General features: G+C 34.7%; 4 protein-coding genes across 4 annotated transcripts; 3 read left to right on the top strand and 1 right to left on the bottom strand.

Annotated features, from left to right (window-relative positions):
• The first annotated feature begins 6994 nt into the window (after positions 1–6994).
• On the top strand, positions 6995–9360 carry LOC126842984 (SPRY domain-containing SOCS box protein 3-like). Its single transcript, XM_050580255.1, has 5 exons — positions 6995–7173; positions 7276–7466; positions 7538–7640; positions 8476–8604; positions 8687–9360. Exons 1-5 carry the CDS (start codon positions 7104–7106, stop codon positions 8911–8913), a joined length of 720 nt encoding a protein of 239 aa, XP_050436212.1. The 5' UTR covers positions 6995–7103; the 3' UTR covers positions 8914–9360.
• Positions 9361–12116: 2756 nt separating this feature from the next.
• Positions 12117–21523, top strand: LOC126843241 (huntingtin-interacting protein 1). Its single transcript, XM_050580628.1, is given in 20 exon segments — positions 12117–12289; positions 12564–12671; positions 13270–13333; positions 13440–13639; positions 13726–13945; positions 14041–14315; positions 14381–14574; positions 15645–15750; positions 15818–15902; positions 15973–16061; positions 16145–16228; positions 17907–18038; positions 18105–18156; positions 18159–18251; positions 18315–18392; positions 18465–18611; positions 18711–18937; positions 19601–19854; positions 19940–20169; positions 20556–21523. Coding segments are annotated over 20 exon segments (2892 nt in total). The 5' UTR covers positions 12117–12193; the 3' UTR covers positions 20714–21523.
• Positions 21524–25075: 3552 nt separating this feature from the next.
• Positions 25076–121250, bottom strand: LOC126843827 (ecdysone-induced protein 74EF-like). Its single transcript, XM_050581637.1, has 11 exons — positions 120874–121250; positions 95496–95584; positions 87357–87562; positions 87015–87218; positions 85391–85520; positions 84128–84244; positions 37378–37530; positions 31560–31682; positions 31084–31308; positions 26958–27549; positions 25076–26100 (listed from the first exon to the last, which is right to left on the bottom strand). Exons 3-11 carry the CDS (start codon positions 87429–87431, stop codon positions 25992–25994), a joined length of 1728 nt encoding a protein of 575 aa, XP_050437594.1. The 5' UTR covers positions 87432–87562; positions 95496–95584; positions 120874–121250; the 3' UTR covers positions 25076–25991.
• LOC126843828 (U7 snRNA-associated Sm-like protein LSm11) lies at positions 95775–99981 on the top strand. The gene is made up of 5 exons (XM_050581638.1): positions 95775–95944; positions 96055–96248; positions 96324–96375; positions 96440–96721; positions 99655–99981. Exons 2-5 carry the CDS (start codon positions 96069–96071, stop codon positions 99834–99836), a joined length of 696 nt encoding a protein of 231 aa, XP_050437595.1. The 5' UTR covers positions 95775–95944; positions 96055–96068; the 3' UTR covers positions 99837–99981.
• Positions 121251–144179: the final 22929 nt, after the last annotated feature.

The following is a 144179-nucleotide window of genomic DNA, read 5'->3' as shown; positions in this document are numbered from 1 at the left end:
AATTGTAATTTTCCAATGTTGTTGTGGATTTTTGTTTTGTTTTTAACATTCGTTTAATGGATTTGTATCCCTCTTGAAAGTAGGTCTACATGATTTTGCCGTGTTCCATTCACGTGCATATAGAATTTGTGTGAGCTTTGTTATACTAAATTTATTATTTTGGCGATTGAGTCGTGCAAGGTGCAGGACTACATTATGTGCACAGTTGTTGTTTTGATACTGCGAAGAAAAATAATAAAATACGTGAAAATTGTTCGTACCTCTTCTATCTATATAACATTTTCTGCGCACCGCTTCAATGTGTAACAAATTGTGTTTACTAATAAATTATAAAACCAACGTATTACTATCTTTACCAGTACACAACATCCAAACAGCTTTCCAACGTATCTGATTTAGAAAAAAAACAATGTACTTTAACAAAGCTCAATTCTTTGCATTGATAAACTCAATTTTTTACACAAACGGATTCGAAATAAGAAAGATGAATTGATCATCTAAAGAACTAATAATAATATAAGTACATTTACACATTTAAATCATAAGCAAAATGGTGTTTAAAAAAAATGTATTAAGATTAATTCTGTACTTCCACATAGACAACCCTCGAGCACTCGTGCCAAGGAATAATGAAAATGTTATAAAATGTATAGTAAATTGCGAACATATTTTTTTCAAATCTGTGCCCTTAAGTTTTATCATAACAACTAATTTCCATTTATCTAAGTCGAGTTATTTAACGAATCAACAAAATTCGAAATAATATGTTTGTTTTATTCGATTAACTTGTTGGTTTTAAAAGTAAAATTTAATACCAAAATCGCCACTTTTAAAAAAACATACTAAAACAACTTGAGACCTAACATAGAACAAAAGTGGAGTCAGCGCTGTAGTGTATCAGCCCAAAAATCAAAATGAATCATTTTTGTAGATCACAAGTGTGTCATGATAAAAAACTTATTTTAATTGGACCATTAACCAGTTATAACTTATTGAATCTATAACAATTGTAATTTATTTATTACTTATATTCGTTTAAATATTTTTTATTTACTTGTATTTCGTTTATAAGTTTTGAAATATCTACAATATTATTATTATTGTTTTATTATTAACACTAACTTTTATTCTAAAAACTTTTTCTTTATACATGTATTTTTTTTTATTAATAAGTATGCTTTGTCTATTGGCAATCCATAATTAAGGACAGTACACCAAATTTGTTTATGGTTGCAATTAAACTTAAGAGTTAAGAGGTAAGTATAAAATAAAGGTAGAATATGTATACAATAATGAAACCGCCGCGCCATTTACATTCGTTGTCAAATTAGGTCAGATTATTAGAACGATGAGACAAACGATCTCATATTTTTTATTAAATGTACAATCTATATGTTGCAGCTTGTAACATATACAACTATTAATTGATTCTATGAAACATTTTTTCGGGTTTCTTTGGACTTTTTTGTAAATTTATGAGTTTTGTTCCAAGTTTATATATCTTTACCATAATTTGGTTTATCATTCAAAATTGAAGCATAGCCCGAAAGTTCAGTCACACTGTATTTTTTATTTTGACACATTATAGTTTTAAACAATTAGGCAAATTAATTAAATTTTAAAAAGTTTTTTTTTCCAGTTAATTCGATTTTTTTTTTTTTTGGCACACAAGTGTGTAAATTGGTAACCGTTTAAAAGTCTACATACGCAAACTTATGTAAATTTAGTTCTAAGTAATACAAAACATTTTTTTGTTATTAAAATCAGGTCAAAAAAACAAATGTTTTTTTTTACAAAATCCATTGGTTTGAACTTACGCGTATGTAAGCACACGATAGACCGTCCTACAGATAGTGCTTAGGCATAGCCAACACACACACACGAATGATAATTGACGACTTGCACAACACAAGTGGCCATGTGTGTTGCCTAAATGAAGCTCTTGTTTTAATGAGAGTAGGTGCCTTGCCTCTTAAGTAACGGGAAAGGACTTAATACATAATATATGTGAACAAAAATAACGATAATAATAATGACAACACCTTTTTTATTAGAGAAGCGTATATTGTATTAGTCAAGTGACTATTACAAATTAATCTATTATTATTAGGACATTCATATAATTGTTCACTGCTATATTGACTAGAAATATTATAAAGATATTAATATATATATATACCTGTCCATTAGCAAACATCTGATTTTTTACATCGAAACTTGATTTACCAACTTTATTTTAGTCTACATTTTTTATTATTACAAATCATGTTTCAAGATACTTCTTAAGGGACTGAGTAGTTTTAGTAAAAAGTACACACAACTAAGATTAGGACTTCATTGAAATGTCGATAAAATGTATAATCATTGGTTGTCCAGTAACTCAGTTGCTAACATTTTAAACAACAAGTTAGTGTCATTTTGCATACAACTACAAGTACTCTTTTGTTGTAAGACTCCGTTTCTTGTTAAAGTGCACCTGTTGAAACATTTTTTTTACTTGCATGGTAATAGCTTTCTCTTTGTCATATTAGTAGACAACTATGGAAATGTTAGCTTTATATTAAGTTTTATCCAAAAATTGTCTATACTCCAAACCAAAATTAAACATTATAGTGGTGTGACGTCACCTTAAGCTCAAAAGCATTTTCAGTAACTGAAACAATAACAACATGTTAAGTCTATAATATTATTGTACATAGGCGTACTGAAATTGCATAGGTTCTGTATGGTGGAAATCCGACACAATAATAATAACAAACAAAACAGGAGCACAAATCGAAAGCAGAATTATTATTGATGACAAGAAAACACTTACATAATGTAATTCACATTTGTATGACTATTTGCTGGGTAAACGAGGCAACTGCTCAAGTAAAACGATTTACTATAAGAAATCGTTTTAGCGACATCATATTGTTCTTAAATTAAAAAAGATCAGAACAATATTTTAAATGAATACAATACATTGACATCGTAGTCATGGACTCTGACGTTGTTGGTAATAGTATACTCTATTTCCTATAGAAAATACTATAATAATAGATCCATAATTACTTATCTCTTTCACTTTTTTATTTTTATACAGTTTTTGAAATCTGAAAGCATTAAATCACCAATATGAAAGCGTATTTTCTGCATAAATATCGTCGATAGATTTTGATTTCTAAAAAATTAAAAAGGTATCATAAAGACGACATCATAATCATGACCAATTGAGTTTATGGCGAATTACCTAACTGCAGACGGTTGCGATCACAATCCTATCAAAACGGTTATCATGACACGGCGTTCCTTAAAGCTCTTAGCTAACTATTTAACTATTTACTATAACACAAATTATAACTATACAAATTATAGACTAAAATAAATATAGTAGGAGTTAGAAGGAAATATAACATTACACGTATGGTAAAATCGTTTTTATTTATGGTTTAACTTCAAAACACTATTTAGCTTTGCAAAAAGCTGTCTAAATATTATCAAAAATAATTTACATTTTTACAATATGCTGGATTTCTATCCGTTGTAATGTTTATATTGTGGTGATTTTTTTAGTAATTTTGTCTTTATACTGCACTAACTTAAAACTGTTTTAAATATTTTAACAAAAAGTGATCTATTTTTTTTTTACTTGCGAAGCAAACTTGATGTGTATATTAAACTTATGTAAACATAAAATATTCACAATTTTCATTTGATATTTTCTGTTTTAATGAAAATTAGCTTTTATTGAAAACTTTTATTACCTATATTATTGTTAGTTTGCTTGTGATATAATTAAAATAACGTTCAAAGCCACTTTTCCATTTGTTGTCTTTTGGACAGATTAGAGAGCCTATAGACATTTTTAGATGTAGAAGAAAAGAACTATCTTATCAAATACAATGTTAAAAAGTAGTTTTTTTTACAGGAGAAAGAAAATCAAACATTATTTTCAAAAAGTCATTAGTTTTTTTATTTCAACATGTAAATAACTTTATGACCCAAACTCGTCTTTTAAAAAAAAAAATTAGATTCAAACTGATATTATTATTAACGCTTTGTTTATTTATATGTATCATTTAACTAACCTCTCTATTAATGATTTATAGATAGGATTCAAACTTTCAACAATATCCTGATCTTACTATTGTGCTATAATTGGAAACAGTATAAATTATATTTTGTGTACTGGAAGTATAAATAAAAGAGAAATAAATATAGTAGAGAAAACATTTAATATATATTATTCTATGAAGTTTGTACATAATTCAACAATAAAGCGACGGAACAATAGACACAAATTGTATTTTGAGTAAAGTAGCATTTTTGAGAAGAATAAAATATATTGAAATATAAACGACCAATATCGTATCAGACAGTTATTTACCAATCCTCATATATCAATTTTTGAACATTATATTGTATAAATTACAACGATTTTATTCTTATTATCTCTATATTATTCTATTTATCTTATTTTTGGATCGAGAGCATGTTTCTTATAGTATACAGAACTCAAATGATAAAACTCAAAGTCCATTCATTAAATTAAAATTAATCGTTAAGAGCCGAATACAATGTATGACTTATAAAATATGCATAAAAATTAAATGAAAATATCAAATTTAATAGGATACTGCCAATGCTTTAATACAAGCCAACAGCAATTAAATGTTGAAATTTAATTATCATTATACTGAGATATTAAATTCTTCGTTTTATCGATAATAACTGACTTTATAGCAGAGAATGTAAGTCAAAAAAGCAAAATATACCGCAACCACTTATCTTATATATAATATATTTGACAAAAAATTTTAATTCATCTAGATATTTATAAATATTATATTTAGTATTCCAAGCACTCCCCAAATCTCTGCCTGTGTCTAAACATATATTCTGCCCTTATAATTGTGTTTGTTTTAATATTTTAACAACAAGCTTGTAAACATAGAACAATATTTAATCTTGTTATTGTGTCTATCAACTAAACGGGTCTTTAAGTTTTACATTACCTTTGGATGTAATCGACATTTTTTCTACGCATTTTACAATTTGTATGTATAAATAAATATTTGAATTCAGTACATTATACACAATAATTATGTGTACCTAATTTAAGCAAAAGTTGTATTTCCAACCGTTATGTCGGTATCTTTTGTAACCGGTGTTTTTATTTTTCAGGAAGAAGATGCGTAGAATTGTACTGATGATTTACTTCAATAGCAGTTCTTACAGTAAGTCAGTATCATCAGTATATAATATTCATTATCGCCCAATGTACGCCTACGCCCGGCCCACAATACTTTTGAGACGCCGTTTTGATCTTATAAATGGCTTAGCCTTAAGACGTCGTCAATGCGATAAAATGTCCTTAAAATATGTACAACAAAACATTGACCATTAATATTTTGTGTTTTTTTTTTTTGTTTCCGTTTTAATGGGTGGTGTATGGTAATAGAAAAAACATATTATTCTTTGTTAAAATGTATCCCCCCCCCCTCTTATATCGACTTCGGTGACAACTTAATATTTTTCCATTTTTATGTCCATAAATCCACCGCTAAGTATGACAAGTCAACACAATTTGGAATTTTTGGTCTGCTGTTGGACCAGTTAAAATGTGTTTAACGTTCGAGGAAACAACTTTCTAAGAAATGTATCCATTGTAAGTAGGTATTATATTAAAGTGGTCAAGTAGACACACAGTATAGGTAATATTGTTTTAATGATTCGCACGTTCAATATTACCAATGTCTATAGTACAAGTATTCATTTTAGGAGGCATCTTCTCTAAAGATATATGATATATCTATATAATATTAGATACTTGGGTATATAATATTTGTTTAGCAAGTTTCATGATTTAGTATTTTTCCTGTGATACTATTTCTCTAGATCTATAGATCACTAATAATAATATATTTTATTAGTGAAATGTAGAAATCGTGAAAACATAATATTATTTTAAATAAGTTGTACGTATTATGATTTTCGCTATCTAGTTTTTGTTATTTACAGTCAATGACCCGCCGAGTTTACCTAAGAATGATTGGGACTCGATTTTCGCTTGTAGTCACGTACGAGCAAAGGGTTTTTTCTTTGCTGACAAAAGAAAATTGTGCAAAGAAGTTTGGTTTAGAACTTACAGGTACGATAATAGTTAAATATAATTCATTGGAAGTCGACATTTTTTAACTGGGATATTTGTTTTCTTTACATTGGAAAATACCTAACCGGTAACGAATATTATAATGTTATGTAAGTAAGGCAGACTGCATAATTCTAAATATAATATGTAATAACTTTTCATATTTACATATTACAACAAGTTGTGACAAACAAAATGGACGACCGTCCTATAATTTTAAAAGTTGATGCGTTGACTTGAATAGATAGTAATTATTTTATTTTGACAAAACAAAATCACAATATTCTGATAGTTGGGACTTGGGAGCATGTTCTGTTTAAAATGAACATATTAAATTCTTAATAATTAGACAGTATTATTTAAGATTAATCAGTAAGAATATGGTTTAATGTGTTTTTAATAACTTTTATTGTTTTTTTTTTTAATTTTGACAGATAAACCTTTGTGCTTAGTACTGCGTACCTACATTCGTTTTTATAATTATGGCAAATCGTCAATGTAAAGTACATTTTTCGTAATGTTAATATCAGTTCTACAAATACATAAACGAGTAGGTATAATAATCTACTCAAGGTGACATCAATGTCGTTTCACGATCATAAAGAACACAGTATATAATCGTAGTTGTTTATATTTAACTAATACTTTTGAGACTTCTCTAAGACTAAGATTTGTAAATTAGAAGTAGAAACTTTTAACAAAGGTTATTTTATCAAAAAAAAAAAAATGTCTGAAAACATTCAGTCTAACACAGCGCTATCTACTGATTAAACGTTCAATTTTGTAGCTATTTACAAAGAATCTTCTAGAAACGGTAGGTGGCGCTGCTCGTATTATTTTACATGCTAAATATAAGGTAAATATTGAACATCTGATCTGGATGAATGATAATTGGATGTTGTTTCCGTGTGTGTTCAAGTCAAATTGTGTTATTATTTAATTAATTTATTATTATTTTCTATGGAAAATAATGACTCATTTCAGCAGTTGTTATCGACTACTGAAAACCATTCAGCCATCGTCTGTCATTCAACCTAAAGGTGAGTTTCGACAAAATTGCAAAAAACCGTGTACAATTCACATAATGTAATTTATATTATTACTATTTATTAAGTATTAATTGGTTATTGTCCAATAACTAGATTTGGAATGGTCGTGGGACCCCTTGGAGGCTACCACCGACGTAAGACTGGGAAACGGTTCATTCCACATCGTATTCCATCCGAAATCGAGTCGAGGTACTGGAGCCGTGCGAGGTGACACTCCATTTGTACCGGGTCAAATATATTATTGGGAAATAGAAGTTAATGGCTCTCATACAGCCACCGATATGGTAAGCATCGGATTGTGATGACGGTAATAAGTAATCACAAACAAAAGCCTGATTATTTTTTACCGTTATAGATCGTTGGTGTTGGTACTAAGGATTTTGATTTAAAAAGTTCCGAAGACAAATACTGCAGTTTAATCGGTTCGGACAATAAGTCCTGGGGTTATTCATACACTGGTGAGTAGACGTAAGCACTAATCTATTGTTACATTTATTTGCAGTTGTTAATTCACGATACTGAACCTAGTTTACAAATTCAATATACTCATTATGTTTTTGATCAAAAATTGAAATATTCATGTACTAATTATTGACTACTCAATGGATACGCCATGCCGTCCAATAGACTTTTAAAGAGCGTGTGAGTCTGCTTTAACATGTTTATAAAATTATTTGTATTATCTGTAAGGTCTAATTTTTAATATACATTTCTTTTTACACGAGTTATAACTTATAGCCATATTGGTATTAAAAAATTACTACAGGATAAGTGACAATATGATATAAAGTAGATTTTCACAGAAATGTTATGTACGCCCTTAATCTCTTGGAAGCTTCAATATTCAAAATCTAATTATGACGTAGAAAATGCATATAATCTGAATTAAAAATATTGAAGCCCTGGCCGGCTGTAAGTAGTCTTTCTCTTTAAGAAAAAAAGAAAAAAAAGAAAGTAAATTCTGACAACTACGAAGAATCACTTTGCTCGTAAGGCATGTTTTTGAGCAAAAATCACACCAGGTGCCTTAACCTTGTATTACAATTTCTAAAACATAGAATAAATATTTTGTAAAAATAAAAACAAATTTAAGCTTTGTAAACCCGGTTTTTCTTTGAGTTCACATTAGTATTTGATCTTATGTACAAATAAGATTTAATTTAACCAAGAAAATATTTCATTCTCTTTCCAGCAGTGTGCATTTAAAACATAAAGTACCAAGTTAATGCAAAGTAAACATGGTTAAAGAGAGAGTAGATTGGGAATTGTAAAACATAACATGTACTGTTTTAGGTGTCAAACATCATGATGGCGAAAGTAAAGCATATGGCATACGTTTCGACAAAGCAAAAACATTGATAGGTGTCAGGTTAGACATGTGGAGAGGTACTTTGGAATTTTTTCACAACCGAAATTCACTAGGTAACTAAACATGACTCATATATAATAATTATTAAATTAATGTTTAATAATTTACTTAATATTTTATTTAATACATTTTCAGGCGTAGCCTTTGGAAAACTAAATAAACAAAATCTCCTGTACCCTATGGTATGCTCGACTGCATGTAAAACTCAGTTTACGGTGAAATATTGCCGTTCACTTCCTGTTAATCTTCAACTGCTATGTCTGCAAGTCTTAGATGCTAGTTCCGATTGTTTCATGCCACCCGGCCTTTTAAAAAAATGTAAGGATTCCTGGTGGATTCCAAAAATGTATTCTTCATCTTGATGTAATATGAATTTGTGATACATTTATTAATACCGACCACCCTATATTATTAAAATTAATTATGTATTTATATATTTTTTTTCTACAAATGTAAGTACTATAATTTTATGTGTATGTAGTTGTTATAATTTTAAAATTGCCTTAATGACAGTTATTGTGAATAAATTATGGATTAAGAATAAAACAATAGGTAACGATGCTATCGTGAAAACATTTTGTATCTTTAGCCATGTGCTTATAGATAATCAAGTTTGTAAATTATCCATAGTAAAAATAATATAATTATTATCATGCTATAGTTGAATATAGTAGAAGTAGTAAGAAGTTTTCATGACTAATCTTTACAAATCTTAATTCAATGTTTATTGTTCATTTATTACAAATTGTATGTCTTAACCTTTTTTATCTACCATAACTGATATTACTTCGACTTAAATATCTATGTATGTTTATTATTGTTCTTATATATTTATTAAGATCTTTTAATCCTATTAAATTAAGTAATTGTTTATAGATTTCAAATAAAATCTAAAATATTAATGCTGGGAATTATTAAATAAACAACTAATTGTTTTAACACAATTAGTAGATAATTCTTTTTCTATCAAACTGCTGTACTTTATCGTACACTGATAATTGTATTAATTTAGGTACCTATGTAAATGTGAAAAAATAAAACTTTCATTTATGTTTAAAAAGTGTACTTTTGTGTTTGACATTGTTCCTGATTATTGTAGTAATGTTTACCTGAATATGTAAAATAAGAATAGTATAATTCTACACAAAAATACAGTTAACATGTTTGACATCTTTAAGTTACTAAAAGCTTGTATACATTTTTGTATTTTTATATTTATAATTTTATTTAATTCTTTATTGGTTTGGTTTGAAATCTGTTGAACAACACAGTAGGAATATCCTTATTTTTAGTAAAATACAATATAGAATATCAATAGGTCATTGGAATATGTGTAATAGAATACCTACACGAAATAAGTGTACACAATTTCTGTAATAATACCTGAATGCATATTTGATATTATAATACGATATTGGATATTGTATTATTAACTAAACATAATAAAGCAGAAACCTACTATAAATTATAAGTTATAAATATGAATATTTTAATTACTTTTTGCATTATTTCTAAAAATTTGTTAAATTTTAAAAACAGTCGTGATTATAAAATTAATGAGATATTCTTAAAGAGATAATCAGAGCAGAACAATATAATATTTACTATTAACTATTTACCTATTTAACATGACTATTCTTATTATGTAGTGTTCATGTAAGTGTATAAGAAAATCGCAATTTCTAGAAAGTTTTTAAATGTTTATGTTTTGTCAAACGATAAATCGCTTTCATTTAAACAAAAATTGCGTTAGCAAACTACGGTTGCCTTAAACACATTAAAAACGAAATTTGTACATGTATAAAATTACAAATGTGTTTTCATATTTGAAAATAAGCTTAAGCTACAAAATATACAAGAACAATAATTATTATGCTTGGTAGATAACTCACCGATGAAACTGTAGATCAAATTATGTTATGAGTATTTATTTCTAGATCATGGCCAAACAAAGAAAATTATAAAAATAAATATTTTAGATTCATTTATCCGATATAATAAATACGATATTATATCTGTTATTGTTACGGCAAAAACTGGAAATTAAAAATATATAATATAATTCTTGCACTTGGCATAACTCATTATGTGGTTATAATTATGACACAAAACGAGACATTACAATCGCACATCTCTAAAAACTAAGTAGGTTTAAAATAAAATGTGAATACCTGTTTAGCGGACTGACACAATATATGCAAATAATAAAACTGTTATTGGAAGACAAAAATATTTTAACGAGCACACTGGTCGGATTAATGAATAGACAGAGTCTAATCGTTTATCGTAGGTAAAAGCTTAAAGTTATTCCAATCAAAATAAAAAAAACCTACAAAATTAAAACACAATTTTATTTTTTACATTCATTTTTATTAAAATCTTCAAAATTCATGTTTTTCACCAGCTACAGATTACTATTTTATCATCTACATCATAATGTTTTATTAAAATGTCATACAATTAAAAGTTTTCTAAAGGGGTTGTGTGCAGTGTGCATTGTGTTGTATGGTATTGTTAGCGCTTACCAGCAACGTGCCGTTTTAAGGAACATTTATACTTTATCCATGTGACCTTATTCGTGTTACTGTGTTTATAAGCGTGAACAAATTAGAAAAGATTTGTATTGTTTTCGCGTAGTCAGTTTTTGTGGAACCTAAACGTTACCACAAAATCATGATCATTTGCCCTCGGCTAATGGTATTGATGTCTTGTAAACAATTATTTTCCAAAAACCACAATTGTTTTAATAACGACTTAGGCCTATTAGTTAAAAACTGTATGTAGTTCTATATATATATATATATTTTTTTTTTTTATAGAAATTATTCTTTTAAATAGTTTATAACTATCAGATTTGTTTATTAAAAACCTAACATTTTATGTTGTTAATGTATGAAATTATAACTGTAAATATATGCGTCAGTAATGTTAAAAAACACATGTAAACGAAACTCGATAAATAAAATAACAAAACATAAAACCAATTGGTTATATTATCTGTATTGTGTTCATCAAGTATTTAATTAATTAAACAAACTATTCCATTAAAATGAAAAGGTTTATCCTTGGCCGTAGTTGTGTACTAACATACATTTTTAAAAAATTTGAATTACAAGAAATAATTGTGAAATAGCGGAATTAGATAGGTTTGACTACAAATATCAATAATACTATACTTAAAGAATATACCATACATATTTAGATCTTATTAGACTATTTTAAATATTTACATACCACCCGGTATATTTCGGAAAAATACGTTGTAAAAAAATAACCTAAAATAAAAATATATCTAATCTGTAATGAGATTCGAGTTTTTTGAGTTCTTCACTATGTTATATAGAAAGACGATTTTTATTAATAGTTTTATGGACGTCATTATAAACATTAAACAGTTATTTGCATTTTTACGGTATTAAAGAAAATATCTGGCCAAGGTGGAAGTGTGTAAGCGGTTGGCTACACTGGCCAGTTGCCACTGCATTGCGATGCTGTCCTATATTATATCCGTGTACTACTATAGTTATAGCGGGCATTGACCATTGTACAAGCGGGGGCGTGCACGGTATCAATGAAATTTCCAACGAGTCACTAGTGATAATACGCTTAAATAATAATAACGAAATACGATTACTATCATGAATGAAAATATATACACCTAAGTGTAATAATATTCTAATTGAATTGGCCACGGACGGTGAGCTTGTGTTGTTTTTACATTCACATTCCCACCCAGCCGTAAGTAACAATAATTTTCGTATTCTTTCGGTGTTGTTGTCGACAGACGTTAGCGTTTTGCTGTTAGCCATTAGTAAACAATTATCTTTCAACAATATGTTCGCGTGTGTTTCGCGGGCCACTACCGTCGAATGTCCTAGAAAAAACAATATATAATAATATATTACATTAGTTTTATTATCTACAATATTCAATGAAGCCGTTACATTAATTACTTTTGTTATAAAATATATATTTATATATATATATTTTTTGTTTTTGTTTTTATGTATAGTCTGTAAACAGTCGTGACATTGTCATGTCGTCACTGTCGTTGCCGAGAGTTCTTCAAAACAGGAAAACTAGTCTAGATCAAGAGCGAGAACACTTTGAGAAGATACAAGTAATTATATAATATATATACACATTAGGTTGTTATGCCTCTAGTATAGGTATAACGATAGTCTTTGTATCCTCATTCCTCTTCGCAATATTTATTGAATTAGTTACGTTGCACAATAAAACTCTTATGAAGAAGTAATCATCGGCACTTGAGTGTTCCAGATAAGCAACAAAATATGAATAACATTCAATTTTCATATAATTATTAAACAAATCGTTTTTATTTTTAAGAATACATTTCATTATATTTATCTAAAACAGTTAAAACTATTTGAAACAAACGTTTCAATATATTTTAGTTTGAAATTCTTGAACAATTTTAAAACTATTAAGAAACGTTTATCATTTTAATCTCGAAATGACTAAACCTAGTTTTAAAACACATTGTTTTGTATAAACGTAAAACATATTTAACTTACAATTTGCTTACAGTTTTAATAAGATTAAAATTTTAAAAAACATGCTAAGTTGTAACTATAATAATGATTTTGACTACACGATTCATAACATTTTTCAACAGGTTCTGTAATTATTTTAACACTTACATTTTATTTTACATCTTAACTTTTTGTTAATTTTTGCATTATGTATTGATCTAGGCTGCCAGTATCAGCAAGGCTATAAATACATTAGAAAATCCTGTGAAAGAAAAACACGCAAGAAGTATCCTTTTTATTAATTTTTTTGTAATCATATTTATCATATATTATATTATGATATATTTATTTAATTTATGTTGAATTAACTCCTTAACTTAAAACCATTTAAGATGCTATAATAGGTACATTTCAAGAAAAAAGCGGTGAAACATTTTGGCGATGCGTTACCAAATTGCCACTTCAAGAACATCGAATTGTTGCATGGAAATTTTGCCACGTGCTTCATAAAGTCTTACGCGAGGGTCATCCTAATGTCATTCAATCATCACAAAGGCATAAAACTCTTTTACAGGACTTGGGAAAGTTATGGGTATTATACATATTTCTTTTTTTTTATATATATATTATATTACTTATTTAGTGTATTTCAAATTATAATTCTGGTTATTCAATAAGGTTCATTTAAAAGATGGCTATGGCAAACTCATTCAGCAGTACTGTCAACTGTTATTAACAAAATTAGATTTTCATCGACGCAATCCTGGGTTTCCAGGAAATCTTGTTATATCTGAAGATGACCTCAACCGAATTGGCGATAATGACGTTAATAATTATTTCCAAATGTGTGTCGAAATGTTTGACTATATCGATGAAATTTTGGGTTTGCAATCAGCAAGTTAGTTCTTTTTTAATAAAATGTATTTTTAAGTCTATGCACTCCACAATTCAGTATTGGATAATTATTAAATTTAATACTTATTTTTCTTTCAGTTTTTGGTTCATTAGATATGTCTCGCTCGAATTCAATGACTAGCCATGGTCAATGCCGATTGGCCCCATTGATGCCTTGTATTTTGGATTCGGCTCAGCTTTATGATTTATGCGTAAAAATATTATTCAGGATGCATGCTACACTACCGCCAGACTTATTGTCGGGACATAGAAAACGGTTTTTAAGACAATTTAATATTTTACGTCAATTTTATTTGGGGTCTTCCAATCTTCAATACTTCAAAACGCTTATACAAATACCACTTCTGCCCGAAGTAATGTAGTAGGAAAATCATGTTATGCAATTATTAAAGTTATTGGCTTATTTTCATATTATTAGAACCCACCAAACTTTTTGATACAAGCCGAATTGTCCACATACGTTACACAAGCTGCCATTGTATTGCCAGATGAAGACCCGCCAGAAAGTAACAATAGTATGGTTGGTGATTTAGTTGATTTAGGAATTGGAAACAGTGTTACCAGCAGCGAAACCAGTCAAAGGTCTTTATCACCCGATTTATTGGCTCAGAGGTTTGTTTTTTCATTTTTTAGCTGATAGATCCATTAATTATTATTACTATTATTCACTAAGCGCGGATTGAATAAAAATCTGTCTGTAAATGTGTTAATGCTCTGTAAGTTGTAACTAATTCATTGTGTACAATTTTAATGATTGTGTAAACTAATAAAGTGATGCATAAAGAAATGTTATATTATTTTAACAAAATTACGGTTATTATTGATAACCATGGCTACAAAATAAATTAAACCAGTTTTCGTTTAATAAATCTTATTATATTATATTATTATTTTTTATTAATTATCATAATAATACGAAATAACGTAAATAAAATTATTTAAGTAATAAAATTTAAAATTCTATCAAATTATTGTAATTTCTGCATTAACATTGATAACATAAACCATTTTTCACATCATTAATCAATCTGTAAGTTACGTCCTAGACAAAATTTGACCAGTATTCTACAGGTCCAACAACCGATATATTACATAGCCGTTAATCCTATCAGGCGTTCAAGCAACACCTAATTTTATTTACCGAGCTGTTAATGCGTTAAACGTTTTATAAGTCGATATTGGACGTTTATGCAACCCGCCCTGCAATTTATAAATATTGCAGGAAAGATTCCAATTTATTTTGTTTTTAAATAGAAAAAAATTGATTTTAAGTTATTTTATGTTTAGAACTATTGAGTTGTTTAATTTAATTGACACTTTTATAAATCAATTATTTTATTATTGGCTTTCTCCTTTTTCGTCAGCTTAATGATCAATCAATAACCATCACTATTTTTTTCTAATCATTGACTTAGTTTGGTTTTATCATATAGAACTTCTAAAATTTAAATTAGTGTCTTGAGAACCAATCTATTAACAAAATAACATTAAATTTCAATTAATTGTTTCTCTCTTTTTTTTTTTAAATTGTCATCATAATTTTCTACATGGTCTGCACTAACGTAAGAAATACACCTGGCCATAAAAAATTTAAATTATATATTATTTTAAGTAAAAAACAAAAGCAACCACAAATATTTAATTTCAGTGATTTTAGTTTATAAATTATTCACAATTTTTAGGGACAATGTTATTCAGCATTTACACGGAGAATTAAATTCCCATCAAACGTTGATAATTCAATTGAAACAACAAGTTTCTACATTAGAAATGGAATTGGCAAAAAAAGTATAAATTGAATAAACAACATTTAAATTTATTATGTAATATAATATTTAAAATATATCTCTTTCAGGACAGTGAACTAACCCAAGAAAGACTCATTAGAGATGAACTATTACAACAGACAAGTTCCATAGGCAATTATGATGAACTGGACAGTAAGTTATCATAGTAATAAGTGTAATAAAAATATTGAAAATCAATTACAATTATTGATAATTTGTTTAGAAAAATATAAATTGCTGGAAGAAAAATTCAACAAATTGAAAGAAGTGTATACCAAATTAAGAGAGGAGCACATTACATTGTTGAGACAGGTATTAAAATACTATCCAATTATTGTGTTTTGTTTCGTTGTGTTCATTGTTTTAGTTCCTTGTGATAAATAACCAATTTTTAGAAAGCAGTTGTCGATAAGTCACTGAGAGGATCGGAAAAAATTACTAAATTTGCGCAAGCTGCCAATACACTGTTGTTGTCTATTGTAAGCAATAACTTTGTATTACGTGGTAAACAAGGTATTGGGAAGGTGTAGGCCTATTGCGCTTGTAATTCAAATATTGTAAAATAAATTTATGAATAATACCTTACTATATAATAATTAATCAGTTATTTGGCTGGAAATTTAGATTTTAATAGGTACCCATTTGCTAAATGGAACGGATATAAATACTTGACAAATTAAATGTAAATACTATATAGGTAAATCTGTAATATTGCCAAGTGTTGATATTTTCAAACCGGTTTTATGTACATTTCGCCTTGTCCTGGTAGATAATGTTTTTTTTTTGTTTTTTACTTATCACTTGGCTTTTTTCTCTCTTTATTAATCAGCTTGTAATTTATATCTGTGAATTCACATTTTTAAGTCTCTTATAGTTTTTACTTAGTTGAATAGTTATGATAATTTACATATTACATAAATTGTACTTATACGATAAACATCGTACTATACCTTGTTCGCCGAGAGAGCATGCTGCGACTTGACAAAAATTAGCCGTTCTGCGCATCCCCCCGCGGCACCTAGTGTGACTAGCGTTCTCCCCGAACTCCGCCCTGTCTGTCAGCCTTACTCTTGCTGCTTAAGTCTTCAGTCTACATGTGCAAACCCGGCATGCTCTCTCAGCGAACAGGGTATAGAAGTAAAGATAAAAAGAAACCCCCTCCCCCTTTCGGCAACGGATTAGTGTCCCATTTCTATTTGTAGAACGAAGTTTGCTTAAAAACCATTGCTTTGGTGGCGGCCATAACTCTTACAAAGTTCTAAAGCCAGATGACGATGAATATACATGCTTATATTCTAGCTTATATCTCCAGGTATTTATTTTCTTAGTTGTATTAAAATGTATAAAGGTATAAGTTGTCAGTGTTTATTATTTCATATTGAACAAAATAACATAAAATTTGTCACAAAAAAAAAAAAATTAAAAATTTGTTTTGATTTTGTGTTAGAAAAATAGGAAATCTATTAACATCATTAAAACATTGTGTTTAATTTGATTAATTGTAATTTTAGTATTGGCGTATTAGTATATATTTTGTATTATTATTTGTATATCATAATGGTTTAAGTGTTTAAAATTAAAATCTGGTCCTAGATTTAATTTCTAATTTCTAATAATACTATGTTTATTGTAATTATAGTCCTAAATTAAGTGTTTTTACTGTATATACATGAATTAATATTAATTCAAAATTTGATATTGTTTCACAAAGCGATTAAATATTTTAGTTAAGAAAAATGCTAAAACAATTGTAGATGTGATATTGTTCATACTCTTTGAAAATACCTTGACCAAAAATTTATCAATCCAAATGTTACTTTTATTTTTTTTATTACATAATGATACAGTTGTTGTATTATCATTACTAGTTTAGAATATATTTACTTTATCTCTATATATTTTTGTTTATATATTATTCGTTTTAATTATTATGCTTATTAGATTGTTTTCTAAACCTAAAAATTAAATTAAGTTTTTAAAATAATTTTTTTGTGTACAGGTCAAGTTTAATCTAGTTATTTTTTTAAATCAAAATATTGGATGGGCTGTAGATAAAAAAAAAATATGTTGTAAAATATGTTTTATATATGTTGTAAATTAAATACTTAATTTGTTTTGTACTTTACGAAAACTTCTAATTTTTTTAATATTTTTTAGAAATCAGATGTTGATAAACAGTTGACAAACATGCGTACTGTTGAGTTCAATATGGCACCACACAGAGTAAAAATTGAAGAAGAACTGATTGCTTTACAAGCTACTGTCGATTCTACGACTCAACAAAATGACGTAAATAACATGTTCAAATTTAGTTATACTTTTTGCTGATAAATACTATACATAATATTTATTTAGGAGCTAACACTGAAAATCGAAGCCTTAACTGTTGAAGCCACTGAATCAAAAAAAATCTAAATGACGTTGAGCGTATCAAGTCAGATCTAGAATTAAGGCTTTCAGAGTCTGAGGAATTACGATTTTCTGCAAATGCTCTTTGGTTCGGTATGTAACACAACAAAAACACATAACCCATTTTTCAACAACTCTGTTTTTTTCTTAATTTAGAGTGTTGTCGTAAAACAATTGAGTATACATGTGAATTATTGGATGATCCTGCAATGTCCTCAACTACTTGTTCGCCAGGTAAATTTTAATTTTTTGTTAAAACTAAGCAATTATGTATATTAAAAAATCATTTTTCTATAATGTTTACAGAATGCATGACTATAATAAAAGAAAAACTTCTTTGTGCTATTGATAAAGGAAAAGACGATGCTGCAGGATTTGCTCATTATGTTGCCATGTATATTGTTTTCGGTAAAGCAGTATCGAATACAAAATCTAACCTAAATGATGCTCAAAGTGAGACATATGTTTTTATATTATCACTATTTAAACTTATATATGTATGTAAATAGATAAAGAGATTATTAACCGTATTTCATTTTATTTTTCCTATAGAATTAGTAGACAGGTGTAAAGATGTCGGTAGAGACAGTGTAAAACTTCTAACTGCTTGGCAAACTGGAAGTAAAATTGAGGAATGCTGCGATGGCCTAAAAACGTCATTAGATGACGTTGAATCTTTGGCCTCAACAACGCAAGCTACTGAATCTTTAGGTGATTTAGTAGAAGACGAACTCGCCACCATGGACAAAGCCATCGAAGAAGCAGCTAATCGCATTCAAGTAAAATTTTTAAAAATAATATAAATAAAAGCCAGGGAGAGTGGTGAAGTCATTATTATGACTCAATGTGATAAATCACTTTCAAAATAAACGCTTTAATGTGAAGCTGTAGACGGTAAAAACTTCAACATAAATACAAATCATTAAAAGACAACATCAATCATGTTTTTTTTATTTGTATAGAATAGATTTTTTAAAATGGCACCGCAATTATTTTATTAAAATAATTGAGAAAAGTAAAAAATGTTTTGAACATTTTCTTATAGGTTACATTTTTTTAAAATTTTCTAACATAATTAAAATAAATATTTAAAAAAATAGAAAAACTACAAAAAAAAAATTTACCTTAAATTTAATTAATAACCTTTAATACCTGTTACATATATTTTATGAAAGTAATTTTAAAATTGTGCCATGATTGATTATACAAAAATACTTGGTTCTTCTTCTAACACGAGTACGTTCCTAGTAAAACTCTGTTAAGTTTTTAAAATCAGTTTTTTTAAGGACATACTGTTAAATTCTTTTAAAGAAGAAACAAGTGTTTTTATACAAATGTAGGCCTATACAGTGTACGCGTTATACAAATTTACTATTTTCTTATTCTTAGCTCTACTACAAAGCTTAAAATATGAAACGTCCAAATTGCTTACTGATTTTTAGGAAATGATATCAGAAACTCGAGCAGCACATTCTGGTATTAAACTTGAAGTCAATGAACAAATATTGGATTCGTGCACTTCCCTGATGGCAGCCATAAGAATATTGGTGCTCAAATCGAGAAAACTCCAAGCGGAAATTGTTGAGAATCAAGGTTCTAGTGGGTCGGCAAAAGAGTTCTATAAACGCAACCACCAATGGACAGAAGGACTTATTTCTGCTGCCAAATCTATAGGTTTAGGTGCCAAAGGTCTTTTGTAAGTGATTAAAATTCAATTTAATTGCATAGAATAGAATACAATGGTTTTATAAGATTATATAATTATATGATTCATTTTGTAGAGACGCAGCCAATGAAGCAGTAAGTGGTGAGGGCAACTTGTCCAGATTAATAGTGGCGTCGCATAGTGTAGCAGCTGGAACTGCCCAACTCGTTGTTGCGAGTCGCGTAAAAGCATCACGAGAGAGCAACAACTTAGCAGAGTTATCGAGGGCGTCTCGCGATGTTACAAACGCTACTGCCACAGTAGTGGCGACTGCCAAATCATGCACCCAATTGGTTCAACAGCAAGGTAAGTAATTAAAATTATTTAAAAATATATTTAGGGTATATATATATATAGAGAGAGAGAGAGAGTTAAATCTAGTGGTGTAAGTCTCATAAACCTCAATTAGAGAAACAAAGGGCTTATTACAAGTTCTAATATTTGTTACCTGAGTAGCTTAAATCATAATTGAATAGGTGATTGAATCAAATATTTGAAAATGGCATGGCACTCACTTTACTTTGCCTTTTGATAAATTGATTTCTAAGACATCCATTCTGAACTTAATCAACTTTCACGAAAACTTGACTTCCACCACTATGATTTTAACTGCCATATATGTGTTTGTAATATTGTATTTTAACTTCACAATGTATTGACTATACACACTACGTTTATTCTATGAATTGTAGAAGATTTAGACTTAGGCGTGTTGAACGAACATCAAACAAAACGTTTGGAAATCGAGTGCCAAGTTCGTGTCCTGGAGTTGGAATCGTCGCTGGAAAAAGAGCGTATGAAATTAGCTACTCTGCGCAAACTACACTATCAAGACAGCGATCAAAGTTAGCGAACAAGTTATATTTTCTTCTTGTCAAACTATATCAAACAAAATGACCTAAGAACAAACTATATGGAAATGTTTTAGGAGGTTAGGTTTTTTTTTTTTTACTTATATACTTTTTGTTATACATGTCAATTAACTACTTATTTTTTAAATTTTAATTATTGTTAAAATGTACACAAATCCTGCTTATTTTGATGTGTTGCTACTGATTTTACTAAGTAAAAAAATTACATTGCTGGTTAATGAATTATATTAACACAACATTTTATATTTATAAAACCCCACCATTGGCTAAATTAAAAAAATATCAAAAAAGTACCAAGCTAAAATTTGTTGTGTCCCTAACATTTTTTTTTTAACACACTATTATTCGCTTGCTTTTGTTGAAAATTGTTTTTTTCTTAATTTTGAAAGTTAATTTTACTTGTTAACATTTAACAGTTTGTTATTAAATTTTCAAGAACGAAATGTCTGTACAGAATAGTAAGATAAAAGTATTTATATAAACCTGTGTGCATGCGAACAACGAAAAAATATTGTTTAAAAATGTTATTATTTAAAACAATTAAATTTTTTTAGTTAATTAATACCTTTAGATTAGCAAATTATTATGTCGAAAACTTTGTTTTTTTATTTTTTTAACCGTGGCATATTTTTTTAAATTAGTTTTGTACCTAAGCCTGTATGATCTGCGTCAATTGACATATCTATTACAACCGTTAATTATTATAGTAACCTAACCAAATATTGAAATTTTTTTATTTATATATTAAACTTCATGATTATTATTGTAATTTATATTGGTTACATCATATACAAACTATTAACTAGATGTAAATGAATAAATTTTCGATTTTTCTACTAAATGCTTTTTTTTTTTCTTAGCTGAGAAGCAGTTGTTTTTAAAATGATATGTTTATTTTTTTTGTTTTAGTTTCAATACAAAGCTATATTGGGGACGGGTAGATCACTCGGGTCATTATAAATTATTATAACTAAATGTGATAAATGTCTAAAACAAGTGATTGAAGCTTTGATGCAAAACTGGATGGTAAAAAGTATTAAATATAAATCACATAATCGACAATAAATGTGTTGGTTAATCGTTTGTATTTCCCCCAATGAAAAGCCCGATATTTGTTTTTTAATTTTATGTTTAAAATTTTAAGTCGAGAACAATCTAAATAACGTTTAGTATGGATCTAATAGATTGGGAAATTCAATGTATTGTTATCTACAGATTTCCATCAAATCGTTTTATATGAGTGATTTCATTAAATCTCACTCATATTATACCACTTTCGGGTATAATAATTCCCTCGGCCCTTGGACTAAACCGACCACACTATGTTGGATTTTTTTTTAATAATAATATTGGATATGATAAATATATTTAGCCCCTGAAACGGTAAGTAATAGGCAACTAAACACATTCGTTTGCCATTGTCTTGTTCTGTTTGTCAACAATTTATTACTACGGAGGCAATATTATTCTTCCTTTTGATATCGCAATGGCTTTTTAAAGCATGTAGTAGGTATGCTGTTGTATTTTTTAAATAAAATATGGCAAAAAAAAAAATACGTTTATTATGGACTAAATGTCGGATCAGTCCTGTACCTGTTATTGTTATTAACTAAAATAAAACCAAATCAATCAACTTACACAGTTTTTGTAATCAATTTTTTTATTTTCATATAATATATATAACTATATATATTTAAAAAAAAAATGTATGTTTAACAATAGACTATTTTTTTTTTGTGCCAACGCAAATTTGCATTTATATTCAGTTCATCTGTTTTACTCATTTCGCGTTTAACACTTTTAACACACATATTATGCACACAGACACACAAAATATAATATATAAATATATCATATAGAGAGAGATAGAAACACTCACACGAGTTACATTTAATATTGATTCGTACATTTTTTTATAATTAATAACATTTTATAATTGCGCTATATTTAAAAACTTTTCACATAAAAAAAACAACATAATATAATATAATAATTTCCCTAATTTGTTTAAACTTTATTTTGTATAAAATTCATTTGGCGCTTATTCGCATTGTCTTATGTCAGGAGGAAACAATAATTTATGTTATATTGAACGTATTTTGATCGTGTGAAAACAAAATTTATAATAACGGCCATCGCTATATCCTTATTTTACGGTACAATTATTGGTATAGAGGCAATACACGTTTAGACTATTTTTTCTTCTTATCGGTACCTACACGCGGATAATTTACTACGGTTAGTCATTTGCTATTTAATGATATTGTAATTTTTTAATACTTGTTTTCCTCGTCAATAAAGTTGTAACATCGGTATAATTTTTTATATTTGTATGAAAATGTATAATTCATATATTTTATAATGCGTTGAAACATAATTCGTTTAGTTTATTTTTCCAAAAACACTATTACATAACAATAATAATAATAAAACAATTATCTTTTCATCGCACAAATTAATAAACGAGAATAATTATTTAAACGGTTTTGCGAGTTTTCGATTTGAAGGATTTTTTATTTTTATTTTTATCTTATCTATAAAAAATTCCAAACTACATGCCGCGTTCCCCATACCGGTTGGGAGAGGGGGGGTGACGGAAAAATATTATTACTACATTTATTGTTCGAAAAAAAAAAAAAAAGACCCTTTATAAATGTAATAATTAATTATACACGCTTTGTATACAGCTAGGTTAGGTTAGCCGGTGTAACGTTAACGAACAAAATACATTTTCGTTTTTCTTCGATTTTTTACTCCCGGAAAAACAAAAAGTAACAATACACAGAAAGCGATGGCGAATACACGGTATTTTTAGTAATAGCGCTTTTTGTTTTGGACCGCGATACAAAATAAATCGTATGATTTCTCATTTTTTTTATAGTAGTAGGTAATTTATTAATAATAATAATTGAGACTCGAGCAAATTTGGTAAAAAAAAAAAAAAAATTACAATAAAAATTTAAATCATTTAAAATCAACCTTGTTTTCTTGAGCAATACTTTATATATATATACCGACACAATTGTCTATTCGAAAAAACATATCTGCGACAAAAGACATAACCGAGTCCACGGGTCATCCGTTCTGTTTACAAGGACTACCGGGCAGACATTGGTGTGTGTGTGTGTGTATAAGAAACGTACACACTGTCTACACGATAATTCCCAAAAAGAAATCCTGACCGTCTAAGTATACACAATTTTGGCTCGATCGTGACGCATCGGCTCGGGTCGGCCTCAAACCGCAGATATAAATATACCCATAGGAGGAGGCATAAACACAGTTAATATAATTAATAATATTTGCATTATTACAATGTAATATAATATATAAATAATTAATTTGTCGAATTTGCTAAATGTACTATTTTTTTTTTTTTTTTTTACTTATCGTAGAAAATATAATGGTTTTTTTTTTATTTCGTCGTAGTTTTCGTTTGATTATTCTTTAGAATAAGTTTGAGCTTTATTCATTTTTTTTTCCATCAACGTCAAATATAAATATTTTTTTTAAATGTCTAGTGAGCCATACGCGTTACTCATTTGGTTTTAATTATTTAATAAATATTAATAATAAGTTGTCGCGCAGTTTTGGTAAACGTATTCGGTTTTTTTTGTTTATAGGTAATAAATGTATTGTAAATTTTTATTTTCGTTTTGTACCGCGTGGCCGTCGGTCTTACGTGCCTATCTATATGTTTATTCAGCCGACGACATTAAACCTTAAAATTACTTTAAAAAAGAAACTGATAATGAAAAAAATAAAAATAAAAAAATAATAAACAAAGTTTGTTTTAACTCCGTAAAAGAAAGCATACAAAAATAGTTGCAGAAAAATGTTTACAGAAAATCAATATGTATACATATTTTTTTTTAAAAATAAGAATTATTAAAAAAAAAATCTTACACCAACGTAAAATAAAAATAATTATAATAATGAAATAAAAATAATATAATTATATATTTATACCGTACGGGCTAAACTTATAAAATATGGTTATGTACAAAAATTGGGGACTTTTTCGTTGACTTAATAAATAATAATAGTTAAAAAAAAAAAAAACAAACAAATTGAGAGAAAAACGCGTTCCCGAAACAAACAAAAAATAATAATAATAATAATTTTATAATAAAAAATGGTAAAAACAACTATACATAAATATTTTATATAATATAATAATAATAATAATAATAATAATATATTACACTATAGTATATTTTATATAATAATTATCTAATTTTTTGTTTCGAATCGTCGCTTTCAATAATAATATATTAAAATCAAAAGAGAATACTACGATAATATAATATTACATTTATAAATATATTAAAAAAAAAAAAAAAAAAACAATAGTTTGTACACATTTCGAGATTTGTATTTTTATTTTATAAATTATTTTTACACACTAAAAACGTAGAGATCGGTCAAACTAACAATAACCATCGAGTAAAATATATTATATTATTATAAATATTATTTTCGTCGTTTTTTTTTGTTTTTCATTTTTTTTTTTGTATCCGTTGTAAACAATGTATACAAAATAAAAATGTAAAAAAAAAAAAAAAAACCATTCGAATCAATTATTATTGTCAGTCTTTACACGCATAAGTACATAAAACACACACACACACACACACAACAAACACACTCACGCACAGACGACTATGGTGAAAATAACATAATGAAAGTGATGAGATGATGACGATGAAAATAATTATTACGACGATCATAGCAATAATAATAATAATAATAATGACTTACTTCAATTCTTACGTATTTGTCCGGGTTGTATGTAATCCCAGAGATTGAAATACATTTAGTTTGCTGTTCTAAGCGTAATCACCGTTATTATTGCTATTATTGCTATTATCGTCGTGGATTTTAATACTATAAATAAATTATTAAATATTCGAATATTTTCGTATATAATATATATATATATATATATAGCTTAATATAAATTACTACATTGGTCGTTGTCGTTGTCATCGTTGTCGTTTGTACGATGTACGCTAGTCTATTTTTTTAAACAATTTTTATATTAACAAACGAACGCGTTACACGTTTATTATGAATATACTACAACGTATGAAATGTTTATGTATAAAAGATAAAACGCAACGTGGTAAAGATGAGCGTTTCTTCAATTGGCCGCGGTGGTGCCGAGGGGGGGGGGGAGGGGCGTTCTTTTCTACAGGACGACCGAGAGAAAGACAATGAGAGGTGACTCGGGTGGGCGAAAAGGACTCGAGTCACTCAAGCCCCGGAGCAATCGATCTCCACGATATCCTTAGGAACGTCCACGAATTGGTACACCAATCTCTGGCCGTCGACTTTGGCCAATATTCCTCTCTGGTAATAATACCTACAAAAAAAAAAAAAAAAAAAAACAACACGTTATTAGTCTCTAAAAATTGCACAAATGAAATGTACCCAAAGAATAAGACGGCCGCATTTATATTGTATTATTCTGTTGTTTTCATCAACCAGAGACGTCGGCGGGACTTTGGACGGTTTTTTTTTTTGTTATTCGACGCAATGCAATAATAATATAATAAAAAATATATATTATATCAGAAACGATCGGTTGCCGTAAAAAAAAAAAAAATAATAATTAATTTAATTAAACGAAACGATTACAACGCGCACGGACGCCACACACCAAGAAATCAGGTGTTATGCACCTAATTTAAACGTGCATTTTTGTTTTCACTAAATACATTTATAAACGCGTGGACGTGTGTATTGCACAACGCGTTATGACGCGGTTTATTGGTGCATATATTATATTGTAATAATTATATACATCTAAACGCGGTATTATAATTACCGCGTTAACGAATCTCGTTTACCATTTGAGTACAAAACAACCGACTTGTTTACAACATCGCCCGGTATATTGAAAAATATTGTGATTGTGTACCAATCGAGCGCGTAGGGAAGGGGATATATATTTCTTAATTTAAGCGAATAAATTAAAAAAAAAAAAAATGTGGTTTTATGATAAAACAAATATGGCCGTGTCTTTTAATTAATTATTATTTAATGGCGTCTAGACAGAAGACAAACGGAATTTATTTCAGGCCCACGAGTTACGAGTAACATAATATTATTAGCATCCACTACCGTTTGTAATGCTTGGATCCACGATAAGATAGCAACATAGCTTAATGTAGATGAGCAATAAAATGTATTAATTTTGTGTAAATCACTAGTTTTTACCTAAGAGCTCGGCCCATCGTTTCGTAGTTCATGTCAGGTTTGTTCTTGTGTTCTCCCCACAGTTTGGACACAGCCTTGGAGTCGACCAACTTGAACACGCCCTTTTCCCTGTTCAACCATTTTATGAACCTCGGACAGTAGTCAGAGTTCTGCAACAATTTCAACAGGAACTCCCACAGGTAAGTAGTGGAACCTTCTCGGCTCTTCCTCTTCGGACCGGTACCGGTGGGCGGGCAGCCTGTCTGCGGCACGCCGTTGCCGCACAACGACGGGCTCAGCCCGGTCGACCTCTGGTTGTACTGCTTCTTGGCCTTCTTCTTGGCCTTCTGGTGGTACATGGCCGCCGCAGCCGCGGCCGCGGCCGCCGTCGGCGCTCCGAAATCCATGTAGTACAGGTCGTTCAGGTTGGCCGCGTTCGGTTGGTAACAGTTGACCGCCGCCGCTTGTATGACGGATCCGCGGGCCGCCGCCGCCGAGGTGGACAGCGCCGTGGCCGACGGGCAGGGCGGCATGGCGAAGTGACCGGCCGCGGTCGGGCTCACTGAGCCGTAGCCGGTGGCTGACGGGTAACCGGTGACGCCGCCGTATGGATCTATTGCAAAAACAAAAATATGGGTCAATACAACAGTTTTTTTTTTTTTTTTTGTCAAAATGAATTGTTCTAATCTAGCTACGTATATATATATATATACTCAGTCCCAAACAAGATGACTTGCATCATTATTGTATTAATTCTTTTTTACATAATTAATATTTGCATACACAGAAGTGGATTATACAACAGACCAACGGGCAAGTGTGTGCGAAAAAGATTATACGAAGAACGACAGACGGGAAGGCAAACGAAGAAATCAAGTCGAGTGCCACGTTATGCGATAGCCGAGGACGCTATCTCTGAGAATGAGAACGAGATCTTGCGTTGAACAAACGAGGTTGTTCTCCAACGACGATCGACTGGATCGTCCGCAATAATAGTATAGAAAAACCATCAACATTCGGTACGGCCAGCAAACAGCATAAGCGCCAAAACGTTTTGTATTTCATCTTCGGGTGGCTCGAGGCGCGTCGGCGAGAGGTCCTTAAAAGGACACTGGACGCGGGCAGGCGGTGTCTACAAAATGACATAACGATGTCGGTCGTAATCGAAAAAAAGAAAAAAAAATCTACAACCAGTCTTTCGCCGTTGTATAATAACACACAATGTGAAAAGTAGGTGTCGGCGACGGCGACAACACTCTGGCGTCAAAACGCGGTAACGATTAAAGAAAAGTCTGGTAGGCCGACGAGTATGAAAGTACCGCGCAAGAAGAGAAAAAGAAGTCGAAACTTGAAACGGTTCGCCTTGAACTTGCGCCGGCCATTTTATCTGGCGGTGTCTTGTACACGCGCGTTCCCATCACATACACACACACACACACACTGTGACTGACAATAATTAATAATCGTAATTAAAAAACCTAACCCGAACGAATTCCCAGAAACAGATAAGCCGGACAGATTATTACACTGAAGTGAAGAACAACCATTTTTTTTTAGAAACGCGTAGACAAGACGTCTTGTTGTCGTTTCTTCCGCGTTTCGCCGCCTCGACGGCGGTCTAAATATGTGGACCGACTTGGGTCTATTTTCGGACTTTGCGCGCATACCGACCGAGTCGGCACACGCGAACCCAAACCAACGACTTTTTCACTCGGGTCGGAATGCTCGTGCGAAAAAATATAAAAAACATTAACCGGATAAACCGTGTCCGTGCGGTTGCCAAGTTTTGCGCCAAAAGCACATTGTACTCGCCGGCAAGTACACGTTGTATCGTTTACACACACACACACACGCGAACAAGCGTGTGTACATATTATACTGTATAATCTACATGTAAAACGTACTCCTAATTAAATTATTATAGTACAATACTTGAGTTTTGGCGCGACAGTGTTACGCAGAAAAATGAAATAGAATACGGTAATAAACTTGACGATAACAAAAAAAATAATGTATTTATATGGAAAAAAATTAAAAAACGATAAACAGTTGGAACCGCGATAAGGAAATATACGGTAAAAACTACGTCACGTCTGATAATTATTATTACCGTCGACCGAACAATTATTTACACAAATCCGAAAACCGTCAAAACGATACGCGAGTCGGTGCCGGCCACGACGAGAACGCGGAGGGAAATTCGTACGAGAGTCATTTTGTATATTATAATAAGAAGCAAACGTAGAAAAAAATAATATCGTAAGCATATCCCGGCCGTATAGTACCACTATGATGTATTATTTACAATAACGATGGGGAAAAAAATCACGTCGAGAATATAAAATAATAAAAAAATCCAACGCGGAAGTGTTCACAGACAAAAAGAAAAAAACACGAGGCGGGTTATCTCTTTTGACGGAACGGAATTTTTTAGTACTCCTCGTGTGTGTGTGTGTGCGTTTTACGTTATTTTTTTTATTGCGAAGACACACTCTTGTTGGTGGTATTGCTGCCGTCGCCGTCGACCGACCTTCGCTTCGGGACACGACCAGGAGGCGAGGCGGACACGTGACGGGATGACAGAATAATATTATTATTGTAATACAAGCGTCGCCGCCGTCGGTTGCGCAATCTTAACCGGCGGCACACACCGAGTTGAGAGTGATTTTTGCTTTTATGTGTTATCCTTTGGCGAAAAAACCGCCAATTGGCGGCGACGCTAGCCGACGATTTTACAGTGTACGAAATAGTAATGTATTGCAACAAACTTTTCTTATGGTCTACACGCACATTGTCCTTGTTAATAATAATTGCATTGTTGTTTTTTTTTTTTTTTATATTATTCTCCTTATCTAACCCGAACAAGCGTCGTTATCGGTTACAACCGAAGCCGTTACACCGCGTCTGCGTCGGCGACGACCTTTTGCCCGCGCAACACTTCCTGGACGCGTTTTAAGTGCTGATTTTTTATATTTTTTATTTGACTAATCCGTATCGTTGTAAAAAAAAAAAAAATAAAGAAACATTTAATTACGATTATCATTCGCTCGCTGAACATCGAAACGTTTCGATTTCATCGTAATACATTATTATGCGTACCGTTAGAAATAATATTACTATATTAATATTTATAATACATATTATTATATTTAAACGTTTATTATTTATTACTATTTTAATAGAATATACAATTATTGGCTATTGCGTTATCGGTTCGAGTTTACTCGTTAAAGGTCGTGTACAACAAGCGCGAAATTAATATTATTATTGTACAAGTATAATGTTACGTTTAAAACCGTAAGATAATAATCGAATAGAATTGTTTTATTATATATTTTTTTTTGCCGGTCTAGTGAGAGTTAACCTTGAAGTGTTAGTATGTCATTGCTCTCTCTCTCTCTCTCTGGTCCGCTCTGGCACCACGACCGTACTAGATCTATGCGTATACTATCGACCCATGTGCGCTACTCAATAATGAATAATATAATATTGTTATTGTTGTTATATTATTGTACATTACAATAATATACAGGTCGTTATTAACACAAGCGCCATCATTATTGAATGTATTATTACAATTATTATTACAACTCGGCCGCACCCAACGATCACGTGACCGAATCCGAGTCTCCCTTTCCGCGAAAAAAAAAAAAAAAACGAGCTTATCGTTGGCAACACTGGCAAACTCGTTTTCATCGCGGCAGTCTCCGCTTTTTTCCACACACACACACACACACATACAGCAGACACATATACTGTAATAATATGCACATTGTATTAATACATTGTGGATTGTTCCCGCCGCGGATTTTTTTTTTTCACTCAATCTCGAATACTAAAGAATTTTTTTTTTTTACTACTCCTTTACGGTAGTCTCGTGCCAAAACGGCCACTCGACAATATTATTATTACTGACCAACCGCACTGCCTCCCCCTCCCCCGCCCACGCTCGACGCGCGTGCAACTCTTACTTATAGCGTGCCAACCGTTTACCACCACCATGGTCACCGCGCAAACCAGGACGACGGTGTTATACAACTGCCGCGTCGGTGGTACAAAAAAAAAAAAAAAAATAACAATAATAATAATATTGTATATCCAAACAGGAATGGAAAAGAAAAATTATACCGTTGAGAAAACTACTCACGGTTTGGTTGTCGCATGAACAACGGATGTTTGGGCGGCGACGACGAAGGAGCGGGATTCGGGTGGTAAGCTCCCGTGGGAGGCGCCCCGTATATCCTGGAGAACAGGTCCTGTTGGTGGTGTTGCTGCTGCTGCTGCTGCTGCTGGTGGTGCTGTTGCTGTTGTTGGTGGCATTGGGCGCCGTTGAGGGCCGGGTCCGGACTGGTGCGACGGCCGCAAGAAGACACTGAAATAGCCAAGAAAAACAGCGACGAACGACCGTTAGAAACATAATTCCAATGGAAATGCCATGGCGAATACGTGTTCCGCCTAGTTGCAGTACAAAACAAAGCCTAACCAAACATGCACACGCGAGCTTTCGTTCGAGCCCCGTCGACCACTTTTAATCTTATACATTCGTCGACACAATAGTCATAAACTCGATTTATTCTATACACTACTGCAACTAGACGGTTGATAATTGAAAACCAATCTGACCTTGGTGGTGATACTGGTGCGGTTGAAGCCGGGCTCTGAGTTCGGTGTCGGTAGACGTGTGCCCGCTGCTGCTGCTGTCGACGTCGGACACGCCAGAGTCGGCGGGACTGGGCGGCAAAGAACCTGCAAACACACCGAGACGGTAAAAATGTTAAATATTATCAGATGCGAAACAAAAAACGTGAACACATTGTACTCAAATTATTATAATAAAAAATATGCAAAACACGTCCGGGCGGAAACCCGCGCGAGCACCGGCAGCAACCGCGATCGGACGGTGGTGTACATATTATTATTATAATGCTTAATTTTTCCCAATTAATTTTCAAAAAAAAATTCCCTATACGACGACGACGACGAGTGACGGCGGTTCCCAAATATTCCCGTATCGTCGATACATGTTATATTATGTTTCATTGACAAAACGCCAAAACGTTCGTTACTGTAATATTTTGTAATTTAAAACTTGTTCGGCCACGAAATTTACCGTTCGGTAGTTCGGAATTTTCTCCGTGCTCGTAAACAATGTCGACGCTATACCACGTGTGTATTTATAGTAAAACAAACAAAACCGTACAATATTGTTGTACACATTTCGAATATTGTATAATACATACCTACGTCGGTGGCACGCGCGATCGACAATATTGATTCTGTTTTAAACATGATTTTTATTTAGCTCTTCGAGTACAACGACCGAACGTCGTGCGTTGTTTTGATGTGTTATAATACCCAACATAATAATAATATGATGTTGTCGCCAAAAAGCACCGTCGACGGTTCGTTTGGAAAACCGTTGGCAGTGTGTAATATTATATTGTTATGTATTTTTTTTTTTTTTTTAATATTATTATCGTCACGGCCGCCGATCCGTGTGAACAGCAGACAAGACTTTGACCGTTGAACAAGTAAGCCCGGAAACGGGTGTGATGCGCCGTTCGTGATTAATTACCCGCGAGTCGTCCGGCCATCGACGGACAACGGTCAGCGGTGACTTCCCATAAGCTTAAGGGCAGCTTAAGGGCGTCCAAAGTGCATTGTCCATTCTGATGCAAATTCTGATGTAAAAAACCTAAACAGGTGTAAATCACACCGCGTCAGAGTCCGTCAGCACCGGGCCTAGACGCTATGGCGTTTCACTCGCGGTCATTAGTCATCAGACGGACCTGGACAGCCCCTTGTTAATCGGCCGGTCGTCCGTCCGTCGAGGGGTGGTCGCGTTATATTTATTGCCTTCGGTCAAGTCATAATAACGCATGTGTTGTTGTTATGATAATATCCGCGGATACAAGCCTATAAAGACAGATCAAACAAACGAAAGAAAAAAAAAACACCGTTGATAATTATACGAACAGTGAAAACCGGGAAGAAAAAAAAAGTGCTCGGTGCGTTTCGTGCAGTATATATATACATTATTTTATAGACACGGGGGCCGACCGTTAGGAACAAAAGCAGGAAGAAGCCAGCATACGGGCAGACGATCACTACGACGCCTCTTCTGCTTCTTCTCCTTCTGCTTCTTCGCCATCGCCATACTTACATGCATGCATACACATATATATATATATATATATATTATACACACACACACACACACACAGTACTCACCGAAGGAGTCTCCGAAGGCAAAACCGGTTCGGCGAGCGTAAATTCACTGACCCCGAGACCTTGGGAGTTTCTCTCCGCCGGTGACTACCGCAGCCGCTTCATCGGTCCGCCGGCTTCGGTTATTTTTATAATAAACGCACCACCGCCGGCATTCCGGAAAGGAGCGAAAAAAATAACGTACACCGAAACTAGGAGAAATTAAAAAAAAATATATCGAAAAATAAAAAACCGTTTCCGACCTTTCCCCGCGGATGGAATATACGCTAAAAGGTGTAATCCTTGGGATTATTGCAAAAAAAAAAAAAAAGGGAGAATAAAGCCAATAAAGGTGAGGCAGATGCAACTCTTTTATTTTCCGCGGAAAGACATTAAAATTTATTTGTATTTTATATTATTACTTATATATATATATATTTTTTTTTTTTGCAGAAAAAGCGGAATTTTAACCCAAAAAAAAAAAGGGTGCGAGTACAGACTATTTCCATTGTTCCCGTTTCCCGGAGAACCCCCCCATCGGTCGGCACGCCCGTCTTCCTTTTCTCTGCACAATATGTGTTTGTCCCCCAAAAAGCGGTTGTTGTGCAATAATAATAATAATAAAACCCTTCGCCGGCACTGCGCACAGCTGAATCTCAATACATACACACACACACACACCTGTCGGGCACGTCCCCTATTTGATTTTTTGGGCATTTTCACCCTTTTCACCAAAGGGTTGACGCAATTATTATCGAACGCTTTTGTGGAAAAGGGTTTTATTTTTGACACTTTTGTGGAAAACCGGTGGCGATGGCGGGCGCGTGTCGTTTGGGTTTTGCGCAATTTCACCCAAGTATGGCTCGAGCACAATGGACACGACGATAAAGGATTAAGCACGCGGTATGTATACACTTATATGATAATATGCAGCACCGTGTTGTATATTAATATAATGGCAATCGTCTGCAGCACGAGCCCCGCCGTCAGATGCGCAATCCGCGATGGGGTTATGTGTGCACACACTATAGGGTTTTTGCAAAAACAACCGGACAATGCAAGTATACCTCCATACTCAAGGGGTGTAGTATACCTACATATATACTCCTCCGCGGCCGCGCCAGCCAGCACAGATGTTTCCATATATAATAATAAGTAATAACAATCCTTTTCATCGGAAATCCTATATCTATTGAATTTTTCGGTATACGTATAATATTAAATTGCGAGGCGGAGTGGCTTTTTTTTTTCCCGAAGTCACGCATTAACCGTTTGCTACTGGGGATCTGCTGTGTTGTTTTCACACCGTTTTGGACTCGCGTGCGTTTGTGTATAAACAGTGGAAATTGCCAAAAAACCGCGAGAGAGCTCTGCGCACAGGAAACACGTTGAGTAAACAAAACGTCAAAAAACCGAACCCGAACAAACTTGATAACAATAAAACAAATTTGCCATATGCAAAAACCAAATGTGTGTTTTTTTTTAATTGCGGGTTTAAAAATATGTAAATCACAAAACTACTTTTGGCAAATAGATAAATGCGCAAGCGAGCCTTTACCACGTTGCCGTATTATAATGTAATATAGTCGATTAAAAAAAAAACGTTAACGATAAAAAATTGTTCTCATAAAACAAAGTTGGAACACGCGGAAATTTGTCAACGAAACGGCAGTACCTATTTGTAAATCTGATTAATCAAACCGATGTCCGCCCCGGCTAATACGCGGGTTGCAAGTCTCTTTATCTCTCATTTTTTTTTTTTTTTTTTAAACGTCATCTTGCATGTATAATAAGATACACCCATGCTCGGGTCGCGTACAGTCACGGGTCATTTCCATAAACAATACCGGTATCCGGTTCCGGGAATTCGCCCACACATTTTTTCACTCCTGAAAACCGTGTCCGAGGTATTTTTTTTTTGCTGGGACAAAACCTTTTAATAAGACGGCTCGTTCTGTTTTTTTTTTTTAGAAAAAATTCCTCGCCGCGGGATTTCTTCGCATTGGAATTTTGGAGGTTCTCGGCGGTCGTTTAAGTTACATTGTTTTATCCGATTTTTACGATATGCGCGCCGAGGTATAATAATAACGGCGGTCTATGCGCGGCGGCAATGACACAATTCGGTTTCCGATTTAATGGTATAAAAACGGTTGGAAAAAAACGCGTTTTGCCGTCTGCGATTCGCCTTGGACACACACACACACAATGTAATACCCGATAATATAATAACGTTTTTCTATAATATTCTGAGGCCGTCGTACGCCGTTAACGCGTTACACAATAATAATCATATTATATTATAGTATAGTATAGTATAGTACACACACACACACACACACATAGACACGAGTCTATATCGATCGAAGGGATGCGCGTTCAAGTATAATATACAATTTACAACGAACGGGAACCTGTTTTTTGCGAGATCCAAACGGCGGCGGCGGCGGCGGCGACGGTGGTCAAGCGGACTGACCATCGGTCACTGCAAGAGCCCGGGGGGGGGGAAGGGGGCCAGGGGGACCGTTGACCTTTCCCATGCACCTTATACGGTCGGCGACGTCTTTTACCGAACGCAGTTGAACGGCTATAGTGAACAAAAAAAAATCGGTGTGCATTAAATAATAAAACAAATTATTGTATTTTCGTCCGTTATGTCAAAGGTCGCTTGACCGGCTCTCAACCGACCACCGCGGCGGCGGCGGCTGCCTGCCTGCCTGCCTGGACAAACCAGCCGTTGGAATCCTTACAAACGGCGGAAGAACGTTAATGCGATTATAATACGAGCAATTGGTCAACCCGATGAAAAAAAACGTATTGAAATTATGTCTTGCAAGCCAAAGCTATATAGGTACCCCCGTACCACCATATAACCGTGTGAGAGCGATAGGCATACTAACAAATGTTGGATACCGAACCATTAACCAGCGTCTGTGTAACTATAATACATAATGTACGTGTATTACCGCAACTCAAATAAACCTAGTCATAAAGTTGAGTTATCATACGTAAAAAAAAAAAAATGTACCCGGTCCCATAGCGCACAAAAAAGAAAATAGTATAAATGTTTTTAACTGTCCGTGGCCAAACAAATACTTCGAAAACATCGTTATACTGTTAATATTTTCTATGTGCGTTTTTTCAGTGTCCGCTTTTTTTTATAAATTAATTTTTTTCTAAGTTTTACATATACGCAACGCTGTGTGTGTATAGGACTTTAGGAGCCTCGCCGGACACATACCGAGAGGGAGGAAAACCGGTAACGCGGCATACCGGTTGTTTTTTATTGTATATTTTTTACTACCCGGACGGGGATGTGCAAACCGTGTACCAAAAAAACGGTGGCGATGACCACGGCCGTCACGCACTAGCCACGGGGTAAGTGTACATACGTACAACGACGACTTAAGGGAAGAACTTATAAACGTGTACCTATACCTATTACAGCCCTCATCGATACACACTGACCAACGTCCGGCGGTCGAACGGGTTTGACCGCTGTCCACCGCCGTGGCATATTGTAACCGACGTTTCCCATCGATGCGATGACCAGCGGCCGCCGAATCTTTTTTTATTGTAATGATCGCGTTGTAAAAAAAAAATAAAAATAATAAAAAATGATTATTTATTGCCGTTATGTACACGTGTAAAAAAATATCGGATAAACCCCGCGGATGCTTCGACATATAATAATACAATAGGGGAGAGATTCCGTCTGGGAACTAAAAAACGGCTGATATACAAACGGTTTTCAATTTTCACACAAGCCCGAACGCGTGCCTTTGGGTGTAACATATTTTTGTTAAGAGTTGGTTAATTAATTTATCAATTACAATCGGCGGCGGTGCGGTGGCGGAACCGAGTGAAACCGCCGGGACTTTCGAACGGCGCAGCGAGCCCGGCCGGTTCTTCCGGTCTGTTCTCGGCATTTGTATATATATATATATAATACATATTATCTTGTACACAAGTCGAGTCGACAACCGTATGTAAACAATAGAAAGTCCTAACCCGGAGGAGGTGAAATGTAAACACGCCGACCGTCGAATTTATACACACACTGGTGGCGGAGGCCAATGATAATAATAATAATATGATTAATTAAATCGCTATATTATTATTGTTTAACGTTTGTTTTGTGGGTCATCCCCGGGATTGTGCCCGGAGGATATCACTCGTCGTCGTCATCATACTATTGCTATTCTTAAACGACAATATTGCTATATAGTATACTAACCGGCGTGATGGTGGAAACCGTGGGGCAAGGCGAACGACAACTGTTGTTGCCTGGGCGGCATATGGTCGGAAGCCGGTGCCGGATTTCCTACAGCAGTTCCGCCCGGTATCCGGAGTTGATCGAGGAAGTCGATGTTCTCGTCCTTTTCGTTACCTGCGAAAACAATACGAGATGTGATATCAATAGTGCGCATCAGCTGTGCTGCTGTTAATGCAGTAGGTACACTATTATTATAGTCGAGTCGAGCGCCGTCAACGAAAGCGAATCGTTTCAGCGGGCAAGAACCTGCGAGCGTACTTGAGAGTACACACACACACACACACATAAGTATATATCATTATAGGTACAACCGCTGACCGGCGGCAGATACGGCACCGGAAGGGAAAGTGGGTTGAGGCGCGCGGTTGCCACATCGTCTCCTTGACCCACTTTTTCACCTGCTTCCCTCAGATGCTTGTCGTGTATAATAATCATCGTCATCATCGTCTTAAAGTAAAATATGATTATCGTACGAGTAAAACGCTTTGCACGCGCGCATAATATATCGTTATTGTATATATTATTATATTATTCTCTCCCCCGCAATCGTGACGCGTATTCAAAAACAGAATGATTGTCATCCGCAAACGTCGCGCTAACACCTTACACCCTCCGAAGGGGTTGTATACCTGCACCCACCACTCGGTAAACAAGAACAAAAGGGTTACGGTGTACGGTGCTAAATTATTAAGTCGCCGTATCAATGCCATCGCACGACTCTTGCAGATAATATTATGATGTGTGGGTAGGTGTATATAATAGACAACAATACCTTCTCGGCTAAAAGCCATATTATTATTTTATATACTCGGATCGAGCGACGTTTGGTGATCTCAAGAAGATAATATGCGCTACGAAGACGTTGTTCGAGAAATAAAATATAAAAAAAAAAAAAAACCTTTTTCTCGTATGCAACGTGAATATTTATAAGCGCTTATGTATGGAAGAGTTGCGTATGTGTGTGAGTGTTTTTTTTTTTGTTTTCATTATCGTTTGCGGAATCCGGAACGAAGAAAGTGACGGCGACCGCGAATTCCGCCTTGCGTTTGTTCCGGTACGGCGGTTGTTAGAAAACGAATCCACTTTCAATATTATTTATATTTATATACATATACATACGCTTCTTCCTTATTTCTCTTTTTTTTTTTACACACAATTTCGCTCTACTGGCATACTTACACAAGACGACCCACGCGCGTGGGCGTCAAATATATAATACAATATTCTTAAATTGCGCTAAACGCCAAAAGTGTAGAAATAAAAAAAAAAATGGAATTAATCCAATACAATAATTTACCAATACGTTGTTTTAAAGAGTTTTCAACATTATCTTGATACGAAACTGGTGGGCAAAATTATTTATCTATGTATATTTTATATAATGACAAATAATCACACAACAAGCGTATCTTACTAAATAACGCAGTCAAACAAAGAGATAAAAATAATAATAAAAAGTCTTATTGCGGCTATTGCCATTAGCGGTCGACTTCTGTTGTGTACACTGTGATGTGACTGTACAAGATGGCTATTACGGATAAACAGCTATAATAACCCTATCGTAATACGATTATTATTATCATAGTATTTAGCCTTGGGCGTATTGTGTATTGTTTCCTCGAGAGTTGAAGTGTAGAAAGGAAAAAAATACGGCGGAAAAAAAAACCGTCTCTAGGGCGCGGAAAGCCGTGGGCGATTGAATTTGTTTTTTTTTGTTATTTCGAAAATGGGGTCAGTGTGTTTTGTATAATGGTATTTTTTTTATTTTTTTTTTTGGCACCGGGTGCATACGGCGACCACGGGAAGACGTTTACCGAAAATAAACGTGCGGGTGGATAGGCCCAGGGAACTGGGTCAAACCCTTAGACGACCAAAAAAAAAAAAGGAACGGGCCCGAGAGTACACAGAAAAAAGAAAACAAAAAAAAAAACACCGTGACCAACTGTTGTTGTCTCGGAAATTGGGTCACGAGCCGTACACGAAGAACGTTGAAAAGGGTTAAATCACGTTGCATGTGTGTGTGTGTGTGTGTGTGGAGGATCGGTTTAACACAAGCGGTTAGGTTAAATTGTCCGGAACAAACGAGCGTTTGATGAGACAATAAATAAATGGCCGAGAAGAAATGTGACAGAAAAAGGGAAAAAAAATTAAATAAAGAAAAGGGATGTGAGACCAATTGTCGTGTGACCCACATAACAATATTATTTTGAGAGAGAGATAGACCTTTGCGGTTTTCGGGACCGAGGCAATATAATAAACGTGTCTTAAAGGCGGCGGCGGCGGCCTTGAAGTTGAAAAGGATAACGTCTCGCTCGGGGAGCAATAACATTATTAACGTTACATTATAGGCGGACGTTCGTGTAAATTATTTACCGCTTGATATTATTATATTTGTGGGGTGAAACTCACAGAATTACTAACACGTTCATTTTATGGACCGCAAGAACGGCATTTTTTACGTAACGTCGTCCTGACAAACGCGCATGCGCACAACGCGTCGTCTGTAGATAACCCAATTGCTATTTTTTCAATTTTGTTTTTTTTTTAATCAGCTCGACAAACAGACCCGGAGTGACGGTTGCATAACATTATCGCGATTCTTGTAGACACCGGCGGATCGATTATATTATTTCGTGTCGTTGCGACACGGGACGCAAACCGCGAACAGCGACCGATTACAATATCGTCGTTATATGTATAATATTATGTCGCCGTTGTTGTTTTAACATTTTGTTTGTTTTTTTCGGTTATATATATATATATTTTTTTTGATTCTTATATAATCTTCGACGGATTTGGCCGCATAAATAATCAGGCGGCGTACGCGGGAGGATTCGCGTTGACGTGTCGCGTCCGACGCGATCGTACCTCACCGCGACGGGGTCATACGCCGGCGAGCGTTTCGCAATGCACGCATATATTATTATATACATGTTCGAGCGGCACGTGCGATACGACGGCCGGGAGGACTTTCACTCGGCGGCCCAGGCGTGGGTGTCGGGCGGGCACCGGGGGCTGTCGGCGCGGCGGCAGACGCTAGTCTCAAGGCTACGGGCCGCCCTCGCCCTACATTAGCGGTAAGCGGCGGTGGCGGTGGCAGCCGGCGGGTCAAACGTCCCGCCGAAGCAGACGGAGGCATTGCCCGTCGCGCCCCTAGAACCCCGGCAGTCCGGGGACGAGTGGTTGGGCGGCGCGGGAGCGCGTTTGCGTTTTTCGCCGGCCGGCAATCGATACACAGCTGACTCTACCGGTGGCGCACGCTTACCCCGCCGCCGTCGCTTATATTCAACCGGTGCTTACATGTCGCCTATATAGGTTTATCATTGAGTACAATTTAATATTGTAACCAATCCGAAAAGTATCTAACCCGATGAAAGACCGGTCTTCCGAAAACGGGACCAAAAGTGAAAACGGCGCGCCGGTATATTAAACCAATTGAATGTAAATGTAGTAAATTATAATAATAATAATTATTATTATTATTTTAATTTTAATATTATTACAACCTTGTTACACTGTAAAATATAACGACCATTATTAGCATCGAAAACGAAAAAATTAATCGGTCAAGTTTGGCAGAAAAGGAAGAAGTGCAGGGACGTCTATGTGGAAAAATGAACGGCACGTGTGACGTCAATGTCGGCAAAATGTTTTAGGCTACCCTCCCCTCGATCACCCACCCACCCACTTCCCCTTGACCGTGTACTGTAAGTACGGCGGCGGCGGGGTGGATACAGACGCGCCCGTGTGATCGATCTCAATACATGTGTAGTGTTATACAACACACAAGGCAGACGGGCGAGCAGGGGAGGGCGGAGTAGGGGAGGCGCAAAACGGGCGCCTAGCGGGCGCTACCCAAGCCGCCGCCGCCTATGCGAGTGCGACGGCCGCTGACAAGGCGGGGAAGGGCAGAGAGTAGGGTAGAGGTGGGACTTTCACGTTTGCCACGAGCCGTACGTTTCTGCTCTTCCTGCCCCGCCGCAAAGGTCTCCTCCGCCGTCAAACGCGCGTTGCCCGCTCGTCCCGCCCGTTATTTCGCCTTGCCAAAAGCACGAGTTTCAATGTAAGCGGCGTTTCCGAAGCCCTTTTGACATCCGACCGTACACAATGCACTTATCCGGTGTGATGTACGCGCGTTACAAATATACATATTTCGACTATATAATATATAATTACATACATATAAATAATAATTATTATTGTTTTATTCATTTCCCGTCGGCTAATATATATATATATATATTATACAAAATATATTACGGCGTAACGATTTTCCGCCCGCAAAACCGTTCGAATGCACTACGCTATAGTATTTTTAACCTGTGCAAAAACCAACGTACTACCGCGCGGCCGAGATGACGCATAGACACGCGTTACTTAACAGCTGTCGACAGTTGTGTAATTTTCATAAAAGAAATTACTCGGCGTTTAAACCCCGGCGATCAACGAGCGTGCGGTTAGTTAAGTTATTCTGCCAAATAAATGCGCATTTTTCTCAGATCCATCTTAAACAGCGAACAATTATTGTTCTCGGCGACAATTCGATCGCCACCGTCAACCGGCATTAAGCATCGGACTCCCGGAAACGGACAATAACAATATATAATTATTATTATTATAAAGGAACGAAAACACGGACAACAAAGTAACAACTACTCGCGTATGAAAAAAACACGCGTCACGTCGGATAAGCCCGCCGCACGTACGTGCGGTGGAATAAAGAAAGAAGAAGAAGAAGAAGAAGAGGGCGCTCATGACCCATTTCCGGGACATACGGCGGCGTCGTTCAACACTTCCTGGACGGACACGAAGACGCCGGGCCGAACGCACTGGCCGTGAACTTTCACGCGCGCCCACCCGCCCGCCCGTCCGTTCAAGGCCGCAGCCGCAGCCACAGCGATTTCTCTCCGCCCGCCGCCGCCGCCGCCGTCGCCACTGCTCCTCGTTACACCTCCGCCACCGCCACCGCCGCTGCCTCCTCCTCCTCCTCCATAACAGCCTGCCTCTCCGCGTACTTTCACTATTTCTGTACAACTAACGATAATTCTTGGTGGACGGAAATGATATTTGTTTTTCATACGATTTGTTTATGCATAAAAAAATATGTGTAGTACATCTTTTCATTTTTTAAATTGTTTTTGCCGGGTTCGATAAACCCTTCTGACGTCACAACCCGCACGACGACGCGTTTGACTGTAGGTATAGTTTCTATTCGGAAACAACACTGTTCGCCATTTGGCAACCGTCCAATTTTCATAAAAATTGTAATAATTATTGTAATGCACTGTAGTATGCGCGAAGACGACGTGCGAAAACGTGCATCGGGGAGGTACAACGGGCCGCGAGGCGAACATTAAATCTTTGTGAGAATTCTCTTTAAAAACCGCGACGATGGGGTAAAAACGAGAACGGGATGACGACGACGGAATGGGGGAGAGAAAAAGGTGTGTTTTTTTTTTTCTGTGGAAAAAGTACACAAAAAGGAGATTGCGAACAAAAGAAGAAAGAGGCAGATGCGTAGGAAATGATTTCGCACAATAATCCGACAAGGGTGCGCGCCGGCGGTTGACCCACTTTACGAGGACAACAGGTTCGCCTTTCTCCGGACAAAAACACGCGGAATTTCGCATTTTTATCCTTTATTTTCGCCGGCCAAATAAAATAAGACGCCCTCGCCGCCCCAGATGGGACGGCAGGTTAGCAACGACGGTTTCCGGTACACGAATAATAATAATAATATGGTTTTAAATGGCGCAGCGCATCGGTTTGGTTTTTTATTTGGGCGACTTACGGAACTGTTTGATAATGCATTTCTTGTAACCCTTGTAGATGGGCTTGATGTCTTCGGCGTCGTCCGACTCCGAGTTGGTCGCCTCGTCGGCCGGCTCGCATTTCACCCGCAAGTCCAACGGCTTAGGTTCGATTTCACTGATCATCGTGGTCGTGTTGGGCGGCACACGCGAGCAGAGGAAACCAAAAATTGCACTCGTGTCGGATTCGCACGAATAACGACAAAAAAAAAAAAAATCTATGTTTATCTCGGCGCAAAAAAAAAAAAAAACGATTCGAAATTTTCGCACTGCTAATCTACTACTCGTGTGCGTACAAGTACAATGTCGGCACCACTCGATCGGTATCGCGCACTGTGGCGGTCGTAACAATTATATGTTATTTTTTCCTTGAGAAATTATTCATAATTTTTTCGCGGTTTTCGACGTACGACGTACGACAATTTTCGGTAATTTTTTTTTAAAAATTTTTTTTTTTGTTTTTTTGTTACCGCGATAAAAAATGTCACGAAAAATTCAAAAAAAAAAAAAAAAAATCAAACAAACACACACCGAAAAATATCCCGTCGTCGACAACTATGATAATATTTTTTTTAATGACAATAACTTGGTAATTCGTAGACGACTTTTTTCTTCTTATATTCACTAACGTGTAAAAAAAAAAAAAATTTTGAAAAAACAATTAATATACTACTACGTTCGCTTCGAGCACCCGACGTGAGTCTTCACCACGTACTGAAACACATGACCGGCCGGTACGCGACGTCGATGAGCCAGCGCCGGAATATGAGAAGCTATACAAGACCACGGGCAACCGGCGCGTTTCCCCCCGCTCCGCAGTGTGGGCCGGGCGGACCGCCCGAAATTACCGTGCACGCCGTATTAACCGTGTACCGGCACACGACCATCACCCGCACCCGCATAGACCGGCCGGCCGGGTACAATATTAATATATATGTACTTCTATAAAAAATAATACAAGACGTATTATTATTTTCTATGAGTGATATTATCTCTCGTAGAAAATATGAAAATTATGTTTTTACAATTTTTCTCGACCGCGCCTACAAAGATAATTCCGAAATAAACACCGTTCATTTAACAGCCATTGACGACTACTAGGTTGTTAGCCTAAACGTACATTAAAATAGATTGTACGTTTTCAGTGTGTTTGCACGTTAACGAACACGCTCGAAATATTAAGTCGAAATTACCTACAAACGGTTTTGCCACCAAAGTACCGCTTTTGAGTTTGTGACATTTATCTCGCTATAAATCGAAACTTGGTAATTTTTTTTTTTTTGTATTACACGTTATGTTTTCTGTGTTTTCGGTGAACACTGAATAATGAGAAAGACAAATCAATTATTATCGGTATAAAATAATAGTTGTGATAGCGCAAAATATGACAATAACGACTGAAATGATAATATTACATCAGAGTTTCTCAACGAGAAAAATTATGCACTCGTGCCATCGATGTAGACAAAAAGAGTCTTCACTCGACGAAAAACCCCAAACTGATTGACCTTGTAAAAATCGTATTGCTATTATGGAGAAGAATAAAATTCAATTTTTTTAATTTAGATATTTGCCAACACACTTAACCAAGTACCCAACCGCAGAAACAGTCCACAACCCTTCGGCCCTATACCTATATACCAAACATTGTCGGTAAGACACCGACTCGACGAATATCGGCCACGAGAAATTCGATCCGGTGTCGGCGGCACGTGTGTCAAGTTCTTAAATATTGCACAGGTACGCCATATCGCAGCGCTATAATATTATATATATATTATATTATACATTAGCAATGGTAAAGTGTTGGCGGCAAAAAAAAAAAAAATGGCCGTGAGCCGATGTGCCCGATAATTACCGTACGGTCGCGGTAGTATCCTACTATGCATATATATATATATTAACCTTTAACAGTTTAATATGAGGAAAATAATAAATATTATGACCGTCGAGACAACTCGTTAATACGTCAAAACGCGCGCGCGTTATTACCATAATAACGTTATGTTATTTATTTTTTTTTTTTTTTCGAATCGCCATACCATTAAGTATAGGTAAAGGTAAGGTAAAGGAAGAGAGAATGAAAAAATAAGACAACCGGTCTCGTCTTCCTGCCGCCCTCGCCACCTCCGACGGGTGTGTGTTTGTTCTTCCGGCACGACCGAAATGGGTTTTGATGAATTATAATAATAATAAAATACACACACACACACAATATATATATATACATATATATAAATGTTATAATACGCGTAAGGTGTTTTAATACCCTTTTATTTAAGTTTAGTACAGGTAAGCCGGTCGGTCGGGTCGGTAGTGTATACACCTTTTAAAAAAAAAAAAATGTTTTATTGCACAACCGATGCCGGAAGAATAGTAATACCCAACATAATGTTTTTAATCATTAAGGGTCTGTCGTCGAATTACAATAAAACATTATTATGTAAACACACACACAGACTCGAGTGGGAGTCTGTGAGTCACGGATGGCGTAAAAGCGCAGTGTATGTGTGTGTGTGCATACCATCGACTTATGATAATAGTCGTCTCGTTAACCGTCCCTTTGTTGCATTCCAACATTAATAATTATGGTAACGTTTAAATCGTTACCGCCCTAATTATAAACGTGGTATATATACCCGGTTCGTATTGCAATATATAGGTAAAGCGACAATCAGAATCGCCAAAGACACATGTGTGCTATATATTTGTTTTTTTTTTACTTAAAAGGTGTTGTTTGTGCGTCTGGTAATCCGCCGACGGTGGGCATACAATAAATAATAATAATAATAATAATAAAAAGAATACTAATATTTAATATACAATATCGTGTAGCTTATATATTATGATGGCGTTTTACCGCGGTTGTCGTGCCAGCGTTTATCAACGATTAAGACGGTGGACATAATACTTATTAATGTGTATATATATATATTGAAATACCGAGCAAAAATTATGACTAATCTAAAGTGGTGAAAAAAAAAAAATCATACAAACTGGAACGGTTTTGAAAAACAATAGCAGAAACTATAAATAGAACGCTTACACGAATTGTGCGGTGGCCATGAGCGAAAATAACCGACAAAAGTGTCGCGTACGCATAACTATAACAGTGAAATAAAAAAAAAAGCGCTGTTTTCGAATTCTTCGACCCAATAAAAATAATTAAAAAATCATAATAATACTAACGACGAGTAGAAGTGAAGGAGTAACCGGTGACGGAAATTGCTATTGCTCAGTCCACGTGGTGCACGTGACAATATAGTTATAATGATAATTACTATCTTTATATATATACATTATTGATCAGTGCTCTAATTTCGTTAATTTGACAAAGACCAAAGGGGTTAGGGGCGTTTTTGATTCAATTTTTTATTACTACGACGATCAGCCGTCTCTGGCACACGACCAATTTTGAAATATTACTATAAAAACCAAAACTTATCAGGTGGAAAACGCAATCCCGAGTTGCGCGTCGATTCAAATAGCTCCCCTGAATTATATAGTCATTGCCAATTTATTCAAATATATGATTTATTATTTACCGCCGGACACTGATCGTACTGCCACCACGAGTTTCTTACCTGGAAAATAAAATAAAACACAATTAGGGTTATGATATAGAATAATAATAGCTGATATTATACAATGTCGCGTTGTGTATATTATATTATTTTACACGGTAATTAAAAAAATTAAGTACCTGTATACATTATTGTACATTTTTTTTTTTTTTACTTTAAACTGTTTCTTGCATACATACATATTATACAGTTCCTACTATTACCTGGGTAGGTAGTATAATACAGCGCGTTTGGCGGACGACAATCGCTCTTTGGGGACTTAACGAACGGGTATTGTTATGCGGCACACCGCGGTCCGCGACGATTACAGCACACACATGGTTCGTATGTGTCGTCGGCGGAGACTGCTATTCAATATACGATATTATTCGGAAAATACCCGAAGACAACCACCGGACCTCTGAACGGTTAAAAAAGGAAAAAAAGTAAAGTGTTATAATAATATGGGGGTATTGTTGAAAAAAACACACACACACTCTCCCAGACGATACACGGTAAAAAAAAAAAAAAACGTGCCGCAGACCCATTTCAACCGGTCCTGTTACATAATAACAAATATATAGGATAATAATATGATCTTTTCCTGGTCCGACAAAACCTAATTGGACACCCCGGGATTTTTTCGGGGTAACGGCCACGAACAGAACTGTCCCGTTGAAGAGTGCTTAAATAAAAAAACAAACAAAGACATATTTTCTTTTCAGCTCTGCCGGTAAAGCTCAGCTGACTCGACGAGGCGAGCATTTGTTCGGTTTGGGATACTCAAAATTCTGACTTGACACGAGTCTGTCGCGATAACCGAGCAAAAAAAAAAAAAAAAACTCAAGAAATTCTACCAAATGACATTTTTATCCCCACCTAAGCAAATACACGCCGGATACTTTTGGTACACAACCGTTCTATTATCGGTACACACAACGAGTCAAAGTCAATATACAACTTTGAGACGAACAAATCTGCCAAGAGGGCGGCGGTGGCGAATGTTGTTTTACCTTTTTTTTTTTTTTTTTACAAAGAATGTTTACCAGACGTTATTCGGAAAAATAAAATAAAATTACACTTTCGTTGACTGCGCGACGGTGCTTTTATCGATTGCAAAACGTCTGCGACGACACACCGCCGAGAAGTAAACAACTTGTTTGTTTGAAAATGTGCGTTTTTTTTTTCGGCGGCAAATAATAGAACGGACGAAATATTTGTAACGGAGTTATTACAATAAATTGGCACACGGCTTTGTCGTTTGAGAGTATCTTATAATATCTCACCTATAGCACGATGAAGGAAAAAATCAACCGTTCGATTTTCGAGATAAGAGAAGATCTATTTTTTGTACCCGGTTAAAAAATACTATTGGAATTCATGCTATGTACTATGTAGTGCACAGGGCAATAATATATCCGTCGCGAATAAACGCTATAAAACTCAAGCCGCCTAATGTCGTTTTCTGTAAAACGATAATGTAACAATTAAGTGTTTTAGTTTGGGGCCGGAAATTTGTTTTTGTTCATTTCAGAGTAAATACGAGCGTCGATATAATTACAACGCACATTTATCTTTTTGTTTTTAAATACAACACAGTTGGATTTAATGAATGGGCTAAACAATTTTAAAGGGGTTTTAAATAATTGAGAGGATTTATAGCCCTCAAGTATATTAGTGAAATCCGGTTTCATTTGGTTATCAAAAATTCAACTCCCATGATCCTTTAGCCAACAAAACGAAGGTCCGCCACATTTTAATGTCCTACCGGCTACCGTTTTACATATTATTATTATTATATCTATAGTTGACATTCTGTCGAGTTTGTCTCTTCTTGGTTCTTTGGCGTTAAAAATTCTAAGTGTACACTTGTGCGTACTCAAACAATCGGAAAATCTTTCACCGACGAATCGTTACATATATATATATATATTTTTTTTTTTTTTATAATACTTTTTGCATAATTGAAACTAGGTTGTTACGCTACGGCAACGGCCGATAGCAAGTGATCGCAGACGAGATTCTGGAAATCTGGTTTCATGTCAAGGAAATCTAGTCGGCGGAAGACAACAACAACGCACGCACTTTCTTTTTCTTCCCAAGTGCACCTCCTCCTCTATAAGTGTACAAACGAACGTCTATAATAGTAATCCGTGTACGTCTGTGCAATCTAGTCAATCTAGTTTTAGTAGAATAAAAACCTAGGAGAGACGAAATCCGATTTATCAATTTAATAGTATAATTAACCCAATTATATTACCACCAGACATACACACTCCACGGTATTGGGTATTACCAATGCCGGATCGAGATAACATAATGCACGGCACTTTTTTGGATAACTTTTTTTTTATTATTACGGACAGTCAGAGCCTTTGGGCGGGGATGAGCAAAATGACTTACCCGGCCGTCCCCAGCCCTTGCCGTTTCGGTCTGTGGACTGTGCAGTTTATAATGAGTGTATACTATAGTATGCAAGAAAACCGTGTGGGCTGTGAAGAAAAAATTAAAATTAAAAAAAATCCAATCCACTCATTGTAAGCCAACAATGACCATATGTATTAAAATATTTACAATGTGTGTGTGTGTGTGTGTGTGTCGTTAAGGTGCTATTGGCCTTGAACGAGTTCTGTGATCTTTCGCATCGACAGCTATTATATACACAACGGCGTTCGTGTACAATGTACTCTGAGTTAGACTCGGTTCGCCGTCGAGTTTTCTTATTGTACACTCGTTAGTGTTTGTTTCGCGCGGCGCTGCTGCCGTTGCTATTCTAAACCAATATAATGTATAATAATAATAATAATAATAATAACTTTTCTGTGAGCCTCCTTCAACATTGTTCGGTGCAGAGACAACAATATATAATAAATATATATATACGTATGTATATATATATATATATATATGTACTTAAAGTCTGCTCGCACAACAATATTCGTCGCCATATCTATTTTCTGGTGGCGAGAAAAATTGCTTTTCGCGTGTATTATAACCGCGGAATTCACTCACTACACGTGCACAAGCGTTGTGTGTAGGAGCATTATTTTGAGAATTTCCTGCCAGAGCAGAAATAGTGAGCAAAGGCGCCCGTAGGTAGTGGGCAAGCCATGTCCCCTACTTGCCGCCCCCCCCGCCGGAAAAAAAAGTCAAGATAACATAAGAATAATCACCCATGCTCAAAGGCCTATATTTTGGCCCTTTATCGATACCCTGACTAGGTGCAGCGTGAGAGAGAGAGAGAGAGAGATACGCGTTTGGCTGTCGTGGTTGTGTAGCAGCAATGAGAGGTGTCCGAGGCAGTATTGCTTTTATAAAGATTGAAATGGGGATTCGCTGGCGGCAGTATAATACTATTATGTCATGCATAAGATATCGTGCGCCGCCGCGATGTTGACCCAGTGCCGGTGTTATTATTATTGTTATTACCAAGTGAAGGGGAGGGGGAATATGCTAGGTGCAATGTGGACGAGACTATAAGCGGCCCCGATGATGAATGAAATTAATAACACGTCTAACGATGACGTGTTTACGTGCGCGGCTAATGTACTGCCGCGTGAGACCGATTCAGCACAAACCTTGGAGTTGAGCAGACGACGGTAGTTGTAATAATGCAAAAAAATAAAAAATCTAAATATTGTAGTAGCATGCAATAGCTGTACGACCCTAAACGATGACACAATACTCGTTTTTTTTACTAATACCTAGTGACCGATCAGGTTCGGTATCGTGCTCAAAGCATCACTAGCATGGTTTTGGATTTGACTTAATATAAAACACATTGTGTATACACTGTACTGTAAGTTAAGACCGCTCTTCATTTGACGACAACGACTCGACATGGTTCCTCTGGTGGCAGTCTTTAGGTGGCTTTATTATATTAACTTCCTTTATTATATATTGTCTGCACACAACACTATACGACCAGCTCGCAACTGATCTTATTAGCCTTTAATATATGGTATACTCTTATTATTATATAATATGGCTGGCGTATACTATCCCGCGTAAGGCATACACGCTCAGTGCTCGAAGAAAAGTAAAGGGATGGCTTTACTTTGAAAAAAAGAGCGTAGGCATCTTTTTTACTCCTAAGAAAACCACCACTTTTAAAAAATAGTAGGAGCACGCTACAATTTCTGAAAAATTATTTAGGTACTAAGCCCCCCCCCCTCCCAATTCGAGCGCTGCATACACTCTGTATAGTGTATCTAATGTAAATCTGGATGACAGTCAAATAGATAAACGGCCATTTAAAGCTTTCGAGTATAAGAAATATTTGACACTTAATGGTTTTCGGCGTCAGACGGTCCTCGCGTGTCCCACGTTAAGGTCGTATAGGAGGAATAGTAAGTGCGCTTTAAGTATCCTTACATTTTTTTTTTTTTTTTGCTCATGCCATCGACCTTACCCAATAGCGTGTGACGGCACGTTTTATAGTCGACCAAAACTTTTACTCTTCGTTTTCTTTATTTTTGTTATAAGGAAATGGCAATTGTTTGCGGCCTATGCCAAAAATCCAAAAACGTCAGCACAGGTCGCGTTGCAAAAAATAAAAAACACATACTCTACCGAGTAATCTAATCTTGTGCGTTATTTTTATTTTCAAACCGTCTAAGGAGTATACCGGTGACGACGCGACGATGAAGAATTGTGTATTACTATTAGTTTTTGTTTTTTATTTTTTGTTCCACTGTCATCTTGTCTCACCCGTAATTTCTTCGACCAAAAATTACGCCACCGCGCCAAGTGACCTATTTTTATTATTATTGTTATTTTTTTTTTTCGTTATAATTTTATTGCGCCGAATGCGCACTTGCCGAGCAAGAAGGGAAGTCTTCGATAATGTCGGTTGGTTTTTTTTTTTTTTTTGGAAGATTTTTTCTGGGTCGCATTTCCTTCAGCCGGCGTGTAATTGTATATGGGAAAAAGTCAAAACGATTTCACTCGCGTTTTCCTCGGCGGCCAGTTTTGAAAAAAAAAAAAACCAACGAGAGGGAAAACCGCAGCACGCGTACCAGTTTTACGGTGTGGTTTTTTTTTTTAATATTTTTTTATGGAGATTAGGCTATCTTCTTTGTACGCTATTTTTTTCTGTCCGCACGTTATTTTGTATTATGCGTGTGCGTTCGGTATCCGCGCAATCGTCGACCTAATTGTAAGGCGTGAATTTTGCCCGCGGAGAACGTATACCTGCACAGGATATCCCCGCCAGTCGGTCAGTATCAAACTCACACGCCTATCTCCTTCCTCTACTCTCTTCTTCGAGACTGTAATAATTGTATATTTATATACAGTGAAAACGACGACGACCGGTACACCTTGACACGAGTGCGCCGGCACAGTGGTTAAGAAACTATCTGTCCGTGGAGGCCAGGAAGTCGTGTGATTATGACATCGCTGAAATGAAAAGAAAAAAAAACAAATAACAATAATAAACAAATCCGCACTGGCACCGGAAAGAAACTACTACACTCGACGCGCTCCTCTGTCATTGTTGTTTGTATCATCATCGCAGAATAACCAGAAGACACGCATTTCAAGCGAGTACTCGGGTTCTTGAGAATCAGGGTAGGCAGTATAATGATAATTAGGTACCATGTGTCTCTTATTTCAGGCGACACTCTTGGTTTCCTAACCAGAAAACGTGTAAAATCAGTTTCGACAGCAATGAATAATTTGTAATAATGGTTCATTTCTGGACATAATGATGCTCTCAACAATTTTACAGATTTCCAGTTCTGTCTCTTCTCCTGGTTATTCTGTATCATCATCATCATCATCATCATCATGATCATTGTCGGTGTTGTTGTTCACATGATCTGCAACTGTTGTCGGTGACGAGCGCAGTGATTTTCGTCTTAACCTAGGGAACGCTTTAGGACGCTCTCCTACAACGGAGTTAAGTTAAATCCCGTTTAGTCCACTTTGCTTACTTATACTTATGCGGGCAGGACTACGGCCCTTGTGTTAGATCAAAGGGCGGTGGTATAACTCCTTTTCGTTTGTTCCCGTCGTACCCTATTCTAGTATATAATATACGGTGTACTTAATTTCACAGACATCTTTGGGGCGTCGGTGCGCGACTTGGCATCTTATAAGGCCGATTTACATTATTGCACGGGCTACGATGCGCCGGTGTCGTCGGGTTACATGTTATTACACATTATGTGTAGTTACCGGTCGGACGATACCTATGCGCGTAAGGTTTTTTTATTTTGTTTTATTTTTTTAACGTCTTGACACACGGATTTATGAGCTTTTCAAACACGTACGTAGGAACAACGTCCATTGTTGGCGATACCAGTTTAGGACGATATCAGTGCGCTGAGCGTGCGCTGTTTTGTTCTATATGTGTATATACGCATACAAATTCCACACAATATTATCCGTCTATCTGTCTTTCTCTCTCTCTCTCTGGTGGAGCAAGGCCGTTTTGCCGTTTTCCGCCCAACGACAATTTGATTTACAACCGAGTATCTACGACGCGCTGTGTCGGCTACGGCGGTTAAAAGCGCAATATAGCCGGCGTATATTATATAGATTTTGATTTCTGTTTTGTCGGCTCAACAGGTATGCAAGTTCCTCCGGGACGACCCAAGGACCGAGTCCGTCGTTTAGGCAACATATTTATACCTACATGTATACAGGGTAATTAGTAGTCACGATCGACGGGTTTTTGACACTACCGCTGTAAGTATAATAAACGCAATGGCGGGCGCGCATTCCTGAAGATACTATGACGAAACGAAAGCTGTTGCCGAAACAACAGCCGGTCGAAGGCTGTTCACATCGGGCTGCATGAACCTCTTTTCCATCGTTCTACTACGCCTTCGCCTTGTCCGATTACCTCATTCGGTAGCTCAATCGTTTTTGTTGTTTATGTGTATATAGTATAGGAATAGGACCGTAACGTGGTCAATACACAGGCAAGTTCCTTCTAGAATAAACGTAGTTCATGCCTTGGAGTTAGGTTTTAGCAAAAATTCAATTCCGGATTGGCAAATCGATCTGTTATCTGACGAATTCTGATGCGGCTAAACAATAACATTCATAAAATAAATTTTAGGTGTGTCATAATATCCGTTCTTCATACGGATACTACCTCAATAGGCCAGTTACACAGGCATGGTCCTCGGAGCATAATTATCACACTGCACTATCACACGTGCTGTATATTATATACGCGTACATAATATATAGCACATGAATAACAAACGGTTTTTGATAGATAATAATAATAATCGGCAGTTAGGAAATAGTAAGGGCGACGGTTTTTAAACTACTGTGTGCGGTATGCCCTTTCGATTAGAATGGTTCGGTTTTGGCTATCTCTTTGTCCGGCGTTGCACGTTTCCTGTCGGTTCGGCGACGCAGCAAGGACACGCAGGATTGCGCAAAATCCTGCGAACCGTTTAGCGTCACAGCTCTTCATCTTCTCCTGTAGTAACCCAATCATCATTATGCTTAACGTTTCTCCAAATCGTTTAGGCTTTACGCCATAAAATAATACTATTATTATAATAGAACACCTAGTATAGGACCCGCCGACCTAGTCTCACTGTATTGCACAAGTGCCACGAATAAGTCCAACATTCATTTTTGGGTTTATGCACTCGGTGTTGCTCTGGCTATTTGTTTAAAGGTTGCGGTCATCGACGGTTTCACGTCCATTACATACACACACCTGTACCATAATATTATTATATATCATGCAATAATTAGTTATTACTTATTGTATGTCTTGAGTACATAACATTATGCAAGCGACGCGCGCGGTTTTTGATATAAAATTGCGTTGGCGGGGAGCGGGTGGGGGAGGACGGGAATAAACCGTGTTGGCGACTATACTATAGTATGGCAGCAACACACCAGCTGTGCACAGCCGTTTATTTGGTGTGTATACAGGGTGTGATCGGTTGTGTGCATAAATTCCAGCCTGTCGACCGACGTCAAGCTTGCCAAAACCGAAATCGGTTTCCTCGGTGTAGTAATCGGTTCTGGGTCTTCATTTATTTTTTACAATGCTCGACAAGCGTCGACTGTTGTCATTGGGACCAGGATCATCCGGACGCTGATAAAAATTAACACGGGCAACATACTTATCACGCAAAAACGCGGCGGCCATCTTCCAAAGGCTACATCACTGCAATGTTAATATATCTATACATCATTATGTTGTGTATAGATACAACGTATTATCAAATAATACTAAATACTAATTAGTCCGTCACAAAATGGCGTCATTTTTTTTGTTTACGTTGAAAGTGACCCTTCGGCCTTCTGCTTTCGCATCTATTCTGTGTTGAAACCGTACATAGGTACGCGAGTGTAGAGCCAATATTGTAGATAGCGATTTTTTTGTTGTTTTTGTGTGCGATCACCGTCTACACGAGGCGTTATCGTTTTTCCGGTGTGCTTTAGACGCGGCACGTTTTTTGGCACAAATTTCGCGCCCAAACAGCTGTATTTGCGACAAAAAAAAAAAAAAAAAATAGCGTACAACAATAACGCGGTAGGAAGGCAGGTAGGTATATTATTATTATTATTGTACCTACGTAGATGTACAGATTATTATGCGCGTTAGGCACGTGACCGCAGATCACTATAATATGATATACGTATATAATGGGCCTGTGTGTGTGTGTGTGCGCGCAACACGATTCGGGTCCACCTTGTACAAAAGACATAAACGTTTTTTTTTTTTTTTTATTGTTTTCCGCCGACGATTGTGTAACTGGATGTGTTTTAAAATACACCAGACGGCGGCTGAGTGCGAATATCCGACGTCCCGTTTGCGTTGTAAAAGTGAAAGTATCGCACGCCGTGTGAGCAGATTATATGTATATATATATATATTTATATACACACACACACACACACACTGTATATGCACGGTGCAGTCGCGTAGCTTTTTTCGCTTCTATTAAAGTATGCCAAGGTTTATGTGGCGCGTACACACTACACACACACGCGCCCGTTTGGCGCGTACAAATAAAATAATATATTATAATAATGTGCACACGCATCGTCTTGGCGGTTGTAGCTCGAGTCTATCGATTAGCCGATTAAAGGTACTATACATGTCTGGCACATTGACGGATAATTATTATTGTTACTATGATAGTGTTGCAGTAATAATATGTAATAACAAAAACGACGCCGTTTCTGGATCCGACCGACCGCGGGGTTCAGACACTGGCGGGGAATGAAAATATAAAAAAAAAAAAAAAAAACCCTGTTCCGGACGATTACCGTAATCGGTTTATGGCTTTAGGTCGGCCACGGGGCACGGTGAGTTTTTCGAAAGGCTCGCAATAGATGACCGACAATGAAGTCTTCTCTAAGTTTTAGCTAGAATCGCACGCTTGATTGCGCCTTTGTGGGCGCACAAGCCAGACCGGTCGAAGTTCGCTAGGTAATCATTTTGAACTCGGCACGTGGCCGTCTCGTCAGGCCTGTCTGGGTCATAGTTTTTTTTTCAACCCCCAAGTTTCTCTTTTTTTTTTGTTCCTTTCAAAATAATCAAATGTTTACCGAACGGCTGACACACAATAGAGACGTCGAGACGGCCCCGGTGTCGCTAGAAACCTCGTCTTTGGGTTAGAGAAAATTCCTTTTTCGGCCGGGGCACGTCACGGGAAAATCAATAAGTCTGCGCCAACCAAGCATACGGCTCTCTATGGGCGTGTAAGAATTCACTTGCCGCCGCCAGACGTCCGTCCCACCGGCTTACTTATACGTATCAACAGTGCCGGCGGCGGCAAAAGGGGCCGAATTCCGATTCGGCGGGGGTTTCCATAGCGTTTTTGGGCCAGCGCCGGAGCCTCTACCCGGCCTGGTCGGCGTAGCGTGCCGGCGAGACAGGATCTCGCAACGACGGAGGAAAAAAGGAAAATTAAAAAGCACTTCCAGGAACACGTTTTCCCCTGGAAAACCGTCGACGACCCACGGGAAGCGAAGGAGGACGGTGGTGTCTGGAAATTCCCGGGTCCCGTCTTTACAGTCAACAAGAGTCGCGGCACGTGCCGACCAGACCGACCGTTGTATATATATATATATATATCAGTACAGTATATTATAGAAAATATCCGTCCTATACGGCGTCGACGGGGTAGCTGTTGTACGTCATAGGTATAAAATAATATTATGGTTATTATCTTTATTTGTGGTGTTATCCTATCAAAGACAGCCATCGGCGTAATTTGAATAATCCTATGGAACAATTATCCAAACGAAATCATAACATTTAAAGTAACGGCCGGACTGGGTCATTCAGCAGAACACTGTACTTTGGCAAAAATAAAACATTTTTCTCAATATTTTGTACATTTCTATAAAAGCTGAGACTGCATTTTTTACTTGATTATCAAGTAAAAAAATATATCAAGTCTTGATATATTTTGTGTAATAATTATTATTTTTAATCAGAAATGGTATTCGTGAAGTACTGGTTGCAAAGTATAAAAAAAAAACCTACTCTCTGGACCTTTCTCTTAAAAGGGAGAGATAAACCTCGATGAAAATGTCGATTTTTTACATTTCAAAATGTGGGACATACGCCAACTATAGCACAAAGTACAAAATTCACAAACAGTACCTGAGAAAGTTTTAGTTAAATTATTAGTCACAACTTTTGTTCTGCTGCAGTGGTTTTGAAATTTTGGCAATAGCTTAACAGTGAACTATTATGAAATAACATATCGGCTATAACTTATTATTGAAAAATCAAACGAATTGCGCGGTCAATACCACTTGAACTGGTTTAGATATTTTGTTTTTTTTTTTTTTAAATTATTTAGTTATTTGATGTTTACTCGGAAATCGCGAAACACCTATTTAAATAAAAAATAAAGTTCCCTCCGCGCGAATCATCAGCAAAACCACGCAGATACCACGTCATTGTATATATTATTGCATGTTTTTAATTAGAAATAATAATTTATAATACTGTTACGGATGATGTCATTTCCTATTGACGACGACTTGTGACTTTGCACGAGCCAAACGTACCTACTAATTCGTTTTACTTATTATTTGTTATTATTTTTTAACCGCCTAATTACAAATTTTAACGAACCGCTACAAAAAAAAAAGAAAAAAAAGTGACGCCGCGCCGTGAACCGCGACAGTTCCGGCCGAGCGTTTTTTGACTTATGGCCACGGCGGAGCTTACACGATCATTGTAAGATCATAATATTATACTCTGTATTAATAGGCGAAAGACCGTGACCCATTTGGACGGATCCGTAACGTTTTGGTTATTTTTTTTTTCCTGCAAATCTTCGGTTTTCCGTTCACTGTCAGTTCCGTCGTCGGGTCGGCACATTCCATTCTAGTTATTTTTAAAGTACAAACGCCAACGCGCTCGGCCAACTGCGGTCTATGTACAATGTTATAGGAGAAACACTCCGGTGCTCGATCCTTTGACCATTCATTCGAAAAGGGTGTGCAATGTGTTACAGGTGGTTGATGAGGTCTTCTTGCTACCTTATTCCCCCTCCTACCTCTAGTTGTATCAATGCCGGAAAGTCCACACCAGTAAATCGTCGAAGAGCGCGTTGGGAAATTGGAAAGCTTCGAACGTTGAACTGGATAGTGCGATTTTTATCGAACGACATAAATTTGAATAATTCTCAACAAACAGTGTGTGTTTTTTAAGCTCACGCCTAATAGTCCTAACCTATCCGCGGTACGCTGTCGACGGTTTAGGGAGGGGGGGGGGTCAAGACGAGAGATTTAAATTATTCGGCTTAAAGAGTATTACAGACAATGGGATATATTTTTTTTTTGTTACGCGTTTTATGGTAAACGGTTTTTTTTGAAAATGATTTTTTTGGTAAAAACTCGGTTAATATACATAATTATTTTTTTCTTTTGTTTTTTGAGCGCTTTGAACAGTTACGAGAAACAATGGAACGCGTGCCTCAGCCTTAAGGTGTATAAGTTTACATAATAGTCGCGTTAAACAATTATATATATTTCAAATGGTTGTTTTATCATCAAAACGTTTAACCGGCGCTGCGTGATATATATGCATGCATAACTGTTTTGTAATATTTTTTTATTTGTATTATTATTATTATTATTATTGTTATTATACACGCGTTAACCTATGCATAAATATTGGTAATTTGGTCTTTGACTCGACACTTTGCATTTTAATATAAAACATTTTGCAAAATAAAAAGTTAATTTCGGTTATTTTTTTGTTGTATATTATTATCTATAATAACTCCCATGGACGCATTTCAAACGACAACTTACTATTGAATATTCTATTCTCGCTTCGTTAGCCAGGTAGGGGATAATAATTCCTTTTGAACAAGTTATCCACTCACAACGGCGAACGCGTTGGTATAATTAATAAATTGATTTGGGCACAACATTGTCGTGTACATACCTACGCAACAGTATAATACAACTTACGTTATAATAACAACTGCAATGTACATTATGGTTAATAACAAAAAGGTTATTTTGAGACGACAAGTTGTAAGGATTGTTGACATACAACCGTAGGTGTATAATGTATTCATCGGGCTTCGGATAAACGTGCTTCTAACTTTGGTGTATAATAGAAATACAGCGAAACTTCGACATGTGATACACCTAAATATACATATTATGTTGCGCTATTATATATTATTGTCATCAAGGCTAGAAGCGTAAGCGTGAAGATGAAAAAAAATAACCAAACAACTAGATACTTAGTATCGAGTTAGGGGAAAAGGGCGCAAGATTATATGGTTAAATGACAAACTCACTTAAAGATAGAAGGTATTCTGTATATTTTTGTGAGAAAACTCAACTATTTTTAAGTTGACTTGAACCGCATGCCTAAATTTCTATCATAAGTAAAAGTAAGATCAAACGCCGGAGCGTATAGTTTATCAGTACTTGGCTAAACGAGTATTCTTAGCCAAAAGGAAACATAATATTAGGATATAATTTAAACTAATCCATTGTGCTCTAATACCAAACAGTTATTTCTTGAATCAGTACAGTAATCAATGTATAAAACCAATTTTAAAATTTTAAACTTTTAATCTAACCAAAAGTGTACAGAAGAGCATGTTTAAAGTTTCTCTCAATATTTCTTTCAGTTAGAGCAAGATAGGTTGGATTAATTTTTAAAATCTCCGGTAACTTTTAATAATATTAAAATTGATAAATCCAACAAGTAAATCTGATCAAAGTTTGTATACTACGTGCGACAAAGGTGTGTGCGTGTTTTTTTTTTTTTTTATACAAAAAGTGAGCACGAGTCAAACGAATGGGATAATGACTAAAACGGTTTACCGGTAAACGTTATTAGTAAGTATTGGCGACTGCGGTCAATAGTGGGAGAAAAGGAAACGTACAAAAGAATAATAATAAAAAAAAAAAACGAATATCGCGTCCGGAAAAAAAAAATCAACGGTATTTTGATCTCTGCTCAAAACGGCATATCTAATTTTCATATCCGTGCCTTTATCCGCGCCCTTTTGTCCGTATTATAATATTATGTGAATGTATAATGTATAGGTTTGTGTAGTCAACAGGTGAGCGCGGTACCTACCAACCGTTCCTGATGGAAAACAATAACAATTAGCCGAAAGCTAGAATCCGAATAGGTCCAGTTTGCAGTATACATATTAGTAACAATATTTGTATTATTATATATACCTACTATTATTGAATGTAAAGTAAATTGACACCTAGTCATTAATACATAATACGATAATATTATTACAATTATTATGCGTCAAGTCTTGTTAACGTCGTTTATGTTCAGACCAACAACGCATTTTATAGGACTGCGAATGAACTTACATTGTGTTGTGTGTGTGTGTGTGTGTGCATAAAAGGGAAAAATATTATGTAAGATGCATTACAAAGATGGCGACGCGACGGTCGTGCGCCGAGGCCCAATACTCCAATTAACCTGTTACACAAGCGGAAATGCTGGCAGTCTCTTAGGAGGGTAGAAGAACGGCATTTTTATCTATAAAACCATACAGGCAGTGCTCGAATTAGGAAAATAAAATTAAGGAGACGTTAAGAAAAATAGCGCACCCGGCATTTTTTTTCGTGCTAAAAAAATCTTCCTCCCCCCAATCCAAACACCGCTTAAACGTGGATCTTAATCATTTGGATTCGATGTGTTTCAATAGGTCTATTACAATTACAAGTAAATAACACTTAAAATAATATTTCTGTATGCATTACAGCATTTTATGTGCTTAAATTCTAAACATATTTTATACTTATCTTTGCCAAACAATTATTATTATTTATAATGTTTAAAAAAAAAAACTGTGTTCGCTTACCGAGTTACCGGTGTTATTGATCGTGTTTTCTTACCTGAAACAAAAACAAATCCAACATATTATTATTTATTTTTACTAATTCGCAGATTATTCATAATGTTATAATAAATTGTCGACAAACACTGTATAGAGACTATTAGTGTATATAATATCTTAAGTTTAAAGTTGAAAACTATTTTGTAGCGTTACTATTTGTCTGTATTGAACAACACACAAACGACCATTCGGATTAATATATCTATGGTGGTTTTTTATTACAGGGATATACATATGCCTACTGCACAACGTGTATCTGGATGTCTGCTAGTATTTTTTAACGAGCGTTTGCGCAAAAAAGACTGCAAAATACTCGATAAATAAAAAATCGACTTGCGCCATTTTGCGGTGTTTGATGAGCTCATAATATATTATAATTTTGCAAACATTTGTTGCGTGCCAAACGGGTGGTGGCGGTGGTGTGCGTTCGACTTATTATTAGATTGACCCAAACACGCCGGGTTAATACTTGCATACATGTATTATAACACATTGTATATTAGTGTGGTTGATGTCGTAGCACGTACTATGTAACACTGTGGCGTTTGCACGAAGAAAAATAATAAGAAAAAAAGCGAATTTACCGGAATCCCATAAAGCGGTGTGACACAATTTTGCGCCGAACTCGTTTCTAAATGCTCCACAGAGACGTGGAAAGTCTCTAATACTTATATATTTTTGTATCCATCTATCTATGTTTTGAAAATTAAAACTTCAAATATATAACACACTACAAAAAAAATACTAGATTTCCTTCGCGCGTGCCGTTCACACCGTCAATTATTACAATCCTACTTCATATAATGTAATATTACAATAGTTTGTCATAAATCTTAGTCAACACTATACGATTAACGGACGTGGCTAATTTTAATTACTGCGAATACGACACGGAGCAGATTTAATTTACATATAGGTTAACAATTCCGGTCAAATTTTGAGTTTTCCTCTTAAACATAAACAAAAATGTTATACGTAAACCGCGTAGATTAATGACATTTTTATTTTCTCAAAGAGGAAGCTAAGTTCCTTGGAAAATTATTTTTTGGATCTCAGGGAGGGAGTAAGACCATTGTTGTTATCGAAAATAGTAGTAGGTACGTAGTTGGCGTTCCGTTCGATAGCGACTATGCCGATTAAAATTTTCCCCATAAGATTTTGCCAGTAAGTTTATGTTTGTTCGATTGTCTAGATGAACTGATTAAAATTTAGCGACGATATGGTGATTGGACTTCTGAAATGAACACAGTACCGCTGTTATCGGTCGAACTTACTAGTTACTTTCTTGTACTTTTTGAACCTGTTTTTTGTTTTGTCATGTTACCTGTACTCTTGGTTTTCCCGTGATTCCATTTCTAGTGGAATTCGTGTCAATGAAATTAGCAAACGGTGCTTTTCACATTGCGAATGTCTTAAAAAAAAATTGCTCGTAGATTAAAAAAAAAAAAAAATGACCGGGGTGTTTTTTATATCTCAATTACGATAACGATGGTAAATATTATTATAATTCCATACGAGGTACCTGTTACGTATAAAATATTGTTTACCATGTTTTTATTATAATATATTATATATTATATCTTTCGGCGAAACGTTTTAGCCGGCGCGCTGATATAATCAATCGCCGGGTAAACGTACGGCGTATATTGTTATTATATATCTACATAAATGTTTGTATAAAGAGTTTTTATTTTTATTTTTATTTTATTTTATTTTCCATATTTTCGGGGACGCAGGGTTGACCGGCAGCACGTGCCGGCGTTTACGAGCCTATATAGTGCGAAGGGTGCCGACGGGCAGGCGGGTCGGTGCCGGAGACGGCAAGGGTAAGGGTAGACGGCCGCGAAATGGGTCAAACCGGCCGGGCGTGGGGTATTATCCTAGGGCGGGCACGCGGGCTCAGACGGACGACCGGCGTGGCGCCTGGCAATTACATCGACGTCCCCCGAAATTCAAGGTCGTCGTCGACTTGCGACCACGGCCAGTGTCGGCGTTACCATGGTAATGGTAATAGAGTCCCGGCGGCATACCCCCCCCCCCCCGGCCGTCGAAACCTCCCCCCTCCCACCGCCAGGCTCTCTCATTCCGTCGCGTCGGTAACCCTTTTTACTCGGAACTAGCGGTCCCATTTACTTTCGTTCCACCGCTGCCATCACGTCCACCACCTCCTCCTCCTCCTCCTCCTCCCCCCCCCTATCTGTCTTGCTTCCCCGAGTACACGCGGCAACAGTTTTCCCCGAGTACCGGGAAAACCTCTACACACACTTTCGCTTAAGGGATGCGTAACACAACGCACCTGCTAGATATTTCCATCTCCAATAATAACCTATTTTTACCGTAAACGAATTTATACTGTCGCGTCGAGCAATCCCCGGTGGTTTTCGCACCTCGAACACCTCCGGCGTGTTTTACTCAAAAAATAAAATAAAAGTATACCGTATGCGATCGCTATAGTGTTACATTATTTACTTTTCCTGACACCTACACATTATTATTAGTAATATTTTAATTATAAATTCAAGTTACATTACATCGCAGTGATTATAGTATTAGTTAACTCGAAGTACGTTCATTTTGGGACGGCTAATTTAATTATTTTTATAATTAACGTATCAACTTTTCTTTAATCGATATGTGTAACGTCATATTTTGATACTCCGTCGATAAATTGTTGTTTGGATACATGCCCTGGATGTCACAATCATCAATCGATAACAACAAATAAATGTATTACATGTACATAAATTAAACTAGTTTTACCGATAAAAGTTGTTTTAGATCGGCGACAATTTTTAAAAAAAAAAATGCTATTATTAATTATTATAAATCATCTGTTGCATAAAATATAGCACACAGTGAAATGAAACATTTTATGCATCACAGTTTTTTGTTGTGTTATAGAATTATAAATTATAAAAATTGAAACTAAATATTTAAACGCCCTCTGAAAAAAAAAATTAAATAAAGGAGCTTAACTACATTTATTCGGAGTGGGTTTTTGAAGGGTTATCCGGACTATTAGAGAGGATTAAGCCTTTGCATTTCGATATTGTTCAAATTAAGCTTGCCCGGATCGCAATGCGTTAAAACACAAGTGACACTAATTGGAGACTCGTTTACCGTGATACAATTAGATGTATTAATTTATTATTTTGTGCGCGTCCCACAGGGTCTTACCGCATTCTCTAAACGACAGTCAGTGGATGGCGGTCGTTCCGGAACCGTGTGTTGTATATTATTGTTATTGTTATTACGGTAATCCGTCAAACCGTTAAAACATATAATGTGAACAGGTATACACGAGACGGGCAAATCGTCATATTATTCAAGGACCCTTCCGCCGCCGTTAGGCGTTATTATAGATTCGGTTTTGTCGCAGGGCAATAAAATACAGTTTTATTATTGCCAAGCCCCATTAAACGTGCACGGTTCGGGCCGGCGGAATTATGGAGGAAACGTCTTGGGTATAATAATCCGTTATATTGTGTAAGAATACCGTCCGGCCTTTGAACCGCCGCCTCCGCCACGATGACATTTCACACGGTGCTCTAGCTGTGACTTGGACCGGTGACACACTATTTGAAAAATACAAGACCGGCATTTACAGCAGACCTCAATTTCCAAATTGGGTTTTTTTTCGAAAACCACACAACAATACGGTGTTATGGAATTGGGCGGCAAACGCCTCCGATTGATCTCATTGATGATCGACCGATTTCGGATCAACGAACTCGGACCGCGGTACACCGTGTACAGTCAGCTACAAGCATGCACCGTGATGATAACAAATAATAACATATTACAATGTATATAGACGCTCAATATAGTCGAAACAAAATACCAAATGCCGTTTTCAGATTTGTACGTTAAAATTGTCTGTATGTATATTCGGCGCGCTAATAATAAGTAGAGACAACCGAATAGTTATTATATCGATATATTTTCGCAAAGCGCAGTTCTCTATAATAATATCATGTTTATCGTTAGAGTAAAATAACAATAATAATGACTGACACACAAACGCACACTGCAGCTATACTAATAACACGATACACAATGTAAATACAACAACGACAGAGACCTAACGGACCGAGGCGAGCAGGGACAAGGGGCGGAAGCTTCCTTCTCCTATAACCGGCGAACGCTCGTTATAACGTTGAAACGGTGGGAAAAGATTTTAATAATATTATTATACATGATCCGCCTTTCGAGATGGAAGTTAAATTTTAGTTTCGTCAGCAGAGCGGATACGATTTGGACAGCTTGTCTGGAAGTCCGGCCGAGTTAAGCCACGCCACGAATTGCCACCGACGCTTTCCCCCGGATAAGTTCTCAGAAAATGTAATTTTCGTTTTACTATAGAAAATAATATCGACGTTATTATCGTTTGCACGGTCGACAAATTGATTACGTTTTCGAGCATTGTCCGTTAAAGAAATCCAAGAACAAGTCGAGTACAACGCAGCTATAGGTGTGTCCTGAAGACTAGGTGGATGATGTGTGATGATAGACATTTCGTGACGTAGGTGAAAAGTAATTTAAAATGGGGTTTTCTCACTTACACGTTGTGTACAATAATCGAAAGAAAATTGTCATTTTATACCTAACAAACGAACGCATACGTTTTACTACATTGCACACTGCGAACATCGAGTTACTCAGTTTTTGGGTGGGGAGGGTGGTCTTTTAAGTTATAACCGAGCTATATTATATGTACGTTTGCAGAACGAAAATGTACTATAAACTGGCGCTGACACTTGGTATGTTCTTTTCTGATATACCTAAATATTTACACTGTTTTCGTACGGTTGAACACTACAATAGCGTTGAGCGGATACAAGTAAAAAATGATGCAATTAAGCTCATGCTTACACATATCCGTATACTTCCGAACTTTGGTAGATAGTTCTAACAAGATTAAATAGAAAAGTAACCGATTCACTTTTAAGATTATCTGTACGTACATGTATAAAAACTTTAAAAAAAAACAATCGATCAGAGTTGAATAATGTTTAGACAGATAAAAAGAGTTAAATCAAATAAATCATTTTCGTTTGTAAAAAAAGGTAATATTTCATTCGATCATGTTGTCATTTTTTTAATTAAATACATAATTAATTATAATTTATATCTAACATAGTAAAAAACTAATTTCATTCAATAGTGATAATACTTTTAAATAATTGCAACAATATAATTTATAATAATAAGTAGGTAGTTATATTATATAATATATGTGTTTTACAAGAAATTTTTTTATCAAATTTGGTTAACCCCGTTAGAAACTACCATCGTCAATGGACGAATACTTAAAGTTGAGTTAATGTCACGAATTCGGTCGCGTTAGACAATTATTTTTCGTGTCATCGTGTTGTCGAAATAAAGTCACGGCATAAATAATTCTTAATGGCATTGTTTGAACGTGCCTCGACATTTTTAACCACCGAGTTTTCGGAATGTATTTACCGCACGCGGGAAAAAATACAAACTCAACAATTATTACAACCGTCCGTTGGCGGAGTTTATTTTTTAACGGCTACAAAAACAACCGGACAACCCGACAACCCTATGAATTATTTCCAGGGTAAACGAGGTCGCACGCGGTCCAGACCGAGACAAAGGCTACCGCTTAAAATAATACAGCCCACAAGCCTTTAATTGATGGCTAGAATATTATTATTTTGGTCAAAACGAGTCAAAGGTAACAACTTTTAAGCCGAACTCGGGTAGAGTAGAATTTGAAACGCTTTGATGTGGATCAGCACTTTGTTAAGCCAACACTGAAAACTCCTCGGCCGTTTAAACTAAACAGCGGGTAGCCCGTTTCAAAGAAGGTGTAGCTGTGTTTTGCATTTGTCTATTTTCCGTAGTAACATGACTAATGAATGTTGTACACAGGTCCAGTTGCAATGTTAAAATTCCTAGTTGAAATGTAATATGTATTTGGTATAGTCATTTTAGTTGATTATAACAGCCAACGGAGAGCTGGGACATAATATACAGCTACTCTGTGTGTAGTTACTGTACCATTAGACATCAGAAAATATTATAGAGGGTACAGTTTCTGTGTACCTATTATAAGAACAGGGTACGACGTACCTACGTCATCGTCACGATTAATATTATTAAATGCTGTGCAATTGTAATTTTTACACTATATTTATCACAAAATAATATAGTATACAATAATAATAGCGCGACAAACAATCTAGTGCTTCTGCCTAATTATACTAGTTTGGTAACACGCGTTAATGCAATATGTAATGCGAACAAAAGGCGCGCGGGTCAAAGGTATTCTAATTTTATCAAAAATGTTTTCAATGACTGTGAGCGCCGTTGTTGGTACTTATTGCCTAACTGAAATAACGATTGTAGTTGTGTAAAATATTTAGACCAGCACAGAAAGTTTTATCTTTATAAAACTTATGGGCGGTACAAAACAGAAATATAGGTTTGCGGTTTCTGGTTTTCAATTAAATATAATAATATAATACTACACACTGTGCGCTTGCCGGTAATTTTATGTTATTTGCCCAACCTAACGGCTAACCTAACCCGTGTACTCGAATGATCGATTAACACCAAACATATTAGTTCGGACTCGCTAAACTAAGACAGCATCATATTACTCGCCCTAGCCATTGCAATACTGTTACTGTAATTGTGTAGCAATTATTTTTTTAAACAGAAATCAAATACTAAACCAACAAGACAACAATGGGCTATAATATTAACTATCGACAAGTATCAATAAGATTCAACATAAAAGATTAGCGGATTATCCAAAAAAATAAAAATCATTACATTTTGTCAATGTATCGTGTATGAAGTAGTGCGATTACAAAAGGAGCCCTTAAAAACCATAAGATGATAAAAATAGAATAAAATAATTACACAACTATAACTGATTGTTTACCGAGATTTAGAAAAAAAAAACATAATTAACAATACATATTCTTCAACCAAAAATGGGCTATTGTAAAAGATGTTATTGGCGCCGGTTTTTTGAAGCTTAGCGAATGGGAATGGACCAGTTCATTTTCAGAGCTCCAGAAACCGTCGTCCAACGTTTGGGTGCCACAAAACTCTAGAATGATCGGTTTATGACATTCAGAAAGAAAAGAATAAATTATGGCCAAAATTGGATAATATGTTTAAAATTACATTTTTTTTTTCTATACCTAAATGCCGTTGGTGTAAACTATAACATGTTGTAATAATCAAAATTATAATTATGATGATATGAGATTGAAGTCTAAGAGGCTTTTCCCGTTTAGCCAATTACGTACGCAAACAAGATTATTATTATACGGCTCATCGCGGAGACTTCAGGGACGGTAGTTAGTGATGAATTTTTTTTTTTAATCGAGAATTTACTTTTAGAGATCACTATCGCACTGCGAAAAGGTTGGACTTGTAAACATTTTAATAATGTAAAAGTCGACGTTGGCTGTAAAGTTTGTAAAATGATTTTCGGTTCGTGCCTGCGGCTGTTGTCGGCGGATAACGTGACGTTGATCGATTTTCCAGCCCGTCGACCGCTCACCCTCTCTGTCTTTCGCCATGCCTCTTTGCCTGTCTCTGTTTGTCCCTCTTTCTCTCTCTCTCTCTATACATATATATATATATATATAGTTTATAGGCTGGCTGGCGCACACCGCGGCTTGTTTAAGTTTTACTTTTCTCCTCGTGCCGAACCGCCACCAGCTGAGAGACACGTGTGAGACCCAGACGGATCAACAACAAAGGCGAGGAGAGGGTGCAGCCGAAATTATAGCACAAGCGAAAGTTTTTCACCTTCTTGGCGCACGTAGGTCCTACGCCGTCTGAATAATATACATTATTATTAATCCGGGCCCAACCCCGAGTAGCCCGGCAGTTGTCCACCCCGGTCACGATCGCTGTGTGTTTCAAGATCTCCCACGATATACCCACAACGCGGCTTATGACGTCTACCTTAAAAATATAATAATAACAGTAATAAAAAATGCATATCTATGGGTATTATCGTTATTGGGTTGTCCGCCCTTAGCGACTAGCGAGCATTCGTATTATTATTATGTAATTGAATATGCTGTTTACAGCTAATAACTACTACATAACAAATAGACGGATTCGCGGATATTATCTATACTATATTACACCGTTTAGATAATGCACGTCTCTCGATCCAGTTTTGGTTCACTTTTCAAGCAGCGTTTAGCTTTTTTATGTACCTACCCACGTAGCAATAGTATATTTACAAAAATATTCTCTAACATACATTTATTATTATAAATTGTATAATACTTATTACGGAATATTTGTATTATTTCTTATGTAAATATCCCACACGCGACACAGGAAACATATATTTTTGTAATATATTGTAAAAATATTTTTGAATTATATTTTGGAAAAATGATTTAAAATAAAATGTTAACAATACAAATGTTTCAATAACACTTTTTAGATTTTAAAATGGTTTTCCAACGTTAATGTCATATTTTAAAAACATTTGTGTAATAAACATTGTTACAGTTATTATAAAAGATATTAATTTTAATAAAATATAGGTACACCGGAGGTTTATATGTCTATTAAGTTCTCTGTCTGCTGTTATTTGGTTTATTTTTTTAGTTCAAGGCACGGTGCAGTTTTCGGTGCTAATTTACATTGCAAAATTGCGAACATCGACAATTGTGTAACTCAAACAGATTCGCATAGTAAATTAATTTTAGTCAAATTAAGCGACCTCCCACGTCCCACATTATTGGCAGTAATAGACTTATCTGTCAGCCGAATGCTGCTGCACCGCTACCACAACCCAAATTATAATATACTGCAGTCTGTATAAATAAGACACAATATGAAGATGGTCGCTCGCACTGATCAGAGGCGCGGCCTATAATAAGTTATTTTGGGAATACACTAAATTTCTACGCGATAATTTATGTTTTAGCGACCTCTATTGATCGCACTCGGTGCGTACGACGGTAATTCGCCTCCATACATTTTGAGTAGGTTGTAATTTATTATTAACACGGTGTTGTAAATTTATGTTTGCCGTAACATCGCGTTCGGCGCCCTTGTATGGCGTTTAAATTCGAATAAATATGTAATGGGCGCCACGGACACAATTATTTAGTACACCACAAAATCGATGTATACATGTATATGGTATATATATATATATATACTATTTTATGTTCTGCACGTTCAACAGGTGCCGTGCAACGTTCCCTTTAAGCGGGGTGTGCAGCACACGACCAGCTGTTGAATAAATGAAAGAAAAAGAGGAATACCCATTGAATTTTTGGCCGCCGATTGAATGCGGAAGATTTTTTTTACAACGCTCGCAGAAATCGTCATCTTTTATGGTTATTTGGCGCGGAAAATGGTTATTGCGATTTCTGGTTGAATTATCGTATAAATTAAAATCCGAATTGAGCTCAAAATCAATTTGGCCATTGTTCACCGTTTTTGCGGCCGGTAGGGACAAAAGAGCAAAACGGACTACCTTATAACCTACACGTGGGCGTATCGTTCTGTTTTATTTAACAAAACGGCTCAACTCGCATCGGCGCAACTGGGTTAAAATACTGGAAAGGGGGGGGGGGGGCTACAGCCCTCGCCAAAACTGTGGACTAAAAATAACCAATGGGGTCCGCGCTCCATACATACCATCACACAATTTTCAACATTAATTAATTATGCAAATATGTTTTTCCTGTCAACATGAGAACAACAAAATAAAAACTATTTCATTGTCAACTTCATACTTACACGGCGATAAAAAACAGTTTCACAGAATATTACATATTTTATAAAACCCACGATTGAACTTTTTCCGTCAATATTTTACCACAGATAACACAGATAATCTATAAGAATTTTACTTGAAAAAACATTTTCAGTTTTAATAACGTTCATAATCATTATTTTTCAATTGTTCAAACGAAAAAATATTAAAATTTAACTGATATAGAAGTCGACAAGAAATATTTATGGGGAGGGGGGGGGAAACTAAAGTATAGTTAAAGGGAGCTAAGCTCCCCTACCCTAGTTCCAGCCACTGCTCAACCATTTTACACATCACGTATTATAATATATTTATACGATATCTCTATTTTGGGCAACATTGTTATTCGGCCAATTTTCGCTTCGATAATCAAATTCGACAACATGTTGTAAACCGTACAACGCCGACAGCAGAGGGTGACGGGAACAAGACGAGAGAGGGAGGAGGAGTTATCGGTAGCGAAGGAAACTATACCGGGGCTTTTGTTACAGACGACGTTTCTTCGTAAAAAAAAATTGCCGTTTCCATGGATACTTCGTCACAGTCATCTCCACCGCCACCGCTACGCGTAGGTATACAACGCGATTTTGCGAAACCGAACTAAGCGGAACGGGCGGAGATGGGTAAAAACACAGAAGACAGGAGACTTAAGTCTCCGAAAAACGACCCCAGGCGACCATCGGGGTGACTGCACCGATGGCGATGACGTGCTCTCGTCATGTCCTCCCGTCGCCACCACCGACCTTGACTCTGAGCGACCCACCGCTTTCGCCTGCCACCGTCTCGTAATGGAACGGATTTAACTTTATCCGCACCGAGCCCACGTAACTCAATACCGCCGCCGCCTCCTCTCCGGTTCATCCGTCATCACCATCCGTGCCTGTACCGGGATACCTCGGGACAGGACGTTGCCTTTACACTGCCTGCCGCCCCCTTCCCTGTCCTTACGGACTTTGACTCGAAGTCCTTGGAATCGTGCTTATAATCCTCTCCGCATACTCGGAAGGTCCGCGAATCATTGCGGCTCACAGAATATTCACATCACGCTGGAATAAACGAGAACGTTTTTTAAAGGACAAATGGCGTTTGCGGAAGTACAAGCGCTGAAAGCACACTGCAATCGGTTTGTCCTTGGAGAATGAAAACAATTTCGATTCTGGAAATCATTTATTTGTTATAAAAAAAAAAAAAAAAAGCTAAATCCAAAAAAATCCCAGAACGTTTCTATTCTCGGCAGTTTTATATTGTTGTTCTCTGTCCTTTGGCATTTGCATTTGCAAATTACTAATAATTTCGATTTTAGTTTCGCGACCATAAAAACCATTCTCCTGTACCGGATTTTACCGGAAAACGAAATACGTCAAAACGTCACTAAGAATTACCGTATTTTCATTACGCACCCACTAGATCAGTCAATCAGTCGTTTGACCGGAAGTCCCGTGTTTTTTTCAAGGTTCGTTCCGAGCCTTTGCATGGTTAAAAAAAAGCCGTTCGTCGTCTATCGTTCCTGACCAAAGTTTCTCACGCAGTCTTAATAATCGTGACTGACCGCCGCTTCTAACGTTGTCGCGTTGCTTTATGGAGCTTGTAAAAGAGCTATATAAACACAAGTTCTGTGAAAAAAACCGTCGAAAACTTGCGAAACCGTGGCCGTGACCGACGGGGACCGCAACACAAGTGCAGAAGTAAATAGAAATTTGAGAAGTCCTTTAGCTCGGCCCGGCCCTGGTAAAGGCCGAGTCAAGTAACATGACGGTTTTTGGACGTGACAAAAAAAATGATACATAAATAAGGAGAAGAAACAAAAAAAAAACACAGCACAGTGTTACCGAGAATCGACCGCCCGCACGAGGTTTTCAATGATACTTATAATTATTGTCGGTCGGTCGGCGGTATTATATACAAATATCATAATACTTATATCGTGTTATTATTATTATAATATACAATTTCGATTGTCTGTCCAATCTCCGTGCGCTCTTCTCCGACTTCTCGGGAAACTCTCCCGTGCCCGAGGCTGGCAGCGCAGGTTTAACGACCTATACCAGAGTGTGTGTACTGTGTACACTGTATGCGTGTAGTAAAAATAGTGTGCTTCAACGGGTTTTCGCGCGGTGCCCGGGATAATTCGGGTGGTCGAACAATGCAAACAACAACAGCGGTGTCCAACACACACGTCTTGACTCTTCGTCCAAACAGCGGCTGTGTATAATTTATTATTTACCGCTACGGCAATCCATGAATGTGTGTGTGTGTGTGTGTGTGTAAAGCGATAGCGAAGAAACAACAAGGAACGCGGTATAGGAGGAGAAGGCGAACGAGGACTGCCGGGAAACTTTTGTCCTAAGCGTGTTATGTGAAAACATTTCGGACTGCGACCATTGTGGCGGGCGGGACGAGCCCGAGGGGAAGTCGATCCATTTCCGGTAACTCGGTCAATGTCGTTTCGGCTCGGCGGCGCTTCGTCCGGTGAATGAACGCCGTCGTCGTCGCAGCTGCCGCCGCTCTCTTCTGCTGCTGTTCGCAAACCGATATTTCATAATCCGCGCCCTCCCCCCCCCACCCCTCCAATCTCCCCCTGCCCCTCTCACTCTGTGCCCGCGCGTTATTCCCGCCGCAAGTCGTCAACGATAAGGTTACAAGGCGATTGCCGTGTCGACGACACTTGACGGATGCCAAACGACCGTCCGAACCGCCCATCGGCGTTATCGGATTTCAAACGGCTTTTGGCGCTCGAAGAGCCCCCCGTAGACTGGAGCGGTGTCTTTTTGCAAATCAATAGAACTCCAAGCAAATCGTATGCCAGGCAGTCGTAACGACGAGACATACTTGGGACAGCTCCAATGACGGGTTCCACCCCTGCATGGGGGAAAAAAGCTTCTTGTTGCCGCGCGAAGACAACGTGTTTGTGTCGCATACCGCGAAAACGAAGGACGTTTTTGTTATTTTTAATTTATATATTACAACAATATCATAATACATACGTCTTATAGGCAATATAATATATTTGTTTCTATAATATTGGAGAGCCGGCTAGATCTGACTTTCAGTCCGTTGTACACTAAACACACAAATGTAATGCGTGAACGCAAGTCGAGTGTGAAAAAAACGATTTACAAAACGCGGTTTAACGTGTTCAAAGCAAACAACTCAAGCGTTAAATACAGTTTGGGTTTTTGGGACTGTTTTGAAGACCCCGGACCCGCTCATTCGTGAGTATTTACTGATAGTACCTATACAAATAAGAGTAGTTAAGAAAAAACGAATAGACTTTATTATTTCAACTTTTTTTTTGTTCTACGTGACATCTGTTCTCGTTTGGAATTCACTCTCTAGAATAATAATATATAATATTGTCCAACGAATCGAACTGGCCACTATGTTTTAAAGACACAGTTGGTTCGGCGGTGTAGGTACGTCATGTGCCGTGAGATAAAAACTCAGCTCTATAAACTATACCACATGAGGTCAAAGGACTTTGTGGGTATGTGCCCGAAGGAATGAAAATAATATCGCCGTTAAACTGAGCCGGGTTGAGACCGGCGAATGTTTTAAACATTATACCTATGTATGTATGTATAATATTATTATTGTAGTATAATCATATTGTCGTTTATTCGGTTGGATTTACTTCGATCGCGCGAATGCAGTTGTACCGTGTGTTAAAGTTGGCAAAACAAACAGTAAAACACGCAGACTACCACCGAACGCACATGTTAAAAAATACACAACACACATACATGTGTTGTCTGTATGCACAACAAATTTTCGCATAAACCGCTCGTTTTGTTTACCTCCTAAAAAAAATGCGAATACCGTGTTGGCGTTGTGTATGCCTAACCTAGACAAGTCGTATTGTAGTTATCGAGATATAAATAAACGCCTCGACCACGACCCGGATTTGGACGTTATTTTTTCATTAAATTATAGTACCCAGACACTATGGAAAACCGGTAGAAAATTACAAATTTCCCGTTTTCCGCCGCAGTCTGCTGAAGTCATGCCGTGCGCTAAACAAACTATGCACTTGTGCAAAAAAATTATACCACGAATGCGAAAACAATATGTCAATGTACATAAAAAAAAACCCCATGCGAGTATAATAATTTATTACTTTCATACAAAATAAATATGATAGGAAATACAATTTTCCGCCCGCCAGAGACTTCCGTGGAATTTTTTTATGGCAAGTTCATGAAAAGTACGCCATTTTTTCTCAGGATATCCGCATTGCCATCGGACTTGTTCTCATTAAAGGAACCGTCGCGTTTGCTTTTTACCGGGAATCTTTTCTATTAGGTGGTACGTGTACGTTAGGGTAAACCTTTAAGTTAAATGTAAACCTCTTAGCAGTGTTCACGGAAATCTTTAACAACTCAAAGAAACATTGCATGTTACCAACATACTAGCGATACAGTCAGTCAATGGCGGTTTAAAATGTATTTCACAACCCTCCCTGCCCCCCTTGATGGCCCGCCGGTCGTTGACTTAACCAAAATTGGCTAGGCCGTTCACTAATTATTGTGTATCAATTTATAGTCCTACAGGGCCAAGACGGCAGACAAATGTAAATTTGTTTTTAAGTAAAATATTGGAAGTTTTCTAAAAAACGTTATTAAAAGCTTTTAATAATAATTTTAAGGCGTTCGTGTACTATATATAATTGAAAAAACTACAAACATTATTGGTATTTTCTATGAAATGAAATGCATTTGCATTTACTCCATTATTTATGTATAATAACCATATGCTACCCATTAACTGGAATACCTTACAATATGTACATACTTGTCGTTTACAAACGTTATGGTTACTGTTTGTGCTTACCTGAAACAAAAAATAAAAACAGAAATCGTTAATACTATGAATTTTACAGTGGTTTTTCTGGGCTAGATGGAACTAATGATGTTGAAGTAATAATATATTATGAAGATGATTATACAGCCGCAGCTGTTTCAAGAGTGAAAACTTGTAATTACAACGCGCTAAACTAAAGCAATTATCGTTGTATATATTCAATATACACACTACGTCTAGTGCGAGTGAAAATAGTGAAATAAAAAATGTATATTATACATAATTATTATATTTTGTGGTCCGACTAAGCGTTAGGAAATTGCCGGTAAATTGTGCGTGGACTAGTTCACACGGGATTATTTCAAAGGTGGAAGACAATCTTTTCCACGCACTCGAATTCGACAACATTGGGCTGTGTTATATATTCTTGTTTACAAGGCAATCGTCGCTGGTTAAGTTGGCAAAATGCCGCTTTACGGTGTGTTTCAAGCGGTTATTTGAAATAAGTTTGATTGAGTTTTCTGACCACGCGTACAGGATTTATGTGCGCCCAGCGGCGGTTTGCATAAGACTTTAATGTGCGATGGTTACCATAATTCATAATAGTAATATTTTTAAATCCGTCAATCAAACATGCGTAGAATAATACGTTACACGTTATCATCATTATAATATGTACCTGTGTGTGTGTGAAATACAGTACTAAGTGGACATTTTTATAGCAAAAAGCGACCATGTGCTCAATTCGGACGCCAGAACAAGAAGTCTGGTTTGAAACTGGTGTTTTTCTGAAATCCCGTCGAAAACCAGTTCCTTATAACGCTTTCGCAAACGGCCCGCGAGCAACCGTGTGGAGTATCAGCAGCTATTACCGCTGCCAGGGCGAATTTCTCAATGCCCACAGTAATACATAGGCACTACAAATACAGTCGTGTTGTTTAAGCAATCTCTCTTTGATTGGTCAGCGAATTGACGAAAATTCTACGTGGAACGATTTTCGGGTGTTCGGCGAATTTTTCAGTAAATATTAATATAATATATCACTAGCGGCTGATCACATAGAACCGCGTGCAAACACAATACAATTATTGCAGCATCCAATGTACACAAAAACGTCAGCGGTCCGTTTGAAAATGCCAGCGGCAGCGTTTTGGTGCCCAAAAATTAAAAAGTTTTAAACGTCCAAACTTTGATAAAAGCACGTGGGTTGCGGCTTTATGCTCCGTAAGAAACTGTGTCGCCGAACAATATCGTCGACGTCGATCGAACGCTGATGGGCATGACGTTCGAATAGCAAGCCATAAATAGTACCTATGTAATAATAATAGTCTTCTGTGTGCAACGATCATCTAGATCCTTTACCTTGCCGGGGTTCGACGAACCCAGTATATATATATATATGTGATATGTATATATATATGTTATATGTTTATGATGTTTCAGTAGAGTTTGTTGCCCATCTTCCTAGCCCGAGTCTGTTCGATCCTTCACACACGATTACGAGTCAACGCGAGATAGGTAAACACCGGTGGCGGACGCGGCCCTTGCTACAACGTAGAAGTAGAGAAGAGACATGCATTTGCAACAAATGAGAAGCTACCAATTAGTATTTGGAAAGGTCAAAATGGTCGCCGACTCTGAGGACACGACGTCGAGGGACGACTTGATAGTTCTGCGACCGGAAGAAACAATAATTATTGAAGGCTACCTTGCGGATAGTATACATATAATTAATTGTTTACTCATTATTAATTACTTAATATTTTTAATTGCTTCAGTAATCAGTCGGTACGCATAGTATAGTGTTGACAGTCGCCAAAACCATTAAGGTTTTTTGATAAAACCGTCGACGACTGTACGGATTTCTGTTATTTTTTTTTTCATTTTCAGAGGTCTGAGAAAAGAGAAAGGATTTCCCACGAGGATAGGGTGTGCGCACGATATTATTATTTTGTTTTGGGACAGAGGCGGACAAGATAGACCTATAGCGAAAACGGCATAAAGTTCCGCAAGAACCGGGCCGCACTCTTAACGTTTACAATGTCTACACATACATTCGTGTGTGTGTGTGTGTGTATAAATCGTGTTTAGCTGTTATCCTTGTCCCAAAATCCACGTTTGGCTTTCACCGACACAGCGGCCGCTCGTCCCAGCGCAACAGCAGCACCTCAAGGTGATCGTTATTTTAGGAAATGTAACGCCGCCCGTTTTTTTTAATACAAGTCGTCGTCGTCGGTGTTGTGCAAACGTAAAACGAGCGCGAATTTCACGGCTCCTAATCACGTCTTCCCATATTATTATTATTATGTCGTCGTCGTCCACTGACGGATATATATATGTACAGCCGGTATAAGATACTAGTAGTACTACTACTTTACTACTACTACTACTGTGTACAACATTTCAACGTACAGAGTCATATTAGTATTCTCTACAACGGCCGCCGTCGCTTTCGATGGTTGTATTATTCGGAAACAGACCGGAACAGCTGATACAAATACACACACACACACACACATAGAGAGAGCGTAATTCAGTTGTACAGTGCACGTATGCCTAGCAATAATGCAACAGCGAAATTTGCATCGACCAATGTGTAGTTGAATGTGTATTAATTATTGAGCCGTTGAGGTGCCGGCTACCGGGTGGTATTATTATGACGGCGACCTTTGAAAAAGGACACGGCGCGCGACAATGGAAGAAAATTATATGTATATTTTTTACAAATTAACGCGCAGACACAGCCGGCTTACAATCGTTAATTAAATTTTACAAATTACTCTGACCTCGCTTGTGCAGTGTGTATAATCATTCAGTGTGCTATAGAATACGGTCCGGAGCGTTACACAGCAAGGTTTCCTGTAAAATATTATTCCGATTTCCTTAGTTAACGTACAACGACGATAATGTTGTGTCTCTTTGTTGAGATTACAATGCGTTATCGCGGATCTTTAATAGTTTAGATAGAAGTTCTAGCTGTTGACGACCGAGTGCAAGGACGCTGTAAAGCTTTTTCGACTCTTGCAACAATCTTTTGTGCTTTGTCGGATTGGATTGCACAGAGCTCCGTCAGCAACCAGTGTCAGAGCTGGGCCAGATTTATTCGGGGTCCAAATTATAAACACCATGCGAACACCGTCCGATCGATATGGCTTTGGGTTTGGTTAAAATATGATTGTGTCCAAATTGTCGGGGTAAATGTGTAATTAACATAACAATCGCATAATTCTCCATTAAATCGGCACACCTGTAGCATACCATTAAAGGCCAACTCACTGGTGGTCAGTTTTGAAACTCTACTGTTCCTGCTTAATTTTATAACGACCACGGCGTTGTATGCAGTAATTGAATGACTCAAACAAATCATTTCAGTTTCAATCACTAGTTCATTAGCACGTCGACAGGCGACAGGTACCTTCGACAACAAATCATCGTAATCGCTAACCCGCTTTAACCGTGTAAACCCGTTTGTTTAATATCCAACACAAATATCTATATTACACCGACGACGCCCTAGTTCAAACGGCAACCCGAAAGTGTACACATTTCATTTGTTTCATACTATTAATTTACTATGGCATTTTCGAGCAGTTTTCCAAGTCGGCGTTCTCAGTAAACTGCAACAACTGCAGTAACTTTTATTTAAAAACAATAACTTTGTAGTGAATAATATTTTCCATCGCAGACATCCCCGAATAAATGTTTTTCTTGTATACCTACTACTCTCAATCAAGCGAGAGGGGTTGAAACAAATTACCCTATCAAAAACATATATTATATAAAAAAACGTCTGGCGGTGGTAGACTTTGAACACCGAATGACAATGAACGGTATCTTTCCATATTTCACCAAAGACAATGTACTCAACACGTTTTTTGTCTAAACTAGCAATCTCGTTTGTAGGAACAAAGTGTTTTTCTGGACGTTATTTTAATTTTATTTCACTCGTCGACCATCGAACCTGAGACGATAGTTCTATTCTTGAATTGTTTGTACTAATAATGGCAACGGCCTGATCGCGCATTCTTCCGGCGGCGTCAACCCCGTCGGCGGCGAGATGCGGCCAAATCGTCCTCCTGTTCCGGCTGCACCGTAACAAAAATGTCCCCGGGGCGACAAAACGATAATAATAAACAACAATAATATAATATATCATAGACCATACTAAGAGGACGTGTGTGTGTGTGTGTGTGTGTGTATACGAAAGATTTCGACGTACGGACAGGGTCATCGGCACTGGTTGCAAGCAAAACTCAATATTAACCAGCCAGCCATCCATCCATCGGTAGCCCTCGTTCACAATGCACATACACACGTGTGTATTCGCAGTATTGTAAAATAATATTACTACCACGTTGTTGCGGCGATGGGTACCTCTTCTACATTATTATATGACGACGTTGTATACCATACGCTGTACGTACAAACTGGGGACGAGCGCGATGACGAGGAAGAAGAAGAAGCCACCGGAGTTGATTGGTAACTCGGCGTTTCTCGGATCTGCGGATCTTCTTCTCTTTTCTCGTTCCCCGTCCATGTAAATATAATAATAATAATATCGCGCCCGGCAATAATAATAATAATAATAATAATTGTTCGTTCGGAGTAAATCGAAATCGAACCCATTGTGGCCGCGGCGTGTCCCCTATTGTTGTGTAGTCCACAACGCCGGCCGATTGAAAACGCGCTTCGACGGTTCGTCCCCGAGGCGAATTACTCGCACTAATTAAACCCATATTATAACGTACGAGCAGTCTCCAATGTGTTAAAAAGAACACGGTTTCTAGGAAACGCAAGATGAACGAACTGCTACCGCCGCCGATGCCGTTGCCATCACGAATCAATGCGGAGCGCGGCGGCACCATCGTCGCATCTCATCGATACATAATAACATTTATATTATACAATATCTATTTATGTGTTATATATATATATACACACACACACGCTATAATAATATTTGGCTATATCTTATACAAGGCCAGCAACACACACACACACACACACAGTAGCTCTTACGGCGATACATTGTACCGATATAGTTTCTTCTTATTTTTTATTGTTGTTGTTCGAACGGCGCATCGTATAAATAATAATACACACGGGCGACGTGCCGGACATGCATATGTAGGAAGCGACCGCACTACACAGTACACGTTACACAGTGGAAGCGCCATGACGCCTCCGAAGACGTTAGTTCCTGGAAGTGATCCGCCGCCGCCGCCGTTAGGGTGCAACAGAGTTCATAATATTATTTTGTTAAAGTCTCCGGCCGATGCTGTGTCCAAATACTACTACTACTTTCATGATAGTCGTACCATGGTAAGACGCGTGGTAAAAAATAATAGTCCAGGTTGGGAGATAGATTTTTTGTTTTGTTTTTAGTACATAACTACAATGTTATGTTAATTTTAATCGGGGATAAACGATTCGAGCGCAGAATATACACAAGCAGAAGGGTCACTTTCAACTTTCAACAAAAAAGTGACTGCCTTTTTAAAAATATATTTAATATTATATTATGTTTTAATATAGTATATACACAAATAAAAATAATAACGCATATAACATTATAGTGGTGTGGATTTAAGAAGATGGCCGCCGCCGCCGTTTTTGTGCCATAAGTATCTTGTCCGTGGTGATTTTTATCGGTGTCTGGGGCCTGATTAGAGTCAAATGCGCGGCGCTAAGAAGGTATTTAAATACTCAGCGTATTGTTAAGATGTAACACTATAGATGTACAGAGAGCCAAAAAAAAAAAAAACCAAAAGAAATACTGTTCCTTTAAAAAAAGGTGGATTTTTGCATTATTTTGAAGAGTTTGTTCTAGTGTGCACTTTGGATTTTATCGCTTTCATTAATAATGTAAAGAACTGTCAGTTTCCCAACCCTGTCATACTGGCATATCTTGTAATATTATTTTGTACCACACTATTGAGGAAAATATTCATTGCAACTCGTGAGTTATGAAATGTCTGTACAAATAAATTGACTCTCCAAACGACTATCATGATCAGTTTCACACGACACTTGTATTTATCAGATTAGATAGGTTGATTTTATTTTAAACGCAAATGGCGACTGGTGCGAACTTTTGGCGGGCGACTTTTTTTAAGAATTTTTTTAAAAGACAAAATATTTTCAACGTGAACACAATATAATATGGATTCGTTATTCGTAACTCTATATTTTCAAATGGACAAAAAGCAGAAATGTCATACGGCCATTGTGGTAATGAAAACAATTGTCAGAACTCATAAAAGAAGCAGGTTTTTTTGTAAACGATAAGAAGATATAATATGTAGGTAGACATGAAAAATCAAATTGCGTTATCAAAACGACCCTTGTGTGGACACCTCGGTTACTTCAGCAAATCGCAATGTCGACTAATTAAAATTAAAATATGTCAGTATTGTGGCAATATTCGGCGTCGCTACCGGTTTTGGTTTTTTTAACACAGACACGGTAGAGCCACGAAATCAATAAAATTGACCCGCGTTAAAAATACTTGTTTTTTTTTTTATAACTCTTACACTTGTATTGCACTGATGAACCTACTAACACATTTATATTGAGTTTGATCAGCAAGTGAAATTCGCCAATTGGTTGGACAACTGTCGTCATGACCCGGGTGTCGATTCCAGGGGTACAACCTAACGACCTAGTACCGACAACAGAGTTCTAATAAAATCCATAACGACAACACTTAACTGGAGGAGCCGTTGTCTATTGCTGTCGTTGACAGCTGCCGTTGAACGGCTATAGTCGGCACCACTTAAACGTGCGTACTTAGTTGTATGGATTAAAGCGATTCCAATCAGCGGACTTGTATTTGAAGTGTTGAAAAATCAAAAGTTTACAAGTGACTTTTAAACGATTTTACAAGAGAACGAAATATAAATTATTTTGTCATGTCATATTCTTATGGGGAAGTTAAAAAGTCGATGAAACATTGTAAAACCAAAATAGATTTTGAAAAAAAAATATGAAAAATGTTTTATTAGCAGACTGACCCTTTTGGTCCTCACTTCTCACCACTTCATTTAATTAATTAATAATCGACCTGTATTAAATTATTTCGCACAATAACGACTAAGAAATTCTATTGTAAAAAATAAAAAAGGTTTTCCGAAAATTTGATCGCTTTTTTTTTTTTTAAATATATGTATTTGTGATTCATTGCAGTTGTTTTAATTTTTTTTTTAGATTTACTAAAAAAAATGGGTTCAAGCGGAATTCGGCGGATTTTTAAAGAAACTCGACCGGGACAATGTAAGTAATAACCCGGAATAGTAAGTATCAAAACTTCAAAAACAGTGTTATCATTGCAGGGGCGATTGAACAGCGAACTGCCATACGCTAAGCCGCTCCAAAGTAGATGAAGAAGTGAATGTCGCTCGAAAATTAGTTTTTTTTTTCCACTTGGGCAGTTGCCAGACGACCGAGTATAATAATAATATTATTATAGTTATAATTATTAATACAATGATCTCCATCACACTTAACGCGAGGAGTATTAAATAACCATTCGATTGGCCTCACGCGGAGATGTTATTAATATAATTTTTCTGCACATGTACATTACAATATATTATGATAATATATATATATATATATATAATATTTTATAGGCCGGTAGGGGTGAATTTATTTTTTATAAACGTATTACACGCTCCTTTCGATTTTTTTTTCTTTACCAAACATTGTTTTGCCTGACTTAAAACTGACACTGACAACATTTCGTTGTAAGTCAGATTTATAAAAACTGTGTTTAATTTTTTTGTTTTGTTCAAATGCAATTGAAATAATTCGATGCGGAGCTAAGAATATATTATTGTTTTTACTATCATGTGTTTTTATTTCATTTTTGTCTGTAGATTCATCATATTATTTATATATATTTTTAACGAGTGGACCAATTTCTCCATATAGGATCGTTATCATTATCAACTCTATAGATTAGAAATCACATCCGAAAGGTGTTGTTATAAAGCTAGCAAAGGAAAAAGTTTACCCCTCCCCAAATAACAATCGATAAAAAACTCCCTTAAAATGTGAATATTTTGTCCAACTTTAAAATCAAACTTGTGTGGGATATAACATATACAAATTGTTTAAAAAGCTGTACAGGTATCCGAGTTACTGGAGCTATACTTGGAAAAGCTTAAGGCAAGTATTCTGTATTTTACCACACAGTTAACTACATAATTTTGATTTTTATACTGCAACTGAAAATTAAATCATTTTTATGCATGTCAGTCGAACTGGGTTTGAACGAGCGTTCGAGTCATTTTCCGTGTTTTCTTGGTTGGTTTTACCCGGCAAATAGATAACTGTCATCGGAACCGCTAACGCCATCTATGCGTGTGCCCATGCTGAAGTAAAGCTAACAAGTTCACCTATGTTGCTTACCTGTATCGTTCATTGACATCGGCTCGGTCTTGATGTATTTATTTTGATTCATGTACATGTCCGTTGAGTTTTGATTCAGACTCGGGTTCAGTTGGGACACGGGATTCAACAGTTTTTCTGGAAAAGTTTAAAAAATGGTAATCAATTAGTTAAGTTTTTAAGTCAATTCTAGTAGTGGAATGTTAGATAAGTACTTAAAAATGTTAACGGCAATGAAGTCTTATTGTTGTACTCAATAAAAGGTACGTATATAGAATACACTTTTTACAGGTGGAAAATAGGAAAACCAAAAATGCCAAGTCGTATTTGCTACACATATTTATAAGAACAACTAAGTACATGTTTACGGTAAAACGACATTTATTTGTCGTAAAAACAAAAGTTGAAGAAAACTATAAACAATAGAAATTTTTAAAAAATTATTGTCTACCTAACAAAAATATCGACAACATTTTTTTTAACTATGGAATGGATGTTTTTCCGTTTTCTATCCCAGGCAACAAAATATAATATTATGTTACTTGTAAATTATATTATGAAAATGTCGCAAAAACATTAATTGTTTTAGTTAAATAATCATTTTAATTCACAATCTCACAACATTTAAATTTCATTTCAAGATTAAAAATTAATAAATAAATTGTTATTGGTTTAGGTAAGGCAATTATTTATTTATTTACTGAATAGGTCACACAACATAGCAGAGTTGGACATAAATCGAATAATTGTTTATGTAGATGAAGCGATAAATCAACAATTTCTCACATTTAATTGATTATTATTTGATAAAGTATGTCAAAATTATTTGCGTTATGCCATTTATAATTTACCGGAACGTCTAATTATTGTAAATAACTCGTCTTAAATGTCTAACGCTCATTCGAAACGCTATGCAGAATTTGTGTAAATTAAAAGCTGGATCGAAGCCAACACGGAAATTTTTTTTTTAAACTAAAGTAGTGATTAAAAATGCAATTATAAATAATAAATACAATTTTTAATTATTCAATATAGACAAAGTGAATTTATGTTTGAAATTGTATTTATTTTGCGTGAAAATTTAATCGGGATAGTGAGTTTTCTATAAATGTCAAATTAACAGATTATCTGTTGCAAATAGTTGTTTTATTGGCAAACAAAAATTCGATTTAAATTATGCCCAGCGCTGCAATATTGACTATATATATATTATATATATTTTTTAATGAAGTCGACAATAAGAATTATTCAGAAGCTCTTGCTCTGTCCACGGCGGCCATGTACCTGCGAGTAAAGGATTGGCCGAAGTGATGTTAAACTTCTTTCCGGCGTTGGTCCGGTGTAATTCTTGTAGCAGAGCAACGGCCGCGTGGTTTTTGTTGCCGGTCGTCACGACATTGTTGTTGTTCTCCTCCTGCACAATAAATTAAATGTCGATTAGTTCATGTTTACAACGTCAGCTGAAGTCGTAAAGAATTTCTCATAATAATGTACGAAACGGATTTTAAAATACTTTTCGCGTATTTTTAGTATTTAAAAAATGCCAACTACTAAATAAACCTACTTTTTTCACTTGTGTAGTTCAGTAATGAACTCGAACACTTTTCAAAAGCATTTCCAACGTATATTATATTTATGAACAACTGGCGGTAATCTCAGAGTTTAAAAAGTAAGAGCGTTTGTTTTCATTTACATTTATGTACATACCTTTGGTAAAAACATTTATTATTTTTTATTTCGCAAGTTCAAAAATCATATTTAAATATTTTAAGCTTTGACGCGAGGTTTTTTTTAAAATTTTATTCTAATCTGTTCGTACTTTGTTGTTCTTTTTTCTTACCTTGTTAAGAAATACACTTAACTATTCAGACAAGCGTACGCCCTCCTTATGCGATCTACTTTTTATGACAAAAAAAAAAAACAGGGACAGTATTTGAATTTTTAGTAAAAACTATAACGTGTTCGATTTTTTTCAAAGTATTCAACAATATTATTATTTTATACACAAATAACGTACTTCAAATTTTATTTTGAATATATCGTACAAAGATGTTTAAGAAAATATTCTATGACCTTAAAAAATATTTAAATTATTTTATTCAAATTCTTTACAACTTTGACTACATTATAATTGGAAAACTAAGTATGTTAACTATCGGTGAAAATCTTAATAGAAATATTTTGTTATCATTCGCCTAAAGATATAAATAGAACGCGTTGTAAGGTTGTATAATATTCTGATTAAAAAAAAGTTAAGGGTTGTAATTAATTTGGGTTTTTTGAAAATTACAGCCACTAAACCAATTAAATTCGACATGTATTTGCTTTTTATAAAATTATAGTCTTTTCCAAAAAAATACCAGTGTTGATAGCACTTGTATTGTTTGATGTAGCCAAGTGGCTTGGGAAGTTGTTGGGAAAAAATAACAATTGTTGAAAATACTTTTAACGATTCAAGTATTCTAAAATCGGGCGTTTTGTATAGGCAACACATCTTGCCTTCAAACACGTTAAATTATACATTCCGAGATCGAGGCGTATGTATATGTCTTACACCAAAATCTACCGTTAAATAAAAGTGATTTTAATAAAAAAAAACCTTAAAAAATTGATAACAGCTACAAGCTAAAAGTCGAAATTACAATTTTAAAGGACTCTCTAAAAATGTTGATAAATAATGTCTTTTTGAACAATTTTTACTACCTATGTGTTTTTTTTTTTTTAAATTAATTTTCCAAAAACAAACATGAAACAAAGTTAAAGCTTTATAGCGACACAAGACGGTCGAATTTAATAAATTGGTATATAATTGAAAATTGGCTATTATTTACTGTAGCCGCTTGGTTATGTTTTTACATTCGCTGTTTTATTATGTTCAGGTCGACTATTCAAATGACTCGAGTCACACCTTAATGTCGGAATTGACGAAATCGAAGAACTGTTCCAGGAACGCCGACGAGTCGGACAGTTGTTTGATGATGTCGTCGTCGCCGCCGCCGGTTCCTACCACGTTGCCGTTGTGACCTCCTGGCCCATGACTGTCCAGGGCGCGGTCCAGTTCGGTGGATATGTCAGACTGGAGCAGTTCTCCCAGACCGGACACTTCGTTGCCCTGTGACAAAAACAGCGGTCAGACATTGAATCGCGGATCTTATCCGGTGAAGTCCGAAATGGAATGGTCAGAGTCAAGTAGGTACACGCTGCTTGTGTTCAAGTCATTGCGGTGTGTGTGTGTGTGGTGTGTGCTTACCAGACATTCGGTGAAGTCTTCGATTTTGGTCTCGGCCTCTGGACACCAGAGGAGCACGTCGTCCATGAAAGGCATTCCGACGGCGGAAGACGTTCGGCGGGGATCCGAGATCAGACTGGACGTGGACAGGGGCGGACCGGGCGGGGCGGGCTTCACGAAAGCCAGTATGACGGTGAACTTGTCCCGGATCCAGGCGGTTTAAATGTCTGTGAGGATAACAAAAAAAAAAAATGTAAAAAAGCGTCCAATGAAAACTGCACAAGTGTAACGAGTTAATTTTTACGACAAGTCGAATATTAAAACCTAATAGCTGTTTTATACAATATTGCGTGCATCGCGCACAATGTTTTTTCAAAAACTGCAATTTTTGCCGTTATATGCCATGCCACGTTCGTTAAGTATATTATATATATGGCATTCATAAAAAGCATTACACATTTTCAAATTTTAGATTGGGTTCATCGAGGCTAGGAATACATTTACAACACAAAGCGAATTATGCATGCTTTTTATGTTTAATTGCACCAAAAAACATTTTTATAACAACCAGCGTATATTACGGATTTAAAGAGTTATTCACACTGATATCACACTCTAGGAAAATAACCACGAGTTATCATCAAATTCGTTTATTTTGGGTACGAACCGTATTTAACACAATTATTTACTAGAGTAAATATAAAATAATATAAGCGTGTTAAAAATGGTCTTACTTCATGAATAATACATTTTAAGTAGATATGTAATGAAAAAGTTTTGTGCATAATTCTAACTTAATTACATAAATAATTTGCAACAGAAAGGAATTATATTAAATAAAGTAATTATGATAATAATTTTCATCTATTTTTTAAATAAAATACATTATTAGTGTGTATGATTATGTTAAAATTGTATTTTTAATTTGATATAACTATACTCTTTACATAAGTTCGGAAAATAAAAAACTTACAAATATACTCAAAGTTTTTTTACAACATGAAAACATGAGGTATTGTAATATTAAAAATAATATTTGAATATTTTGTATGGAAATATAAAATGGAATCTGAAGTCTGAACGCTTTCCATTTATTGTCAAGTTAATTTCCGACAACGTTCTAAATGCATTTTTCGAGTGACTGCTTTTATTGTGATTATTAAATAAAGACTTTGATTAAAAATAATAAGAAAATGGCGTCCCGAGTTCAATGGTAATAAGTACAACAGTTATTTCGTTTAGATAAAGTGGAATAACGCCCGTTGTCGCCTGTCAGACTTCAAAGGGACGTTTTATATTATAAACTGATTGGGTGGAGAAAGGGGAGGGGGCAATACGACTCGATGAAAATTGATCTCAAAGATATAATAATTAATTACTTCACAGACCGGTAACTTTCATTTAAAGGATTTCGTTTTAAAATAAAAATAGCACAACGTTGTATAATGAATTCCGCATCGAAAAGCTCAAACGAAAAGTCTTACATACTGCTTGAAATACAAAATATGTGATGTGTACTTGATAATGATATAACAGTATGTAGTAAGCACATTTCAAAACAGTCTGGTATCGTAAGACGGTTATTATTATCGTTTTGTTGTCACGTAACGAGTGTATTAAACGTTTTCTATATTCGTGAGTCGACACTTGTACCATATATTTTACAGTTTACTATAATATGTACTCCAATGTTGATGAATAATAACAGGAAATAATAATAATCCTATAAAAAAAAAAAAAATGAAAAGCCATACTCGATGGAAATACACACGACAACAATAACCGACTGACATTTTCTTTTTGGTTGTTATCGATGGGAAGTTTCTTTGATTTTGGATTAACTTTATAACCAACCAAGGAGTTGTGCAAGATTGTATTATTAAAGTGCTACTGTCAATGTATTTTATTTGAAGGCCAAAGAAAATCTGACAATTCCAAAGAAGTGCACAAGTGCACTCGACATAACGACGCTGATAAATAAAACGATTGACTAGCGAAAGAACAAGATGTGACGTTTGAGTTAAGAAAAAGCCTTTGATGAAATTGTGTCCGAATGTCATTATATTATAATGACTTTAATCATATTATAAACCGAATAGCGTAATAATTATAGTGTGAATTGCCTAAACAGCAATCTTTAAAGTGCCTACTTATTGTGTTACAATAGAAAATTTAACGATAACGATAGACGAGCATTATATTATATTTTATATCACTATCTTCTACCGATAAATATAAAATGTACTTTTAATGTATTTTTAGTTTTTTAATTACAAAACAAACAAACTATATTCGATATTCGAGTTCTTGCGATAAGTACTATAATTGTTATTGAAAATTATGGTATGCTTCATGTATGTTGCCTGTAAAAGGTGTTCCAGTAACAATTTTTGAAATGGCAAGCTATTATCCCCTTCACGGCCACGGGTGCGGGCGCGTAATTATTACCAAGAACAGTTATCATACATCATCATAATAATATTATTATTATTATTATTAAAGAGTTAAGTGGTATCCAAGCAATGTATACCGTCATGCGTTGACGTAGGTAAAAATTAGCGACAATGTAACTACACTGTATACTTTGTTTTAGGAACAGTGAACACACACACATACGCTGGGAGAGTTATTTGTTAAATACCACGCTCTTGTTGTTTATTTATTTGTTTGCTAGGCTGTTGAAGTCGGCCTTGGACAACAATAATAATTATTGTTATTACCATAAAAAATAACGCTAAAAATACAGCCAGTTCGATTCCAAACGCGTTGCGTACCTATATGTATTGGCACTTTAAGCTACTCGCACAGCCGCTGACCTCGACAAGTTCAATCCGTATGCCTACAATATATTTTATGACGTACCGTTCTGTATAATATTATAATTACCACCAGGGTTATTAAATCACTGTCAAAAGACAGACATCCGTTTGCGGTCATAACTACCCGTCTGAAATAATATAATATTTGCGTTACTGCTATCGACGACACACGCATACGCATCGGTTCGATCTGTATTAAATTTTTTTATCAAGGCGACCGAAAAAAAATCCAACAAAACGTAAAAAAAATAACCCTATTAAACCGCATAATTATCGTTATTAGCTGTGCGGGAACCTTGGCCTCGACGAAAACATCACCGACCTTAGCTAGCATCTTATCTCGTGATCGCCTGGAACGATAATAATGCAAGTGCATGTGATTCATCTCGGAATGCACTATTTTTGTTTCCGAGATAACACAAACCGAAATAATACCCGGACAACATTTAATTATAAAACCGACAGTTCTGGACCAACGATAAGGCTATGAAGGTGAATGTAAACACTATAAGTATGACTGTACACGCGACGGCGGACTGTGGGCAAATCGACTTAAGAGCAATGATAACTATTATTGTTCTTAGTTCAAGACGATACTTCAACGGGTACGATCACTGTATATAGTGTCACTTTGTTATACCTGCGCGTTAACAATATCAATCATGTTAAAGCTGCCAAGCCGACGCCAAATTCGCAACGGGCAGCGAAAAATTGTATTTCTAATGTATAATAAATAATAATCAACCGCTGTCTTGCAACAACAATAATATGAATAATAGTGACTAAAAAAACTAATAGGACGTTGCTGCTTTCGAATAATTACTCGACCTCGGACAATTACCGTTTGGACTCAACCTCAACGTCAGACGCAAAAAAAAAAAAAAATTTTAAATTAACAGTGAAGGGGAAAACGCACAGAGAAATTATGCGAAAATGTTACACTTCGAGTTTGAACGGTAAATTTTTTCAGGTAAGCAAAAAATAAAAAATAACGTGAAAAAAAAAATACCAAGCGAAACGATGCATCCAACACATCATGGCCGGTTAGCGAGTAAGGTAAATTTATTGTTAAAAACAACAGGTTCAGATTTTAGACTTGCACTATATTGCAATATTAGGTACATATTATGTATTATTGTTTTTCTTTATAATATTTCTGATACACTCCTGTGGGCCGTTTCCCGGGTGTTCACATATAACAAGCATGATTTCGTAAATACTGAAATATTTATTACATCTAATCGACCGACATTGCGTTTATCCGCAGTGTATTATACATATCACCATAGCTTCAGGGTCACGATAGATGTAGATAATATTTTAGATGATAAAGCGAGTAACATTACAAAATGCGCATGTTGTGATCAAATCCAACAAGCTAATCGGTTCGTTGTATCGCCATATTATATTAAAAATCCGAATGGTATGCCGCAGCAACAGTTAATGTGTACAATATGATTGCAAAAGGATGTATCTTGGTGTAAGCGAAACGAGTAGAATGATATCACTTTATTTACATTTAGTTTGAAGATTAACGGCGGAGACAATGGCAAAATCGTGTGTCGGACGATGGAATTGGCGAAAATATTGTTCTTGATTTTCAGTATCAATTATTGTCTTATATAACATTACATTCCTGTTATCTCATACGTATTATTATGTTGCGGGTTGCGTTGCCCGGCAATAACGAGCAACGACAATATAATATGTATGTACAGTGTAGCCTACAGGAAAACCGGATAGAAAAATAAAATTGAGCTCAAAAAAAGAGCTTTGGCGTACTCGCGTTTAAAAAGGCTTTGCAGTACTACAAGGTCGCCGCTCTTAAATGGGGTTTTTTTTTTTGTTGTTGTTTTTTTATTAATTGAATAAAAAATTGAATACCAAATCAAGGTCTTCGCTTTGCCGGCTAATCGGCGCGCGTTGCACAACCAAATACAATTAAATGTGCAACGACGTGCATTTGATTATCCCACTCGGCGCGCATAATAATAATTTCAAAGTTTACACTGCCAATGTCAAGTTTATCGCTGATGAAGCAACGCAAACACATACCTACACACACACACACACAATAAAGATCATTACCGCGTCATAGGTACCAACTGAATAATAACAACAATAATAGTCGGAGGATTAGATAATTTTTTGCCGTGGGGCCTGGGGGCACAAACAACTACAAGTGTACCAAATAATAATTGTGGGCTCGTTAGAAGCATGTATGAACACATGTTGTAGTTGTTTTATTTTTTTAAATATTTTTATTTATAATATCGTACAATAACATGAAAAAATTAAACAAGGTCCAAAAAGAAAATCTACAAAATAGTATTTTTATTTTCCTAGAAAATTAGTGTCACCCCGTACTTGTGCACGACGATAAACCGATATTAAGTATTACAATGTCTTCTCAGGTTCGCTAAATAAATGTATTATGCAGAGCGTCGAACAATATGTACGAGATAACTTAACACAATAAGTTTTATTGTACACATAAAACGCAGCTGTCTTTAACGGTTAGGTTAAACGACCCGGAAAAATAGCACAATTTAACAACGTTCTTGCAAAACTTGCAAAACGTTTCCAAGACTACTGAATTGTAAAATTCGATCACCATTGGCGTTGGCCGAGAAGTTTTACCAAAAGTTTAGACAATTTAATTATTAACCAGGGCAGTGGTACTTAGCCGCCGACGAGAATAGAGTCCTACGCCTTAAGGATTATATTAACTGAAAGCAACCGGATTTGCCACAGTGCAGTAATTGGTCAAATATTATACAAAGCCACATTGTACTTAGCCTTTCTTTCGTTTATGCTAACTACTTGTAAGGTATACTCAAAAATCAATATTTATGTTTTCCTTAATTCATACATTTTCAATTACCTGTACGATATAAGCGATGATTATATTATTGATATATTTTATTGAAAAAAAACAATTTTAAATGTTTTATTTTATTCGTTGTTAGGAAAATTAATTTTTTCGAATTTAAATTACACTTCTAGTTATATTGTAAAATTGTAATTAAATTTATTTTAGGTTTTTTTTTTTTTTTAATTTATAAGGTTCATTACTTGGAGTATAACTTCACAACAACAGTGTTTATATTTTACTACATTTACGTTTACACGTAACACTTGCTCTCATGATCCATACTCTTATTCTTACATATTTATGTAAACAAAATCAAAACCTACGAAAAACACAAGTATGATTTATGTCATGTTGCTATTGAGAAAGTTATTTTTTTTTTATTTAACACAATAGCTCGATAGTAAAAATTCATATTTTCGGATTTATGTACTTAACGCGAAAATAAATAGGTCATAAAAAAAAATTGAATGCACTTGAAGTCGAGTGTAGGTATACAACCTACACTATAATAATATTATGTATGTACCTACTGCACAGTTGCACCATTAACAAAATTGTTATTATTTTTTTGTCCAATCCAATATTTATTGTGCACTGTACATGTTATATATTATTTTATTGTACACGAAAAAACCCTATCAGGCAAGTTCGGCTAAGTAGGCTAGGTAGGTAAGTTTAATAATCAACCCCCTACCTTATCTATCATTTCATGCCGAGTTTTGGTTAGACGGCTGCGCCAAATGTATATTAAAAATGTGCAGACACTTCCTTGAATTTTTAGCGAATAAAAACAAACGGCTTGGGAGAATATTTATTATTTTTTTTCTGTTGTCAAAATCATAAACGTAAATTGTTTTCGGTACCTCGATACCGTGTTTACCGTTATTGTTTCATCAACAATGATAATAAATCATAATAATACAAATAACACTTCAAATATAAAATTATAAGCACAACGTCGCAGTTTGTTCAATATCTTCACATTAGCCGTTTGCCTGAGTTTAGGGTTGGTAAAATAATTTGCATTTTTTATTTCTTCTAAATTTCAACAAGGTAAAATTATGGTGTTAAAAGTTAAAAAAGAAAACGCAAATATACCTAACATATAAAGATTTATTTTTTGCTTGTTTATAATAAAAAAAACTTGTCGTTTGAGATAATTTTATTGACGCAGACGAATATATTACAATAATAATTATTATTATTCAAAGTATTAATGAGGTACGATATTGTTTTTTCTATAGACATCACGGTTTGTTAATAATTGCGATTGTGTGTGGGTCCGTCGTTTATGAAGAAAGTTTCCGGCAAAACTTGGGTGTATAACATTTAAGCAGGCGGATAATATAATAATAAATATTATGGAAGAAAGGTTATAACGGCTATAATAATATTATTACATTGAAGGCATAATATCTGTTAAATATCAATTACGTGTTATCGACATCCATTTTTTTTTTTGACATTTAGTTTTGAGTAGAAAGTAGATAGGTAGGTAGTTTTAGTAATAAAAAAACTAGTATCGAAATTTACATAGATTTACATTAACAATTATTTATTATTATTTTCCCACGTTTGTAACGCGTGTCGTTAAGGTTTAAAAAATGGCATACTATTTGCTAAACCTCATTAATTCAGCAGGTAGGAATACATTTAATTTAATCTTTTGTGCGTGTGTAATTAAAAAATAAAAATCGGCACATCTGTAAAAAACCATATATTTGGCACATATTAAACGTTCAGAAGATTCAAACTAAATCCGTTTGGCGCTATTAACATACCTACTTAACATTGATGTTTTTCTCAATTTAAAATTTTAAAAGTTTTAAGATTATCAAGTGTTTGAAAAAACTGTTTACAATTTTTTTTTCAATAATCGTTTGTAGTCTACAATTTTTAGTGTTTCTCTTTACAAAGTTACTTCAATACTATTCTAATTTTGACAGCTGTGGTCCGGTGAGGTGACACTTATTGATCACTGCACAACGTTCAACAATAAACATATTGCTTTGACAATTTGTTTTTTTATTAATTTCCCACATTTTGATTTTGTTTCCTTCATCCAATGTTTTTTTTTTTTTAATTCTGGCACTGTATTAAATTAGTAGTTTTATTAACCTATTAACGCTCGTAACTATTTTTTTTTTTGTTTGGTTTAAAACAATTTTTTTTTTACTTTTCTAAAAATTTTTCAGTCAAAAAGGGCCACCAGGCGTTAATAGGTTACGGTAGTGTAAAAATGTAATATTTTTACACTACCGTGAACCATAAAGAACATCAAAACTTTAAAAACAGTTACCTTATATAATACTATCTATTATTATTTTTTTATCCGTACAAATGGAACACTTCTGTTGCACTTAACGGTTTTGAGTTTTCAAAATATCATTTATTTGTCAATATTGTTTATACTTATTTTTTGTTCACGAATAAGTGTTAGTCGAACGCAATACTTTGTTTACATACATTTAATGACGCTCCGTTTGTAATCTTCATTGTCTGTGAATCGACATGTGTTTCCATTTTTCTTTGGAATACATAATATTATTTTTCACCTGAAAGCAGAAAATAACACCGAAAATTAGTCAAACAACATTATTCGGACGTCCTCTAACGGATGGTTGTGGCGGTAGAATGGTACGGACCGTGTCGCACAGATCTCGCTGTCAAACGCCAACACCAAATTGAATTATTTTAAGGTTAGGTTAGGCCACAGGTGTTCCGGGTTATCATTGTTTACAATATGCATTTCAATAACAACGACGTTTCGTGATAACAAAAAAAGAAAAATGTGTGTTGCTGTTAGTTTCTAAAATATGAATTCGGCGAAAAGTCTTCTAACTGTTATTTGTCTTTCTGCAGTTTAACAGTAACGAGTAAATGCCGAAACCCACGTTGCGGTGTAACTACAAACGGTGAGTTTTACAATGATAACACGTGTACTCGAGTGTTATTTAATTATTATATTATATACATTGTTAACAACTGTATTTATTTCACGGCAAATAATTGTTTTTTTTTTTAGCAAATCTGTAGACAATGTCGTCGAGTAACGACGATGATGAGTTGGACATGTTGTCTCCGGCTTTCAATCCGATCAAAGCGTTATACGCCAGCAACGTGAAGACACCAAGTGCATCGGCTCAAGCGTTGGACAACTTATCTAAGTTCGAATTGACGCCTTCGGGAGAAGTTGAAATCAAGCCACAGAGATCTAGAGTAATGTTCCACCTATGACACTACATTAATAAAATGTGCTCGCAGAGTAGTTTTGAATTAAAGCCATTGTTCTAGAGACAAAATGAATACGACGTGGACGAACCCATTGAACGAGATCTTAGTAACAGTGAGATAAAACAATTTAAAAAACTGTCGGCTTTGAATTAGAAGTTATTGTGATATGTTTGTAGTTGCTGGAAGTTCGCAACTCTCTCTGGTCCAACGAAAAATGAAACCTCGACGCAACATACTGGTACGCATGTCGGAAATTAACAAGTCTCAAGGACCGCTGGCTCGCATTGCAAACTTCTGCTACCGAAAGCAAAGAGCCAAGGTGTATACCCGATCGGCAGCATCTATCCGAGGGTACTGCGAAGGGTTCATAATTGCTTTCGATAAACATTGGAATCTAGTCATGGAAGACGTAGTGGAAGTATGGACGAGGAAAAATAAATACAAATCAATGGCGATTGGTAAGCTTAATAATATGTGTAACAAAAATGGATTGCTTTTTTTTTTTTTAAAATTACTTATTATAATTATGATAGATCTAAATTATATTCTTATTTAATTTTAAGACATGTATTTTTACTTAATTTTAGAAATTATACGACACCCATAAATGTTTGTTTACAAAATTAATTTAAACGATGCGTTTAAAATCCAAATTTTAATACTGTTTTGAATCTTTGAAATCTAGTCACTTATGTCAATTTTATATGTTGATAATGGTGCATTATTACTATAATAGTTCTGAATATTAATTATATAATATATACTTAACTGATTATATTTTTATTTTTTACAAGTTTATACCATTTAGAAGACTGTATTTTTATTGTTTCGTGGCTGTTAATGAGTCTATAAATTTAGTATTGTTATACTATACATAATTATTAAGCTAGGCTGATGCGAACGGCCATTAAAAGTATAAATAGGTAATATATAATTTAAAAGTATATTATTATTTCTTACAAGACACAACATGATAAGAGCATATTATGAGTTATCATTTATGTTTTTTTATACAAATATGATTCCCAATATTAAACTCATTGGGTCATATACCTAAACACTTGTAAAGAAATATCGCTAACATTTAACGTAACCTACATCGATTTTACCGTGTACACCGATTGCCATTATTACCCATAGGCAATTTATACAATCAGCCAAAACAATGCATTATTTATTAAGTGTATATAATAGTATTATTATACTCGTTGTTGCTTGGTCTTGCTATACGTCATTTTACTTTGTGAATTTCAATTGAGTTGTCGGCCGTGTAACCTCCGCCGTTGGTGTCTACTAACAACAAGACATTGTTTAATTAAAACGCTTGGCCACAAAATGTCGCAGCTTTTACACAGCAAATCAATTATCTTTGAATATCGTTATTATTATTATTATTATTATTGTTTTTGGGACGCGCAAAATATGATATTAAACCTAATTTTGCTCGGCGCGCCCGCAAAAGTTTACTCGAGAGAAGTTATTTATTAATCCCTTTCGAATAACAGATTGTTTGCATTGCCTAAATTCGAGGGCAAATGTTGTTTGTGCGATTTCTTGTTTTTCCAGTTATTTCCCAAACACAGAATACACGTCGACGTTTCCAAGAAAACGCTTCGGCAAACGAATACTGTGACAACGCTATATATAAATTTAAAAAATAAATAAATATAACATGAACCGCTTGTGGGATGTTCCTCCCCCCCCCCCCAAAAAAAAAAAAATAATAAAGATTTTTACCAAAATACAAGTCTTAATGTGTATATAAAACATTTTAAAAACGCACATCAAACAGGGTCGTCTTGTGTATATTGCGGGTAAACATTTTTCCCTAACCGCGAGATCCGCGTCCCCACGGTTTTTGTTAATGAAACGATTCTTTTTTTTTTGTGAACATTAAATATAAACAGCGCAGTTTTTTTTTTTTTTTATCTACACGACGTTCGATTTGTGCTATTGAACTTGAAGGCTGCCCACCCCGAGACCGGTAAACCTGTTGGTCGGTAGCGCGACACGTCGTTAACATTGACTACTCGCAGACCTATCGCTTTTATTAATTATTTTTTACAAGGTAGCGCATATTATTGTGTTTCCGGTATACAGTGTTGTTCCAGTCACGCGCACACTGCGCCAATCGTCGGTTCCAATATCATTTGAGATGTGTTTGTGTATAAATATGTTAATCGAGTCAATCGGAAACAAACAAAAAAAAAAAACAAATTTAATAATAAACAACATGCGGATACTTTAAGAACCTATCGGGATGTTGCACTTTTTCCGGTTTTCATTACAGCCAAAACAAAAATATTGCGACAAGAGGTTTTATAGATTTTTTAATGAGCGCATGCGGTTAGGAGGCTAAGAACACTAATTAGGATCCTACTAAATGCAATCAAATTACTTGTTTTAGTAATATCTATATCGTTTTTCGTTTTGGCCGTATCTAACCGCATTGACGTTAAAACTGTAGGTAGTTCGGTTTCAAGTGGCACCGACTGATACTGTTTTAATGGAAATGCAAAAATCGAGTCTTACAGACAGGTGTCCTTTGCCTTGCTGGTTTATTTTCAAAACATCTTGCTAGGAGTAGTCAAACTGAAAAAAAATTAATTGTAATAAAAAAACAACCGGTGGTTTTATCGACATCTAATCGCTCAAAACTGGATTTAAGGATTTAATTATTTTTGTTGTCGTACGTCCAAACGTGATTTTGATAATATATAAACACATACGTATAATTTTTTGGTATACATCATTGTCTTTAAAACTCAAAACAAAAAAATAGTGGAAGATATTGTAAATGGCTAATGCTTTATAATTATTCTGTTGTGTAATGACTTTGGTAGGTTGTTATAGTCGATGGATCAGGCCAAAATATAATATAATATTATCTTATTTTTCCTTGAACGCGAGTGTTATATTTTGAATGTCAATTTAGTTCTGTTCGGTATTTTTTATTTGCGTTCATTATTCGTCAATAAATATAATAATATTGATATATTATGATTTATATGTACAACTTAAATTCGACCCCCCGAGCGCCAACCGCATAATAAAATATTATGATTAATAATGATTTTATTATTATTAAGATAAAAATCAAATATAATATAAACTATACATGTTTGCAATCAATGCGCGTGGACGTCGTCGGCACCGGTTGACGGTCATAAGTCAACCTTCCAGGCGAATACCTTGACAGTGTGTATTATCGTGTGTTTGGCTAGACAATTTCATTTTAATTGCATGCAGTTCACATCATCTATGTGCGATCTCGGTGACCTTAATTGGGCACGCGGGGTGAAGTGGGGGGGGGGCTTGTATTTTTTCAACACTACATCCGAATAAAAAAAATGTATAAAGAGTGATTTATTTTATATTTTTTTTTTTGCAGGCGACATGGTGGAGTTGGAAGACCAGCCACCGACTCACACGGTCGTCAGACGGATCAAAGGGCGACAGGTGTGCCGGAGAAATGTGCCCAAACTCATGATAAGAGGGGAGCAAATCGTTTTGGTCACCAAATGCAATCGTTACGGTTTGAACGACAAGCTGTGCCTGACCGATAACGCGTAGTCTGCGGTGGTCGCATACGACGTCGGGTTATAAACTTGCAACAACATTATGATAATACATATAAGTAATAATGCATATTGTGTTATCGTGAAATGTAAATCAAAATTCAGTATAATATATATTATTATATTTAAATATTCTAAAACGTCGCCTATAACGGTGTTCGTCAAAATGGAATCTGTGTGTGTGTGGAAAAACAAATTATTTTTGAAAATAATCACACGTGTAGTAGGTACCTACTAAGAAAATAAATAAAATGTCGTTTTGGCAAGACGGCGAGTAGCTAGGGCGGTAGTAGGTGCAGGAAAAAACAAAAAAAAAAAAAACAAACGTTCCGTATGTAATGACGCGTGCGGACCGAATAAAATATAAAAAAAACCGCTTTGTAAAAATAAACTTAACGTGGAAAATCGAATAACGGTACTTTCTCCGTTCGAGAAACACTGGTGTACAAAACGTACAGGTATGACTGCACCGCACAGAAAGCGAAAAACCAGACACCGCCTACTACTATTACTGTTACAGCTGTTTTTCAGCTATATGTACGCCGCGTGTACCGTTTGCATTCGTCGACCGCGGTCCTCCAGTGAAAGTGAACGAGAAACTTTCACTTGCCTCTCCAGGCCGACCATAACTGGTCTATGATATCATAACGGTATGCGTTATTTTGATTTTACACAAACAACACGGCGACCGAAACAAACGCACAGCAACATTTATAAGTACATAAACCCGCAGCTTGTACCTACCCCCCAAGTTGTGCGTAACACCCTCTAACAAGTAGGTTGGCCATGGTTGTCCTACTTTTTCAGTTCAACGCGGAGACCAATTAATTAATCTACACAGGACAGAAAAAGACGGTTCGCATATAATATTGTTTCGGGTCCATTATAGTTATTGTTTTGAAATAATTAAAGAGGCCATAGTGTGTGTGTGTGTGTTGTGCGCCGGAAGCACAAATATAGGTAAATCAGATAACAATATAATATGTGTGTGCGTTCGATAACTTTGGACACGGGTCCGAAGAGCTTTTTTTTAGGTCTTACGTTTAAGTGCCAATGCTCTAGGCTCGTCCTACTATACACGTTGAACAATAATCGAGGCTTGCTATTTAATATAATCTGTATATAATAAACGGGCTGCCGTGTGCGTTTTTGTCCATGCAAATCACAAGGCGTGCGCTGCCTAAGGGCGGCTAAGGTCGAGCAGAAAGAGAATAGATCCCGTTCCAGTTCTACTAACTATACAATGCCAATGGCGGTTTTATTATAATAATTAAAAGCACAAATAACTACTGGAGATCGAAGGCATTTCCTGGTGGAAAAGTATACAGTATGTCTTAAAATGATAACATCTATCGGCTTTTTATTTTAAACAAAATCCACATTTAAAAAAATATATTTCTGTAACTAGACCTAAGTGGCCGGAAAGGAAATGAAAATGTTTCCACTCGACCAGGATCGTATCATGTGGCCTGATAGTCGTCTAACCGAACGTGTTGTATCAACTGTTGTTTAAACTTTTCTTTTGGTAGGTTAAAATTTTTGTAAACGACGCTTTATTTCATGTTATTTATATAAACACACCAAGCTCACTGTACACAGCAAATCACTTGGTTTTCAAAGTCGGAGGTGAAGAAGGGGTTGTCAAAAGAAATGGTATTTCAAGTATTGTCGAGTGGCGAACAAAGTGTGACTTCCTGGCTTGAACTTAATTCTCACCTCGCTTCTGTTTTTAAATTGTTCTTTAAATAAAAAATGATCATATTAAGTGATCCTATATAATGTTTTGGTAGTCAGTCAAAAATCGATTAGTAAATAAATTGTGTTTGCAATAATTCACATGCCACGTAGGTACCCGTATGGCCGTGTAAAATAATAATCTATCTTTAACTAAAATTAATAAACGTAAAATTAATCGGCGATCCTCAACTATTATGGACCGTCAACAACCATAATATAATTTATATGATAATAAAAAATAAATGTATACAAGATATTTCCAAAGTGATAATAATAATAATACGACGTCTCGTTGTCGTGTAAAATTTTTCAAATGATAATTTTGTTTTAAAAGTGCACATATTATTACGAAGATGATGAATGTTTCTCGAATAAAGTAATGAGTCAATGCCGATTATCGAAAAATATCCACTGTAGCATTAGTAGCTGTAAAAATATTATGAATTTTTACAAAGAAATATGCGATACGGGAAAGTCATTTGAGGAAATTAAATTGGTTATTGAACGCGTGTTGATTATACCAGTAAGTTCGGCATCAGCCGAAAGAAGTTTTTCGATGATGACAAAAATCAAGACATATTTATGGACATCTACCGATGACTATTACGCGTCTTCAAAATTTAGCGTTATTGCAAGATCCTACAAACGTAATCGACGAGTTCACCAAAATGAAAAACGGAAAGATTCAATTTCCTAAATAAATATTACAATTATTATTATATTTAAATATTATTAGTTACTAATACTATGATTGACTGTACATTTTAAAAAATGTATTAAAAATTCCCTTAAAACAAATGTGTACACATATGTTTTTCTTATAACTGGGCCTGTTCTGAATTTTGATCCTGTACACGCCTCTGTGACCCTTTGAATGACTCTTTGCCTTATATAATGTGTCAATCTCGACCGAGGCGTCGCGTCACTTTATTCATTTTGTCTGAACCGATTATATGCATTGCGCAACACTTAATGTTGAAAGTAGGTGGTTTTCCACAAACGGCTTCCGCGGCTGCTTCCGTTTAATCGATAACTATTATAACCGGTCATTTCGCTGTAAGATTTTATATTTTTTTTATCCGTTTACTCTCCAATCGTTAATAGCATAATTATTATAACTAGTTATAATACCGATCGGCGTATAAAAGAAGTAATATATTATTATAATTACGCGTGTTTAAACATCGGCTACCGAGGAGACGAGGGGTTAACGCTCAAAGGCTAATTGTATTATTTATTATTATGCGTTAAAGAGTAGCTGAACCGCGGTAGCATGTTTGAGATAATACATAAGTCTATTTTAGTTATAATACATCAAAGGCTCGGCGATGCAAGGTGTCGAGACGCAAAAAACTATTTTCAACGCGTCCCGTGGACTTTGGGTCCGAGACAAAAGTCACATGTACACTGGCCGATATACCGATTTCTAAGAACGATATGATGCGCTGATGATGATCAATAATGTTTTCTCTCGGTCTGTCCGTTGCCATTAGGTCAGTGCAAAAAAAAAGCAATCACACAAACTAAAATATAATAATAGTAATAAAAAAATAATAATAATAACCACGAGGAGAAAGCACGTGCCGAATCGTTAATTGCTCGTTGGAAAATCCCAAAAAAAAAAAAAACAAATCCTTTAACGCGACAAAGACCTCGCGGTCGCCTCCGTTTTCTCGGCTAGGATATTAATTAAGGCCACCAGACTGTTACAATAATAATTATGATAATCGCAGTGGTTGTGTATATGTATACCGAAGAAACACTTGACGGTTTCAATTAAAAAAAAAAAAATGTCTAACGCGTTAAAAAATCGATTGGGTCGGTCGTCGACAAAATAAACTCACTGAAAATCGCGCAGGTTGTCTGTAATACTATTTTAATGATGATGATAGATAGATCAATTTACAAGTAACAACAATAGTGCAATTACGTTAACTGTTGCTTTATATATTATTACACGGTAAATACGTATACAGGTATATAGGTATACCTAGTAATTCGACGAGAGTTTATATAACAGACGGGGGCCATAATATATAATAAAACATATAATATACCAATAGCCAACAACGGATTAACCGTTAACGTTATCAGAAAACGGATTAAGGATCCTTAGACACTAATAACAAGGGCCAAAGAGAGTTCATGCATTTGCATGTTTTTACCGAGTGATCCATAATATAGCTAGGTAAGGAACACATTTGAATTTACATCATAAAGAATCAAAATTCAAAATTATGTTTTGCATAATATGTTCTTTGTTTATTTTTACGCATATTTTTTTACTTTTTTATTTTCTATTCATATTTTTTTTACTTCCTTAAATTGAGTTTATGTACTCAGTCGGCTAACAGACACCGATAAAATAATAAAAAACAACATATATATGTATACACATGTTTTTTCGTGCAATAATATTATGTTAATAAATGAATAGCTTTAACAAGAATAATATTATAATAATATAGAACTCGATATTTCTATGCAAGCATAAAATATAATACATTTACTTGAACATTAAAATAAGTTTTTTGTATCGTTAAATAAAAAAAACTTAAAAACTATAAACACAAAATAAGCTCGATAATTGTAATTTTTACTTATAAATACTCATTAAAAAAATGATTTACCGTTATAACACAAGGGGTTAAAAGCATACAATTTAAAACTAATGATTATTACTTTGAAAAATTAGCAATTGCCCCATAATTAAGTCGCAGTTCCACCCTACGCAACTCTTATTCATGTGTATTAATAAATTGGTTTACTCGCGGTATTTACAATTAATAATAATAGTACTCGGTATGCAAGTCGCCTTTTGCTAAAAGACCCGTCGGAGATGAATATTGAAAATAATTTCAAAAAAACAGAGTGAAACCCGCGTCTGGAAAACGGCAATAAAGTGTGGAATTTTTTTTTTTTTTCTTTCTTTTATTATTATTGCGATGCGGAAAAATTACACATTACAATCCTTCTGTAAAGTTGTTGCCGGCTAAATATTTCATAACGGCGCGGTTCGTTGTATTTTATTTTGTAGAACGATGACGTATACATGTATACGCCGTGTATATAATGCACACCGCGTGAAATATCATCAAGTGGCTGACGGTGGTCGCAACCCGAATATTTTTACCCGAGGTCGGTGACAGACCAGATACAACCCCGTCGTCATGGCGACGACACAATTGAAAAATTACTTGCAAGACGTTGCTCGGGGCGCGCGCGTTCCACTTTTGGTCGACCGTGTTGTGTGTCATTTTTTGCTGCACGGTTATTCGCCGAGGTGGCCGAATACTACTACAATATATTTTATGTTAACTGCCTCCCCTTAGCTCTGGCGATGTGTTCCAAGTCCCAAGTCCGAACTCCTGCTTTGCACGGGACCGACGACGACTATTTGCACACGAACACGTCCTATAACAGCTGTTCGGTCAGTTTATCGCGGCCGCGTTAAGTATACAGAAAAAAAAAAAACACACAGTTTAATTCAACTAGAGTTGTGGTTAAAAAAAGGGACACAATACATTTCTGGTTAGAATAACTAAATAAATAGTTGGGCCAGCTAAAGTTTTAGTTAAAGCAACTTTACATTTAGTTCGGTCAAATAAACGTTCAGCTGCGCCAACTATTTTTTTAGTTATTCCAACTAGAATTTTTTTCCCGTGTATTACAGCCAACAGACAATAGTTTTCGGTTAAGTCCATTTGACCTTAAAATTAAATTCAAGCAGTGCACGTTGTACGCATTTAAAACAAACCTATTTTTAAACTATAATTATAATACGTCATATTTTTACAGAGTGTACACTTTATCCTCGATCTACCCTCCGCATCTGAACTTATTTAAAAATATGATGACACATTATTGGTCGTCACCATACACGTGGAGTTCGTTTACCTTTACGTGCAAATTTTATTTCGTTGTTTAACATATGTATTAAAAAAAAAGGTTAAATAATATTATTAATTTATGTATAGCTCGCATGTGCACGGCGTTGAGAATGAAAAAAAAAATATAAGACCCGTTGTCTGTCAAATGTTAAATAAGGGATGTCGTCGCGGTTCGACGACCCTCCCCGTTGCACCACTGTACTGCGCTTATCGAGTATACATAATACATAAAAGTATATATATATATATAAGTATATGTGTCTGTGTGCAAGAGAAAGTCGTTGAACTTTTCGGCGAACGCTGTGTGTACGCGAGACGTCGGACCTCCTACTATATATATCATATACGTGTATATACATAAAGAAAGGGTTGTTGATATCGGAGAATTTTATTAATTTTGCCTTTTGGCGACGCTGAGAAATTTTGCCTGAAGACCGGGCTAATGAATACATACACCATACACTGCAATAATATATTATCATAATCGTAGACGCGAAAAAAAAAAAAAATGTCTTAATTAAATGACCCTAAAAGAAGGTCGCAACCTTCGGCCGGATCACTTTCGCGTCAACAAGGCCGTTCGGTCGCAACCGCCACATATTGTGACGATAATATCACAGACCGTGGGGGAAAGGGGGGGGGGGAGAGACGCTTTAGAATTTTATACTTAAGTATGTGTGGGCGACGATCATGAAATTCGCTTGTTGCCGAATACCATACACAGGGTGTTGCCGGTTCGACACTCACTCGCGCCGTAGCGTCCTTGTCCGTGTGTTCTATCCATCCGTCTCCCTCTCCCGTCTCGCTCTCTCATTACCCATGTGGCGCACGATTATCTATGGATCACCCGAAAACAAAATAGCCGACACACACGATGCAGGTATTTCTCGTGTATGTGTATGTGTTGTTAATCGCGCCAAAAATCGAAACAAAACGATTATGGTTTCACCTTGGAAACGGTCGGGGCCGACTTTTTCCAAAAAAACGCGACCTTCGCCGAGGACTTCAGACGCGATCCGGGCGATTCGATCGCATGTATAGTACACAAATAATAATTAAGAGAAATCAACGTTGCAAACAAGCTGTGCGCATTAAATAATCGACTTTTATGCGTTTTACGTGCTTATTATAATATTATAAAAATTTAAATTAGTTTACTCAATCCGTGATAGTAGATATTATGTTTAATACTATACTACGCTTATCTACTTCCTATAGCCGCTAACCCGTTAGAACGTTAGACGTTAAACATGTTAATAGGATACCTACAGCGTCAAGCACAGTCGTTCGCCTATTAGAACATTTAATTATAAGTCGGATACCGTTTGAAATATCATAGAAAGCTACTTTGCGCGTTACACAACAAAGTCATCTATTTATTATCCCTGTTCGAGCACGGCAGGAAGTCGACGCGGAGGTGTCCAATGCACCAATGTTGATTGGTGCAGTTAAATTTTACTAGTTCTGTTACAATACTTACTATAAAAAAACCACTCAACTTTAAAACTTTCTAACTAGTTATCCGAATAGTTTTTTCCCGATCAAGTTTTGTGCACGGAGGATGACCAAAAAATCAATAAATATCAAGTACACCGACAAAGTGCCTCCGTTTCGCGCCCATCAAATTCCTTGTAACGGTTTAGTTGCGTTAATTGTCGAAGAGGTAATTACCGCGATTAGCTTCGATTTATTTTTTAAAAACCCAATGACGTCCTCGGTGGAAAAATTTACAAAAAAACATTATACAGAGATGCGGCACCGTACTGGTTTACCATTGCAATCGTCACATCGTTCACCCTGATTGAACGTCTCGTCCCAGACCCATATTGAAAAATCATTTGACTCCGTCAGTCAGGGACTCAGATCAACCGATTAATGATCTATTATTTTTCGGAAGAAATCATCGGTGCGTTGTTCTGTTTCGATAATTATCGCGAGGTCATCGTCGCCTGGGAAAACACGTCTATAAAACAATCGGTTAATAAAACGGTGAAAATTAAAAAAAAAAACAACCAAATTGATGCGAATTTTCCGTTTCGTGTCGGAAAAGGAAAGGAGTACCGTTCGACCAAGAAGAAGAAGCAGAAAAAAAAACAAAACCGTGTTGTAGGTGAAAGTATGTGTGTGTGTGTGTGTGCACGCCGGACAACTGTATACATATCTAAGTATATAGATGAAGAATTTGTGCGTTTCTCTTTTTATTTATTTTTTCTTCTCCGTTCGCACGTTGTGTACCGTTGGCGTAATTTTTTTATAATTTCTTGGTGAATCTGCCGAACCGGTTAACTCCACATAGCTGTATATTATGTTACAACGATAGCCGATGGGAATATTTTCTCACACATTCGGCCGTAGCCGTCAACACTCGTATATTTGATTATCATCAAGTGTATATTATAATAATAATAAATTTAAGAATATATATATATATATATTTATTCGGATTTTAGAAACCATCCTGTTGCACACGGAACTTGCAAAAGGCCGTACAATATTATAACGATAATATTATTATTATTAACATAATTGGACGGAGATCCGCTGTTGCCGGCGGCGAACAAACCACGGCTTGCTGGATTGTTATTACGTTATTGCTATTGTTGTTGTTATTATTATTTAGGTCAAACGATTCGTTTTTCTACGGTGGGACGGCCGGGCGGTTATCCGTAAGCTCTGGTTAAATAAAAATAAAAAAAAATGGGTCAAGTCGATAATACAAGAGATACATCAATTTTATTTTTGTCAACCGCTCTCTTTCCCGAAGAATTTTATACATGCGCAAAATCAAAAAACCATTGGCGTTACAAACCAAACCAAACCAAAAAACGTTAACTTTTTAAACGTTTCATATATTATGAAACCGCTTTGTGAGTCAGCCCACACATATTGTACTCAAGTGCTATTACACGTATCTATGAAGCGTGTGTGTGTATACGAGTCTTGTTTAGCCTTAACAATTCAAGGTGTATGTGAAGGTAACATGCAAAATAAACGCCGCCGCCGCCGCCGTCATGATCGCATCGAAGGCTGCCCGGACAATGTCATTAGCATTATAATAGTAATATATTATTATTTATCATCATCATCATGTTGTTCGAGTAGTAATGCAACTTGTCTATGTCGACAGTGAAACTTCAAGATTGTGGTAAAAATGATTCTTAACAATCAACAGCGCTCAACAAATGCCCCCATCAAACCCGTTTTGGGTAACATAACTTCCTAGTTCCTAAGCCAAAAAACTTCTTGTTTTTGTTTTGAATACGCAACAACAATGTTAATGCGTTTAATCGTAAGTATTTTTGTTTGTTAGGTAGATACTAATTTTTTCTAGTTTCAACTACTCTGTTGATTTTCATCGAACAAACATTAAATAAATGGTCGTTAAAAGTTTCGACAGGGTTTCTTAACTTTAGGCAAGTTTTGTTCTGCAAAACTTTGGAAACAATCAGAAAACGACTTACTTGCCCAAAGCCGTTAGGTGTGCTAGGTTTTTTTTTATTTCAGTAAAATATATTATCGGGCTATATCAAAGTAAACATAATTCGCGTTACCAAACATTTATAAAAAAAATAGACTAATGCAGAAAACGGTAACAACATGAAGAAAAATGCATTTTTTACAATATTTACAGACGTGTTCCCGTTAACGTGTTCCGTGTTCAAATATTTGAATACATCTGTTGTGTGAGTTATATGTCACTCTCTGAGTAACTTCTTTCAATAGGTTACAAGTTTTACGATTGAGAAGTAAGCGAGTAGAAAAAAAAACTATCCTATCATCCTGTATCCCGTTAAATTGAATGTCTTCTCTATTCCGAGCTACGACAACGCACTTGAATATGTATAATAATATTATTATTTATATTTTTTTTTTTAGAGATTCCTTGAGACAGGGTTTGCTAAATTATATTATTCACCTATTTTATTTGCATGCATATTATATTGTGTGTGTGTGTGTTATGCGAAATAACTGGCGGTTATTACTGTTTAAGCGGTTGCCCAAAACGAATACCCTGCATAGTCTCAGTCGGTTAGAGATAATAATAATATTATGAGCTCGGGGAAAGACTTCTCGAGGGTTCTCGGGAGTTGCAGATGTAGCGCGTTTGATTAAAATTTCCAAAGAAGTTCTAAGAAAACTAATTTGTCGGTATGACGCATTGTAATGTATACATATAGCTATGTATTACACATCCGAGTAGTGTGTTGGTATATATATATATGTATGATAATAATATATTATTATAATGTTACGTACCGGGCGATTCCCTAGAAAACGTAGTTAATATTTAAAATAAAATACAAAAATTTAAGAAGTTTTAGAATACTATAATTGTATGTTATTAAAATGTTTGAACGTCTTAAGCTTGATTTTAGTGTACTTACATATACATTTTGCAAAACATTTAAGTTATATTACCTAATTATCGTCGAGTAGATTTTTCATAACTAATAGAGTTATAATAATATTATTATGTAAACATTGAGCGGTGATATAACGTTATCGAATACAAATATTACCCTATTTAAATAGGCTGACTAATTCGTATGTTGTATAAAGATCAACAGGAACGCTAACAGATTAAACGAGTAAATTAAATACTGCGACTATTTTCTGTTGACCGATGGATTGGTCTAACACTCAACGCAAAGAAACCTTACAAACAGTATACGTTTACATTTTTTAAAAATTAAAACGTGTCAGCATATTGTGTGCTCTTATAAGTTAGTTAGCTTTAGTGTATGTACATTATTTTTTAAAATGTCACATTTTATAATGTATACCTAGTAACACCAATGAGATAAACGATAATACTATAATTTGTAATGAATGGATAACGTTATTATTATGCTACGGTAAGTTGAAAAACTATATTTGTATTATTTTTTTTTTTATAATTTCGCGCTCTACATTTTTGCGTTTTCTCTTGGCGTACCGTTAAAGTGTACATACGTTTGGCGGGTTCGATTATGGACGATATCTTTATCGGTGTTAAAAAAAAAATTCACAGAAAAATAATAAAAAAATTCACAGAAAAATAAGCAAATCCGATTCGTTCAAGGTGAAAGCGCAAGTGGTCGTCATAGCGTTTGCTGGTCCCGTTGTTCGCGCCGGTTACGGTCCAGTTTTAATTGCATTTCGTGCACTTTCGTTTTCGCTGTTAATAGTCTTCTAGGTCTTTCTCTATTCTGCCCTCCCCCCCAAAAAAAACAACAACAACAACAACAACCGCTACGTGTGTGCTAATTGTTTAAAAAAAAAAACGTGTAACACATTACTATTGCTATTATAACCGTCTAATTACAGCGACACGTGTGAACGCATATAAATACACAGATATTAATTAAACCGCGCGTGGGTGCGATGAGCGGTTTATATAACTTTGCGGCAAATTAAGCGCGCATTAAGGTGCTATAACAAAATAATTATTAAGTCTCATGTGTGAGTGGAAAGAAGAAACTCGCGTCTACGTCTTAACCGTGTTATCCAGCCGTTTGGTGTATAGACATTATATTATGAATAGTATCCATAAAAAGAATTGGTTGCGCAAAACGAATAATTATAATAACAACCGCAAAGTACCCTTTGGCGGACCCGTGACGCGAACAACTAAAACATAATACCCGGCGAAATGTTAACTAGCATACATTTTGGCAAGCGATAATTTTATTTTATTATGTAAGCCTCGACCGGTTTAGATAAATTAAATACTTCGAATCGCAGTATTTTACGATGAATTAAATTAATTAGTTAATTTATTTAATTATTACATCGATAAGTATTAATTTGATTAATTATGAGCTTGTAACTAATGAGGAAAAAAGATTACGCTACCATCTGTACAAATAATTATTTAGTTTAAACATGTATTAGCAAATTTAACCATTTAACTTAATAATGCCTTGTTGAGTCTTGTCTTACATTTTTTTATATTTATGATTGAAAATATTTATCAAACATAATAATTGATCTTTAAGCGGCGAATTAGACAAAATCACAATTAAAACGGTTATTGAATTGTGCATTATTTTTCTTTAATAACAAAATAGACATTTACCCAAAGTCAGTACTATTTGTGCAAAGTTATGTCAAAATAAACATTCAAAGATGTGATGAGGGAAGATTATGTTATATTACATCACGGTATTGGTATACCTGATTGAAAAATAGATACACATTCGGTCGAGAAAACGGAGTAAAGTCCATAGATTTTTATTAAGGTATGATAAAAAAGTGTACACTTTGTATTAATGTAAAGAAAAAAGATTTCGGCGAAACTGCACAACGTATACATATACACTGACAACAGTTTACACGTCGCGTATGTTTCATCTTTTCACTATTTTCACAAATTACTTTTGACGTTGATTGTAACATATACAGTTGTAATAGACAGTGTTATTAGCGCGGTTGAGATATTATAGCGAGGCGTTTTAATTTTTTTTTAAATATTTATCAATCCGTTAATGTTTTTTTTTTTTATGATCTTTATCTCAACCGAAAGTTATCATTTTTTATAACAATTAGGTTACATATAATTAGGTAACCACGACTTTGTTTAGATAGAATCATCCACGTGGAATTTATATTAATCGAGTGGAATTTTGTCAAAAAGTTAAGCACGCCGCGAGTGCGGATTTTACTTTCTACAATATATTTGTATAAACGCTGAACGAACGATGGATTTTCTAATGATTTCAATAATATATCACTTCTTCACGGTCAAAGGGTATATTAAAATGAGTATTTAAAGTACCCGTGAGTCTTATATTAGACATTATGCTAATTATCTAGAAAGTATGTTTGTTTTGATAAAAAAAAAAAAACAACAAGTGCCGAGTTCTTGTAATCACGTTAAAAATCTCTCATGATGGCAAATCTCTACTCGATAATAATATTATACAATTTGCACGATCATTACCGTTGGCGTTCCCCAAAATAAAAACGGGATACGCCTCTGGTTTTACTCGCTACAAAGATAATAATATTAATATTCCTACTTGAAACGTTAAAAGACAGATGGGCGACTATGCCTTGACAAGAGAACAAATTTATTTTTCGTTGAACCGACGGGCCATCGTTTGTCATAGGCGTCAGTCTATTATCCGTTCGTTATTAATAGGTAGCCAACATAATATACTCAGCGTGCATGGACTCGATTGAAATTCGTCTTCCACGTTCAACCACTAGATGACAACTGCAAACGAATTAGACAGCGTTTTATTTCCATTTAAAAATTGTTTATCACTTGGCGTGTTTTAAAAAATATTATGTTCTCGCACATTGTCTCAGAGTTTGCGTTACAGTCAATTCGTCGAGTATCAGATTCCTGTGACTGTCTGTGACTGAAAGTAATGCAGCTCGAATCCAATGAACAGTCGCCGGTTAAGTCAGCAAAGATGACAACAGAGCCCAAAAAAGATTCAGTGTGTTTTTTTTGTTTAAGCCCGGCAAATGTTTGGTGTACGTCCAAAAACGTATCCTATCCTAAACACGCCGCTTTCGGAGGGACCAGAGGGGAGATGGGGGGGGGTGGTGGTGGTGGTGTCGGGGGGTGATCAACGGCTATACTACAATAGTGTACAATGGACGGGAAAAATAATACACGGCTACTATATATATATATATATGTATTTAGGTGTATACTCTCGCGGCAGCGGCAACTTTCACTCGACGTGGTTGTCTGGTTGGATCGGCCGGCATTTTGTTAACGGTGTTATTAGCGTTTTCACTTTCACGTCTTCCGAAGGAATTAAATAACACGGCGCGAACAAGCCGTGGATCCGTTAGCCGCTATCTATGTGCCTATAGCCGGTCCGGTCCGCCGCCTCTTTCTCCTGTGCGCGAACGCCATCATCACGGTGTACCGTTATTAAATTATATCGCTATCGACGATTGTGGGTATATATATGTATAATATTATTTTATACACATCTAACCTGTCCGGAGAGACAACAACAGTACACTTATTATGTAAAATAAAAGTAAAAATACATTCGAATAACAGAAATAACGCCAGAGAGAGAGAGAGAGAGAGGTGCAAAGAAAAAACACAAACAACAACTCGCAAATTATAATATGATATCGACATAGTAGCAATTATTATGTCGTTTGAGATGATCATAAAATAATAAATAAAAAAAATTCAGCGTTTTCAATTTACAAAACGCGTACTTACATTTAGAGGGTGTCGTCCCTCCCCCCCCCCCACCACCACCACCGAGCTGTTTCCGCTTACGACTAGCGTCTCAGAACGGCAACGCACACCCTGTATTTATCGGTCTCCGCGAGTAGCCTTCGCCCGACCGTCTCTCACATAAACACAATTGCGCACTAATAACACGGTTTGGAGGTGAGAAAACTTTTACGCCAAAATCAAAAGTTTGCCACACGCTCAGACCACTTCCCGGAACTTGTCAGACAAAACCGTTTTCGCGACTACCCCGACAACATTCCCCTCGAATCTTTTCCATCGATCGGAGTGGTCATCATCGGTATAGGTATATGCACAGGTGCACAGCGACGACGGACAATATGCGCCATTTGGGATACAAACATTTTCCAACTCTTTTTACGTCTGATTACAGATTTCCCATCGACAGCATTGCACTAAAGTTGATTTCATCATTGGTTTTCGCGATACATAAAGAAAATTCAAATTAACACTACTTAGTTTATAAATAAAGTTCCCCGACTTTTGCCATATTAATCATCGAAAAACAATATGTCGTTATTTCTTATGGGTTTTTCTCTTTGTTTTTTTCCATGGCCGTTGTTCATGTATTCAAATTCTATACATACCTAGTCATAGATGGCTACGGCTTAAGTTCAGAGTACAGCTGATAATAATATACTAGCAAAGCCTATTTATAATGGTGCCCAAAAATTGCGGTTAACGTTAACGACCGTTTTACAATTGGTTTAAAACATTTTACACCGTTTTAGTCCGTAATTTTATATTAACATCTAAACTTCTTTATTATATTAACAGCTGTGCTTGTTGCAACTCTCAAAAAAGTGCAGTTATTGTTTTTTTCTAAATTATTATTAAAGTATACGCGTAGTACCTATTGTTTCCGAAATTCATGTGGTACAGATAACCTGTTTACCCTATCGCGGTTTACATATAGGTACTCGATAGTGAGACCTTTGGTCAATGGAATTTTATCATAATGTTTAGGTGCTGTATAATAACTATTTAAGGAAAAAAATAATAAATAGGTGAAACTTGTTATTATATTAGTTCGCCAACAGCTGTTGATTAAAAAAAAAAAAACGAGTTATTTACATGTGTACACCACGTAACGCTTTAATAAGCCTAAAAATGGAGAGTAATAAATACAAGTAATTACACCGACAGATAGGAAGAACCGAGGTAGACCCCTCGGTTACTCAAAGAAAACTATTGGATAAAAGTCACTAATTTGTCAAACTAACGTAAATTAAATCCAATAGCAACAGCTCCCAAAATTGGCGCTCCTAAAACTTTCACCCGATCGGACGGTTGAGTTTTTATAGTTCTGCCACTAGACAAACACCTAAAAGAGTAAGCCTGGAAAAATAATAAAAAAACCGGTTCGGTCATTTTCGAAATTTTTTCAGAATTTAAAAATGGAAATTGTATTTTTGTCGATTTGCACTCGAAGCACACAAATCGTTTTTATTTTATTTTTCTACTTGATACCACGTTGAATCGATTGAGATGTCCCGAAGAATAATATCGACTACCTAAAAATCATAAATAAAGAACGAGCGTTCGATGTGCTTTTGGCGGTTCGCTCAGAGCCCGATTGATAATATTGCTTATCCCGCTTACATAATCTGTATCCTATTATATTGTCTACATAATATAGTTCTCTTACAGATCGACATAATTTGTATTACCTTGACAGTAAAATATAATAATTATCTCGTACGCCGCCCACCTAAGCAGTCGGACAAAGGTTGGATACAATAATTATTACAGTCAGTTATTACCGTTTGTCGTTTTTGTAAAAGTATTAATGCCTAACCGATTTCGCCATCAGTTATAAGTATATATGTATGTATATATATAACGGTTTCAATAGCCGCGAGGAGACGGAGGTATTTTTTATTTTTCCTTTTTTTTTTTTGATAATACGTTAAAAATCGCGGTACATATACAAATCGTTATGTAACACACTCGGCCTTCGCGCGTTATGTCCCATCTGGTGTATATTGTACACTGTATGGGTGTAATTAAACGGCCAATGGATATTTTCGCGTTTCCACATATATAATAATGAAAATCGGTAAGAAAAAAAAAAAGAAAAAGAAAAAAAAAACGTTATTACATGAATACAAGACGCGCACGCGATATCTACACACAATGAACCAATTTCGAGTATATTACAATAACATCTTATGTAGTAGCGGTAGCACATAATATTGGATATAACGCAGTGTAAAATGTCACTTTTTTTTTTTTTTTTCGGAGATACGGTGACAGATAATGTATGTGTGTGTGTATGTATGTAAACACTAAACATTGCACGCAATAACAGTACACCTTTGTAGTTTGCAGTATATACATATACGACACACGAGCGAGTATATAATATAGTAAAAGAGCTTCGCATATAAACAAACTGTAGGGCGAATCAGTCGGTTGCCCTCGTGTAGTACCGATCTGTCTTGTCTCTAATAGCTGTCGGTTTATTAAAAAAAAAAAAAAAAAATTGTCTTTTAAACACTCAACTTCAATCTAAATTATTTTCCTACAGGGACGTCGCTAAGTGTATAAATGTGGGTTCGTCGATGGCCACAATGAATAGCAGCTAGACGGCTCGCGTGTACCTAGATCAATTATTGATCAGCGCCCAGTGACTTGCTATCTTATTTGATTTGGATTATTGTACTCGGATCAAAAACCAAGGGCGCGTATTGGAAGCGAAAAACGAAAGACACGTCCCCCCGGGCTTTTTTTTCGCCTATTCTTTCTAACACTACAATACACGTGCTTACGCCGGTTATAACACATTTCGGCATCGATGCGGAGCTGAGAAGATTGTTTTTATTAATCTTTGAAAGTATTTAAGATAATTTTCGTCTATACACAATCCCATTAACTTTTGTCCGTCGAGTTACGAATAAAGTTTTTTACTAGTAAAAAAATGTATCTATTTTCTGTCATAATAATACTAGAATTTTGCTCAACTCCGATTTTAATATAGGGCACAATAACGTGTATACAAGCAACATTGTGCTGCACATAATAATTTATAGTAACGTGTGTACCTGAGTATACATTGTACAGATGTTTTGCAGTGCTCAGGCGACGGATTCATTCACACATGCACGCAATTGTTGCGTATCGTTTTAATTAGCTTAATCGTTCGGCAAAAATAAAAAAAAAAAGAATCCAAACACTCAAATACAACCGAGTAGTTCTCGATGGAGAGCAAGGTCTGTGGAGGCCGCGTCAAGGTCGCCGGTAAAATAAAATACAAGTGGGTAAAAAAATAATAATAATAAGTAACAAAAAAAAATAAACCGATCGAAGTCGACGGTGAAGACATATAACGACGGGCCATACCGTTTTTTTTTTGACGAGTTGGACGAAAATTAACCAAGAGCTCATCTGCTCTGCATGTAAACAAATAAGTGGTATATTAAAAAAAAATAACAATAATGATTCGCGTTACACATATGATAATATATATATATATATTATATTATAAGTGTGTCACGCGTACAAACGCTCAAGGCTGTTGTGTGTGCGATGATCGCATTGCGCGCGCCGGCCAATCCTCGTTTATAATAATAATAATATGTGTTATTAAATCACGTTTACCGAGTGCGATTGTTTTTTAAAAATTTTTTTTTTTCGATAACTCTAAAACGATAATACTCCCATACATATACACATCTGTCGAACGGAATCCACTTGGTCTACATATTTTATATCGTTTTGTTATTATTATTAAAAACTATCGCCTTTAGGAAAACATGTTCGAGTAATAATATGCAAGCAAGCTTATCATACGCGCCAACCGCGACCTTGACACTAAAAAAAAATTAAACGTTCCATCGGTTTTTTGAATTTTGTATTGTAATTAATTTATATAATTTTAAATTTATAATACATTTTTTTTTTGAGCAATTTTTTTCTATACACATTATACGACGAGCCCCGGGATGCGGCAGACCCGTGGGCGATCGGTCAATTCGTATAGTAATATAATACTGTTAAATAAAAAGTATTGCAACGAAACATTATTGTTGTACGCTATGGCTATAAGGCGATCGGTGGCAATCAAGGTTTACGTTCAAGGTGGAACTCAGCGAGTTTATCATCAAGGCGACCGTTTCTTCCGCGTTGCTAAAAAACCTTGTGAAACTCGCTTGGAGGTGGAGCAGGTGTATAATATTGTATATCTACAATTTGGGTTTTTTTTTTTTTTACTATTCGCACTTCTTTGTCGCCGAGCCGATCATCGTCGTCGCCGGTTATCGAGATAGGTTTAATAGAAAATCCATGACGGACCCGGCAAAAAAAAAAAAAAAGGGTTAAGTCATGATTTTAATAATTGCATTAAATATATATATATATATAAATATGCATACGATTATAATATGAATATAAAGAGCTGTCGAACCAGCTGAAAACGGTAAAAAAAAACACACAAGTTGTCGGGCGTGAGAAACTGTTTAAATGTTCAATAACCCAAACAGTGACGGATTCAGAGGTCAACCGAAACGCATAGATTTTTCGAAAACTTTAATTTAATAACAGTAATCAAAAAGATACAAGAGTGGTGTAATTATTTTTAATCATATTCGTATCATATTCGTATAGTTTGCAAGGAATTACTAATTAGGGGAAAAAATTAAATTTACAGGTACAATTTTTTAATTTAATCATTACACACCGTGTAAAAATTGTCTACCGTTAGAAGTATGCCAATATTTACAGCTCGAAATTCAATGCAAGATTTACATGCAAAATTGTTACCCATATAATATTTATCTATTTGGTCGAGTTAGATACTTTAAAAATTACTTACAGATCCTTCACAGTCATATTGTCGAGCCAAACTCGTCCTTACCACAATCGGAGGGAGTGTAATTAAAAATCAAGGTTCCAGACTTTCAAATTTACCTTTCAAACTATTGTATTGATAGACAGCTAGATGGATGGATAGATAAATAGTTTAATAGACAAATATATATATATATATACATATAAAATACAATAAATGTCAGCTTAGACAAGAAAAAAAATGTATTTTTAATAAATTTACATTTTTAGTTATCTATTTATTTAGTTTAGTTATCTGTTAGGTATAGTTCGGCAATATAATTGCACCCTGTTCACATCTTCTTGCAGACATTAATTGCGGTAAGAGGAATATATTTATTGTCAACAATTATCCCATCCCTAATTTCTGGCCTAGTAGTGTTATTTTTCAAACTTTTACAGAGTATCTGATGACGTTTGATTTGCTACTATAACTACGTGTAATGAAATTAAAATAGATTTCGTAGAACTATCTAGTACCCAAGGCAAGTTTTGCATAGGCGAAGGAGAAAATCGTATCATAATATGTTAATTACGAGTGTACCTATTTTTAAACCGATCCAATGATGCTATTATTTTTTGTTTTCAGGCAAACCTGTCATTATTCCAACCTACAACAGTAGTCTGTCCGACCTCTGTTTTTAGTATTTACTAAAGTCGTTGTTTACACGGATGACGTCATGACCGCGAATCTCTTGTGAACGCCCAAGGATTTTTTCAGGACTCGGTCCACCTTGATAAATTTTTACTCACGGGTTTTTTTTTATTTGTTTTTCAATTTGGACCCTCTGGAGATCGTATTGCTGAACTAAGGTCTGGGACGTCGTCTGGAAGTTCAAGGATCTCTGGAAGGCAAACTAAAGCGAGCGGCGAATTACCGTGTGCTGCGGCAAACGAGGAAGATGTAAACCCATTTGTTTGTATAAATACACAGAAATGTACGTTTCACCGGGGAAATTAAAATTATTCGATAATAATAATTATTATTTATATTATGTAATAGCAAATGTATGGTGAAGTGCATAAGCTGCTAAATTTGTCAAAGTAATAATTACAAATATCAAATAATTTTAATAATTTCATGTTAAAGTGTTATTAGTTATTACATATAAAAACCAAATGGTTATTTATATGTCAAAAATGTTCACTTGCATTTGACCCTCCCCCCCCCATCTTTCATAATATTTACATTTGTCCCGTTTACTACACTTGTTTACTATAAAAATGTTGAACGTGTATGGAAATTTTGGGCGTTTTTTCTTTAATATTTTTACCGGTTAAGTTATTTTTTTACCGATAAGCAAGACGCCTAAGCGAGTCGGTTGACTTTATTATTATTATTATTAATATGTTTTACATATTTTTTCTTCTATTTAGCCATACCGTTGCTATCGGAGCGTAGGCATAACCGGCGGGACCTCGCTTCGATTATCACAACATTATATATAATATATTTATATTATTTAATATCACAAACGGTCGTCGTTAATGACTATAATAACACTAGTTGTATTTGTTATTGGCAAACACTTTGTATTGTATATAATAAAAACATTATTATATATCTATGCAACCGACAAACGCACGGTGATTAAATACTTTTTCAAAGGTTATTGACACGTTCACGGGGTAAACGGATAGGTAACGTTATACCCTAAAAACTCACATCGAAGTTAATGCTACGCAATAACAATTATAGTATTTCGTTTTAAAAAAAATATATACATATATATATATATTTGTATATGTTAGCTCAGATGCGGAGCTGAGAAGCTATTCAATTTTGAAAAAAACCTGACAGGTGAGAACCGTCATTTTATTTTGAGCGACTACCAGCGCACAACCTTTACCTATCCCAACGTACCGGCCGTTGTCAGATGGCGCCAAAGTTGCAAGTTGAGCCAACGCGTTTGGTGTGACGGATGCAAAAAGCAACGAAACTCCCGTCTGTTGTTTTAGTTAATGTACAACCAGCTATACATATAAATCACAAGCTGTCTAATTTTGTTTGTTGTTGAAGTAAAATGCTAAAATTTTAGAAACACAATAGAGAAAACTGACTGTACGGTCGCAAAATAGGACATTTATTACTACACCGATAACAACGACGACGACGACGACAGTGCAAGGAATGGAATTCTACAAAAATTGATTGAATAAAAAGTACACTTAAGGTTTGTTGGTTTTTAGTTGAGAATTTTTACGAAAACCGTCTTCGTCGAACTCTTAGGTAAATCCGAAAAATATGTCGCGGGTCAAGTGACAAATTCGATTCGTTTCCATTCCACCGGCCAAAACGGTCAAACGTGTTGTCTATACTGTAGTATTATTATATAGTACGTTTTATCAATGAATCGACTCACCGGTAACAGTATAAATCCGTGCCGAAAGTGACGGCGGAAAGACGTTATCCAACAACAGTGCGGTTAGGGGTGTAGCTGTTCTTGGAAGCGGTTCTGCGGAGATTGGCGAAAAGATCAAAGCGAATTCGAAAAGGCACAAAAACCCGAGAACACACCGTGTACGCGTGGAGACGGAAAAGACGAAAATTAGCACCAATCGAGATAAATTGACGAAACAATATAAATCAAGAAAAATTTGAAGAAAAAAAAAATAAATAAGAGTTAACAGTAATAAAATTGATTTACAACACCCGGAACCCGGTTAGGCGGACGGAGTATTATTTTAGCTGAACAAACGACCGGCGGGACGATTGAACGGATTGAACCGCGTGCACACAGAGCGTTCACTGTGATATGGAAACGCGGTCGCACGGTAACTTGTCGGCGGCGGCGGCGGCGGCGGGAAAACGGACGCCGAGTGGGGCCGATGAAGGCCGGCAGCTGCCGAACTTAACCATCACTCGATGAACGCTCGGTTTGGTCTGTTTATTATGATAACAATATTTCCACCGTTTTAATTATTATTGATAATATCGTTTTGTCGTATTAAACACTATCGGTTGATACACACGATTAAATCGTTCTAAAATAGAAAGTTGTATCATTACCGTTATTGTGTTGCAAGTTTGTCAACGACATATTTTGTTTTTGAGTAAACAAATTACTTATTACCGAATAAAACGATAAATTAAACGATGAATTGGACGTATTCGACAAGTTTGTCTGTAACAAAAGTACCGGTTATCGTGATGTACACTCGAAATCGTTGTTACAAGTTGATGGCTAAATAGGTCCCAAATAAGTACAAAAAAAAAATGTTTTGAGATTTTTACTTGAATCTCTTCGTTTCCCTGTTCCTCGGTATATTATTAAATATACTTGTTTATTATCATTTCAAATTAGGTACATGATAATTTATTTGATAAAGTCTAGAAAAGCGACAACAGGCCTTCCCGAAAATTACTTTCGATGATAACTAAATTCCTAAAGGCAAATAAGTATTCTTTGTCTCATGTATATCATAAAAATGTTGGGTGAAATTTTTTCCTACTTAAAAACTTAAGATAACACTAGGCAAATAACATACACAGCATTTTTTACTTATTGTCATAGAAATTAGGACAATATAATTGGTGCATTTTTCATTTTCATCCGACAAAATTCAGATTTCCTAATTTTATTACTATTTTATGTTAACATATATAATATTAATGTATTTTAATTCACAAGTGTTATTAGAACTAATATACATTTTTTTTTTTAGTCAAAAGTATGAAAAATTACATTATACACTTATTAGTCTATTTTGCACAAGTGAACTTCTTATTCTAGCGATTTCAACCAGCGATTAAATTCATTTTTAAATACTTATAATTTATAAAGTTATCACAAATATTTACATAACAATTTATTGGTCGACTAAATTATGAAATGTTCTCTTTAATTAGAGTTATCCGGATGAATAATTAATGTAATTAAAAAAAAATATATTCATATATATTCTTTAGTTATAATAAAAACGACGTATAGCAAAAAACCAAGAGAATACCATTGAGCCATTTGCCTAGAATGGTCGGATAGTTTTTGAACTCAATATACGACAAATTTGACTAAAGGTAGGTCGAATAAAACGCTGTAATATTTACTAAAATCTGTAGTCAACATTTTTTTTATTGAGAATTAACAAACAGAAACTATGATCACAAACGCAGTAATAATTTTTGTAAAATGCCATATTGTTTTACCTGTTGGTATTGACATATTTTTGCGTGTTTGATTGTTTACATTTAATATTTTTTTTCATGTATACAGCGTGATCAATTTAACGTAAGATACGTTGGTTCTTTTTTAAACGTTTTTTGGTTTTGTTTGCTCTAATATACAAAAAAAAAACATGTAACTATTGAAAATTGTTACTAGATCGTTCTCAGTACTTGACGAGTCGACCCCAAACCAACTGTATTGTTTTTTTTTATTAAATTTTATAGTTGACTATTATGGTGTGTGTGTGTGTGGGGGGGGGGGCGACTTTCTGATATTTGCGATAAGATCACCAACGGCGTTGTCAGACGTGAAAATCTAGTTGGCAAAAAAGAAAAAAAAACACCACAAAAATTGCAATTATTTTTTTTTTGCTCAGTTAAATTTTACACATCGAAAAAAAAGCGACAACAATAACAAATAGGATACGCGCGCGTTGACATTGACTCTGACTGCGAAAACATAAGATATTTAGGTACGTTGTCGTGCATTATTAGCGATAGTGCGCGCATGCACATCAATGAAACCGTGATAATTAACGACGATAATCTTACTTATTGTATATTAGATAGTATAATAATAATAATAATAACGACGATTAATTAACGTAATCGTTATCGCCGCCGTGCGATAATGGGCATATCGCGGGCAATTGTAGTTTTTTATTATTATTATTATTATTTTTTTAATCTTCCTACGATACGGCGGCCGGCGAGCCCTTGACATTGTTGTGCCTGAATTGCCTAATCGAAACGCCGGCCAAACCGACAGTTTTTTTAATATCTTACTATCGCAAAACATTGTCGCAGTGCACTAGTCGACGATTTGCACTAGAGAGGCTAATACGTTGTTATTATTTTGATAAAAAAAAAAAAGAAGGAATTTTTTACAGTTAGCCGTTAGGTTTGTACAAGCGATACATAATAGCAACGTACAAGAAAGCGTTTTTCTACCGACCGCCGTGTCGAGCATTTGGCCAAAAAATGATGACATAGTACTTTTATCTTTCTGCTCAAACTGACATGATTGTCGTTTGCCACATTAAACGACGTTCAACGACCATACATAAGTTATTTATAATTGTACTTATGTTTTAACACAGTCTCCTTAAAATACACTGTGTCACTTGCACCTGTACAACTAGTTCACGTAAATGACCCTGTGCCGCGTAACATCCGTTTTATCAAACATTGACAACGTGAGCTTATGGCATCACTTCGACCAAAGTTTGACCCACGTTCGTTTATTATGACTTAATCAAATCGCCCACACACGACATCTGTAGAGAGCGTCGAGAAATATGATGTTGAACGAGGTCTCAAGTTTAAATACTTTTATGAAAATTAAAAATATATTAACAACCACTTAAATAATTATAAACCATCAGACGGACAACGCGTTGAGTTCATAAAAATGTTTTGTTTACAAATTTTTAAATGATAAAATCGTTATATTTTGTTGTAATCAAAGATATAAAGTTCAACTTTGACTAAATACCTGTACAGAAATATAAAGTAGAAGCACTTACCAAGTAGTCAATTTGAAAACAAATACGTTCAGTATGTGCATATAATCATTAAATGCAGTTGGGTTCAATGAAAAAACCGCGGAGTAAATGCAGTTATGGGTTTTTTATTTTTTTCAAAATCTCATGGCAGTAAACTTTAAAACAATAAACATCAACATTTCTGGTAAAATTATATTATTTTAGAAATAAAAGAAATTCCCAAAAAGTTTAACCATTCAATTATTTTTTACACTAACGATACAAAATAAACCTATTTAGGTGTGATTATAAGAATTATTAAATAGATTTCTACTTTTATATAAAAGTACAATAGAAAATCAAGAAAATATCTATAACCTTTTTACCAGAAATAGTGAATAATTTTTCCTTATCTTGTTTTTTATATACATTTTTGAATCAATTAAGAACCGGAAATGACTGTGGCGGGACGAGGGTAGAAATGTAACTAACGTCACGTTAGTAACGTGTACGCAAAACATGAGGTGAACAGAAAAAAATATTGGAGAAAACGGCTGTAGGTATTCAAAGAAACAAAATGAAAACATTTATTCTTTGCTATAATGTGTAATCACAAAAGCAATTTATAAAAAAAAAAACATTTATGGCAAAAATAAATTAATAACTTCATGTAAAAACAAAATAAATGGGTTTTGTCATAAAATACGTCACATTTTCCAATGGTGTAACATAAAGCTCACCTACCATTCCAAAAGAGGTAAAAGACAAAACACAGTTGTAATAGTAAATATATCAGAATTGAAATTTGATTTAAACACTGAACACGGAATGTACAGATATTGAATGCTATAAGTTTAACGTAGAATAAAATAGAATGATGTTGACAAATATCATGACAATTATTATTTTAAAAATATATTATATTTTTTAATGTGGTATTAATATGAAATGATTCGTCATCATGTACATCTACTACCATTGCGCAGTGTGTGTAATTATGTTGGTATTGTCGGCACAACTAAGATTTAATTGACAATATTATTGGATTGTTATTGGAAAAAAACTCACTCAAGGGTGTACGGAAAAATAGAAAAAAACAATCGGGTTCTGATTTTAGCTTTTTAAAAAAAAATTGCCAACGAACAACTGCAAGTTGGTTGCTAAAATTGTATTTCGAATTATCCGTTGAAATCTATACCTTGAATAATATTACAAACAAAAAACGTCAACAAAAAACTATGTTATTACATTTATTTTTGCGAGTGTTCAAACGTAGTTAAGTACGTTTGAATAGGTTTTTAAATAGTGAAAAGGTAATTTTTCAAGAACAGCTTTTTTCAACGAGGAAAGGTCAATCCGTGTACATAAACAACCGATTGCATATTATTTGTTGGTTTGTATGAAAAAAAAAAAATACTTTACCGGATTTTATTTGTATGTGTTATTCGTTTTTATCTCATTTATGGAAATATCTAAGCATATGCGCAACGCTAAGTTATTACAACTTTGGTTAAGTATCTCACTTATCTTGTTCGTCAAATTTTCCATTTCATAGTTTTAAATAAATACTATAAAAATATAGTCGTATTGACCTATTTCTCGCGTAGAACGCAGCGATTCGAAAACACTTGTCTTCAGTACGCTATACAGTTTGCTCAGGAGTTTTCACAAAATCTCCACTGCAAAGATAAGACCATACCCGGGACGGTCAATTGCATCGATAAAATCGCAAAATGTATTTTAATAGCAGCAGTTTTTTTGTCTTATAAGAATATATTATGTCACCGACTAGAATAATAGTAATATTATTACATGCTGTTTTGCATTCAAATAGTTTTCGGAAAAGGGGCGCGAGCAAAAATATGTAATCGCTGTGATTTGTGACCTACGGCTTTTTATTAAGCGTATTGGCTTATTATTAACACTCATCATAAAATGAAACACTTACAATTGAATGTATCTGGCTCAATACAGAAATCATTAATATTATCACCGTAAATCTTAACCATAATATGAATTCTATATTTTAACTTTTTCCATCGAACCTAAGAAAAAAAGTTCGCTTAGAAAATATAAATAGGTAATTATAATATATTGCTGTTTGGGACTTGGGTTGGGGCCCATGTTCCTATTATCTGTGATTACAATCTTGTTATAGATGAAAACGTACATAAATGCCTGGACACAAAAAAGTTGTTATTTTAACCCAGTAGTTACATATGAATGGTCTGATGATATGTTATTCTACTTGAAGCGAGCAAAAATAAACGTGTTAGAATAAGATATTTTAAAATTTCAATCCAATAAAAGAGATATTATCGTAAATTTGTATTCAGAAAAATTGTCAGTTGAACGCTTTTGGTTTTGATTACTTTAAATTAAAAAAAAAACGCTTCTCTATTCAAAAAATATAATGCAAAATAATTAATCAGTATTTGTTTTAATAAAGTAACGCAACAGTGCAATAACAAATGTATGTATAAATAATTTTATAATAATTTTGGACTCCGGCCAAAAGCGTAGGTAGGTTTTTCTAAGGTTAAAGTACCTTCACTATATCTCATTAACACTGCACTCAATATGTGATTTCGATGATTATAATAATATAACATATAGTATGGTAAGTATTTAGTATTTTAATTTTATTGATATGTATTCATGGGTATACTATCAGGCTTAGATAAGGACTGGGATTTTGTTTGTGCCGAAGTATTTATTTGAGTAGGTATGATCAATTATTCTTAATTGAAGCGAATTACATCCGTTCGTTTACACTAATTGCTTTAAATATCAAAACAATACAATTTAAATATATATTTTCGCCAAGATTTTACAAAGATAACATCACTATTTACAAAAACAAGGTTTTAAATATAGTATAAAAATGTTTTTTTTTATTTTGTAAATTATATAGCTGCTATACTAGTTACTATAAAGTAAAAGTCACAATTACCAAAAAATACTTCTGCAAATAGATGAAACTATAAATTAAACATTGCTCACCGCTTAAACTATACATGATACATCATACCTTATAATATACTTTCACTGTGGTTCATGATGATGTCATGTTTTTGCATGGTATTATTCAGTTAAGATTTTTGTTCAACTTTACCTTTGCCCTAAATTGTATAGAAGTACAAGATATAATATTATAATATAGTATAATAATATATAATAACTAGTACTACTAATATACTATAAATATTAGTATTATAATAATAATAATACGTTTTTGTAAAAGCAATTATACTCATGATGAAAAATGCCTAATTTCGGAGTTACTTGACCAGAGCAATAAAATAACTGTTTCGATTGGTTAACAATTATGCACCCCATTTAACGCTACTCATTTATTTATTATCTTAACCAAGAAGAAGAATTTATTGACGATATTTAATATCATATTTTGACATTATTACTTTGATTATGCACAATAAAACGCAGGCCAGTAATCGCAATAGATAATAATACTTGGTAAAAAAATGAAATTTGAAGAACTAGGTACCACCTATCGTGATCAGCAGTCAAAAGATATAATATTCGCAATCGAGTACTTAAAAGTAGTTATCTACAATCTGACGCGTGCGACTCTGATTGTATTGTTGATTTTTTTTTTTAGCTGGAAATTGTATGCGCACGCACGTAAACTTGACCTCTTCTGCGACTCAAGTAAAATGCAAGGTGAAATTTGAACGAGGTTAAAACTGATAAATTATTACAAATATACCTATGTATAGTATAGATGGATAGATATATTTTATATAATATATGTACACGAGTACGACAGATACACTACAGTCGAACGCAATGTTATAAGCGTATCAATGCCGTTCAAGTGTAATTGTTTAGCAATAAAAAAAATATGAATGTACACATAATTATGCTTACATAATTATATGAAACAAAGAGATTTGAATAATGTAATTAAATTTTTTATTGTAGTTTATCATTTAGCCAAAGAGCCTAACATCGGTTTTCGACACAAAACGTTAGTACACATTTGAATGTAAATTAAAACAACATCCACCCTATTCCTTTCAAAAAACCTAAAATATGAATATATTTTTCAAATTCAAATTACGCTATTAACTAAAAAAAAAAAATTTGTCTTATTAGTTCTAAATTTGTATAGAATATTCTTTAGACACAACATTATCAATAAACGTTGACAAACCAAAAAACAAGTACTACTTATAAAATAACACCTATAACCGACCGTTCTCCTCAGTTTGGGTAAACATTTAAGTGTAATCATTTTAATATTGTTTAATCAAATCCATAGTTTTAAAGTTCAGCTCGTGAGAAAGACCATTATAATAATATTAGCAGTTTACTACTTAGCCAAATTATTTTTACTAACAGTTCTTTAAACACAGTGTCGAGCAGGGTAGTCGTAAACGCCAGGAGAAAATATAAATTTTTATAAAATAAAACTAACACGGTTTCCGTTTTACTGTACATGTATTATGTAAAGCGTTCCAATTAAATTTAATATTTCATATAAAAAACGCATTTACATTTATCATTTTTTCCACGATAAATTCATGTGAGCGCAAACTTGGTAGTTTTGGAACCCATGACTTGTTGTCATATTGTTATTGCTTAGGTAACTGTATTATAGTGATATCATTGAAATACTTAACTTAACATTTCCATAAGTATTCATTGCATTTTTCTTACCCAAAGCAATGTAAATTAGGAAGGGGGTTGGTACTGACGTTCATCCTTGCTTCCTCACTATTTGCACTGCAAAACAATAAACGTTTATTTATTACACATACAGTCAAATACACTTGTAGCGGGAAGGTTTAATGGTTCCTTATTTATTTTGTACCTTGTACATTATTTAGTGGCCCGACATTGGTCCATTACATTTTAATGAACCATTAAATTGATTAATTTTTGTGCAACCAGATATTAATATATTGTATCAAATAACACACACGTTATTTGATACATTAAATGATACACATGGTAACCATATTTAATCTCATGTAATATATTTTATGTTAAGTTTCAACGCTAAAGGCGCACCAGCGCACAGGGCTCAGAAAAAATAAGGGCCAAAGCGGTTTACTTGGGCCTAGGGGAAAATGCAGATCTAATTTTCTGTGAAATAAACCCAAAACATACCGCAGTCATAACTTATATTTTATTAAATTAATGTATTCAAATATATGTTCAATACATGGGCCTATAAATGGTATAGAAATATTATGACAACTATTAGGGCCTAACATTTTTTTAATTCTATCTTAAACAATAATAAACTACTAATTCATACATTTCAAACAACTTAAATCGGGCGTCCGAATGTCGCTTCCGTGAGGCCGTCTTAGGTTTAAGACAGTTTGGGGCCCTTCAAGAAAACCAAAAAAAAAAAATAAAGGTTTAAATTGTATTATTTAGGACTCCCATCAAGCCGAGGGGCTGGGATGGGCTAGTATAACACTACATTGGTAAAAATTTAAACGGGGAAGATACTTATCACATAAAAACGCGACGGCTAGCTTCTTAGGCTTCGCTACTATAATACTAAATAGGTCTTCACAAAATGGTCGTCACTTTTTTTTATTCACACCCAGAGTGACCCTTCTGCTTTTATCTAGGTATTCTGTGGAAAAGATGGCACTGTGCTTCCGTTAATCATCCCATCGTTTATAATTTTTTTTTTTTTATATATATTGAACATATTATTGTTTCAACGATCCTTTTACAATTTTTAAAACGTTTAATGTTCCTTTGTAAAAAAAACATTATATTTCATATCGTTATTGCCAGACCATATGATGATGATGATGATGATGAATATATATTATATTCATATAGATGTATTCCTATCGATTCTACGCGGCGGTCGCCAATTATTTTGTATTAAAAATATGCGCTAAAAACGAATGTGGACCAGTTTAACTCGACACATACTATAGTCTATACAACGTTATCGGTGCCTATATTTATACCCTTGTGCATTAAGATTGTGCGTCGGTACTCAGCCGGCGGAGGCGTGCCAAAAAACTGTTTGTATTATAATTAGCACCGTGTGAGCTATACTGCTGTCCTCCTCGACCGTTTCAAGTTCAAAGAGACAACAGTTATACATAATAATAATAATTATTGTTGCCTATTGACCTGTGCGAAAATATTAAATTTTTTCAATTTTATTTTCGACGTAGGCCGTAGGTGACGTAATACGCACCATTCACCATATATTATAACGGCGTGTGTCTTTTAAAGACTCAGCATGATGACCACAGACCACATTCATATAAGCTGTACGCAATTTGAAATGATTTTTGAAAATTTTATTAGTCAAAAGATGAAGAAATGGAGCTTTAACGAGTAGTAAATAAGGAAAAATTAGCTCCATAGTTTTTAAAAGACATAGTTGCTACCATTTTTGTGTTCACATCAAATTAATTTTAATTAAATTGTATTCAAAAATTAAAAGTGATACATAATTTGTTGATTCATCATTATATTATAATTATATATTATTATAAAACAACACGTGGTTGGGTTAAGATAAAAATATAGTAATAATAAATGAAATCTTTTTTTTATTTTTTATTTATTGCTTTTGTAAGTATACATTATAGCACAAAAATAAAATCTTAAAAGGGTATGTTACATGAACAACTGTTATCAAAGATGTAATTATACGAGAATAAAAAATGTTTTCAAACCCGAAACTGTGTATTTATGAAATTTGAACAAAATTAAAAGGTTGAAAAAACTACCCTTACATAAAAAATTAAATTTCAACGATGACATAAGCTATAGGTTTATCTGTTGTAAGCAGTTAGTTCGTGCCGTTGGCAGTTTTAATAGTTATACAAAAAATATTAGTAGGTAAATCTAAGATTATAATTTCAAACGTTTCAACCAATTTTTAAAAATATGATATTTTGTATCTCTGAATTTATAGTTAAAGCAATATTGTAGTACCCAACATAATATCGTTGTATAGTAGACTACTATAAATTGTGTTAAACATTTTGCAACATACAATGCTACTCAAACGAGTTACGTTTGAGTAGTATTGGGTTAGGTTAGTTTTGCAGTAAAAATAACATAAGGACGTATCCAAAACTGTTTATTTAGAAAATGTAAAACAATGTTGTTTGTTTTACTTTTGAAAATTGTATTTTAGCTTCGATGCAAAGCGAGAAGGTATTGGTTTTACTCTGATGTGGGCTTTTTTTTTATCTGTATACACTGTAACTTTTTTTTTTTTTTTTTAACTAAAAACCCGGTGTACCAGATGTGAGAAACGTACAGACACTAAAAACTATCAGTTGGTGACGTCTATCCGTATTAGATTAGGTTAGGGCCCAATGATCGGTATCATAATATTGTGTTTATTACATGATATCACAGGCGACTAAATCGTGTAACTGATTGTAGTAGACACTCGATTTATTGGGAAAAAAACCTATCCGTGTACTTATTAAGACACTTAATGATTCTGATACGACAAAACAACTGTCGTTATCTCGTTTTTTTATAGACTGCGTTATATAACCTTACCGAAGGTCAACTATGAGTATATAAGGTCCAACTACCTGCAAATTATGAAGAGGACTGTTGTTTTTTTGCATTCAGATTAAGTGTTGGTTTTTATGCAGTATACCGCCTCAAAATGTATTTTTTATTACACAATTTTTTCAAAGGAAAACTTATGTTTTGCATATTGTTATACTGTTATTCATTTAAAGAGATTCACGCTTGATTGTTTAAATTGTCTAATATTAGATAATCTGCTTCGTGCTAATTTTAATTTTTTAGTTTATCAACTTGTAGCTCTAATTTTGTATAAAATATTTCATTATTTTATTACTATGCACAGATTAAGATAAATTTTAATAATAATTAAGTCATAAATGATAATACTTTATTTATGACTAGATCAAATCTCGTGAACATTTAACATCATGATACTGCTCCTATGATATTATTAAAAAAACACAATTTTTAAAATCTCCATAAAAGGTTATTGTTAAATAACAGGCAACAGCCGACCGCTAGTGGCTATACACGTTAGTAATATTTAACTAATAACTAATATATGTAGGTAAAATTGATTGTTTTCTCCATCACAGTACCAGTATACGATTTATTTTAATTTAAATGTAAGAAAATCGATTTTTCTTTAGCAAATAACAAGAAATTAATATACAGGATGAGGCAGTAAAACGGCGATTTTCTAATGTATTTAAATGGTAAAACCCGTTTCACTATCCCACCCTTACATTTTAAGGATCTATGGAAAGGTTTTTTTAGTTGCATTTTATTTTGTACATTGTCAATCTAGTAAAATAGAAGTATAATATAGCTTTGAAATAATATAATCTGTGAAGTATAAATAGTTTGTGTGAGATTGCTTTAATGGAAGTATATAATACATAAATATTAATTTTATTGAGAATAAGCGATTATAATTTATATTATGGAGTACAAACGATTGAAACGATTGTATATGTGTTATTTGGTCCACTAAGTTTTTGCAAAAAAAAAAAAACCAGTACAGTGGGGTCGGTGCATAGTGGGGACGGAGCATAGTTGGGTCGGGGCATATTGGGGACGGGGAGGTCACAGGTTTACAGGAATTTTTAAATCTGAAAGTGATAAAATCACTTTCGAAAAAACGCTTCGATGCAAATCGGTAGTTAGTATTTTCAAGCCAGTACAGTCCAAACCAAGCACAGTATAAACCAGCAAAGTTCGAAAGTTTTAAATGAAGGTTCTGTATTTACAAATGAGCATCAAAGCGTTAATTTGAAAGCGATTTTATTCAATTTTGTCACTTTTATTTATAATAATTCTTGTAGGCCTGTGACCTCTCCGTTTCCTCATTGCTTGGATTACATTATGCCAATACTCTACTGTACTAGTCCTCTCGGATAAAATCACTTTCAAATTAACGCTTTGATGGAATGGTCGACGATTCATGTTTCAATCGTTTGTACTCCATAGTTTAAATTATAATCGCTTATTCTCAATAAAATTAATATTTATGTATTATATACTTCCATTAAAGCAATCTCACACAAACTATTTATACTTCACAGATAATATTATTACAAAGCTATATTATAGTCGAATAAACTCTGTTTATAAGCAATACGGCAGTGCACTATAACAATTAACATGTACAGTTCTTTCAAAATATTCTATATTTTATCAATTGTATAATAACGGTGACAAAATTGTGATATAAACAGCAGGAAATCTAAAACAAAATTGCCAACTTGATGGAAATCGCCATCGTTTGAAAATTATTGTTTTGATATTTTCACACAAACTTAACTGAATAATCTATCATATATATTCTATTTTAAATTCGATGCACGCCAAAAAGTATTACCGTTCCGATGGGGTGAGTGTATTATAATATATATTTAGTTGCATATTTTATATATATTCTCTCTCAATTTCTTCAATGATCTCAATTTCTCACCATTTGTTTTTGTTTTTGCCCCCCTCTTAATTTAGATGTTTTGATAGCAACTTTAGAAACTTAAATGGTAACGCGTTCATTTCATTAAATTTTAAATTGAGAATAATATCCCAAAAAAGTTGACTGATCAATAACCTGTTTTGGATAAATATTTTTGAAGTTATTGAAGTTTCAGTTCAGGGCAAGAGGAATGGCGGAGTGTAGTATTATTTTTATCTGCGCGCTTTCCCAGCCGCACTTTCCCTCCCATCCTAACTTTAAACTCTTGTGACTTAAAAAAGAGTTATACAACACTGGTTATGGACCAGTCGAAATTTGTAGTACATTATTCTTAATTTAAAAAGTTAATGAAATGTATGCGTTACCATTTAAGTTTGAAAAGTTGCTATCAAAACATCTAAGTTGGGAGGGGGGTAAAAACAAATAAAATGGTGAGAAATTAAGATCACATTGTATAAAAACATTATGGAAAAAAAAATTCAATTGTTAATAAAACCCAGTGAGATATTGAGTAGTTCACGATAAGTTGACCACCCTGTATATACATCAGTCTAGATTGCACTGTTTTAACAGGTATATTTTGGCTGCGTATCAAATATCTACGCCTGTCAGTCTGGTCGAATGCAAATTGCAATATTGGTCGATCATCGTCGACGATCAAATACTATGTCAAATGTCAATCATTGTTATTATTATTATTTATGTATATATCATATTTTACATTATTTAAGCCTCGTTGCGCTTATCGTTTAAATTGAAAACTTATTACTTAAACTGACTGGACGTGACCTACCCTTAATGTACATTTGGCATATTCGTCGAATGGATCAACACTGTTGATTTCTGTGTAAAACTAAAACTCTAAAAAAACGTAACTAGCCCCATAAATTGCTATATTATAACAATGCCGGACTACGTTAAAATAATTAATTCCGTGACCGTTTGAAGTTTGAACGATACGAACAAAATACAATAATAATAATATAATTGTTACTATACTTTGAAGTGTATATGTGTTAACAGTCCATCAGCTGCTTCGCATTATTGGTTAGTGTGTCAAGTTTAATGTTGGCCGTGCTCAGTTACTTAATACTATACACACACACAGCGCGTGTACTGATGTAGTAAGTACAAATACTAACAATAATAATAATAGTAGTACTAGGAATGTATATTTTAACAACGAAATTAAGCCGGTGGGTATGTGTACGCACTTGAGAGTTGAGTGTATCAGTAATTGAGAACGCTTATTCGGTTATTTTGGAATACATGAATTGATTGTCATATTATAGGTACCTACTATTCGCACTGCAAAACATTGCGTTCGTGTCAATAACACACTTAACATGTTGTATCAAAGAAGTTTGAACGTCCTAGCCCATTCGATGAGTTTAAAGCGGCAACCATATTCTTTTATCGCGTGTACTATTTAATGTCGAATAACAACGCTGAAGGCGTACCTGAGCGGTCCATTTAAGCCTAGGGTAAAAGTGCAGACCCAATTGGTTATGACTTATGACCTACATCAAAAAATACCTCTGGCATAACTCATATATTATTCAATTAATGTATTGAAATATATTTTCAATACATATGGGCCTATAGTTTAGTGTAAATGTTTTAGAAATATGATGACAATACGAGCCTAGGATTGGCTTAGTTCGGTCCTAAACATTACTCAACCACCGATTAGTACAACGTGTTAAACTTGCAGGTGTGAGGTAAATATTGACATAATAAAACATTTAAAGCGTATAGGAAACGGGATAGTAACAAAATAAATATTGTAGTGATGAGAACCATAAGTGTACACTGTAACAATTTTTTCAAACCAAGTTTATGATCATAATATAATATATATGTCAATGAACATTTTTTTCTATCCGTGTTTTTTTGATAATTTTTAGTCTATTTTAGTTCTCGTCACTTAAGTTTTTTTTACAGCCCTTAAATACTTATTGTTAATTACAATTGGTTTGGAACTATGTTTATGCTGAAGACTGATTGACGAGCATGCGTAAATGCTTAATTAAAGACAGCCATAAGAAAAATACAATATACTTAATATTTATTAAAAACTATTGCCAACACCGGTAATAGTTATAACTTATAATAAATCGAACAATTCTGTAATTAAATTGATTATCTAGAAATAAATTATGATTAGATCAAATTAGGTTTTAATTTTAAGGACACAGTGTCAGAAGGTCGCGTTATTAATTATAATTATGCTGTAGTGTAACACTAGCGGTATGAATTTCTCAAAGATAAAGATGTCGATGAATCACTTCAATTGTTTAAGAATAATGATTATATAGATCAATCTCAAAAATCACACTCACACACACATTATTGTAATACTAATAACGTACGTTTTTTTTTTACAAATATATATTATGGCGCTTTATAATAAAGAAGCCCGTTAGGTTATTTGTTTAAAATTGAATTTGCTAAACTAATCGCACAAGCATGAGTGATAACCGTTGCCAGTCTAGACTACAGAAGAATCCGAGTGAAAAAAAAAATTAAAAAACCGAGCAACACACAAACACTTCAAAGAATAAAAATAACAACAAATTGTCGTTGTTGTCCACAATGTAAAAAAAAAAGCCATTCAGAGTGCAAACAAATAACAAAAAACCTATTGTCAACCGTCATTATATTATATATGCACTCGTTATAGCACAAATTGTTCTAAAATAATAATTGCAAAATATATTACCCGTTGGCGAGGAAAACCGCCACATATATCATAAAATATATATTATGTGCCTACACAACACAATATTAGTAAATTAAATTTTTGTTTAAACGATGTAAACAAACACAGATTTTAAAATAAATATTGGTTTGTAATCAATGTTCAAATAAGCAGAAAAACATTCTGTTTACTGTCAAAGGTACTTCATAAGAGCGTTACATTGAAAAGTTTAGATTATTAAAAAAAAATTAATTGAACTTTCATTAAAATATTTCAATTCGCATAATGGAAATGACAACGAATAAATATTGTATAACTGAGTTCAATCTTCAAATTATAAAATCACTTGTTTTTTTTTTATTTCGTGCTACGCTGTACATTATTATTTAATTAAAATGATTATTTTCTGGAAGACGTTTCCTCTGAAACTGTAAATAATATTAAGAAAAATGAACACATTTGCAGTGATCTGAGAAGACGATTCGCTGAAGTGTATTTCTAATGGATCGGTACGTGAAGTATAGTTGCTAAGAGTTAAGTTAAAGTTGTACAATGCATACAATATTATGGAAAACGACTATATTATGAAGCAAACGAGAAAAATATTTGTGTTATGTTTTCTGTCAACAGCAGACGTGCAAATAAAAAGCATTTCTCTATCGTCGAAAAATAAGTAATCTGAAACTAATATTTAATTAAAAACTATCAGTTAAATAAGTTTAACAAAATTGTCTGGCTAATAAAAAAAAAATTGCAGGTACAACATTTAACGCATGGTCGCAAACACAATCATAAAACATAGGAATAAGTAAAATGAGTTGTTATTAATTATTTGTTTTGTTTTCAATTATTAGACTTATTATTGGTAATATGTAAATACTAACGTCATACCGATTAGTTAATTTCAATGGAAGTAAACACAAAAACCAAAACAAATTAATATCCAAATTCTATTTTATTACATTTTTTTCGACTTTTACCTTCATTAGGTTTATATACAGATTTGTATTATTATTATTGTTTATATAATAATATATACGCACGGCGTGGTGTTATACAATGATTTATAGGAGATTTTTAAACCCGACCTTGATACGATTGAATCGACGGTGTACTATCAAATAGTATAAAAAATTGTATTATTTTTAAATATAAATATGTGTGTGTGTGTGTGTTTATACAGTGTATCGAAGTTTGCACATTTTGTGTGTTACATGAAAATATAAGTAATCAATACTTTAATTATACACTCTGTATACAGCTGCAGCGGAGTGCAATTATTTTGTTTAGAAAATATAATTACTATTACAATAGTCCGGGCGAGATTTTTAAAAACAATTTGTCCGATATCTCATGTAAGTGTAAACACGAAATTATCATATGTCAATAAAACGTTGCGCAAGACAATAATATTAAATAATAATAATTAGTATCCAACCATCGTTTCCATAGAAGTGCCGAGTATTTCTTAAAAATTGTAAAACCCATACAAATCGAATGACTCGTCCTTCCACTCATTCTTTCCTTTGAACACGGCTAAAACTACTCGGCTTACAATTTCAAAAGATGTGCATTGAAATTGTATTGTTTTTTTTTATTTACACATATTAACGTCAATACCTGATCATCTAACCGATGATGGTATGTAACTAACCTAGGCTTTTTTCTAAGAAACAGCAAATGATTATTTAATACTAACTAGGTACTATAATTATTAAATAAAAAAAAAAAAAATTTTAAATTGGTAATTTTTATACGAGAAATTTTGGAACGAACAGCTGTAATGAGAAATTCACTTTAAAAAAGTTTTTTTAATACATGTCAAGTTGTTAAAAAAATTTAACTTTGACCAACTTTGTAATTTTTACAGTCTATAAATAAACTCAAATAAAAAATGTACTTTGTTTTTATTATTTTTTTCATTAATATTGTTTTGAAACAACAAACGCGTAAATAAAACATTTTATTTAAAGTTCAATTACTTAAACTCTTATTGAATTAATCAGTTACATTATCATTATTGGAATCTTCGGATTTAAATCCAGATTTGAATTTTTTTTTCTATCTGAACCGGAAATAATTTTTTATTAAATATTTCATATTTACTATGCGGTGACGATATTCTGCGACCATATGGCTGCGTTAGGCTTTTACGGGTTAGTTAAACAATACAATTATTGTTTTCACTTTTCAATAAACACGGTAGGCATGTACACGTTTCGTAACAGTAGTTTTATTGTTTAACTTGCGTTTAAAAGGAAACATTCAATCCGGGGATTCGAATAACTGGATGTCCGAATACAACAGAATTTCAGACTCGATCCCCATCCCTAATATTCGTTATCAACATGGGACATTCCACACCTGCTGTGTAGTCCATGATCGTATCGTGTGTTATTGATTAAAAAAAAAAAAATGAAAAACATTTTCACACGCGATGAAATTTGTTTCGAATTTATCGGTCTGGTATTGTTTTTTAGGTCACGACATTGTTGTTTGAATTTATTTGTTTTATTATATTTTTTTTTCCGCTCAAATCAACACGTACTTGCTAATGCGTTCGTGATGATCCGTATCTCGGTCAAAACCAAATCGACACCCATCACGTGGATATTATGTGTATGTTCTTCCCACGCGTGTGTGATAATAATTATTTTGTTCACCGTTATCGTTTATACAATAATATTGTATTACAAACGCTTACGGAAGACAACAGCTGTGGATCCACGTTCTACACGGTGGCGTTTACAAAACCGTTGTTATCCATCAAAGTCGTTAAAATTCGATACGCTTAATATATAGGTGCTGCTGCATTGTCTTAGTGCAGCGTTACATATTTTGGTTTAAAGCTGTATCGAATTGGAACTAGGTGAATGAATTGTTGTCGTGTGATAATAATTGTAACCAATGATAAATAATTGGCGTACCTATTGTAACGTAATACATACAGAACGGGTGGGGTTTGTCCACAGAATAGATAAAAGCACAAGGGTCACTTAAATGTGCACAAAAACGATACGGCCATTTCGTAAGGACCTATTTAATATTATGTGTTATACCTATACACAACTAAAATTAATAATGTATGGATATAACATTATAGTGGCGAAGCTTTAAGAACCTTAGTTTTAGATCATTCAACCTTTAATTTAAGGCTGGTGGGATACCGTAATGGAACTATGGGAGGGGATGATAAATCAATAACAACATTGATGAGATGATCTCTCTGGTTTTATACATATTTTAATCGATCAAATGGTGTTAATGTTTAAATTCTTCAGAACATTTTAGGCGGCCTAATAGTGTTTACCAGAAATGTAGAATTGATCAGATAACTATTTAATTGACATAATTTATAACAACACTAAAATATTTACAAGAACCGGATGCATCCCATCAAAGCCTTCGGCTGTTGACCTGACACTCGACTCACTGAAGATGATACAAAAAATTACACATACACGATTATGTAGTTGCCTATACAAAACCCCTTTCCAGAGTCTTTTATATATATTTTTTAATAACGTTCATGGTAATGTAAAAAAAAAAAAATGAAATCAACGAATTAAATTATACTAAACACAGGTTAACCCTTTTCCGGTATGATATTTTTTGTTTTTATTATACAAAAAAAACTAAACCGTATAAAATACAAACATGACAATTATTTGAGCATTAAAAAACATAATTAAGTTGTTGCGCGGTTTATAAAACAGTAATAAGATGTTATATTATTTCAACGACCCTAGGGTATAAAAAGTTTAAGGCTCTAGTACTTAAGGGGAGTTTTTGTTTTTTTAGTTCGGCAGTGTTAACAACTTTTTTACGGCCTCGGCATCATGTTGTATTATTGACAGAACCTTAGTGCTACAGTGCCTTTTTAGTAGGACCCTTTTCAGTTACTTTAATTATTTACAACTCGAGTTATATTTTCTGTTTTAGAATTTATTATATAGTATTATTGTTATTTGTTTACCAATCTGAAAAACCTTGACATTTTTTTTTTATAAAACAAGTACAGTAATTTTTGTTATTGCGGTAATCGAAAATAGTTTAAACTCGACGAAACAATAGAGCATTTTTTGCTAAAAAAAAATGTAGGTATCTTTCTAAATATTTTACTTTTCAGAGAATGTCAACAAGATATTATATTATTATTCTATTGTCCGCTCGATGTAGCCGTGTAAACATTGTCGGTGTTATCGTTGCGAATCGGAAGTTTATAAGCATAATATTTTCGCACAGTCCAACACAACATTCGTCAATCTTGTTATCAATTGTCAAACAAACAGAAAAATATTTTTAAAAAAATAACGTCTAATTATTATTATTATTTTTCGGATACCTTTTTTATGTCGATTATTGTTTGATTGCATGGCAAATAGTAAACCTATATATTGATCACTTTAGATGGAAAACAGTTTTGTGAAAAATGTTAAATCTTTTTCCCATATTTTTGGAAACTACTTAGACAAACCGGGAGAATAGACCGTGTCATAAAGGACTTTATGGACTATCCGACGGTACAGTCAAAATTATTTTGTTTTCATTCGTTTAACGGGAAAATAGCGATAGTTTTTAAACCTTGATCTTTTCGACTTCAGTGTAAAATGAACACCTATTAAAATAAGTACCATCAAGTAAGCTTTATTAGCTAAGCTATTAGTAAGCTGCTAATAGCTACATATTTAGATGACATCTAATTTAATATAAACACACAGCAATGTACAAGGAATAAAATGGATTTGATAATTTATTTTTCATTCAAGCTAACATAATGTGCATTGCGTTGCGGTACACCAGTGAACTACGTTGGTACATAAACCACCTGTTGGTAGATGGCGTTGTCGTTAACGATTCGATTCACTTGTAATATTATTGACAAAATATTATGACCAACGGAACTTGTATTTTATTAGAGCTTTAGTTGTGGAAAGAATGCTATAGAAAAATGTACCCCGAGTGACGTTCAACTATAACTTAACCGCATATGCACAATTATATTTAATAATAGTTTTACTTAATTTCAACACGTTTTATTTATCTTAGAAAATTAAAAAATTCTATATATTATTATTTAGACATTCAAAAAAAATATATTTCAATATTAATGATTGACAATTTAAGTGCTGTGTGTGTATCCTCAGCTACTTAATTCTAGCTTGACACTAAAGTGTTAATAGTGTAAACGGAAAATAGTTTTTAACAGCTAATCTGAAACAAAAATGTTGTTATAAATTAATATTTATTACAATAGAGAACTATTTATCGCTGCATTCAAATAATAAAATAAAATAAAATGCTCAACTCTGATTGTATATTTTTGCTAGCTTTTGTAAAATAATGTCTAAATATGTCAAGTAAAATTCAGCTTATATTAAATCCCAACAAAAAAAAAATCATTTATTTTTTGCAAATTATGAAAGTGTTATTTTAAGTAATTCGTTTAACTATAACTAAAAAAGAAGCGCCATCAAAAGTATCGGAAACCCCTAAAATAAAATTATTCAAATTAACTAATAAAAAAAAAATAAATAGTTTTTGTTATAAGGCTTGTTCGTCAAAAAATTACTAATTAAGTGGATGCGTGAATCCTTAACAACGTGGTCTATTTAGAAAAATTCAATTTTTTGGGATTATTAAACTAGACTAAAATATACATTTTGCTTAGGTCTGTTTAGCTTTCTTTTAAAGTACACATTTTTGGAAGCGTACTGACTTAGAAAACTAAGGTGGGATGGAACCCTCCCACAGTTCTGGTCTACAAAGAAATCCTGGTAAAAATATTTAAAAAATACAAAAAGTCAACACTTGTTCTTGCACGTGTTAAACAGACACTGGCATGTCGTGTGATTTGTGTGTAATATATTTATGTATACAACATAAATTTTTGACGGTGCAGCCATAATGGTCAATTATTGTAGTATTATTAACAATACACAGTACTACCTTGTGTTGTATAATAATATATTATACCACGACAAAAAACCGATGACACGACACTCGGACACACATTCTCACAATGTGTTTCTTATCAACCGAAATCCTTTGACCCGTTTATATACATACGATTATAATATATCGCCAAGTGCAAAGGACCTGACCACGTGCGTCCCTCTGCCCCCCCCCCCAGCCAGTAGTGCACCAACACACACCCTTCCGGCAGTCTTCTGGCCGAGTAGATCTGTTTTCACTGCTCTATCACGTCCTAGGCATGTGTCTCGGACACGTGGTAACGATTTTTCAAGAGTACCTCTCCAATAGTACTACCAGTGCGCCTGTATTTTTTCCTAAACATACTAATAGTGATAATATACAATATATAATATGCACTTTGTGTAAACCTTTTCTCGCGTGTGGTGGTTTTTTTCTCTCCCCGTTGTACACTTGTTTTGTATTAATAATGTACAAACGCCGCGTTGGGTTATTTTCCAGACGTGACCGTCGCCCTTTTTTTTTCTTTCTTAGTTTTCACCAGAAGATCACACTAATGTTATTATACACCCGGTCAGGAAGTCGCCGGGTACACAAGCCGACGATAAATGATAAACGCGCTTATCAATTATTACATTACATAGAACATTTACATACTAAATATACTATTCTACCACCCGAAGGAAATATAGGCCGGTAAAACGTGTGTGAATGTCCAAAGACCGGCAAAATACTTGACTATGGTATTTGCATTACTTATTTACAAAGTACGAATTTGTATGATAACACTTACCCGAAATCAAGTCGCTCCTGGCAATACATTTTTAGTATTCAAAAAAAGTGTTTTTGGTAATCACGCGGTACGAAAATGATCTATTTAAAAACTACAAAGTTTCAAAGCTGAACAATTAAATCTAATGGTTTTTTGATAAGCTAGACTCGAGTCATTCCGTGTAAAATGAATACAACACAATTTACACATAAATCGAATGTGCCTAAAAATGCACAATACTTTATTGTAAATACTTAAAATTACATTAAAAAAATTTCAACCATCGACATACTTTACAAGTAAATAATTTAAAGTCCTGTGTTTATTAAAAAACGACAGACAGTCTTATGATTTTGAAATAACTTTTGATAAAAGACAATTTGATTGCCAATAATGTATTTAAAAAAGTGCCAACCGCTGTAGTTATGTGTGAACTTTTTTCTAATAAATAATATTTACTATGGATTTGCTGTAGCGCAGTCAGACTGTTACTATAGCTTTGCAAAAGTGTGATTTCAATGGTTACAATTTATACTTATATCACCGCCTGAAAACTATTAAAAACACTTGTACCACATTACTAGATGGCTATTAATATTATAATTTTGTCCAGATCAAAGAGATTGTCTCGGCGAGTTATAGGTGCAACACATGTAAAATGGCGTTTTTAGCCAAAGGAAGATCTAAGTAATTTATTAATATAATAATAATTACCGCCGGAGTTATGGTCGAGGGTCGTGTATGACAAATGACAATAAAGTATAAATATAGACGAGTAGCAATTAGCAGCTAGAAAGTAATTATTAAATTAATAATATACTGAACGAAATCTACTAATCGGCAAAAAAAAAAAAAGAGTTATTTTAACCAGACTTATCGGCTCGAGCGTCCAAGTCAAGAAGATCATTGTCATATTTTTGAAAAATTAGTTTTGTAATTTGAAACATTTTTCATGTAGTGTAAAAATAAAATGGGCCAAAAGGACAGAGGTGGGAAAATTATGTTTCCATCTCGTGTAAAACTGCTTCAGAAGTGTCTTATTGGACTGACGTTGTTACCGTATGATTTAATTTGTTTGACTAAAAGGTTTGTTTTTTTGGTTGAGGCATAGTCCACTAGGTTAAGAAAATAGTGCTTTCCCATATTATAA

Source organism: Adelges cooleyi, unplaced genomic scaffold, assembly GCF_023614345.1.
Source record: "Adelges cooleyi isolate 19-005CV unplaced genomic scaffold, UGA_ACOO_1.1 ACOO_flye_CR_arks_rails_tigmint_CR_PRNA_574, whole genome shotgun sequence".
Classification (NCBI taxonomy): Eukaryota; Metazoa; Arthropoda; class Insecta; order Hemiptera; family Adelgidae; genus Adelges; species Adelges cooleyi.
Note: the sequence above shows the minus strand (reverse complement) of the source record. Positions and strands in the feature narration are given on the sequence as shown.

Coding starts and splice junctions, on each gene's coding strand:
- LOC126842984 (XM_050580255.1), top strand. CDS start 7,104: ATGACTCATTTCAGCAGTTGTTATCGACTACTGAAAACCATTCAGCCA. Junction 7,641..8,475: donor CTGGGGTTATTCATACACTG/GTGAGTAGACGT, acceptor GTACTGTTTTAG/GTGTCAAACATCATGATGGC. Junction 8,605..8,686: donor TCACAACCGAAATTCACTAG/GTAACTAAACAT, acceptor ATACATTTTCAG/GCGTAGCCTTTGGAAAACTA.
- LOC126843827 (XM_050581637.1), bottom strand. CDS start 87,431: ATGCCTTTCATGGACGACGTGCTCCTCTGGTGTCCAGAGGCCGAGACC. Junction 87,219..87,356: donor AAGACTTCACCGAATGTCTG/GTAAGCACACAC, acceptor TTTTTGTCACAG/GGCAACGAAGTGTCCGGTCT. Junction 85,521..87,014: donor TCGTCAATTCCGACATTAAG/GTGTGACTCGAG, acceptor TTTATTGTGCAG/GAGGAGAACAACAACAATGT.
- LOC126843828 (XM_050581638.1), top strand. CDS start 96,069: ATGTCGTCGAGTAACGACGATGATGAGTTGGACATGTTGTCTCCGGCT. Junction 96,249..96,323: donor TCAAGCCACAGAGATCTAGA/GTAATGTTCCAC, acceptor CCATTGTTCTAG/AGACAAAATGAATACGACGT. Junction 96,376..96,439: donor TGAACGAGATCTTAGTAACA/GTGAGATAAAAC, acceptor ATATGTTTGTAG/TTGCTGGAAGTTCGCAACTC.